Genomic DNA, 118,662 nt, shown 5'->3' on the forward strand with positions numbered 1-118,662 from the left:
TGATCTAGGATCAGGTCTCAGGGTAGATGTGGTGATCTAGCATCAGGTCTAGTATCAGGTCTCAGGGTAGGAGTGGTGATCTAGGATCAGTTCTCAGAGTAGGAGTGGTGATCTAGGATCAGGTCTCAGAGTAGAAGTGGTGATCTAGGATCAGGTCTCAGGGTAGGAGTGGTGATCTAGGATCAGGTCTCAGGGTAGATGTGGTGGTCTAGGATCAGGTATAGGATCAGGTCTAGGATCAGGTCTAAGATCAGGTCTTGGATCAGGTATAGGATCAGGTCTAGGATCAGGTCTCAGGGTAGGAGTGGTGATCTAGGATCAGGTCTCAGGGTAGATGTGGTGGTCTAGGATCAGGTATAGGATCAGGTCTAGGATCAGGTCTAAGATCAGGTCTTGGATCAGGTATAGGATCAGGTCTAGGATCAGGTCTCAGGGTAGGAGTGGTGATCTAGGATCAGGTCTCAGGGTAGGAGTGGTGATCTAGGATCAGGTCTCAGGGTAGAGGTGGTGGTCTAGGATCAGGTATAGGATCAGGTCTAGGATCAGGTCTAAGATCAGGTCTTGGATCAGGTATAGGATCAGGTCTAGGATCAGGTCTCAGGGTAGGAGTGGTGATCTAGGATCAGGTCTAGAATCAGGTCTCAGAGAAGGAGTGGTGAACTCGGATCAGGTCTAGGATCAGATCTCAGGGTAGGAGTGGTGATCTAGGATCAGGTCTCAGGGTAGGAGTGGTGATCTAGGATCAGGTCTAGGATGAGGTATCAGAGAAGGAATGGTGAACTAGGATCAGGTCTCAGGGTAGGAGTGGTGATCTAGGATCAGGTCTCAGGGTAGGAGTGGTGATCTAGCATCAGGTCTCAGGGTAGGGGTGGTGGACTAGGATCAGGTCTAGAATCAGGTCTCGGGGTAGGAGTGGTGATCTAGGATCAGGTCTCAGAGTAGGAGTGGTGATCTAGGATCAGGCCTCAGGGTAGGAGTGGTGATCTAGGATCAGGTCTAGGATCAGGTATCAGGGTAGGTTTGGTGATCTAGGATAAGGTTTCAGAGTAGGAGTGGTGCTCTAGGATCAGGGCTCAGGGTAGGAGTGGTGATCTAGCATCAGGTCTCAGGGTAGGGGTGGTGGACTAGGATCAGGTCTAGAATCAGGTCTCGGGGTAGGAGTGGTGATCTAGGATCAGGTCTCAGAGTAGGAGTGGTGATCTAGGATCAGGTCTCAGGGTAGGAGTGGTGATCTAGGATCAGGTCTAGGATCAGGTATCAGGGTAGGTTTGGTGATCTAGGATAAGGTTTCAGAGTAGGAGTGGTGCTCTAGGATCAGGGCTCAGGGTAGGAGTGGTGATCTAGGATCAGGTATCAGGGTAGGAGTGGTGATCTAGGATCAGGTCTCAGGGTAGGAGTGGTGATCTAGGATCAGGTCTAGGATCAGGTATCAGGGTAGGTTTGGTGATCTAGGATAAGGTTTCAGAGTAGGAGTGGTGCTCTAGGATCAGGGCTCAGGGTAGGAGTGGTGATCTAGGATCAGGTATCAGGGTAGGAGTGGTGATCTAGGATCAGGTCTCAGGGTAGGAGTGGTGATCTAGGATCAGGTCTAGGATCAGGTATCAGGGTAGGTTTGGTGATCTAGGATAAGGTTTCAGAGTAGGAGTGGTGCTCTAGGATCAGGGCTCAGGGTAGGAGTGGTGATCTAGGATCAGGTATCAGGGTAGGAGTGGTGATCTAGGATCAGGTCTCAGGGTAGGAGTGGTGATCTAGGATCAGGTCTAGGATCAGGTATCAGGGTAGGAGTGGTGATCTAGGATCAGGTCTCAGGGTAGGAGTGGTGATCTAGCATCAGGTCTAGTATCAGGTCTCAGGGTAGGAGTGGTGATCTAGGATCAGGTCTAGGATCAGTTCTCAGAGTAGGAGTGGTGATCTAGGATCAGGTCTCAGAGTAGGAGTGGTGATCTAGGATCAGGTCTCAGAGTAGAAGTGGTGATCTAGGATCAGGTCTCAGGGTAGGAGTGGTGGTCTAGGATCGGGTCTCAGGGTAGGAGTGGTGATCTAGGATCAGGTCTCAGGGTAGAGGTGGTGGTCTAGGATCAGGTCTAGGATCAGGTTTCAGAGTAGGAGTGGTGCTCTAGGATCAGGTCTCAGGGTAGGAGTGGTGATCTAGGATCAGGTCTCAGGGTAGGAGTGGTGATCTAGGATCAGGTCTAGGATCAGGTTTCAGAGTAGGAGTGGTGCTCTAGGATCAGGTCTCAGGGTAGGAGTGGTGATCTATGATCAGGTTTCAGGGTAGGAGTGGTGATCTAGGATCAGGTCTCAGGGTAGGAGGGGTGATCTAGGATCAGTTCTCAGGGTAGGAGTGGTGATCTAGGATCAGGTCTAGTATCAGGTCTCAGAGTAGGAGTGGTGATCTAGGATCAGGTCTCAGAGTAGAAGTGGTGATCTAGGATCAGGTCTCAGGGTAGGAGTGGTGATCTAGGATCAGGTCTCAGGGTAGAAATGGTGGTCTAGGATCAGGTCTAGGATCAGGTCTAGGATCAGGTCTAGGATCAGGTCTCAGGGTAGGAGTGGTGATCTAGGATCAGGTCTCAGAGTAGAAGTGGTGATCTAGGATCAGGCCTCAGGGTAGGAGTGGTGATCTAGGATCAGGTCTCAGGGTAGGAGTGGTGATCTAGGATCAGGTCTCAGGGTAGGAGTGGTGATCTAGCATCAGGTCTAGTATCAGGTCTCAGGGTAGGAGTGGTGATCTAGGATCAGGTCTAGGATCAGTTCTCAGAGTAGGAGTGGTGATCTAGGATCAGGTCTCAGGGTAGAGGTGGTGGTCTAGGATCAGGTATAGGATCAGGTCTAGGATCAGGTCTAAGATCAGGTCTTGGATCAGGTATAGGATCAGGTCTAGGATCAGGTCTCAGGGTAGGAGTGGTGATCTAGGATCAGGTCTAGAATCAGGTCTCAGAGAAGGAGTGGTGAACTCGGATCAGGTCTAGGATCAGATCTCAGGGTAGGAGTGGTGATCTAGGATCAGGTCTCAGGGTAGGAGTGGTGATCTAGGATCAGGTCTAGGATGAGGTATCAGAGAAGGAATGGTGAACTAGGATCAGGTCTCAGGGTAGGAGTGGTGATCTAGGATCAGGTCTCAGGGTAGGAGTGGTGATCTAGCATCAGGTCTCAGGGTAGGGGTGGTGGACTAGGATCAGGTCTAGAATCAGGTCTCGGGGTAGGAGTGGTGATCTAGGATCAGGTCTCAGAGTAGGAGTGGTGATCTAGGATCAGGCCTCAGGGTAGGAGTGGTGATCTAGGATCAGGTCTAGGATCAGGTATCAGGGTAGGTTTGGTGATCTAGGATAAGGTTTCAGAGTAGGAGTGGTGCTCTAGGATCAGGGCTCAGGGTAGGAGTGGTGATCTAGCATCAGGTCTCAGGGTAGGGGTGGTGGACTAGGATCAGGTCTAGAATCAGGTCTCGGGGTAGGAGTGGTGATCTAGGATCAGGTCTCAGAGTAGGAGTGGTGATCTAGGATCAGGTCTCAGGGTAGGAGTGGTGATCTAGGATCAGGTCTAGGATCAGGTATCAGGGTAGGTTTGGTGATCTAGGATAAGGTTTCAGAGTAGGAGTGGTGCTCTAGGATCAGGCTCAGGGTAGGAGTGGTGATCTAGGATCAGGTATCAGGGTAGGAGTGGTGATCTAGGATCAGGTCTCAGGGTAGGAGTGGTGATCTAGGATCAGGTCTAGGATCAGGTATCAGGGTAGGTTTGGTGATCTAGGATAAGGTTTCAGAGTAGGAGTGGTGCTCTAGGATCAGGGCTCAGGGTAGGAGTGGTGATCTAGGATCAGGTATCAGGGTAGGAGTGGTGATCTAGGATCAGGTCTCAGGGTAGGAGTGGTGATCTAGGATCAGGTCTAGGATCAGGTATCAGGGTAGGTTTGGTGATCTAGGATAAGGTTTCAGAGTAGGAGTGGTGCTCTAGGATCAGGGCTCAGGGTAGGAGTGGTGATCTAGGATCAGGTATCAGGGTAGGAGTGGTGATCTAGGATCAGGTCTCAGGGTAGGAGTGGTGATCTAGGATCAGGTCTAGGATCAGGTATCAGGGTAGGAGTGGTGATCTAGGATCAGGTCTCAGGGTAGGAGTGGTGATCTAGCATCAGGTCTAGTATCAGGTCTCAGGGTAGGAGTGGTGATCTAGGATCAGGTCTAGGATCAGTTCTCAGAGTAGGAGTGGTGATCTAGGATCAGGTCTCAGAGTAGGAGTGGTGATCTAGGATCAGGTCTCAGAGTAGAAGTGGTGATCTAGGATCAGGTCTCAGGGTAGGAGTGGTGGTCTAGGATCGGGTCTCAGGGTAGGAGTGGTGATCTAGGATCAGGTCTCAGGGTAGAGGTGGTGGTCTAGGATCAGGTCTAGGATCAGGTTTCAGAGTAGGAGTGGTGCTCTAGGATCAGGTCTCAGGGTAGGAGTGGTGATCTAGGATCAGGTCTCAGGGTAGGAGTGGTGATCTAGGATCAGGTCTAGGATCAGGTTTCAGAGTAGGAGTGGTGCTCTAGGATCAGGTCTCAGGGTAGGAGTGGTGATCTATGATCAGGTCTCAGGGTAGGAGTGGTGATCTAGGATCAGGTCTCAGGGTAGGAGGGGTGATCTAGGATCAGTTCTCAGGGTAGGAGTGGTGATCTAGGATCAGGTCTAGTATCAGGTCTCAGAGTAGGAGTGGTGATCTAGGATCAGGTCTCAGAGTAGAAGTGGTGATCTAGGATCAGGTCTCAGGGTAGGAGTGGTGATCTAGGATCAGGTCTCAGGGTAGAAATGGTGGTCTAGGATCAGGTCTAGGATCAGGTCTAGGATCAGGTCTAGGATCAGGTCTCAGGGTAGGAGTGGTGATCTAGGATCAGGTCTCAGAGTAGAAGTGGTGATCTAGGATCAGGCCTCAGGGTAGGAGTGGTGATCTAGGATCAGGTCTCAGGGTAGGAGTGGTGATCTAGGATCAGGTCTCAGGGTAGGAGTGGTGATCTAGCATCAGGTCTAGTATCAGGTCTCAGGGTAGGAGTGGTGATCTAGGATCAGGTCTAGGATCAGTTCTCAGAGTAGGAGTGGTGATCTAGGATCAGGTCTCAGAGTAGAAGTGGTGATCTAGGATCAGGTCTCAGGGTAGGAGTGGTGATCTAGGATCAGGTCTCAGGGTAGAGGTGGTGGTCTAGGATCAGGTATAGGATCAGGTCTAGGATCAGGTCTAAGATCAGGTCTTGGATCAGGTATAGGATCAGGTCTAGGATCAGGTCTCAGGGTAGGAGTGGTGATCTAGGATCAGGTCTAGAATCAGGTCTCAGAGAAGGAGTGGTGAACTCGGATCAGGTCTAGGATCAGGTCTCAGGGTAGGAGTGGTGATCTAGGATCAGGTCTCAGGGTAGGAGTGGTGATCTAGGATCAGGTCTAGGATGAGGTATCAGAGAAGGAATGGTGAACTAGGATCAGGTCTCAGGGTAGGAGTGGTGATCTAGGATCAGGTCTCAGGGTAGGAGTGGTGATCTAGCATCAGGTCTCAGGGTAGGGGTGGTGGACTAGGATCAGGTCTAGAATCAGGTCTCGGGGTAGGAGTTGTGATCTAGGATCAGGTCTAGGATCAGGACTCAGAGTAGAAGTGGTGATCTAGGATCAGGTCTCAGAGTAGAAGTGGTGATCTAGGATCAGGTCTCAGGGTAGGAGTGGTGATCTAGGATCAGGTCTAGGATGAGGTATCAGAGAAGGAATGGTGAACTAGGATCAGGTCTCAGGGTAGGAGTGGTGATCTAGGATCAGGTCTCAGGGTAGGAGTGGTGATCTAGCATCAGGTCTCAGGGTAGGGGTGGTGGACTAGGATCAGGTCTAGAATCAGGTCTCGGGGTAGGAGTTGTGATCTAGGATCAGGTCTAGGATCAGGACTCAGAGTAGAAGTGGTGATCTAGGATCAGGTCTCAGAGTAGAAGTGGTGATCTAGGATCAGGTCTCAGGGTAGGAGTGGTGATCTAGGATCAGGTCTCAGGGTAGAGGTGGTGGTCTAGGATCAGCTATAGGATCAGGTCTAGGATCAGGTCTAAGATCAGGTCTTGGATCAGGTATAGGATCAGGTCTAGGATCAGGTCTCAGGGTAGGAGTGGTGATCTAGGATCAGGTCTCAGGGTAGGAGTGGTGGTCTAAGATCAGGTCTCAGGGTAGGAGTGGTGGTCTAGGATCAGGACTCAGGGTAGAAGTGGTGATCTAGGATCAGGTCTCAGGGTAGGAGTGGTGATCTAGGATCAGGTCTCAGGGTAGGAGTGGTGATCTAGGATCAGGTCTAGGATCAGGTATCAGGGTAGGAGTGGTGATCTAGGATCAGGTCTCAGGGTAGGAGTGGTGATCTAGCATCAGGTCTAGTATCAGGTCTCAGGGTAGGAGTGGTGATCTAGGATCAGGTCTAGGATCAGTTCTCAGAGTAGGAGTGGTGATCTAGGATCAGGTCTCAGAGTAGAAGTGGTGATCTAGGATCAGGTCTCAGGGTAGGAGTGGTGATCTAGGATCAGGTCTCAGGGTAGAGGTGGTGGTCTAGGATCAGGTATAGGATCAGGTCTAGGATCAGGTCTAAGATCAGGTCTTGGATCAGGTATAGGATCAGGTCTAGGATCAGGTCTCAGGGTAGGAGTGGTGATCTAGGATCAGGTCTAGGATCAGGTCTCAGAGAAGGAGTGGTGAACTAGGATCAGGTCTAGGATCAGGACTCAGGGTAGGAGTGGTGGTCTAGGATTAGGTCTCAGGGTAGGAATGGTGGTCTAAGATCAGGTCTCAGGGTAGGAGTGGTGATCTAGGATCAGGTCTCAGGGTAGGAGTGGTGGTCTAAGATCAGGTCTCAGGGTAGGAGTGGTGGTCTAGGATCAGGACTCAGGGTAGAAGTGGTGGTCTAGGATTAGGTCTCAGGGTAGGAGTGGTGGTCTAAGATCAGGTCTCAGGGTAGGAGTGGTGATCTAGGATCAGGTCTCAGGGTAGGAGTGGTGGTCTAAGATCAGGTCTCAGGGTAGGAGTGGTGGTCTAGGATCAGGTCTCAGGGTAGGAGTGGTGATCTAGGATCAGGTCTCAGGGTAGGAGTGGTGATCTAGGATCAGGTCTCAGGGTAGGAGTGGTGGTCTAGGATCAGGTCTAGGATCAGGTCTAGGATCAGGTTTCAGAGTAGGAGTGGTGCTCTAGGATCAGGTCTCAGGGTAGGAGTGGTGATCTAGGATCAGGTCTCAGGGTAGGAGTGGTGATCTAGCATCAGGTCTAGTATCAGGTCTCAGGGTAGGAGTGGTGATCTAGGATCAGGTCTAGGATCAGTTCTCAGAGTAGGAGTGGTGATCTAGGATCAGGTCTCAGAGTAGAAGTGGTGATCTAGGATCAGGTCTCAGGGTAGAGGTGGTGGTCTAGGATCAGGTATAGGATCAGGTCTAGGATCAGGTCTAAGATCAGGTCTTGGATCAGGTATAGGATCAGGTCTAGGATCAGGTCTCAGGGTAGGAGTGGTGATCTAGGATCAGGTCTAGAATCAGGTCTCAGAGAAGGAGTGGTGAACTCGGATCAGGTCTAGGATCAGGTCTCAGGGTAGGAGTGGTGATCTAGGATCAGGTCTCAGGGTAGGAGTGGTGATCTAGGATCAGGTCTAGGATGAGGTATCAGAGAAGGAATGGTGAACTAGGATCAGGTCTCAGGGTAGGAGTGGTGATCTAGGATCAGGTCTCAGGGTAGGAGTGGTTGATCTAGCATCAGGTCTCAGGGTAGGGGTGGTGGACTAGGATCAGGTCTAGAATCAGGTCTCGGGGTAGGAGTTGTGATCTAGGATCAGGTCTAGAATCAGGTCTCGGGGTAGAAGTGGTGATCTAGGATCAGGTCTCAAAGTAGAAGTGGTGATCTAGGATCAGGTCTCAGAGTAGGAGTGGTGATCTAGGATCAGGTCTCAGGGTAGGAGTGGTGATCTAGGATCAGGTCTAGGATCAGGTATCAGGGTAGGAGTGGTGATCTAGGATCAGGTCTCAGGGTAGGAGTGGTGATCTAGGATCAGGTCTCAGGGTAGGAGTGGTGATCTAGGATCAGGTCTAGGATCAGGTATCAGGGTAGGAGTGGTGATCTAGGATCAGGTCTCAGGGTAGGAGTGGTGGTCTAAGATCAGGTCTCAGGGTAGGAGTGGTGATCAAGGATCAGGTCTCAGGGTAGGAGTGGTGGTCTAAGATCAGGTCTCAGGGTAGGAGTGGTGGTCTAGGATCAGGTCTCAGGGTAGGAGTGGTGATCTAGGATCAGGTCTCAGGGTAGGAGTGGTGATCTAGGATCAGGTCTCAGGGTAGGAGTGGTGGTCTAGGATCAGGTCTAGGATCAGGTCTAGGATCAGGTTTCAGAGTAGGAGTGGTGCTCTAGGATCAGGTCTCAGGGTAGGAGTGGTGGTCTAAGATCAGGTCTCAGGGTAGGAGTGGTGATCTAGGATCAGGTCTAGGATCAGGTCTCAGAGTAGGAGTGGTGCTCTAGGATCAGGTATAGGATCAGGTCTCAGAGTAGGAGTTGTGATCTAGGATCAGGTTTCAGAGTAGGAGTTGTGATCTAGGATCAGGTATAGGATCAGGTCTCAGAGTAGGAGTTGTGATCTAGGATCAGGTTTCAGAGTAGGAGTGGTGATCTAGGATCAGGTCTCAAAGTAGGAGTTGTGATCTAGGATCAGGTATAGGATCAGGTCTCAGAGTAGGAGTTGTGATCTAGGATCAGGTTTCAGAGTCGGAGTGGTGATCTAGGATCAGGTCTTAGAGTAGGAGTTGTGATCTAGGATCAGGTATAGGATCAGGTCTCAGAGTAGGAGTTGTGATCTAGGATCAGGTTTCAGAGTAGGAGTTGTGATCTAGGATCAGGTCTCAGAGTAGGAGTTGTGATCTAGGATCAGGTTTCAGAGTAGGAGTGGTGCTCTAGGATCAGGTATAGGATCAGGTCTCAGAGTAGGAGTTGTGATCTAGGATCAGGTTTCAGAGTAGGAGTGGTGATCTAGGATCAGGTCTAGGATCAGGTCTCAGAGAAGGAGTGGTGAACTAGGATCAGGTCTAGGATCAGGTCTCAGGGTAGGAGTGGTGATCTAGGATCAGGTCTCAGGGTAGGAGTGGTGATCTAGGATCAGGTCTAGGATCAGGTCTCAGAGAAGGAATGGTGAACTAGGATCAGGTCTCAGGGTAGGAGTGGTGATCTAGGGTCAGGTCTCAGGGTAGGAGTGGTGATCTAGCATCAGGTCTCAGGGTAGGAGTGGTGATCTAGGATCAGGTCTAGGATCAGGACTCCGGGTAGGAGTGGTGGTCTAGGATCAGGTCTCAGGGTAGGAGTGGTGGTCTAAGATCAGGTATCAGGGTAGGAGTGGTGGTCTAGGATCAGGTCTCAGAGTAGGAGTGGTGATCTAGGATCAGGTGTAGGATCAGGTATCAGGGTAGGTTTGGTGATCTAGGATCAGGTCTCAGGGTAGGAGTGGTGATCTAGGATCAGGTCTCAGGGTAGGAGTGGTGATCTAGGATCAGGTCTAGGATCAGGTCTCAGAGTAGGAGTGGTGATCTAGGATCAGGTCTCAGAGTAGAAGTGGTGATCTAGGATCAGGTCTCAGAGTAGAAGTGGTGATCTAGGATCAGGTCTCAGGGTAGCAGTGGTGGTCTAGGATCAGGTCTAGGATCAGGTCTTGGACCAGGTATAGGATCAGGTCTAGGATTAGGTCTAGGATCAGGTATAGGATCAGGTCTAGGATCAGGTCTCAGGGTAGGAGTGGTGATCTAGGATCAGGTCTCAGGGTAGCAGTGGTGATCTAGGATCAGGTCTCAGTGTAGGGGTGGTGGTCTAGGATCAGGTCTAGGATCAGGTCTCAGGGTAGCAGTGGTGATCTAGGATCAGGTCTTGGATCAGGTCTCAGTGTAGGAGTGGTGATCTAGAATCAGGTCCACAAAATCATATTCATTTTGATCTAAAATACAAAACTGGAAGGATGCAGTTTAAAAGTATTTGAAGCAAAACAATAGACAACAAAATCCATTACACAGAGAAACAGACCATGTGTTTTTCCTATCTTGATAATGCCTTGTTTCTAAATATCAAATACCTGGATCCTTAGCCTCCCTGTTCCTCTTCCTGTAAAGACAAAAGAGGGTGGAAAGAGGGAGAGAGAGATCAATAAAGATGGATGAATGAACAGAGAGAGAGAGAGAACTGGTGGGGAAAGAGAGGCCACTGTTTACTCCCTCCATTAACCAGAGTACACAGGCCAAGAGGAGGAAGAGGAGAAGCAGAAGTGATCTATTCATCGTCACATGATCCTCCTGATTTAAAAAAAAAATCAAAGTGGTGTCTAAGGTCATCTACCAGACATTTATGTCTGAGAGGAAACGGACCATTAGGGCTGGATCTGTGTTCCAAATGGCACCCCATTCCCTATATTTAGTACACTACTTTTGATGATACTATATCATGATGTGTGTTGAAGGAAATATATTGGTAGGCAGCTTAGGTCTGTATGTATTTGTCACACACTCTGTTATAAACACAGACGATTACATGTAGAATTGGAGCGTCAGGTGAATTAGGTCTTCATGGTCATCTTAGTTAAAGGATCCAGACTGAATGAAACAAAGTATCAAGCAATCGAACTGAGCTGTAACACAATTCAACCTAACTGAGTTATAGACCTCCTCAGGCTGGTTATAGACCTCCTCAGGCTGGTTATAGACCTCCTCAGGCTGGTTATAGACCTCCTCAGGCTGGTTATAGACCTCATCAGGCTGGTTATAGACCTCATCAGGCTGGTTATAGACCTCCTCAGGCTGGTTATAGACCTCCTCAGGCTGGTTATAGACCTACTCAGGCTGGTTATAGACCTCATCAGGCTGGTTATAGACCTCCTCAGGCTGGTTATAGACCTCCTCAGGCTGGTTATAGACCTCCTCAGGCTGGTTATAGACCTCCTCAGGCTGGTTATAGACCTCCTCAGGCTGGTTATAGACCTACTCAGGCTGGTTATAGACATCAGGCTGGTTATAGACCTCATCAGGCTGGTTATAGACCTCCTCAGGCTGGTTATAGACCTATTCAGGCTGGTTATAGACCTCCTCAGGCTGGTTATAGACCTCCTCAGGCTGGTTATAGACCTCCTCAGGCTGGTTATAGACCTCCTCAGGCTGGTTATAGACCTCCTCAGGCTGGTTATAGACCTACTCAGGCTGGTTATAGACCTCCTCAGGCTGGTTATAGACCTCATCAGGCTGGTTATAGACCTCATCAGGCTGGTTATAGACCTCCTCAGGCTGGTTATAGACCTCCTCAGGCTGGTTATAGACCTACTCAGGCTGGTTATAGACATCAGGCTGGTTATAGACCTCATCAGGCTGGTTATAGACCTCCTCAGGCTGGTTATAGACCTATTCAGGCTGGTTATAGACCTCCTCAGGCTGGTTATAGACCTCCTCAGGCTGGTTATAGACCTCCTCAGGCTGGTTATAGACCTCCTCAGGCTGGTTATAGACCTCCTCAGGCTGGTTATAGACCTCCTCAGGCTGGTTATAGACCTATTCAGGCTGGTTATAGACCTCCTCAGGCTGGTTATAGACCTCATCAGGCTGGTTATAGACCTCCTCAGGCTGGTTATAGACCTCCTCAGGCTGGTTATAGACCTACTCAGGCTGGTTATAGACCTCCTCAGGCTGGTTATAGACCTACTCAGGCTGGTTATAGACCTCATCAGGCTGGTTATAGACCTCCTCAGGCTGGTTATAGACCTCCTCAGGCTGGTTATAGACCTCCTCAGGCTGGTTATAGACCTCCTCAGGCTGGTTATAGACCTCCTCAGGCTGGTTATAGACCTCCTCAGGCTGGTTATAGACCTATTCAGGCTGGTTATAGACCTCCTCAGGCTGGTTATAGACCTCCTCAGGCTGGTTATAGACCTCCTCAGGCTGGTTATAGACCTCCTCAGGCTGGTTATAGACCTCCTCAGGCTGGTTATAGACCTACTCAGGCTGGTTATAGACCTCCTCAGGCTGGTTATAGACCTCATCAGGCTGGTTATAGACCTCATCAGGCTGGTTATAGACCTCCTCAGGCTGGTTATAGACCTCCTCAGGCTGGTTATAGACCTACTCAGGCTGGTTATAGACCTCATCAGGCTGGTTATAGACCTCCTCAGGCTGGTTATAGACCTCCTCAGGCTGGTTATAGACCTCCTCAGGCTGGTTATAGACCTCCTCAGGCTGGTTATAGACCTCCTCAGGCTGGTTATAGACCTCCTCAGGCTGGTTATAGACCTCCTCAGGCTGGTTATAGACCTCATCAGGCTGGTTATAGACCTCCTCAGGCTGGTTATAGACCTCCTCAGGCTGGTTATAGACCTCCTCAGGCTGGTTATAGACCTCCTCAGGCTGGTTATAGACCTCATCAGGCTGGTTATAGACCTCCTCAGGCTGGTTATAGACCTCATCAGGCTGGTTATAGACCTCATCAGGCTGGTTATAGACCTCCTCAGGCTGGTTATAGACCTCATCAGGCTGGTTATAGACCTCCTCAGGCTGGTTATAGACCTCATCAGGCTGGTTATAGACCTCATCAGGCTGGTTATAGACCTCCTCAGGCTGGTTATAGACCTCATCAGGCTGGTTATAGACCTCCTCAGGCTGGTTATAGACCTCCTCAGGCTGGTTATAGACCTCCTCAGGCTGGTTATAGACCTACTCAGGCTGGTTATAGACCTCCTCAGGCTGGTTATAGACCTCCTCAGGCTGGTTATAGACCTCCTCAGGCTGGTTATAGACCTCCTCAGGCTGGTTATAGACCTACTCAGGCTGGTTATAGACCTACTCAGGCTGGTTATAGACCTCCTCAGGCTGGTTATAGACCTCCTCAGGCTGGTTATAGACCTACTCAGGCTGGTTATAGACCTCCTCAGGCTGGTTATAGACCTCCTCAGGCTGGTTATAGACCTACTCAGGCTGGTTATAGACCTACTCAGGCTGGTTATAGACCTCCTCAGGCTGGTTATATACCTACTCAGGCTGGTTATAGACCTACTCAGGCTGGTTATAGACCTACTCAGGCTGGTTATAGACCTATTCAGGCTGGTTATAGACCTACTCAGGCTGGTTATAGTCCTACTCAGGCTGGTTATAGACCTACTCAGGCTGGTTATAGACCTCCTCAGGCTAGTTATAGACCTCCTCAGGCTGGTTATAGACCTCATCAGGCTGGTTATAGACCTACTCAGGCTGGTTATAGACCTCCTCAGGCTGGTTATAGACCTACTCAGGCTGGTTATAGACATATTCAGGCTGGTTATAGACCTCCTCAGGCTGGTTATAGACCTACTCAGGCTGGTTATAGACCTCCTCAGGCTGGTTATATACCTCCTCAGGCTGGTTATAGACCTACTCAGGCTGGTTATAGACCTCCTCAGGCTGGTTATAGACCTCCTCAGGCTGGTTATAGACCTACTCAGGCTGGTTATAGAACTACTCAGGCTGGTTATAGACCTCCTCAGGCTGGTTATAGACCTACTCAGGCTGGTTATAGACCTACTCAGGCTGGTTATAGACCTCCTCAGGCTGGTTATAGACCTCCTCAGGCTGGTTATAGACCTACTCAGGCTGGTTATAGACCTCCTCAGGCTGGTTATAGACCTACTCAGGCTGGTTATAGACCTACTCAGGCTGGTTATAGACCTCCTCAGGCTGGTTATAGACCTACTCAGGCTGGTTATAGACCTACTCAGGCTGGTTATAGGCCTACTCAGGCTGGTTATAGACCTCAGGCTGGTTATAGACCTCCTCAGGCTGGTTATAGACCTACTCAGGCTGGTTATAGTCCTACTCAGGCTGGTTATAGACCTCCTCAGGCTGGTTATATACCTACTCAGGCTGGTTATAGACCTACTCAGGCTGGTTATAGACCTACTCAGGCTGGTTATAGACCTATTCAGGCTGGTTATAGACCTACTCAGGCTGGTTATAGTCCTACTCAGGCTGGTTATAGACCTACTCAGGCTGGTTATAGACCTCCTCAGGCTAGTTATAGACCTCCTCAGGCTGGTTATAGACCTCATCAGGCTGGTTATAGACCTACTCAGGCTGGTTATAGACCTCCTCAGGCTGGTTATAGACCTACTCAGGCTGGTTATAGACCTATTCAGGCTGGTTATAGACCTCCTCAGGCTGGTTATAGACCTCCTCAGGCTGGTTATAGACCTCATCAGGCTGGTTATAGACCTATTCAGGCTGGTTATAGACCTCCTCAGGCTGGTTATAGACCTACTCAGGCTGGTTATAGACCTCCTCAGGCTGGTTATAGACCTCATCAGGCTAGTTATAGACCTCCTCAGGCTGGTTATAGACCTACTCAGGCTGGTTATAGACCTCCTCAGGCTGGTTATAGACCTACTCAGGCTGGTTATAGACCTCCTCAGGCTGGTTTATAGACCTCCTCAGGCTGGTTATAGACAGACTATCACATTCAACCATAACTGCAGGCCATATAGCCCATCTATCCTATTTAAAAGGGACTGAAGACAAAACAGACCACGCGGTTCCATTTCAACATATTTATTATTATTCATCATTATTATTATTATTATTTATTAGTGAGACCAAAGCAACAACATATATAATACATTAAATCAAGTAGCCTACAGGTACAGATGGAACTACCCAATCAGAACTAATTCTGTGGTACAGATGGAACTACCCAATCAGAACTAATTCTGTGGTACAGATGGAACTACCCAATCAGAACTAATTCTGTGGTACAGATGGAACTACCCAATCAGAACTAATTCTGTGGTACAGATGGAACTACCCAATCAGAACTAATTCTGTGGTACAGATGGAACTACCCAATCAGAACTAATTCTGTGGTACAGATGGAACTACCCAATCAGAACTAATTCTGTGGTACAGATGGAACTACCCAATCAGAACTAATTCTGTGGTACAGATGGAACTACCCAATCAGAACTAATTCTGTGGTACAGATGGAACTACCCAATCAGAACTAATTCTGTGGTACAGATGGAACTACCCAATCAGAACTAATTCTACATTTACATTTAAGTCATTTAGCAGACGCTCTTATCCAGAGCGACTTACAAATTGGTGCATTCACCTTATGACCTCCAGTGGAACAGTAGTGCATCTAAATCTTTTCAGGGGGAGGGCCTACTACACACACAACAACTTTTCAAATGTTCAACTCAAAAAGGCACAGAAAAACGTGGACAGTAAAGGTTCATTGTAAATTCAGAAACTGCTGTGCAGCAAAAAAAAGAAAGTAAAGCACTGATCATTGAGAATGACCGCTAAAGACATGATCCATTAATTAAAATAATTAAAATGGTATCCTAGGCTACAAACCTAAACCTAATCCATATGTTCAAATCAAAAGGCCTGATTGACATGACATCACAGCCACATCCTGAGTGAAGACACATGCACAAATCAAAAGGCCTGGTTGACATGACATCACAGCCACATCCTGAGTGAAGACACATGCACAAATCAAAAGGCCTGGTTGACATGACATCACAGCCACATCCTGAGTGAAGACACATGCACAAATCAAAAGGCCTGATTGACATGACATCACAGCCACATCCTGAGTCCCCGGTGAAGACACATGCACAAATCAAAAGGCCTGGTTGACATGACATCACAGCCACATCCTGAGTCCCCGGTGAAGACACATTCACAAATCAAAAGATGGTTTCGTATTTAGTTTAAAAGCTCTGGTAAAGTCCAAGAGAACAATAAACACTTTTCAACAAGGAAACAGGAATCACTCCCCCCCCCCCCCTCATGATCATTTTAAAGGAGAACAAAAACTGCTTAGCCTACATTTGAAGAGCACCGCAGGAGTTTCATTATTCAGCATCTATCCGGTTAATAGACTAGTTGTGTTGTTTGGCTAGTTGAGCAGAACTAGGGCCTATCACTACACAGACCACCTCTTCCAATGCATTGAACTAGGGCCTATCACTACACAGACCACCTCTTCCAATGCATTGAACTAGGGCCTATCACTACACAGACCACCTCTTCCAATGCATTGAACTAGGGCCTATCACTACACAGACCACCTCTTCCAATGCATTGTGGAAAAGTGTGCATCTATTCTACTAGATGAAGACACAAAATGAGTACAACATCCTGGCATCTAAAGGATACTAGTTTTTGCATTCTCAAACCTCCTGCTATTTAGGACATTTTTTTGGACAAGGCTCCTGTCTCAGGGTAGGAGTGGTGATCTAGGATCAGGTCCCACCCTGCCTGTCAAATCCTATTCATTATGATCTAAAATGCAAAGCTGATCCTAGATCAACCATGAGACCAGGGATCTAACACAATGGGGGGCAACTTCAGGAAAACAGGGAATTTAAGAGAGAGAGAGAGCGAGAGAGAGAGAGACAGAGAGAGAGAGAGACAGAGAGAGAGAGAGAGAGAGACAGAGAGAGAGAGAGACGAGAGAGAGAGAGACAGAGAGAGAGAGAGAGAGAGAGAGAGAGAGAGAGAGAGAGAGAGAGAGTATACACACACACACACACTGGTGGGTAAACAAAGAGAGTCTGCTATATTTAATCTGGAGAACACAAATAGCAGGAGGGAAATAAATCATCCACTGTCACATGACCCTCCTGATTTGTTTTAATCAAGGTGGTGTCTGTGGTCATATAACCAGACATTTATGTCTGACAGGAAAAGGAACATTAGGGACTGAGAGTGTGTCCCAAATGGCAGCCTATTCCCTATATGTCGTTCACTACTTTAGACCGGAGGCCATTTGGGATGCACAGTGAATGCCTATTCCCTATATTGTCGTTCACTACTTTAGACCAGAGCCCATTTGGGATGCACAGTGAATGCCTATTCCCTATATGTCGTTCACTACTTTAGACCAGAGGCCATTTGGGATGCAGGGTGAATGCCTATTCCCTATATTGTCGTTCACTACTTTAGACCGGAGGCCATTTGGGATGCACAGTGAATGCCTATTCCCTATATTGTCGTTCACTACTTTAGACCGGAGCCCATTTGGGATGCACAGTGAATGCCTATTCCCTATATTGTCGTTCACTACTTTAGACCGGAGGCCATTTGGGATGCACAGTGAATGCCTATTCCCTATATTGTCGTTCACTACTTTAGACCAGAGCCCATTTGGGATGCACAGTGAATGCCTATTCCCTATATGTCGTTCACTACTTTAGACCAGAGGCCATTTGGGATGCAGGGTGAATGCCTATTCCCTATATTGTCGTTCACTACTTTAGACCGGAGGCCATTTGGGATGCACAGTGAATGCCTATTCCCTATATGTCGTTCACTACTTTAGACCAAAGCCCATTTGGGATGCACAGTGAATGCCTATTCCCTATATTGTCGTTCACTACTTTAGACCGGAGGCCATTTGGGATGCAGGGTGAATGCCTATTCCCTATATTGTCGTTCACTACTTTAGACCGGAGGCCATTTGGGATGCAGGGTGAATGCCTATTCCCTATATTGTCGTTCACTACTTTAGACCGGAGCCCATTTGGGATGCAGAGTGAATGCCTATTCCCTATATTGTCGTTCACTACTTTAGACCAGAGCCCATTTGGGATGCAGGGTGAATGCCTATTCCCTATATGTCGTTCACTACTTTAGACCAAAGCCCATTTGGGATGCAGAGTGAATGCCTATTCCCTATATTGTCGTTCACTACTTTAGACCAGTGCCCATTTGGGATGCAGAGTGAATGCCTATTCCCTATATTGTCGTTCACTACTTTAGACCAGAGCCCATTTGGGATGCAGAGTGAATGGCTATTCCCTATATTGTCGTTCACTACTTTAGACCGGAGCCCATTTGGGATGCACAGTGAATGTTCCTGTCTGACATTCTCTGTTCCATATGTCTGTTTCTATCTCTCCCTGTCCCGGATAAATTAGGTTTGGAAAGAAATGAGAGATAATAATAATAAAAATAATAATTACAATAATCCATTCCAAATGTTTAAATTCAATACTGTGGCATGTCGGAGGACAGCATGAGAGACGGAGTGACGGACTACTTACAGCTGGATCCGATGAGCGTGCCCGATCTCCCAAGAAGAGTCCTGTGACAACACCCTTATGGAAAACCTGCTGAACTGGAATAACACACACGTGTGTGTGTGTGTGTGTGTGTGTGTGTGTGTGTGTGTGTGTGTGTGTGTGTGTGTGTGTGTGTGTGTGTGTGTGTTTGCCAGATCAGCACTAGAACATGTAAAAAACAAGAACATAATTTAGAAACTAAAAAATCCATAAACACATTTCATCCACCATATGTTATTTTTTATTAACATTTAAGAAGGAAAACCCAGACACTGCTCTTGCTTGTATTACCCCCAAGCTCTACTGTATATAGACAGTTTTTACCCCCAAGCCATAAGACTCCTGAACAGGTCATCAAATGGCTACCCGGACTATCTGCATTGTGTCTCACCACCCTCCAACCCCTCTTTTACGCTGCTGCTACTCAGTTTATCTTATATGCAGAGTCACTTTAACTATACATTCATGTACATACTACCTCAATTGGGCCGACCAACCATTGTGTCCCACCACCCGCCAACCCCTCTTTTTATAGTGTGTAATAACCCATAACACAACCACAGAGTGTTACATAGTTTCTTACATAAACGTACAAGAGGTGATCAGTGTTTGATGGCGATGAGATGGAAGGAGGCGGCGTAGTCACACTTGTGGTTGTTGTCCCGGTCCTCGGCCTGCTGTAGAGTGAACTCCTCCACAGACAGTCCCAGCTTCGACAGCGTCTCGGTGATGAACTCCTCGCTCAGGTTGACACAGTCGAACCTCTGCTCTCCCACCGTGTAGAAGGTCTCATCCAGGTCCCCGATCAGGACCAGGACCCCTCCAGACCTCAGTAGGTCCACCATGGAGGACAGCGAGCGGCGGTAGGACTCGCGGTCCTTACACGCCGCTTCCAGGCACAGCGAGGAGAGGACACAGTCCGCCGGAGGAACCGTGACAGGGTGGAACGGGTTCTCCAGGCAGATGTCGCACTTTAGAACCTGTTTAACCCTCTGACGGAGAGTGTCTGAGATGATCGCTGGGGTTCTGGTGAGAGCAAGAGACAGAAGGAGAATTACGTTTTTTATAAGTAAATAGAATACAACGATTACAAGAAAGAAATGAAGCGAAAAGAGGGATACCTACATTTACAAAACATTTTTTTTTAACCATAGTTGAAACCGTACAACTTCTAACCTGTATCTGCACTGTAAAAATACAGTACATTTTACAGTAACTTTCAGGTAACCAGATGCCAGTAAGTAAAAACTAAAAAAACAGGATTACTGTACCTTTTCCTCTCCAGATCACAGACATACTGGAGGTGAGCGTTCCAGTCTAAACATCCCTCCTCGGCTTTCAGCCACTTCTCAATCTCCTTCCTGTTGCTGTCCACGTAGTCCGACACCACGATCTCATCATAGTACTCACAGGCACTGATCAGCGTGTGGATGGTTGGCCCTGTACCCACCTCTATCAGCCTCTGGCCCCTGTACTTCCCTGAGGAGAGAAACATTCTCTGTCGATATGTATTTAACTGTCCATTATATAGAGTGCATTCGGAAAGTATTCAGACCCCTTCCCTTTTGGCCACATTTTTGTTACATTACAGCCTTATTGTAAAATGGATAAAAAACTAATGTAACGATCGTCGTCGGAACGAGACCACGGTGCAGCGTGGTAAGCGCACGTTTTCTTTAATATATGAAATGTTCCACCAAAAACAATCATCAATCAAGCAACGAACGAAAAGCTATGAAGTGCAACACATGCAACAAACAAACAAAGACAAGATTCCACAAATGAAAGAGGGAAAAAGGCCTGTCTAAGTGTGATTCCCAATCAGAGACAACGATGGACAGCTGCCTCTGATTGGGAAACATAACAGGCCCAAAACAAAGAAACAGTGTGTGTGTGTGTGTGTGTGTGTGTGTGTGTGTGCGTGTGTGTGTGTGTGCGTGTGTGTGCGTGTGTGTGTGTGTGTGTTGCATCAGTCCCCACTGTTCCATTTTCCAACAGCAGTCTAGGTGTATTTTAGTCTGTTTTTTAATTATAATTTCACTGCTTGCGTCAGTGACCTGGTGAGGAATAGAGTTCCATGTAGTCATGGCTCTATATAGTACTGTGGAATAGAGTTCCATGTAGTCATGGCTCTATGTAGTTCTGTGGAATAGAGTTCCATGTAGTCATGGCTCTATGTAGTACTGTGGAATAGAGTTCCATGTAGTCATGGCTCTATGTAGTTCTGTGGAATAGAGTTCCATGTAGTCATGGCTCTATGTAGTACTGTGGAATAGAGTTCCATGTAGTCATGGCTCTATGTAGTTCTGTGGAATAGAGTTCCATGTAGTCATGGCTCTATGTAGTACTGTGGAATAGAGTTCCATGTAGTCATGGCTCTATGTAGTACTGTGGAATAGAGTTCCATGTAGTCATGGCTCTATGTAGTACTGTGGAATAGAGTTCCATGTAGTCATGGCTCTATGTAGTACTGTGGAATAGAGTTCCATGTAGTCATGGCTCTATGTAGTACTGTGGAATAGAGTTCCATGTAGTCATGGCTCTATGTAGTACTGTGGAATAGAGTTCCATGTAGTCATGGCTCTATGTAGTACTGCGGAATAGAGTTCCATGTAGTCATGGCTCTATGTAGTACTGTGGAATAGAGTTCCATGTAGTCATGGCTCTATGTAGTACTGTGGAATAGAGTTCCATGTAGTCATGACTCTAGGTAGTACTGTGGAATAGAGTTCCATGTAGTCATGGCTCTATGTAGTACTGTGGAATAGAGTTCCATGTAGTCATGGCTCTATGTAGTACTGTGGAATAGAGTTCCATGTAGTCATGGCTCTATGTAGTACTGTGGAATAGAGTTCCATGTAGTCATGGCTCTATGTAGTACTGTGGAATAGAGTTCCATGTAGTCATGGCTCTATGTAGTTCTGTGGAATAGAGTTCCATGTAGTCATGGCTCTATGTAGTACTGTGGAACAGAGTTCCATGTAGTCATGGCTCTATGTAGTACTGTGCGCCTCCCATAGTCTGTTCTGGACTTGGGGACTGTGGCAGAGACCTCTGGTGGCATGTCTTGTGGGGTATGTATGTGTGTCCAAGCTGTGTGCTAGTAGTTTAGACAGACAACTCTGTGTATTCAACATGTCAATACTTCTCATAAATACAAGTTGTGATGAAGTCGAACTCTTCTCCAGCCAGGAGAGATTGACATGCATATTAGCTCTCTGTGTACATCCAAGGGCCAGCCGTGTTCTGAGACAATTGCAATTTTCCGAAGTCCTTTTTCGTGGCACCTGACTGTAGTCGTGTGGTCAGTAGTCCAAGTGTGACAAAACTAGGGCCTGTAGGACCTGCCTTGTTGATAGTGTTGTTAAGAAGGTAGAAACTAGGGCCTGTAGGACCTGCCTTGTTGATAGTGTTGTTAAGAAGGTAGAAACTAAGATCTGTAGGACTTGCCTTGTTGATAGTGTTGTTAAGAAGGTAGAAACTAGAGCCTGTAGGACCTGCCTTGTTGATATTGTTGTTAAGAAGGTAGAAACTAGAGCCTGTAGGACCTGCCTTGTTGATAGTGTTGTTAAGAAGGTAGAAACCAGGGCCTGTAGGACCTGCCTTGTTGATAGTGTTGTTAAGAAGGCAGAGCAGCGCTTTATTATAGACAGACTTCTCCCCATCTTAGCTACTGTTGTATCAATATGTTTTCACCAGGACAGTTTACAATCCAGGGTTACTCCAAGTAGTTTATGTTACGGTTTTCTTCCGTCGAAGGAGAGTCGGACCAAAATGCAGCGTGGTAATTTTGATACATGTTTAATAATGATGAAACACGAACAATACAAAAACAATAAACGGAATGTGAAAACCTATACAGCCTATCTGGTGACAACTAACACAGAGACAGGAACAATCACCCACGAAATACTCAAAGAATATGGCTGCCTAAATATGGTTCCCAATCAGAGACAACGATAATCACCTGACTCTGATTGAGAACCGCCTCAGGCAGCCATAGACTATGCATGACACCCCACAAAACCCCAATACAAAAACACACCACAATAACCCATGTCACACCCTGGCCTGACCAAATAAATGAAGACAAACATACATTACTTCGACCAGGGCGTGACAGAACCCCCCCCTAAGGTGCGGACTCCCGGACGCACATCAAAACAATAGGGAGGGTCCGGGTGGGCGTCTGTCCATGGTGGCGGCTCCGGCTCGGGACGTGGACCCCACTCCATCAATGTCTTAGTTCCTCCCCCTCGCGTCCTAGGATAGTCCACCCTCACCGCCGACCATGGCCTAGTAGTCCTCACCCAGAACCCCACTGGACTGAGGGGCAGCTCGGGACTGAGGGACAGCTTCGGACTGAGGGGCAGCTCGGGACTGAGGCAGCTCGGGACTGAGGGGTAGCTCGGGACTGAGGGGAAGCTTGGCACTGAGGGGAAGCTCAGCACTGAGGGGAAGCTCAGCACTGAGGGGAAGCTCAGCACTGAGGGGAAGCTCAGCACTGAGAGGAAGCCCAGCACTGAGAGGAAGCTCAGCACTGAGAGGAAGCCCAGCACTGAGAGGAAGCTCAGCACTGAGAGGAAGCTCAGGCAGGTAGTTGGATCCGGCAAATCCTGGCTGGCTGGCGGATCTGGAAGAGTCTGGTTGACTGCCGGATCTGGAAGAGTCTGGTTGACTGGCAGATCTGGAAGAGTCTGGTTGACTGGCAGATCTGGTAGAGTCTGGCTGACTGGCAGATCTGGAAGAGTCTGGCTGACTGGCAGATCTGGAAGAGTCTGGCTGACTGGCAGATCTGGAAGAGTCTGGCTGACTGGCGGATCTGGAAGAGTCTGGCTGACTGGCGGATCCTGGCTGACTGGCGGATCTGGAAGATCATGGCTGACTGGCGGATCCTGGCTGACTGGCGGATCCTGGCTGACTGGCGGATCTAGCTGCTCTGGTTGCTCCATGCAGACTGGCAGCTCTGGCTGCTCTATGCAGACTGGCAGCTCCATGCAGAGTGGCAGCTCTGGCTGCTCTATGCAGACTGGCAGCTCCATGCAGACTGGCAGCTCTGGCTGCTCTATGCAGACTGGCAGCTCTATGCAGACTGGCAGCTCTATGCAGACTGGCAGCTCTGGCTACTCCATGCAAACTGGCAGCTCTGGCTGCTCCATGCAAACTGGCAGATCTGGCTGCTCCATGCAGACTGGCAGCTCTGGCTGCTCCATGCAGACTGGCAGCTCTGGCTGCTCCATGCAGACTGACAGCTCTGGCTGCTCCATGCAGACTGACAGCTCAGGCTGCTCCATGCAGACTGACAGCTCAGGCTGCTCCATGCAGGCTGGCAGCTCTGGCTGCGCTAAACAGGCGGGAGACTCCGGCAGCACAGGAGAGGAGGAAGGCTCTGGCTGCGCTAAACAGGCGGGAGACTCCAGCAGCGCTGTAGAGGAGGAAGGCTCTGGCTGCGCTGAACAGGCGGGAGGCTCCGGCAGAGCTGTAGAGGAGGAAGGCTCTGGCTGCGCTGAACAAGCGGGAGACTCCGGCAGCGCTGGAGAGGAGGAAGGCTCTGATAGCGCTAGACAGGCGAGGCGCACTGAAGGCCTGGTGCGTGGTGCTGGCACTGGTGGTACTGGTGTGTGGAGGTGGCACTGGATAGACCGGACCGTGCAGGCGCACTGGAGCTCTTGAGCACCGAGCCTGCCCAACCTTACCTGGTTCGATGCCCACTCTAGCCCGGCCAATACGAAGAGCTGGTATGTACCGCACCGGGCTATGCACCCGCACTGGAGACACCGTGCGCTCCATAGCATAACACGGTGCCTGCCCGGTCTCTTTAGCCCCCCGGTAAGCACAGGAAGTTTGCGCAGGTCTCCTACCTGGCGTAGCCATACTCCCTGTGAGCCTCCCCCCCAATACATTTTTGGGGCTGACTCTCGGGCTTCCATCCGCGTCGCCGTGCTGCCTCTTCATACCAGCGCCTCTCCGCTTTCACCGCCTCCAGTTCTTCTTTGGGGCGTCGATATTCACCAGGCTGTGCCCAGGGTCCTTTTCCGTCCAATATCTCCTCCCAAGTCCAGAAGTCCTGTGATCGCTGCTCCTCACGATAAACAGGGGGCAATGGCTCAGGTCTGAACCCTGACTCTGCCACACTTTCCCTGAGCCCCCTCCCAAGACATTGTTGGGGCTGACTTTCGGGCTTTCTTGCCAACCGTGTTCCCTCGTATCGTCGGCTCCTCTCTCCGGCTGCCTCTGCTCTCCTAAGTGCCTCCACCTGTTCCCATGGGAGGCGATCTCTTCCAGCCAGTATCTCCTCCCAAGTGTAACAACCCTTGCCATCCAAAATGTCTTCCCATGTCCATTCCTCTTTTCGCTGCTTCTGCTGTCGCTGCCTGTCACCACGCTGCTTGGTCCTGGTGTGGTGGGTGATTCTGTTACGGTTTTCTTCCGTCGAAGGAGAGTCGGACCAAAATGCAGCGTGGTAATTTTGATACATGTTTAATAATGATGAAACACGAACAATACAAAAACAACAAGCGGAATGTGAAAACCTATACAGCCTATCTTTTATAATTGTTTTATTTTATAAAAAATAATTTATCTTCAATACCATTCATTCTTTACAACTCATAATTTCCATACATATTCAAATAATAGTATTTTAATTTAACTAATTTAACTAAACATAAACCCCAAACAAAACCTCAGGGAGCATCTTCCCTCCCCGTCACCCTACAAAATACCTTTCCCAACTCCCCTTCCTTAATCTATCCCCTTACAAATCTAAATGATACCCAGCCCTAAACCCCCTTCCACCTCTCCCGAGCAGCATGCTGCCCCCACTTCCTCTCCTCCCTCTTCATCCTCCCCCTCAAATCACCTTCCACCCTCCTCACTATCCCTTCCACCCCCCAATCTCTCCCTGTCTTCACCATGTTCTGCCTGGCTTCCCACAGCCCCCGTTTAAAGAGACTCATGAGAAGCCAGAGCAGAAACCTGTCCCTATCCGTCCCTCTCGCTCTCCCTACACCTCTCTCTAACCTGGCCCACGTCAAGACAAAATCCCCCCTTACCAAACCTAACAACACTCATGCCCTAGCCCATACTACTCCGGCAAAGGCACAGTCCCAAAAGACATGGTGCACAGTCTCCTCCCTGCCACAAGAGGACCTTGGACAGGTGGGGGATTGCACCAAACTATACCGGCACATGATGGAACGTACCGGCAAGCACTTATGGAGGCTCAACCAATTCAGGTCCTTGAGCCTGTTTTCCAGACCCCGCGCCTGCACTCCCTCCCAGACCACTTCCGAGATGCCCACTACAGGCGCCGGACTCCCTGCCTTTCTGACCTCCTCGTACAGGTGCCTGTGATCTAAACCTACTCGGGCAACTTCAACCTCGGGGTGCGCACGCAGCCACTTGGCCGCATGACCAAAGTGCCACGGCAGCTGTTCCGCCCGAGGACCCGTGTTAGACCACACCATTACGCTTCTCGCCTGATACGAGAAGAACACCCGCAGGAGGTAAACGGGTGTATCACTGGATGAGCAAGCTCCGTTAACAAGAAAGAAACAAAAATTGCGTCCAGCTTGAGGGGGAAATGTGGTACCCCCCTACCTCCCTCCCCGATGGGACAGATCATGCGTGCCCTGGCGACCCACTCGCACCTGCCACTCCACATGAACTGAAACACAAGCCTCACTAGAGGCCTCCTCAGACAAGCCGGCAATGGGTAGATGTACGCCAAATACAAAAGAGACGGCAACACATCCACCTTTAAGACCAGGACTTTGCCCATAAAAGACAAATATCTAGCCTTCCACATTGCTAGCTTCCTCTGTACCACTGCGATACGCATGTTCCAGTTCAGCGTCGCTGAGCCGGAGGTCTCAAAATGGACCCCGAGAATCCTCAGGGCCCCCTCACAGAGAGATAACCCCCCGGGCACATCCGTTCTACTGCGCCATCTTCCGAAAAACTTGACGGAAGACTTTGCATGGTTCAGAACCGCTCCCGACGCTCGGGTGAAATCCCCAAAGATGGCAAGGGACCTTGTCAGGCACGAGTCCTTGCACAGCAGCAAGGAAGTGTCGTCGGCGTACTGCGTCATCTTAACACGCAGCCCACCACTTCCAGGGATCAACAAGCCTTCCACCCCTGTGTCTGCCCTAATGGCAGCCCCCAGAGGCTCCATGTACAGAACGAAGAGGAGAGCCGAGAGTGGGCACCCCTGCCTGACCCCAGACGAGAGGTCAAAAACGTCACCCAAGTGACTATTTACACTAACTCGGCACCCCGCTCCGACATATAATGTACAAATCCATCCTATGAACTTCTCCCCAAATCCTAATCGACCTAACACTCTGAATAAAAAGGATCTATTCACACGATCAAAGGCTTTCGCCTGATCTAGCGCTGCTACCTTTAAAGGCAGTCCTCTATCTTCAACCCAAGCGATGGAGTCCCTGATTAACTGTAGGTTCCATCTAATAGAGCGGCCCTCTACCCCGCACGTCTGATCCTCATGGACGACGTAGGGAAGGGCTGTGCGCAACCGGTCTGCTAAAACCTTTGCAAGTAGCTTGTAATCTACACACAGCATTGTCAACGGCCGCCAGTTGCCAAGGTCTGTTACTTCCCCCTTCTTATATAAAAGTGACAGCACACCAACAGCCATTGATCCCCCCGGGACCCCCGTCTCAAGGATGGCCTTCAAGACTTCGAGGACCACTGGTCCAAGTATACCCCAAAACTTGAGATAAAACTCAGCCGGCAGCCCATCCATCCCAGGCACCTTCCCTTTTCCCATCCTCCTAAGAGCGCTCTCAACCTCTTCTAGTGAAATCTGGGTCTCCATCACTTCTCTAATGTCCTCCGGCAACCGCCTGGACAAGTGTTCTAAAAACACATTTCCCTGCTCTACATCTATTTCCCTTTCCTTAAATAAACCTTGGAAATGATCAGTTGTCACCCTGACCATATCCTCTGGTTCTCTAACTATACTACCATTTTCTTCCCTAACGCCATGCATTACCTTCCTACTCTGTCTGGCCCTAACCGACTTAAAGAACATAGCAGAACAAGTCTCATTATGTTCTAGAAAGCCACTATGCGCACGCTCCAGGAAAGCTCGAGCCTTCCGCTCCTGCAACTCCCTGAGCTACGCCTTTAGGGTTGCGGATCTCTCCCAGTCAAACGACCCGCCGAGGTTGCCTGCCTCGTACTCGAGTTCAATTAACCTTTGGATACGATCCACCTCCCTCCTCTCCTCCCTTTTTTCCTCTTGCAATACCCTATTATAAAAGCCCTAATCCTCACCTTAACTAATTCCCACCACTCTAACAACCCCTCGCACATGGACCGGAGGCCTTCAAGCCTCCAAAAGAAACCATAAAACCCGTCAACAAAAGCCTGCTCCTCCAGCACATCCCGATCTAACTTCCAGTACCCCCTACCAAAGAGGCAGTCTGGCGACAACACCTGCAGGAGCACCCCGTCGTGATCCGAAAAGAAAACAGGCAACAGCCGCCCAGACAACTTACCCAAAGACCTGGGTACAAAAATATAGTCGAGCCTCCGCTCAACCCCCCTGGAGTTGCGCCATGTAGGACCGGCCATTTTCGGAGTAGTGTGCAGACCACCATCAACCAGACCATGGCAAGCCATTAGCCCGGTGATGGCGCCTGCACTGCTATCCCCCCTATTCCTAAATCTGTATTAAAATCCCCCCCTATCACTAATTTCCTATTTGTGACACACAGGGGCGTCAGACAGTCCACCATCTCCCTAATGTCTGCCACCACCTGTGGCCCATACACCACCACTAATCTAAATTTACAATCCCTTATCGTGACATCCACCCCTATAACCCTCCCCTGCATTACCACAAAAGAATCCTCCACTTTTACCTCCCTGTGCCCACACAAAATCCCTACCCCCGATGAGTGCATCCCCCCAACACCCCAAACCGACTCCCCCTTGTCCCACTCCCTCTTAAACCTAATAACATCCCCTCCATCCCTCAGGTGAACCTCCTGTAAAAAACAAAAATCAAACCCCACACCCTCCAAATAACTAAAAACCGCCCTCCTCTTATCACAATCCCTTAAACTAACAAAAACATGTAATACACTCAAATTCTAAACCCAGACAGAAAGAAAAAAAAAAAACAGGAGACTCACCCGATGCACCCCTGCTCCATATCTACCGGTGAGAACACCATCTGTACTCCCGACATCCCCCCCTCTTCCTCCATCTCACCAACCCAGGATGCAGGAATAGTGTTTGGCTCCGGGGTGCCCTGCACCCTGGGTCTACCCCCACACTCATCCCCCTCCCCAGTGCTGCAGCCGGTTTGGAAAAGAATCGGGGAGGCTGAGTCCCCAAACAAAAAACTCCCCACCTCCTCCTGTACCCAGTCCTGAGTCTTGTTATGTGTGTCCCCACCCAACAGAAGTTGAGGGCCTGGGGAAACCAGCAGCAACCCAGAGGTTTCTCCCGCCCCCATCACTCTCTTGGCCATCCCCTCCCTCTCACTGTCGGCCAATCACACCCTCCTCTTCATTCTCTTCTTTGGTGATGGCGGCAGTGGAGAGATACCACCCCCCGCCAGCTCCTCCACCATACCCCTCATCTCTTCCACCAGGGCACTTTCCCCCCAGTCCACTTGCTCTTCCACCGTCTCCTTCTCCACCACTCCTCCCTCGCTTTCTTCTCTCTCATGCTCCTCCACTCGGTTGCCTTCTTCCGCCGCTTTTCCTGGTTCTCCTACTCCCGTGTCCGTAGGCCATACAGCGCCTGCAAAATGGGGGCTGACGTGCATAATACAACGTCCCCCTGTCAGCCCCTAGGGAGAACATAGCAGGAGGATGGAGGTAGCCACCATGTCCCTTTGGGTCCTCTCTGAGGAGGGCCTGGAAGCCTCTCCTCCCATTCCAAAACCCAAGGGAGTCTTTGAGGTGCCTTGCTGAGGAAATGTTATCCATGTATCTCCCCAGAAAGGCCCTCACCTCTTCGTCCTTAACGTATGGGTTGTAAATGTTGACAGTTACAACCCTAAAGTTGTTCTTCGCCAGGCTTGTTATTTCATAGTGGCACATCGGCCTCTCACCTCTCACTGCTCTTGCCCTTCTCAGGATATCATCGTGTTTCTCCTCTGTATATAGTGCCACGTCGTATGCTCCCTCCAACGAGTTGCCTTGGAAACAAAACACGTCCTTCACCGTCAGCTTTAGAATCCCCATCAATATTATCCTTCCAAAAGTTTCCCGTCCTAAAGGCTCCAACTCCTTTTCCTTCCAAGCAAACCGAATCGTGTTGGCCAGCCCAATCCCAGGGACCGACCGTGTTGATGGATTTAGCACCATCTCCGCAAGGAGAATGGCGCTCGTTCTCTTCTCTTCCAAAACAAGGAAAAAAGAAAAACCAAAGTGACTGAGCCTATCTGGTACAAACAAACACAGAGACAGGAACAATCACCCACAAAATACTCAAAGAATATGGCTGCCTAAATATGGTTCCCAATCAGAGACAACGATAATCACCTGACTCTGATTGAGAACCGCCTCAGGCAGCCATAGACTATGCATGACACCCCACAAAACCCCAATACAAAACACACCCCAATAACCCATGTCACACCCTGGCCTGACCAAATAAATGAAGACAAACATACATTACTTCGACCAGGGCGTGACAGTTTAGTCACCTCAACTTGCTAAATTATTTATTATAAGATTTAGTTGAGGTTTAGGGTTTAGTGAGTGTTTTGTTCCAAATATAATGCTTTTAGTTTAAGAAATATTTAGGACTAACTTATTCCTTACCACCCACTCTGAAACTAACTGCAGCTCTTTGTTGAGTATTGCAGTCATTTCAGTCGCTGTGGTAGCTGACGTGTATAGTGTTGAGTCATCCACATACATAGAAACTCTGGCTTTACTCAAAGTCAGTGGCATGTCGTTCGTAAAAAATGTAAAAAGCAAGGGGCCTAAACAGCTACCCTGGGGAACTCCTAAACAAGAAGAGAAGAAGCTTCCACCCTCTGTGTTCTGTTAGACAGGTAACTCTTTATCCACATTATAGCAGGGAGTGTAAAGCCATAACACATACGTTTTTCCAGCAGCAGACTAGGATCGATAATGTCAAAAGCTGCACTGAGGGCCTCCCGGGTGGCGCAGAGATTCTGGGTTCGAGCCCAGGCTCTGCCACAGCCGGCCGCGACCGGGAGGCCCATGGGGCGACGCACAACTGTCTCATCGCGCACTAGCGACTCCTGTGGTGGGCCGGGCACAGTGCACGCTGACACGGTCGCCAGGTGTACGGTGTTTCCTCCGACACATTGTTGTGGCTGGCTACCGGGTTGGATGTGCATTGTGTCAAGAAGCAGTGCGGCTGGGTTGTGTTTCGGAGGACCTTCGCCTCTCCCCAGTCCGTACGGGAGTTGCAGCGATGAGACAAGACTGTAACTACCAATTGGAAACCTTGAAATTGGGGAGAAAAAATGGGGTACAAAAATAAAAAATCTGAAATCTAACAAAACAGAATCATTTTGTCATCAATGTCTCTCATCCAATCATCAGTCATTTGCGTCAGTGCTGTGGTTGTTGAGTGTCCTTCCCTACATGCATGCTGAAAGTCTGTCAATTTATTTACTGTAAAATAGCATTTTATCTGGTCAAACACTATTTTTTCCAGAAGTTTACTAAGGGTTGGTAACAGTCGGCTATTTGAAGGGGGCTTGAGTATTCTTGAGTAGTGGAATGACTTCTGCTTCCCTCCAGGCCTGAGGAAACGCTTTCTAGTAGGCTTACATTGAAGATGTGGCAATATGCCTAGACACACCAATTACCTTATCAATACACCTAAACACACCAATTACCTTATCAATACACCTAAACACACCACTTACCTTATCAATAAACCTAAACACACCAATTACCCTATCAATACACCTAGACACACCAATGACCTTATCAATACACCTAGACAAACCAATTACCTTATCAATACACCTAGACACACCAGTTACCTTATCAATACACCTAAACACACCAATTACCTTATCAATACACCTAGACACACCAATGAAATTACATACTATTGGAATCAATGACACAGAGTGATCTACTGTCCCTGTTGTCTACCTGTTGAGAAGGTCTTGCTGAGCTGACAGAGGACGAAGGAGACGAAGCGGCTGTTGTCTTTCTGGCCCGGGACAGCAGCAAACTGGTAGCAGTAGTTGAAGTAGGTCTTTGGGTCAAACTTGGCCTGGTGGCACTCTCCCATGGTGCTGTTCAGGTGGTGTGGTGGCTGTTCAGCTGTTCAGGTGTTCAGGTGGTGTGGTGGCTGTTCAGGTGGTGTGGTGGCTGTTCAGGTGTTCAGGTGGTGTGGTGGCTGTTCAGGTATTCAGGTGGTGTGGTGGCTGTTCAGGTGTTCAGGTGGTCTGGTGGGTGTTCAGGTGTGCGACTCAGGATGGTGGTGGGAGAGGTGCAGTACCTGTGAGAGAGGGGGAAACAATCGGTTAGATAGTGTGTACTACAGCCCATTGTGCAGAAACGTCCCTTTTCCCCCTGACACCAGGAGTGGTGTCGCCCTGAGTGGCTGTCTAAAGCCCCTGCTGTGTGTGTGTGTGTGTGTGTGTGTGTGTGTGTGTGTGTGTGTGTGTGTGTGTGTGTGTGTGTGTGTGTGTGTGTGTGTGTGTGTGTGTGTGTGTGTGTGTGTGTGTGTGTGTGAATTACAGACCTATAGCCACAGACTGATATCTGACCAGTCTCTGTTGTATTACAGACCTATAGCCACAGACTGATATCTGACCAGTCTCTGTAGTATTACAGACCTATAGCCACAGACTGATATCTGACCAGTCTCTGTAGTATTACAGACCTATAGTCACAGACTGATATCTGACCAGTCTCTGTTGTATTACAGACCTATAGCCACAGACTGATATCTGACCAGTCTCTGTTGTATTACAGACCTATAGTCACAGACTGATATCTGACCAGTCTCTGTAGTATTACAGACCTATAGCCACAGACTGATATCTGACCAGTCTCTGTAGTATTACAGACCTATAGCCACAGACTGATATCTGACCAGTCTCTGTAGTATTACAGACATATAGCCACAGACTGATATCTGACTAGTCTCTGTAGTATTACAGACCTATAGCCACAGACTGATATCTGACCAGTCTCTGTTGTATTACAGACCTATAGTCACAGACTGATATCTGACCGGTCTCTGTTGTATTACAGACCTATAGTCACAGACTGATATCTGACCAGTCCCTGTATTACAGACCTATAGCCACAGACTGAAATCTGACTAGTCTCTGTAGTATTACAGACCTATAGCCACAGACTGATATCTGACCAGTCTCTGTAGTATTACAGACCTATAGCCACAGACTGATATCTGACCGGTCTCTGTTGTATTACAGACCTATAGCCACAGACTGATATCTGACCAGTCTCTGTTGTATTACAGACCTATAGCCACAGACTGATATCTGACCAGTCTCTGTAGTATTACAGACCTATAGCCACAGACTGATATCTGACCAGTCTCTGTAGTATTACAGACCTATAGCCACAGACTGATATCTGACCAGTCTCTGTAGTATTACAGACCTATAGCCACAGACTGATATCTGACCAGTCTCTGTTGTATTACAGACCTATAGCCACAGACTGATATCTGACCAGTCTCTGTAGTATTACAGACCTATAGCCACAGACTGATATCTGACCAGTCTCTGTTGTATTACAGACCTATAGCCACAGACTGATATCTGACCAGTCTCTGTAGTATTACAGACCTATAGCCACAGACTGATATCTGACCAGTCTCTGTAGTATTACAGACCTATAGCCACAGACTGATATCTGACCAGTCTCTGTAGTATTACAGACCTATAGCCACAGACTGATATCTGACCAGTCTCTGTAGTATTACAGACCTATAGCCACAGACTGATATCTGACCAGTCTCTGTAGTATTACAGACCTATAGCCACAGACTGATATCTGACCAGTCTCTGTTGTATTACAGACCTATAGCCACAGACTGATATCTGACCAGTCTCTGTAGTATTACAGACCTATAGCCACAGACTGATATCTGACCAGTCTCTGTTGTATTACAGACCTATAGCCACAGACTGATATCTGACCAGTCTCTGTTGTATTACAGACCTATAGTCACAGACTGATATCTGACCAGTCTCTGTTGTATTACAGACCTATAGCCACAGACTGATATCTGACCAGTCTCTGTAGTATTACAGACCTATAGCCACAGACTGATATCTGACCAGTCTCTGTTGTATTACAGACCTATAGCCACAGACTGATATCTGACCAGTCTCTGTAGTATTACAGACCTATAGCCACAGACTGATATCTGACCAGTCTCTGTAGTATTACAGACCTATAGCCACAGACTGATATCTGACCAGTCTCTGTAGTATTACAGACCTATAGCCACAGACTGATATCTGACCAGTCTCTGTAGTATTACAGACCTATAGCCACAGACTGATATCTGACCAGTCTCTGTTGTATTACAGACCTATAGCCACAGACTGATATCTGACCAGTCTCTGTAGTATTACAGACCTATAGCCACAGACTGATATCTGACCAGTCTCTGTAGTATTACAGACCTATAGCCACAGACTGATATCTGACCAGTCTCTGTAGTATTACAGACCTATAGCCACAGACTGATATCTGACCAGTCTCTGTTGTATTACAGACCTATAGCCACAGACTGATATCTGACCAGTCTCTGTTGTATTACAGACCTATAGCCACAGACTGATATCTGACCAGTCTCTGTAGTATTACAGACCTATAGTCACAGACTGATATCTGACCAGTCTCTGTAGTATTACAGACCTATAGCCACAGACTGATATCTGACCAGTCTCTGTAGTATTACAGACCTATAGCCACAGACTGATATCTGACCAGTCTCTGTAGTATTACAGACCTATAGCCACAGACTGATATCTGACCGGTCTCTGTTGTATTACAGACCTATAGCCACAGACTGATATCTGACCAGTCTCTGTTGTATTACAGACCTATAGCCACAGACTGATATCTGACCAGTCTCTGTAGTATTACAGACCTATAGCCACAGACTGATATCTGACCAGTCTCTGTAGTATTACAGACCTATAGCCACAGACTGATATCTGACCAGTCTCTGTAGTATTACAGACCTATAGCCACAGACTGATATCTGACCAGTCTCTGTTGTATTACAGACCTATAGCCACAGACTGATATCTGACCAGTCTCTGTAGTATTACAGACCTATAGCCACAGACTGATATCTGACCAGTCTCTGTTGTATTACAGACCTATAGCCACAGACTGATATCTGACCAGTCTCTGTAGTATTACAGACCTATAGCCACAGACTGATATCTGACCAGTCTCTGTAGTATTACAGACCTATAGCCACAGACTGATATCTGACCAGTCTCTGTAGTATTACAGACCTATAGCCACAGACTGATATCTGACCAGTCTCTGTAGTATTACAGACCTATAGCCACAGACTGATATCTGACCAGTCTCTGTAGTATTACAGACCTATAGCCACAGACTGATATCTGACCAGTCTCTGTTGTATTACAGACCTATAGCCACAGACTGATATCTGACCAGTCTCTGTAGTATTACAGACCTATAGCCACAGACTGATATCTGACCAGTCTCTGTTGTATTACAGACCTATAGCCACAGACTGATATCTGACCAGTCTCTGTTGTATTACAGACCTATAGTCACAGACTGATATCTGACCAGTCTCTGTTGTATTACAGACCTATAGCCACAGACTGATATCTGACCAGTCTCTGTAGTATTACAGACCTATAGCCACAGACTGATATCTGACCAGTCTCTGTTGTATTACAGACCTATAGCCACAGACTGATATCTGACCAGTCTCTGTAGTATTACAGACCTATAGCCACAGACTGATATCTGACCAGTCTCTGTAGTATTACAGACCTATAGCCACAGACTGATATCTGACCAGTCTCTGTAGTATTACAGACCTATAGCCACAGACTGATATCTGACCAGTCTCTGTAGTATTACAGACCTATAGCCACAGACTGATATCTGACCCGTCTCTGTTGTATTACAGACCTATAGCCACAGACTGATATCTGACCAGTCTCTGTAGTATTACAGACCTATAGCCACAGACTGATATCTGACCAGTCTCTGTAGTATTACAGACCTATAGCCACAGACTGATATCTGACCAGTCTCTGTAGTATTACAGACCTATAGCCACAGACTGATATCTGACCAGTCTCTGTTGTATTACAGACCTATAGCCACAGACTGATATCTGACCAGTCTCTGTTGTATTACAGACCTATAGCCACAGACTGATATCTGACCAGTCTCTGTAGTATTACAGACCTATAGTCACAGACTGATATCTGACCAGTCTCTGTAGTATTACAGACCTATAGCCACAGACTGATATCTGACCAGTCTCTGTTGTATTACAGACCTATAGCCACAGACTGATATCTGACCAGTCTCTGTAGTATTACAGACCTATAGCCACAGACTGATATCTGACCAGTCTCTGTAGTATTACAGACCTATAGCCACAGACTGATATCTGACCAGTCTCTGTTGTATTACAGACCTATAGCCACAGACTGATATCTGACCGGTCTGTGTGGAGTACTATTAGATCTCATTGGCTGTTTGTAATGGAAAGCCAAATGTCGTGTTGGACATGTCAGACAGACACTCATGTAAAGACATCCCATCAGAGACACAGAAAGTTGACTGTGTGAAAGCAGGGTAAATATACCTCCACCTCCTGGAATAGAGTTTGTATATCACCATAAAATGATGTTATACCTCCATCTCCTGGAATAGAGTTTGTATATCACCATAAAATGATGTTATACCTCCACCTCCTGGAATAGAGTTTGTATATCACCATAAAATGATGTTATACCTCCATCTCCTGGAATAGAGTTTGTATATCACCATAAAATGATGTTATACCTCCATCTCCTGGAATAGAGTTTGTATATCACCATAAAATGATGTTATACCTCCATCTCCTGGAATAGAGTTTGTATATCACCATAAAATGATGTTATACCTCCATCTCCTGGAATAGAGTTTGTATATCACCATAAAATGATGTTATACCTCCACCTCCTGGAATAGAGTTTGTATATCACCATAAAATGATGTTATACCTCCATCTCCTGGAATAGAGTTTGTATATCACCATAAAATGATTTTATACCTCCATCTCCTGGAATAGAGTTTGCAACCGAAGAGAACTTTTTGAATAAACTATTTCTCCTCAACGAAACCAACGAAACCAATCAACATACATGGACTACTTAACTCCAGCCAAATACAACGGTGTCATTTCATTGAAATAGACATGATAAAGTTATTTAAAGTGGGTAATCAGCAGTTGAAACAATAACAAAGTGATCTCACCACCGATGTTTCGGTACAAAGCTGTGGGCTGAATAAATGGAAAACACTCTCAAATTCAAAAGTATTCGAGCTCGATGGATACAAGGTTCTGACCATCCATTATATTAAATGGTTTGTTAGTAATGTTTTCTAGTTTTGACCAATTTTTTGAGGCTATACAGTGTTTGTTTACAAAGCATTGTCATTAAACAAGGTGTTATTTTAGGTTCTGACGGGGTACAACGGTTGAGCTGAGCTCATAAGCCATTTCAAAGTTATAGTTAAGCAATAATGCATGAGGTGATGTAGTATATGGCCAATAACCCACAGCTTAGGGCTGTTCTTATCCGTGGTATATTGACCATATACCACAAACCCCCTGAGGTGCCTTATTGCTGTTATAAACTGGTTACCAACGTAATTACAGCAGCCGTGCCTTATTGTTATTATAAACTGGTTACCAACATAATTACAGCAGCCGTGCCTTATTGTCGTTATAAACTGGTTACCAACATGATTACAGCAGCCGTGCCTTATTGTTATTATAAACTGGTTACCAACATAATTACAGCAGCCGTGCCTTATTGTCATTATAAACTGGTTACCAACATAATTACAGCAGCCGTGCCTTATTGTTATTATAAACTGGTTACCAACATAATTACAGCAGCCGTGCCTTATTGTCGTTATAAACTGGTTACCAACATAATTACAGCAGCCGTGCCTTATTGTCGTTATAAACTGGTTACCAACATAATTACAGCAGCCGTGCCTTATTGTTATTATAAACTAGTTACCAACATAATTACAGCAGCCGTGCCTTATTGTTATTATAAACTAGTTACCAACATAATTACAGCAGCCGTGCCTTATTGTCGTTATAAACTGGTTACCAACATAATTACAGCAGCCGTGCCTTATTGTCGTTATAAACTGGTTACCAACATAATTACAGCAGCCGTGCCTTATTGTCATTATAAACTGGTTACCAACATAATTACAGCAGGAAAAAGACATGTTTTGTCATAACCGTGACATACGGTCTGATATATACCACGGCTGTCAGCCAATCAGCATTCAGTGCTCGAACCACCCAGTTTATAATCTTCAACAATCAAATGGGTAGATATCTTTCATTTATAAATCCCCCCCAAAAAATGGGTGTAGGGAACTGCTGATTGGCCCTTGTGAGATTGTCTCTGTCAGACCTGGTGAGTGTACATTATTCACCCCTGTTGGTCGCCTGAGGGTAAGGAGTGGTATCATCAATGTAAACATGCAGAGACATGCGATGCCAACATTTATGGCAACATGCACAATAGGACAGACAGACAGCATTGTTCTACTGTTCTACAGCGTGCCGAAAGGGTAAGGGGATTACATGGAGAAAGAGAAATCCCATACTGGCCCACTGACAGACCTTCTCAACTCCGTGCAGTGATTCGTTGACACTACTGCTCCTCTTAATGCGCCCAGAAACATATTATAGGTGCGATTTCTTGCTCCATGCTGAGCGCGCAATGCAGCGTGCCGAAAGGGTAAGGGGATGTATTAATAAACTCCAGCTGTCCGGATACAGAATGTATTCTGGGGAGTTCTGTAGAAACAACTACAAGGCGCGCCTGACTATTTTTATTCGCTCACTGGCTACAGAAATAAATAATTTACTCATGATTTCAACTACAGATAGGGCACTTTGAAACAAGACAAGTGCAGATTGATTTGCGGTCTGTAGCCTAGATCTCCAAATGTCATAGCAGCGCTGTTTCAGGAAGCGCAACACCAGCCAGCAGTGTGACATGCCACGGTTACCATGTAATCAATAAAATAAAATAAATCACATTTACAAGAGAGAAGACATTGAACAAAATAGTTAACCGCTCAAAGTAATGGTAGTTCATAGTAACACATGTTTAAATTCAATACTGTGGCATGTCGGAGGACAGCATGAGAGACGGAGTGACGGACTACTTACAGCTGGATCCGATGAGCGTGCCCGATCTCCCAAGAAGAGTCCTGTGACAACACCCTTATGGAAAACCTGCTGAACTGGAATAACACACACGTGTGTGTGTGTGTGTGTGTGTGTGTGTGTGTGTGTGTGTGTGTTTGCCAGATCAGCACTAGAACATGTAAAGACAAGAACATAATTTAGAAACTAAAAAATCCATAAACACATTTCATCCACCATATGTTATTTTTTATTAACATTTAAGAAGGAAAACCCAGACACTGCTCTTGCTTGTATTACCCCCAAGCTCTACTGTATATAGCCTCTCTACTGTATATACCCTCTCTACTGTATATAACCTCTCTACTGTATATAGCCTCTCTACTGTCTATAGCCTCTCTACTGTCTATAGCCTCTCTACTGTATATAGGCTCTCTACTGTCTATAGCCTCTCTACTGTATATAGCCTCTCTACTGTATATAGCCTCTCTACTGTATATAGCCTCTCTCCTGTATATATTCTCTCTACTGTATATAGCCTCTCTACTGTGTATAGCCTCTCTACTGTCTATAGCCTGTCTACTGTATATAGCCTGTCTACTGTATATAGCCTCTCTACTGTCTATAGCCTCTCTACTGTCTATAGCCTCTCTACTGTCTATAGCCTCTCTACTGTATATAGCCTCTCTACTGTCTATAGCCTCTCTACTGTCTATAGCCTCTCTACTGTCTATAGCCTCTCTACTGTCTATAGCCTCTCTACTGTCTATAGCCTCTCTACTGTATATAGCCTCTCTACTGTATATAGCCTTTCTTTTTACTGTTTTAATTTCTTTACTTACCTATTCTTCACCTAATACCTTTTTTGTACTATTGGTTGGAGCCTGTAAGTCAGCATTTCACTGTGAGGTCTACTACACCTGTTGTATTCAGCATTTCACTGTAAATTCTACTACACCTGTTGTATTCAGCGCACGTGACAAATAAACTATGATTTGATTAAGTTTGTTAATTTAAGCTTAAATCATTTTCAATCCAATTATTTCCCATGCACCACAGGTATCCCATGGATTATATGCAACATCCGCACTGAGCTAAAGGGCAGAGCTGCCGATTTCAATGAGTGGGACTCTAACCCGGAAGCATAAGAAATCCCTCTATGCCCTCCGACGAACCATCAAACAAGCAAGGCGTCACAACAGGACTAAGATTGAATCGTTCTCCGACGCTCGTCGGATGTGGCAGGGCCTGCAAACTATTACAGACTACAAAGGGAAGCACAGCCGCGAGCTGCCCAGTGACACGAGCCTAGCAGACGAGCTACATTCCATCTATGCTCTCTTCGAGACAAGTAACACTGAAGCATGCATGAGAGCATCAGCTGTTCTGGACAACAGTGTGATCGCGCTCTCCGTAGCCGACGTGAGTAAGACCTTTAAACAGGTGAACATATACAAGGCCGCAGGGCCAGACAGATTACCAGGATGTGTACTCTAAGCATGCACTAACCAACTGGCAAGTGTCTTCACTGACATTTTCAAACTGTCTGAGTCTGTAATATCAACATGTTTCAAGCAGACCACCATAGTCCCTGTGCCTAAATGACTACCGCCCCGTAGCACTCCAGTCTGTAGCCATGAAGTGCTTTGAAAGGCTGGTCATGGCTCAGACCAACACCATTATCCTAGAAATCCTAGACCCACTCTGATTTGCATACCGCCCCAACAGATCCACAGATGATGACATCTCTATTGCACTCTACACTTCCCTTTCCCACCTGGTCAAAAGGAACACCTATGTGAGAATGCTATTCATTGACTACAGCTCAGCGTTCAACACTACAGTGCACTCAAAGCTCATTACTAAGCTAAGGACCCTGGGACTATACACCTCCCTCTGCAACTGGATCCTGGACTTCCTGAAGGGCTGCCCCCAGGTGGTGAGGGTAGGTAACAACACATCTGACACGCTGATCTTCAACCTGGGGGCCCCTCAGGGGTGCGTGCTCAGTCCCCTCCTGTACTTCCTGTTCACTCATGACTGCCTGGCCAGGCATGACTCCTGGCATGACACAACAGTGGTAGCCTTGATCACAGAGAATGATGAGACAACCTATAGGGAGGAGATTAGAGACCTGGCCGTGTGGTGCCAGGACAACAACCTCTCCCTCAACGTGATCAAGACAAATGAGATGATTGTGGACTACAGGAAACGGAGGACCGAGCACGCCCCCATTCTCATCGACGGGACTGTAGTGGAGAAGGTTGAGAGCTTCAAGTTCCTTGGTGTCCACATCAACAACAAACTATCATGGTCCAAACACACTAAGACAGTCGACAAAAGGGCCCAACACAACCTATTCCCCCTCAGGAGACTGAAAAGATTCGGCATGGGTCCTCAGATCCTCAAAAGGTTCTACAGCACCACCATCGAGAGCTGGTTGCATCACTGCCTGGAATGACAACTGCTCGGGCTCAACCACAAGGCACTGCAAAGGGTGGTGCATATGGCCCAGAACATTACTGGGGCCAAGCTTCCTACCATCCAGTATCTCTATACCAGGTGTCAGAGGAGGAACCTAAAAATTGTCAACGACTCCAGCCACCCGTCAAACACCTCCATTCCATCTCTATAGGTAGCTAGCTGGTCTATAGGTAGCTATCAGGTCTATAGGTAGCTAACGTGTCTCTAGGTAGCTATCAGGTCTCTAGGTAGTTAGCTGGTCTATATGTAGCTTGCATGTCTTTAGGTAGCTAGCAGGTCTATAGGTAGCTAGCAGGTCTTTAGGTAACTAGCTGGTCTATATGTAGCTAGCTGGTCTTTATTTAGCTAGCAGCTCTTTAGGTAGCAAGCTGATCTAGCTAGCAGGTCTTTAGGTAACTAGCTGGTCTATAGGTAGCTAGCAGGTCTATAGGTAGCTAGCAGGTCTTTAGGTAACTAGCTGGTCTATAGGTAGCTAGCAGGTCTATAGGTAGCTATCAGGTCTTTATTTAGCTAGCAGCTCTTTAGGTAGCAAGCTGATCTAGCTAGCCAAACCAGGTAAAAAACATTGTTTGAGCTGCTGTAACTTTTAAAAATGTAGGGGGACGGTTTCGAAAGTCTGTCAGTATCTGATTTGACCATTTGCCTCATGCTGCACGACACATCTCCTTAGCATAGAGTTGATCAGGCTTTTCATCGCGGCCTGTGGAATGATGTCCCAATCCTATTCTGTGTGAAGTTGCTGGATATTGGTGGTAACTGGAACACACTGTGGTATATGTCAATCCAGAGCATCCCAAACATGCTCAATGGTTGAAATGTCTGGTGAGTATGCAGTCCATGGAAAAAACACCACCACCATGGGACACTCTGTTCACACGTTGACATCAGCAAACCGCTCGCCCACACAAAACCATACACACTGTCTGCCATCTGCCCGGTACAGTTAAAAGTGAGATTCATCCATGAAAAGTACACTTCTCCAGTGAGGCCAGTGGCCATTGAAGGTGAGCATGTTTCCCACTGAAGTCGGTTACGACGCCGCTACCTATAGACCAGCTAGTTACCTATAGACCTTCTAGCTACCTATAGACCAGCTAGCTACCTATAGACCAGCTAGCTACCTATAGACCTTCTAGCTACCTATAGACCAGCTAGCTACCTATAGACCTTCTAACTACCTATAGACCAGCTAGCTACCTATAGACCAGCTAGCTACCTATAGACCAGCTAGTTACCTATAGACCTTCTAGCTACCTATAGACCAGCTAGTTACCTATAGACCTTCTAGCTACCTATAGACCAGCTAGCTACCTATAGACCAGCTAGCTACCTATAGACCTTCTAGCTACCTATAGACCAGCTAGCTACCTATAGACCTTCTAGCTACCTATAGACCAGCTAGCTACCTATAGACCAGCTAGCTACCTATAGACCAGCTAGTTACCTATAGACCTTCTAGCTACCTATAGACCAGCTAGCTACCTATAGACCAGCTAGCTACCTATAGACCTTCTAGCTACCTATAGACCAGCTAGCTACCTATAGACCTTCTAGCTACCTATAGACCAGCTAGCTACCTATAGACCAGCTAGCTACCTATAGACCAGCTAGTTACCTATAGACCTTCTAGCTACCTATAGACCAGCTAGTTACCTATAGACCTTCTAGCTACCTATAGACCAGCTAGCTACCTATAGACCAGCTAGCTACCTATAGACCTTCTAGCTACCTATAGACCAGCTAGTTACCTAAAGACCAGTTAGCTACCTATAGACCTTCTAGCTACCTATAGACCAGCTAGCTACCTATAGACCTGATAGCTACCTATAGACCAGCTAGCTACCTATAGACCTGCTAGTTACCTATAGACCTTCTAGCTACCTATAGACCAGCTAGTTACCTATAGACCTTCTAGCTATCTATAGAACTTCTAGCTACCTATAGACCAGCTAGTTACCTATAGACCTTCTAGCTACCTATAGACCAGCTAGTTACCTATAGACCTTCTAGCTACCTATAGACCAGCTAGCTACCTATAGACCAGCTAGCTACCTATAGACCTTCTAGCTACCTATAGACCAGCTAGCTACCTATAGACCAGCTAGCTACCTATAGACCTTCTAGCTACCTATAGACCAGCTAGTTACCTATATACCTTCTAGCTACCTATAGACCAGCTAGCTACCTATAGACCTTCTAGCTACCTATAGACCAGCTAGTTACCTAAAGACCAGTTAGCTACCTATAGACCTTCTAGCTACCTATAGACCAGCTAGCTACCTATAGACCTGATAGCTACCTATAGACCAGCTAGCTACCTATAGACCTGCTAGTTACCTATAGACCTTCTAGCTACCTATAGACCAGCTAGTTACCTATAGACCTTCTAGCTATCTATAGAACTTCTAGCTACCTATAGACCAGCTAGTTACCTATAGACCTTCTAGCTACCTATAGACCTTCTAGCTACCTATAGACCTTCTAGCTACCTATAGACCAGCTAGCTACCTATAGACCTGCTAGCTACCTATAGACCTGCTAGCTACCTATAGACCTTCTAGCTACCTATAGACCAGCTAGTTACCTAAAGACCAGTTAGCTACCTATAGACCTTCTAGCTACCTATAGACCAGCTAGCTACCTATAGACCTTCTAGCTACCTATAGACCAGCTAGCTACCTATAGACCAGCTAGCTACCTATAGACCAGCTAGTTACCTATAGACCTTCTAGCTACCTATAGACCAGCTAGTTACCTATAGACCTTCTAGCTACCTATAGACCAGCTAGCTACCTATAGACCAGCTAGCTACCTATAGACCTTCTAGCTACCTATAGACCAGCTAGTTACCTAAAGACCAGTTAGCTACCTATAGACCTTCTAGCTACCTATAGACCAGCTAGCTACCTATAGACCTGATAGCTACCTATAGACCAGCTAGCTACCTATAGACCTGCTAGTTACCTATAGACCTTCTAGCTACCTATAGACCAGCTAGTTACCTATAGACCTTCTAGCTATCTATAGAACTTCTAGCTACCTATAGACCAGCTAGTTACCTATAGACCTTCTAGCTACCTATAGACCAGCTAGTTACCTATAGACCTTCTAGCTACCTATAGACCAGCTAGTTACCTATAGACCTTCTAGCTACCTATAGACCAGCTAGCTACCTATAGACCAGCTAGCTACCTATAGACCTTCTAGCTACCTATAGACCAGCTAGTTACCTATATACCTTCTAGCTACCTATAGACCAGCTAGCTACCTATAGACCAGCTAGCTACCTATAGACCTTCTAGCTACCTATAGACCAGCTAGTTACCTAAAGACCAGTTAGCTACCTATAGACCTTCTAGCTACCTATAGACCAGCTAGCTACCTATAGACCTGATAGCTACCTATAGACCAGCTAGCTACCTATAGACCTGCTAGTTACCTATAGACCTTCTAGCTACCTATAGACCAGCTAGTTACCTATAGACCTTCTAGCTATCTATAGAACTTCTAGCTACCTATAGACCAGCTAGTTACCTATAGACCTTCTAGCTACCTATAGACCTTCTAGCTACCTATAGACCTTCTAGCTACCTATAGACCAGCTAGCTACCTATAGACCTGCTAGCTACCTATAGACCTGCTAGCTACCTATAGACCTTCTAGCTACCTATAGACCAGCTAGTTACCTAAAGACCAGTTAGCTACCTATAGACCTTCTAGCTACCTATAGACCAGCTAGTTACCTAAAGACCTGTTAGCTACCTATAGACCAGCTAGTTACCTATAGACCAGTTAGCTACCTATAGACCTTCTAGCTTAACGCAACGTAACGTAATCAACACTGCTAGCTAGCCAGCTAGCCCCGAATAGCAGCACAGTAGAAACTATTACACTCAACGGAACGACTTGATTAGTGTAGTGTCAACAACGCAGCCAATGCCAGCTAGCCTACATAGTCAACAACGCAGCCTCTGCCAGCTAGCCTACTTCAGCAGTACTGTATCATTTTAATAATTTTAGTCAATAAGATTCTTGCTACGTAAGCTTAACTTTCTGAACACTCGTGACGTGTAGTCCACTTGTCATTCCAATCTCCTTTGCATTAGCGTAGCCTCTTGTGTAGCCTGTCAACTATGTGTCTGTCTATCCCTGTTCTCTCCTCTCTGCACAGACCATACAAACGCTCCACACCGCGTGGCCGCGGCCACCCTAATCTGGTGGTCCCAGCGCGCACGACCCACGTGGAGTTCCAGGTCTCCGGTAGCCTCTGGAACTGCCGATCTGCGGCCAACAAGGCAGAGTTCATCTCCGCCTATGTCTCCCTCCAGTCCCTCGACTTCTTGGCACTGACGGAAACATGGATCACCACAGACAACACTGCTACCTCCTACTGCTCTCTCTTCGTCTGCCCACGTGTTCTCGCACACCCCGAGAGCTTCTGGTCAGCGGGGTGGTGGCACCGGGATCCTCATCTCTCCCAAGTGGTCATTCTCTCTTTCTCCCTTACCCATCTGTCTATCGCCTCCTTTGAATTCCATGCTGTCACAGTTACCAGCCCTTTCAAGCTTAACATCCTTATCATTTATCGCCCTCCAGGTTCCCTCGGAGAGTTCATCAATGAGCTTGATGCCTTGATAAGCTCCTTTCCTGAGGACGGCTCACCTCTCACAGTTCTGGGCGACTTTAACCTCCCCACGCCTACCTTTGACTCATTCCTCTCTGCCTCCTTCTTTCCACTCCTCTCCTCTTTTGACCTCACCCTCTCACCTTCCCCCTACTCACAAGGCAGGAAATACGCTCGACCTCATCTTTACTAGATGCTGTTCTTCCACTAACCTCGTTGCAACTCCCCTCCAAGTCTCCGACCACTACCTTGTATCCTTTTCCCTCTCGCTCTCATCCAACACTTCCCACACTGCCCCTACTCGGATGGTATCGCGCCGGCCCAACCTTCGCTCTCTCTCCCCGCTACTCTCTCCTCTTCCATCCTATCATCTCTTCCTCTGCTCAAACCTTCTCCAACCTATCTCCTGATTCTGCCTCCTCAACCCTCCTCTCCTCCCTTTCTGCATCCTTTGACTCTCTATGTCCCCTATCCTCCAGGCCGGCTCGGTCCTCCCCTCCCGCTCCGTGGCTCGACGACTCATTGCGAGCTCACAGAACAGGGCTCCGGGCAGCCGAGCGGAAATGGAGGAAAACTCGCCTCCCTGCGGACCTGACATCCTTTCACTCCCTCCTCTCTACATTTTCCTCTTCTCTCTCTGCTAAAGCCACTTTCTACCACTCTAAATTCCAAGCATCTGCCTCTAACCCTAGGAAGCTCTTTGCAACCTTCTCCTCCCTCCTGAATCCTCCTCCCCTCCCCCCTCCTCCCTCTCTGCAGATGACTTCGTCAACCATTTTGAAAAGAAGGTCGACGACATCCGATCCTCGTTTGCTAAGTCAAACGACACCGCTGGTTCTGCTCACACTGCCCTACCCTGTGCTCTGACCTCTTTCTCCCTCTCTCTCCAGATGAAATCTCGCGTCTTGTGACGGCCGGCCGCCCAACAACCTGCCCGCTTGACCCTATCCCCTCCTCTCTTCTCCAGACCATTTCCGGAGACCTTCTCCCTTACCTCACCTCGCTCATCAACTCATCCCTGACCGCTGGCTACGTCCCTTCCGTCTTCAAGAGAGCGAGAGTTGCACCCCTTCTGAAAAACCTACACTCGATCCCTCCGATGTCAACAACTACAGACCAGTATCCCTTCTTTCTTTTCTCTCCAAAACTCTTGAACGTGCCGTCCTTGGCCAGCTCTCCCGCTATCTCTCTCAGAATGACCTTCTTGATCCAAATCAGTCAGGTTTCAAGACTAGTCATTCAACTGAGACTGCTCTTCTCTGTATCACGGAGGCGCTCCGCACTGCTAAAGCTAACTCTCTCTCCTCTGCTCTCATCCTTCTAGACCTATCGGCTGCCTTCGATACTGTGAACCATCAGATCCTCCTCTCCACCCTCTCTGAGTTGGGCATCTCCGGCGCGGCCCACGCTTGGATTGCGTCCTACCTGACAGGTCGCTCCTACCAGGTGGCGTGGCGAGAATCCGTCTCCACACCACGTGCTCTCACCACTGGTGTCCCCCAGGGCTCTGTTCTAGGCCCTCTCCTATTCTCGCTATACACCAAGTCACTTGGCTCTGTCATAACCTCACATGGTCTCTCCTATCATTGCTATGCAGACGACACACAATTAATCTTCTCCTTTCCCCCTTCTGATGACCAGGTGGCGAATCGCATCTCTGCATGTCTGGCAGACATATCCGTGTGGATGACGGATCACCACCTCAAGCTGAACCTCGGCAAGACGGAGCTGCTCTTCCTCCCGGGGAAGGACTGCCCGTTCCATGATCTCGCCATCACGGTTGACAACTCCATTGTGTCCTCCTCCCAGAGCGCTAAGAACCTTGGCGTGATCCTGGACAACACCCTGTCGTTCTCAACTAACATCAAGGCGGTGGCCCGTTCCTGTAGGTTCATGCTCTACAACATCCGCAGAGTACGACCCTGCCTCACACAGGAAGCGGCGCAGGTCCTAATCCAGGCACTTGTCATCTCCCGTCTGGATTACTGCAACTCGCTGTTGGCTGGGCTCCCTGCCTGTGCCATTAAACCCCTACAACTCATCCAGAACGCCGCAGCCCGTCTGGTGTTCAACCTTCCCAAGTTCTCTCACGTCACCCCGCTCCTCCGCTCCCTCCACTGGCTTCCAGTTGGAGCTCGCATCCGCTACAAGACCATGGTGCTTGCCTACGGAGCTGTGAGGGGAACGGCACCTCAGTACCTCCAGGCTCTGATCAGGCCCTACACCCAAACAAGGGCACTGCGTTCATCCACCTCTGGCCTGCTCGCCTCCCTACCACTGAGGAAGTACAGTTCCCGCTCAGCCCAGTCAAAACTGTTCGCTGCTCTGGCCCCCCAATGGTGGAACAAACTCCCTCACGACGCCAGGACAGCGGAGTCAATCACCACCTTCCGGAGACACCTGAAACCCCACCTCTTTAAGGAATACCTAGGATAGGATAAAGTAATCCCTCTCACCCCCCCCCTCCCCCTGAAAAGATTTAGATGCACTACTGTTCCACTGGAGGTCATAAGGTGAATGCACCAATTTGTAAGTCGCTCTGGATAAGAGCGTCTGCTAAATGACTTAAATGTTACATGTAAATGTAGCTACCTATAGACCAGCTAGCTACCTATAGACCTTCTCCAGCGAGGCCAGTTGCCATTGAAGGTGAGCATTTTGCCCACTGAAGTCGGTTACGACGCCGAACTGCAGTCAGGACTCAAACAAATCGAAATATTTGAATAGTAAATAACTTTTTCTTTAATTCAGATGTACGTAAAGGCTCTCCACATAGTCTCAGGAAGTAGCTCTGCTGCAGCAGAACTAACAAAAATATCAAGATATACAAATACACACTGTGTATACAAAAGTATGTGTGGATTTGGCTATTTCATCCACACCGGTTGCTGACAGGTGTATAAAATCGAGCACCGAGCCATTCACTCTCCATACACAAACAATAGCAGGAGAATGGCCTTAATGAAGAGCTCAGTGACTTTCAACGTCGCACCGTCATAGGATGACACCTTTCCAACAAGTTGGTTCGTCAAATTTCTACCCTGCTACAGCTGCCCCGGTCAACTGTAAGTGGAAACATTGAGGATCAACAACGGTTCAGCCGCGAAGTGGTAGGCCACACAAGCTCACTGAACGGGAGTGTTGAAGCGTGTAGCCTGTAAAAATAATCTGTCCTCAGTCACTACCGAGATCCAACCTTCTCCAAGCTCTCATGAGGACCGCAACAGGAAAGGCAGAGTTTAAAGAAAAAAATTCTTCACTTTATTTAACCAGGTAGGCCAGTTGAGAACAAATTCTCATTTACAAATGCAACCTGGCCAAGATAAAGCAAAGCAGCGCGACAAAAACAACACAGAGTTACACATCAGATAAACAAATGTACAGTTAATAACACAATAGAAAAAAATCTATAGACGGTGTGTGCAAATATAGTAAGATTAGGGAGGTACGGCAATAAATAGGCCATGCTGGTGAAATAATTACAATATAGCAATTACAACACTGGAATGGTAGATGTGCAGAAGATGTATGTGCAAGTAGAGACACTGGGGTGCAAAGGAGAAAAAAACAAAATAACAATATGGGGATGAGGTAGTTGGATGGGCTATTTACAGATGGGCTATTTACAGATGGGCTATTTACAGATGGGCTATGTACAGGTGGGCTATGTACAGGTGGGCTATTTACAGATGGGCTATTTACAGATGGGCTGTGTACAGGTGCAATGATCTGTGAGCTGCTCTGACAGCTGATGTTTAAAGTTAGTGAGGGAGATATAAGTCCAGCTTCAGTGATTTTTGCAATTCGTTCCAGTCATTGGCAGCAGAGAACTGGAAGGAAAGGCGGCCAAATTAGGAATTGGCTTTGGGGATGACCAGTGAAATATACCTGCTGGAGCACGTGCTACGGGTGGGTGTTGCTATGGTGACTAGTGAAATATACCTGCTGGAGCGCGTGCTACGGGTGGGTGCTGCTATGGTGACCAGTGAAATATACCTGCTGGAGCGTGTGCTACGGGTGGTGCTGCTATGGTGACCAGTGAAATATACCTGCTGGAGCGCATGCTACGGGTGGGTGCTGCTATGGTGACCAGTGAAATATACCTGCTGGAGCGCATGCTACGGGTGGGTGATGCTATGGTGACCAGTGAAATATACCTGCTGGAGCGCATGCTACGGGTGGGTGCTGCTATGGTGACCAGTGAAATATACCTGCTGGAGCGCGTGCTACGGGTGGGTGGGTGCTGTTATGGTGACCAGTGAGCTGAGATGAGGTGGGGCTTTACCTAGTAAAGACTTATAGATGACCTGGAGCCAGTGGGTTTGGCGACGAATATGAAGCGAGGGCCAGCCAACGAGAGGTTGCAGTGGTGGGTAGTATATGGGGCTTTGGTGACAAAACGGATGGCACTGTGATAGACTGCATCCAATTAGCTAAGTAGAGTGTTGGAGGCTATTTTGTAAATGACATCGCCGAAGTCAAGGATCGGTTGGATAGTCAGTTTTACGAAGGTATGTTTGGCAGGATGAGTGAACAATACTTTGCTGTGAAATAGGAAGCCGATTCTAGATTTAATTTTTGGATTGGAGATGTTTGATGTGGGTTGGAGATGGAAGGAGATGCTTAGAGTGAAGTGAACAGGCGCACACTTTATTCAGGTAAAATAACAAAAGCACAACAAAAACATTAATTCTGTCTCCTAGAGATGAACGTACTTTGGTGCGAGAAGTGCAAGTCAATCCCAGAACAACAGCAAAGGACCTTGTGAAGATGCTGGAGGAAACAGGTAGACAAGTATCTATAGCCACAGTAAAACAAGTCCTATATCGACATAACCTGAAAGACCGCTCAGCAAGGAGGAAGCCACTGCTCCAAAACCGCCATAAAAAAGCCAGACTACGGTTTGCAACTGCACATGGGGACGAAGATCGTACTTTTTGGAGAAAAGTCCTCTGGTCTGATGAAACAAAAATAGAACTGTTTGGCCATAATGACCGTCGTTATGTTTGGAGGAAAAAGGGGGAGGCTTGCAAGCCGAAGAACACCATCCGAACCTTGAAGCATGGGGGTGGCAGCATCATGTTGTGGGAGTGCTTTGCTGCAGGAGGGACTGGTGCACTCCACAAAATAGATAGCATTATGAAGTAGGAAAATTCTGTGTATATATTGAAGCAACATCTCAAGACATCAGTCAGGAAGTTAAAGCTTGGTCGCAAATGGGTCTTCCAAATGGACAATGACCCCAAGCATGCTTCCAAAGTTGTGGCCAAATGGCTTAAGGACAACAAAGTCAAGGTATTGGAGAGTCCTTCACAAAGCCCTGACCTCAATCCTATAGAAAATGTGTGGGCAGAACTGAAAAAGCATGTGCGAGCAAGGAGGCCTACAAACCTGACTCAGTTACACCAACTCTGTCAGGAGGAATGGGCCAAAATTCACCCAACTTATTGTGGGAAGCTTGTGGAAGGCTGCCTGAAACAGTTTGACCCAAGTTAAACTATTTAAAGGCAATGCTACCAAATACTAATTGATGGTATGTAAACTTCTGGCCAACTGGGAATGTGATGAAAGAAATAAAAGCTGAAATAAATCATTCTCTACTATTATTCTGACATTTCACATTCTTAAAATAGAGTGGTGATCCTAACTGATCTAAGACGAGTACTTTTTAATAGGGTTAAATGTCAGGAATTGTGATAAAACTTCCGACTTCAACTGTAAATATAAATATATATATTTTTTTTTTTTCTTCCTCAACAGTATTGCACTGGGCCTTTACTAGTCCTGTATTAGTGGACTGATATTCCCTGATATTCATATTTCTATGTGATTTTGGTTGGTTGCCCAAACACTTACATATTGCAGCTTTAAAGGGATAATTAAGATAAATGTACTGAAAACCCTATTGAATGAAAACTCCATGAGACAATCTGTTGGCCAGCAAGTGGGAGTGTTGTCAGCGGTGTAGGTAAATGTATTCAGCGCGAGCGAAGGGAACCATGTCTGCAAAGCCCGTTAAAATGCCCCCATCTACTGAGAAGTGAGTAGAAAATGATTTTTGTAAGAAAGGCATTTTTAATGTCCTAAATCTTGGTGATTTGTATGCTATTATCATGCTTAAATTCAAGGTCAGAATACGGGTAGAGAGAAAAGCGCATAAAACAAAGAGTGAATTTACGTTTCATTGACGTGCACATAACACGGGTTGGAATTCCCCCGTTTTTAGTAGCTGATGTAATTGTATTGAACAGCCAGCAGATGTCGCCCTCGGCCTATTCCTTTCAAGCCGTTTATTTGAACGCTATTGACGGATACTAATGATGTAAGTTTTGTCTGTATTCGTGCTTGACGACGGGACCACTCTGTGTCTGAGTGAAGAATGAGAAGGACCACCATTTCCAGCAGAGGAATTATCATTAGGACAATCGTTTTTAAAACCGTTTTTTTGTGTGTTTTTTAAAAACATTTCTAGGTGTTGGAAATTTACATGGTAGGTTGATTTATTGTGTATTTACAATAAATAAGTGTGACAAAAACAACAATGAATGGTTGAACATGTATGGATGTTATAGGAACTTATGATATTATTTAGTTTAAACTTTTTTTGATGTGACGATTATTATTTATTTGTTTTACATTGATGACTAATTGTGCATTTTTGATGGTCATGTAGTGAGAGTGTCTGCTGATTATATCGTGTGTGTGTGTGTGTGTATGTGTGTCACCCCGTGCAGAGATGAAAGGCGCAGAGAGACTCATCTTTCTGGGCTGGCTGCTGACAGGTTTTTATTTAATTTGCTACGTTTCTTTCTAATATATGTTCAGGTCAAGTTTGAGAAGAAAGAATTTTTTCAATTTTTAGAGGAATTCAAAAATGATCAATTTGTCAATAAACGTATGTTATGATGTGATATTTATACCTTCAGTGTCAGTATTGTGTTGTTGAACCCAGCCCTGGGAACAGAGACCACTAACTCAGTCCTGTTGAACCCAGCCCTGGGAACAGAGACCACTAACTCAGTTCTGTTGAACCCAGCCCTGGGAACAGAGACCACTAACTCAGTCCTGTTGAACCCAGCCCTGGGAACAGAGACCACTAACTCAGTTCTGTTGAACCCAGCCCTGGGAACAGAGACCACTAACTCAGTCCTGTTGAACCCAGCCCTGGGAACAGAGACCACTAACTCAGTCCTGTTGAACCCAGCCCTGGGAACAGAGACCACTAACTCAGTCCTGTTGAACCCAGCCCTGGGAACAGAGACCACTAACTCAGTTCTGTTGAACCCAGCCCTGGGAACAGAGACCACTAACTCAGTTCTGTTGAACCCAGCCCTGGGAACAGAGACCACTAACTCAGTCCTGTTGAACCCAGCCCTGGGAACAGAGACCACTAACTCAGTCCTGTTGAACCCAGCCCTGGGAACAGAGACCACTAACTCAGTCCTGTTGAACCCAGCCCTGTGAACAGAGACCACTAACTCAGTCCTGTTGAACCCAGCCCTGGGAACAGAGACCACTAACTCAGTCCTGTTGAACCCAGCCCTGTGAACAGAGACCACTAACTCAGTCCTGTTGAACCCAGCCCTGGGAACAGAGACCACTAACTCAGTCCTGTTGAACCCAGCCCTGGGAACAGAGACCACTAACTCAGTCCTGTTGAACCCAGCCCTGGGAACAGAGACCACTAACTCAGTCCTGTTGAACCCAGCCCTGGGAACAGAGACCACTAACTCAGTTCTGTTGAACAGAAGCCCTGGGAACAGAGACCACTAACTCAGTCCTGTTGAACCCAGCCCTGTGAACAGAGACCTGACATCCTTTCACTCCCTCCTCTCTACATTTTCCTCTTCTCTCTCTGCTGCTAAAGCCACTTTCTACCACTCTAAATTCCAAGCATCTGCCTCTAACCCTAGGAAGCTCTTTGCAACCTTCTCCTCCCTCCTGAATCCTCCTCCCCCCCCCCTCCTCCCTCTCTGCAGATGACTTCGTCAACCATTTTGAAAAGAAGGTCGACCACATCCGATCCTCGTTTGCTAAGTCAAACGACACCGCTGGTTCTGCTCACACTGCCCTACCCTGTGCTCTGACCTCTTTCTCCCCTCTCTCTCCAGATGAAATCTCGCGTCTTGTGACGGCCGGCCGCCCAACAACCTGCCCGCTTGACCCTATCCCCTCCTCTCTTCTCCAGACCATTTCCGGAGACCTTCTCCCTTACCTCACCTCGCTCATCAACTCATCCCTGACCGCTGGCTACGTCCCTTCCGTCTTCAAGAGAGCGAGAGTTGCACCCCTTCTGAAAAAACCTACACTCGATCCCTCCGATGTCAACAACTACAGACCAGTATCCCTTCTTTCTTTTCTCTCCAAAACTCTTGAACGTGCCGTCCTTGGCCAGCTCTCCCGCTATCTCTCTCAGAATGACCTTCTTGATCCAAATCAGTCAGGTTTCAAGACTAGTCATTCAACTGAGACTGCTCTTCTCTGTATCACGGAGGCGCTCCGCACTGCTAAAGCTAACTCTCTCTCCTCTGCTCTCATCCTTCTAGACCTATCGGCTGCCTTCGATACTGTGAACCATCAGATCCTCCTCTCCACCCTCTCTGAGTTGGGCATCTCCGGCGCGGCCCACGCTTGGATTGCGTCCTACCTGACAGGTCGCTCCTACCAGGTGGCGTGGCGAGAATCCGTCTCCACACCACGTGCTCTCACCACTGGTGTCCCCCAGGGCTCTGTTCTAGGCCCTCTCCTATTCTCGCTATACACCAAGTCACTTGGCTCTGTCATAACCTCACATGGTCTCTCCTATCATTGCTATGCAGACGACACACAATTAATCTTCTCCTTTCCCCTTCTGATGACCAGGTGGCGAATCGCATCTCTGCATGTCTGGCAGACATATCCGTGTGGATGACGGATCACCACCTCAAGCTGAACCTCGGCAAGACGGAGCTGCTCTTCCTCCCGGGGAAGGACTGCCCGTTCCATGATCTCGCCATCACGCTTGACAACTCCATTGTGTCCTCCTCCCAGAGCGCTAAGAACCTTGGCGTGATCCTGGACAACACCCTGTCGTTCTCAACTAACATCAAGGCGGTGGCCCGTTCCTGTAGGTTCATGCTCTACAACATCCGCAGAGTACGACCCTGCCTCACACAGGAAGCGGCGCAGGTCCTAATCCAGGCACTTGTCATCTCCCGTCTGGATTACTGCAACTCGCTGTTGGCTGGGCTCCCTGCCTGTGCCATTAAACCCCTACAACTCATCCAGAACGCCGCAGCCCGTCTGGTGTTCAACCTTCCCAAGTTCTCTCACGTCACCCCGCTCCTCCGCTCCCTCCACTGGCTTCCAGTTGGAGCTCGCATCCGCTACAAGACCATGGTGCTTGCCTACGGAGCTGTGAGGGGAACGGCACCTCAGTACCTCCAGGCTCTGGGCACTGCGTTCATCCACCTCTGGCCTGCTCGCCTCCCTACCACTGAGGAAGTACAGTTCCCGCTCAGCCCAGTCAAAACTGTTCGCTGCTCTGGCCCCCCAATGGTGGAACAAACTCCCTCACGACGCCAGGACAGCGGAGTCAATCACCACCTTCCGGAGACACCTGAAACCCCACCTCTTTAAGGAATACCTAGGATAGGATAAAGTAATCCCTCTCACCCCCCCTTCCCCTGAAAAGATTTAGATGCACTACTGTTCCACTGGAGGTCATAAGGTGAATGCACCAATTTGTAAGTCGCTCTGGATAAGAGCGTCTGCTAAATGACTTAAATGTTACATGTAAATGTAGCTACCTATAGACCAGCTAGCTACCTATAGACCTTCTCCAGCGAGGCCAGTTGCCATTGAAGGTGAGCATTTTGCCCACTGAAGTCGGTTACGACGCCGAACTGCAGTCAGGACTCAAAACAAATCGAAATATTTGAATAGTAAATAACTTTTTCTTTAATTCAGATGTACGTAAAGGCTCTCAGGAAGTAGCTCTGCTGTGGGTGCTGCAGCAGAACTAACAAAAATATCAAGATATACAAATACACACTGTGTATACAAAAGTATGTGGACACCCCTTCAAATGAGTGGATTTGGCTATTTCATCCACACCGGTTGCTGACAGGTGTATAAAATCGAGCACCGAGCCATTCACTCTCCATACACAAACAATAGCAGGAGAATGGCCTTAATGAAGAGCTCAGTGACTTTCAACGTCGCACCGTCATAGGATGACACCTTTCCAACAAGTTGGTTCGTCAAATTTCTACCCTGCTACAGCTGCCCCGGTCAACTGTAAGTGGAAACATCGAGGATCAACAACGGTTCAGCCGCGAAGTGGTAGGCCACACAAGCTCACTGAACGGGAGTGTTGAAGCGTGTAGCCTGTAAAAATAATCTGTCCTCAGTCACTACCGAGATCCAACCTTCTCCAAGCTATCATGAGGACCGCAACAGGAAAGGCAGAGTTTAAAGAAAAAAATTCTTCACTTTATTTAACCAGGTAGGCCAGTTGAGAACAAATTCTCATTTACAAATGCAACCTGGCCAAGATAAAGCAAAGCAGTGCGACAAAAACAACACAGAGTTACACATCAGATAAACAAATGTACAGTTAATAACACAATAGAAAAAAATCTATAGACGGTGTGTGCAAATATAGTAAGATTAGGGAGGTACGGCAATAAATAGGCCATGCTGGTGAAATAATTACAATATAGCAATTAAAACACTGGAATGGTAGATGTGCAGAAGATGTATGTGCAAGTAGAGACACTGGGGTGCAAAGGAGAAAAAAACAAAATAACAATATGGGGATGAGGTAGTTGGATGGGCTATTTACAGATGGGCTATTTACAGATGGGCTATTTACAGATGGGCTATGTACAGGTGGGCTATGTACAGGTGGGCTATTTACAGATGGGCTGTGTACAGGTGCAATGATCTGTGAGCTGCTCTGACAGCTGATGTTTAAAGTTAGTGAGGGAGATATAAGTCTCCAGCTTCAGTGATTTTTGCAATTCGTTCCAGTCATTGGCAGCAGAGAACTGGAAGGAAAGGCGGCCAAATGAGGAATTGGCTTTGGGGATGACCAGTGAGATATACCTGCTGGAGCGTGTGCTACGGGTGGGTGCTGCTATGGTGACCAGTGAGATATACCTGCTGGAGCGCGTGCTACGGGTGGGTGCTGCTATGGTGACCAGTGAAATATACCTGCTGGAGCTCGTGCTACGGGTGGGTGCTGCTATGGTGACCAGTGAAATATACCTGCTGGAGCGCATGCTACGGGTGGGTGCTGCTATGGTGACCAGTGAAATATACCTGCTGGAGCGCGTGCTACGGGTGGGTGCTGCTATGGTGACCAGTGAAATATACCTGCTGGAGCGCGTGCTACGGGTGGGTGCTGCTATGGTGACCAGTGAAATATACCTGCTGGAGCGCGTGCTACGGGTGGGTGCTGCTATGGTGACCAGTGAAATATACCTGCTGGAGCGCGTGCTACGGGTGGGTGGGTGCTGTTATGGTGACCAGTGAGCTGAGATGAGGTGGGGCTTTACCTAGTAAAGACTTATAGATGACCTGGAGCCAGTGGGTTTGGCGACGAATATGAAGCGAGGGCCAGCCAACGAGAGGTTGCAGTGGTGGGTAGTATATGGGGCTTTGGTGACAAAACGGATGGCACTGTGATAGACTGCATCCAATTAGCTAAGTAGAGTGTTGGAGGCTATTTTGTAAATGACATCGCCGAAGTCAAGGATCGGTTGGATAGTCAGTTTTACGAAGGTATGTTTGGCAGGATGAGTGAACAATACTTTGCTGTGAAATAGGAAGCCGATTCTAGATTTAATTTTTGGATTGGAGATGTTTGATGTGGGTTGGAGATGGAAAGAGATGCTTAGAGTGAAGTGAACAGGCGCACACTTTATTCAGGTAAAATAACAAAAGCACAACAAAAACATTCATTCTGTCTCCTAGAGATGAACGTACTTTGGTGCGAGAAGTGCAAGTCAATCCCAGAACAACAGCAAAGGACCTTGTGAAGATGCTGGAGGAAACAGGTAGACAAGTATCTATAGCCACAGTAAAACAAGTCCTATATTGACATAACCTGAAAGGCCGCTCAGCAAGGAAGAAGCCACTGCTCCAAAACCGCCATAAAAAAGCCAGACTACGGTTTGCAACTGCACATGGGGACGAAGATCGTACTTTTGGAGAAAAGTCCTCTGGTCTGATGAAACAAAAATAGAACTGTTTGGCCATAATGACCGTCGTTATGTTTGGAGGAAAAAGGGGGAGGCTTGCAAGCCGAAGAACACCATCCGAACCTTGAAGCATGGGGGTTGCAGCATCATGTTGTGGGAGTGCTTTGCTGCAGGAGGGACTGGTGCACTCCACAAAATAGATAGCATTATGAAGTAGGAAAATTCTCTGTATATATTGAAGCAACATCTCAAGACATCAGTCAGGAAGTTAAAGCTTGGTCGCAAATGGGTCTTCCAAATGGACAATGACCCCAAGCATGCTTCCAAAGTTGTGGCCAAATGGCTTAAGGACAACAAAGTCAAGGTATTGGAGAGTCCTTCACAAAGCCCTGACCTCAATCCTATAGAAAATGTGTGGGCAGAACTGAAAAAGCATGTGCGAGCAAGGAGGCCTACAAACCTGACTCAGTTACACCAACTCTGTCAGGAGGAATGGGCCAAAATTCACCCAACTTATTGTGGGAAGCTTGTGGAAGGCTACCTGAAACGTTTGACCCAAGTTAAACTATTTAAAGGCAATGCTACCAAATACTAATTGATGGTATGTAAACTTCTGGCCAACTGGGAATGTGATGAAAGAAATAAAAGCTGAAATAAATCATTCTCTACTATTATTCTGACATTTCACATTCTTAAAATAGAGTGGTGATCCTAACTGATCTAAGACGAGTACTTTTTAATAGGGTTAAATGTCAGGAATTGTGATAAAACTTCCGACTTCAACTGTAAATATAAATATATATATATTTTTTTTTCTTCCTCAACAGTATTGCACTGGGCCTTTACTAGTCCTGTATTAGTGGACTGATATTCCCTGATATTCATATTTCTATGTGATTTTGGTTGGTTGCCCAAACACTTACATATTGCAGCTTTAAAGGGATAATTAAGATAAATGTACTGAAAACCCTATTGAATGAAAACTCCATGAGACAATCTGTTGGCCAGCAAGTGGGAGTGTTGTCAGCGGTGTAGGTAAATGTATTCAGCGCGAGCGAAGGGAACCATGTATGCAAAGCCCGTTAAAATGCCCCCATCTACTGAGAAGTGAGTAGAAAATGATTTTTGTAAGAAAGGAATTTTTAATGTCCTAAATCTTGGTGATTTGTATGCTATTATCATGCTTAAATCCAAGGTCAGAATACGGGTAGAGAGAAAAGCGCATAAAACAAAGAGTGAATTTACGTTTCATTGACGTGCACATAACAAGGGTTGGAATTCCCCCGTTTTTAGTAGCTGATGTAATTGTATTGAACAGCCAGCAGATGTCGCCCTCGGCCTATTCCTTTCAAGCCGTTTATTTGAACGCTATTGACGGCTACTAATGATGTAAGTTTTGTCTGTATTCGTGCTTGACGACGGGACCACTCTGTGTCTGAGTGAAGAATGAGAAGGACCACCATTTCCAGCAGAGGAATTATCATTAGGACAATCGTTTTTAAAACCGTTTTTTTGTGTGGTTTTTTAAAACATTTCTAGGTGTTGGAAATTTACATGGTAGGTTGATTTATTGTGTATTTACAATAAATAAGTGTGACAAAAACAACAATGAATGGTTGAACATGTATGGATGTTATAGGAACTTATGATATTATTTAGTTTAAACTTTTTTTGATGTGACGATTATTATTTATTTGTTTTACATTGATGACTAATTGTGCATTTTTGATGGTCATGTAGTGAGAGTGTCTGCTGATTATATCGTTGTGTGTGTGTGTGTGTGTGTGTGTGTCACCCCGTGCAGAGATGAAAGGCGCAGAGAGACTCATCTTTCTGGGCTGGCTGCTGACAGGTTTTTATTTAATTTGCTACGTTTCTTTCTAATATATGTTCAGGTCAAGTTTGAGAAGAAAGAATTTTTTCAATTTTTAGAGGAATTCAAAAATGATCAATTTGTCAATAAACGTATGTTATGATGTGATATTTATACCTTCAGTGTCAGTATTGTGTTGTTGAACCCAGCCCTGGGAACAGAGACCACTAACTCAGTCCTGTTGAACCCAGCCCTGGGAACAGAGACCACTAACTCAGTTCTGTTGAACCCAGCCCTGGGAACAGAGACCACTAACTCAGTCCTGTTGAACCCAGCCCTGGGAACAGAGACCACTAACTCAGTCCTGTTGAACCCAGCCCTGGGAACAGAGACCACTAACTCAGTCCTGTTGAACCCAGCCCTGGGAACAGAGACCACTAACTCAGTCCTGTTGAACCCAGCCCTGGGAACAGAGACCACTAACTCAGTCCTGTTGAACCCAGCCCTGGGAACAGAGACCACTAACTCAGTTCTGTTGAACCCAGCCCTGGGAACAGAGACCACTAACTCAGTCCTGTTGAACCCAGCCCTGGGAACAGAGACCACTAACTCAGTCCTGTTGAACCCAGCCCTGGGAACAGAGACCACTAACTCAGTCCTGTTGAACCCAGCCCTGGGAACAGAGACCACTAACTCAGTCCTGTTGAACCCAGCCCTGGGAACAGAGACCACTAACTCAGTCCTGTTGAACCCAGCCCTGGGAACAGAGACCACTAACTCAGTTCTGTTGAACCCAGCCCTGGGAACAGAGACCACTAACTCAGTCCTGTTGAACCCAGCCCTGGGAACAGAGACCACTAACTCAGTCCTGTTGAACCCAGCCCTGGGAACAGAGACCACTAACTCAGTCCTGTTGAACCCAGCCCTGGGAACAGAGACCACTAACTCAGTCCTGTTGAACCCAGCCCTGGGAACAGAGACCACTAACTCAGTCCTGTTGAACCCAGCCCTGGGAACAGAGACCACTAACTCAGTCCTGTTGAACCCAGCCCTGGGAACAGAGACCACTAACTCAGTTCTGTTGAACCCAGCCCTGGGAACAGAGACCACTAACTCAGTCCTGTTGAACCCAGCCCTGGGAACAGAGACCACTAACTCAGTTCAGTTGAACAGAAGCCCTGGGAACAGAGACCACTAACTCAGTCCTGTTGAACCCAGCCCTGGGAACAGAGACCACTAACTCATTTCAGTTGAACAGAAGCCCTGGGAACAGAGACCACTAACTCAGTCCTGTTGAACCCAGCCCTGGGAACAGAGACCACTAACTCAGTCCTGTTGAACCCAGCCCTGGGAACAGAGACCACTAACTCAGTTCAGTTGAACAGAAGCCCTGGGAAAAGAGACCACTAACTCAGTCCTGTTGAACCCAGCCCTGGGAACAGAGACCACTAACTCAGTCCTGTTGAACCCAGCCCTGGGAACAGAGACCACTAACTCAGTGTTGTTGAACCCAGCCCTGGGAACAGAGACCACTAACTCAGTCCTGTTGAACCCAGCCCTGGGAACAGAGACCACTAACTCAGTCCTGTTGAACCCAGCCCTGGGAACAGAGACCACTAACTCAGTCCTGTTGAACCCAGCCCTGGGAACAGAGACCACTAACTCAGTCCTGTTGAACCCAGCCCTGGGAACAGAGACCACTAACTCAGTCCTGTTGAACCCAGCCCTGGGAACAGAGACCACTAACTCAGTCCTGTTGAACCCAGCCCTGGGAACAGAGACCACTAACTCAGTTCTGTTGAACCCAGCCCTGGGAACAGAGACCACTAACTCAGTTCTGTTGAACAGAAGCCCTGGGAACAGACAGAATACTAACTCAGTTCTGTTGAACCCAGCCCTGGGAACAGAGACCACTAACTCAGTCCTGTTGAACCCAGCCCTGGGAACAGAGACCACTAACTCAGTCCTGTTGAACCCAGCCCTGTGAACAGAGACCACTAACTCAGTCCTGTTGAACCCAGCCCTGGGAACAGAGACCACTAACTCAGTTCAGTTGAACAGAAGCCCTGGGAACAGAGACCACTAACTCAGTCCTGTTGAACCCAGCCCTGGGAACAGAGACCACTAACTCATTTCAGTTGAACAGAAGCCCTGGGAACAGAGACCACTAACTCAGTCCTGTTGAACCCAGCCCTGGGAACAGAGACCACTAACTCAGTCCTGTTGAACCCAGCCCTGGGAACAGAGACCACTAACTCAGTTCAGTTGAACAGAAGCCCTGGGAACAGAGACCACTAACTCAGTCCTGTTGAACCCAGCCCTGGGAACAGAGACCACTAACTCAGTCCTGTTGAACCCAGCCCTGGGAACAGAGACCACTAACTCAGTCCTGTTGAACCCAGCCCTGGGAACAGAGACCACTAACTCAGTCCTGTTGAACCCAGCCCTGGGAACAGAGACCACTAACTCAGTTCAGTTGAACAGAAGCCCTGGGAACAGAGACCACTAACTCAGTCCTGTTGAACCCAGCCCTGGGAACAGAGACCACTAACTCAGTCCTGTTGAACCCAGCCCTGGGAACAGAGACCACTAACTCAGTCCTGTTGAACCCAGCCCTGGGAACAGAGACCACTAACTCAGTTCAGTTGAACAGAAGCCCTGGGAACAGAGACCACTAACTCAGTCCTGTTGAACCCAGCCCTGGGAACAGAGACCACTAACTCAGTCCTGTTGAACCCAGCCCTGGGAACAGAGACCACTAACTCAGTTCAGTTGAACAGAAGCCCTGGGAACAGAGACCACTAACTCAGTCCTGTTGAACCCAGCCCTGGGAACAGAGACCACTAACTCAGTTCAGTTGAACAGAAGCCCTGGGAACAGAGACCACTAACTCAGTTCCAGAAAAACTGCTGTTTTGCCTGTTTCCTCCCAGTCACAACGTAATCAATTTCTTGGAATTTAGCTTGAAATGAAAACATCCTGTCAGATCACTAAGATCAGTGGGCAGGTCCAGGACATTTCAGGGGCCCCATTTCTAAAGGAACAGAGCGATTAACTCAGTAGGACAGCTTATCTAGAGATCAGTGTAGCCTTTTAGATCAGAATAAATAAAAAAGATTACATTAACAGGAGGAACCTAATCCTAGATCAGCATTTGAATTTATAACAGAGACCTCTAATTATGTCAATTGAACCCATGGGAACAAGGTCAATCAGGTTAATCAATTGGGAACAGTTTAATAATTATAAACTGTTCATCTGGGAACAGAGAACTAAGTAGTTTGTTGAACCCAGCCCTGGGAACAGAGGGTTGGGGTCAAATTGAAATGGAACAGAGACCCCAAACCTGCTGTCCAGCCCTGGGAACAGAGAACTAACTCAGTCCTGTTGAACCCAGCCCTGGGAACAGAGGTCAGTGGTTGAACCCAGCCCCTGGGAACAGAGACCACTAACTCATTTCAGTTGAACAGAAGCCCTGGGGAACAGAGACCACTAATCCAGTCTCTGTTGAACCCAGCCCTGGGAACAGAGACCACTTCAGTCCTGGTGAACCCAGCCCTGGGAACAGAAGACTAACTCATTTATGAGGGAACAGAGGGTTCAGTTCATTGAACCCACTGAACAGAACCAGACTCAGTTCTTCATGAACCCAGCCCTGGGAATAGAGACCAGAGGGTTCTTCATTGAACAGCCCTGGGAATAGAACCACTAAGGGTTCTTCATTACACTGAATAGAACCATAACTCAGGTTCTCAGTCCTGTTGAACCCAGCCCTGTTGAATAGAACAGAGGGTTCTTCATTACACTGATAGATCCAGAGGGTTCAGTTCATTACACTGATAGAACCACTAAGGGTTCTTCATGAACAGCCCTGGGAATAGAGACCTAATCAGGGTTGAACCCAGCCCTGGGAATAGAAACTAAGGTTCAGTTCATTACACTGATAGGAACAGAGGTTTCTTCATTACACTGATAGAACCAGTTAAGAGTTCTTCATTACACTAATAGTTCCAGAAAACTGGTTTTTCTTCATTACAGTGACAAGTAACCAGGGTTCTTGGAATTTACACTGATAGAAAAGGTTCTTCATTACACTGATAGAACCAGAGGGTTCTTCATTACACTGATAGAACCAGAGGGTTCTAGGATCATTAGCACTTTAGATCCAGAGGGTAAATAAAAAAAAGATTCATTAACACTGAATAGATCCAGAGAGGTTATTTATAAATACTGATAGAATGTCCATTGTAATGGTTCAATGAGATGGTTAACCAGAAGGGTTTTAATTATAAACTGTATCATCTTTTACTAACCATAGTAGGTGTCCACTGATAGAAACAGAGGGTTCTTCATTGACAAACTGATAGGTCCAGAGGTTCTGTGTGTTTCATTACCCTGATAGTCAAGGAGGGGTGGAAGGAACATTGCACTAGTGAGTACCATAGGTATTCCAAACAGTGGATAGAAACTAGAGGGTTCTTCATTACACTTATAGGTCCAGAGGTTTCTTCATTACACTGATAGATCCAGAGAGTTCTTCATTACACTGATAGGTCCAGAGGGTTCTTCATTACACTGATAGAACCAGAGGGTTCTTCATTACACTGATAGAACCAGAGGGTTCTTCATTACACTGATAGAACCAGAAGGTTCTTCATTACACTGATAGAACCAGAGGGTTCTTCATTACACTGATAGAACCAGAGGGTTCTTCATTACACTGATAGATCCAGAGGGTTCTTCATTACACTGATATAGATACCAGAGGGTTCTTCATTACACTGATAGAACCAGAGGGTTCCATTACACTGATAGAACCAGAGGGTTCTTCATTACACTGATAGATCCAGAGGGTTCCACTGATAGAACCATAGGGTTCTTCATTACACTGATAGAACCAGAGGGTTCCACTGATAGATCCAGGGGGTTCTTCATTACACTGATAGATCCAGAGGGTTCTTCATTACACTGATAGAACCAGAGGATTCTTCATTACACTGATAGAACCAGAGGGTTCTTCATTACACTGTAAGAAAAACAATCCCAGTTACTGATTGCAGTGGAAATATGGTAAATATACAAAACATTGCTGCATTTTTAAGGAATTATTACTGTTAAGGACAGTTTGCTGCTGTATTCTGATTACTTCCTGTATTCTGATGACTTCCTGTATTCTGATTACTTACTGTATTCTGATTACTTACTGTATTCTGATTACTTCCTGTATTCTGATGACTTACTGTATTCTGATTACTTACTTACTGTATTCTGATGACTTACTGTATTCTGATTACTGTACTGATATTCTGATTATTCCTGTATTCTGATGTCCTGTATTCTGATGACTTACTGTATTCTGATTATTTCCTGTATTCTGATGACTTACTGTATTCTGATTATTTCCTGTATTCTGATTACTTACTGTATTCTGATTACTTCCTGTATTCTGATTACTTCCTGTATTCTGATTACTTCCTGTATTCTGATGACTTACTGTATTCTGATTACTTCCTGTATTCTGATGACTTACTGTATTCTGATTATTTCCTGTATTCTGATTACTTACTGTATTCTGATTACTTCCTGTATTCTGATGACTTACTGTATTCTGATGACTTACTGTATTCTGATGACTTACTGTATTCTGATTCTGTATTCTGATTACTTACTGTATTCTGATTATTTCCTGTATTCTGATGACTTCCTGTATTCTGATGACTTCCTGTATTCTGATGACTTACTGTATTCTGATTATTTCCTGTATTCTGATTACTTCCTGTATTCTGATGACATCCTGTATTCTGATTACTTCCTGTATTCTGATGACTTACTGTATTCTGATTACTTGGGAGTCAATCTCACTGGGACTTTGAACTCACAACCTCTTTGTTGCCAGTGAACTGAATTTCCCGCTACACCACCGGCTCTGCGGGTATGATGACGATTGAGAAAGATCGTGAAAAGATTAAAAACAATAGACATTCTGTCATTTGTCCCTATGGGGGAACCTTTTTGAGTTCCACGTACAACCCTTTTTTATTTTTATAATCCTCATGAAGAACCCTCTGGTTCCATGTAGAACCAATAACAGGTTGGACAGTTATACAGTGTATTCGGAAAGTATTCAGACCCTTTGACTTTTTCCACATTTTGTTACGTTACAACCTTATTCTAAAATTGATGAAATTATCATGTTCCCCCCCCATCTAATAACCCATAATGACTAAGCAAAAACAGGCAGTTTAAAATTAAAAACAGAAATTCCTTATTTACTTAAGTATTCAGACCCTTTGCTATGAGGCTCGAAATTCAGCTCAAGTGCATCCTGTTTCCATTGATCATCCTTGAGATGTTTCAACAACTTGATTGGAGTCCACCTGTGGTAAATTCAATTGATTGGACATGATTTGGAAAGGCACACACCTGTCTATATAAGGTCCCACAGTTGACAGTGCATCTCAGAGCAAAAAACCAAGCCATGAGGTTGAAGGAATTGTCCCTAGAGCTCCGAGACACGATTGTGTCGCAGGACAGGTCTGAGAGAGGGTAACAAACAATTCTGGCAGCATTGAAGGTCCCCAAGAACACAGTAGCTTCCATCATTCTTAAATGGAAGAAGTTTGGAACCGACTCTTCCTAGAGCTGGCCGCCCGGCCAAACTGAGCAATCGGGGGAGAAGGGCCTTGGTCAGGGAGATGACCAAGAACCCGATGGTCACTCTAACAGATCTCCAGAGTTCCTCTGTGAAGATGGGAGAATCTTCCAGAAGGACAACCATCTCTGCAGCACTACACCAATCAGGACTTTATGATAAGAGTGGCCAGACGGAAGCCACTCCTCAGTAAAAGGCACATGAACCACAATAAACAAGATTCTCTGGTCTGACGAAACCAAGATTGAACTCTTTGGCCTGAACGCCAAGCATCACATCTGGAGGAAACCTTGCACCATCCCTACGGTGAAGCATGGTGGTGGCAGCATCACGTCTGGAGGAAACCTTGAACCATCCCTACGGTGAAGCATGGTGGTGGCAGCATCACGTCTGGAGGAAACCTTGCACCATCCCTACGGTGAAGCATGGTGGTGGCAGCATCACGTCTGGATGAAACCTTACACCATCCCTATGGTGAAGCATGGTGGTGGCAGCATCACGTCTGGATGAAACCTTACACCATCCCTATGGTGAAGCATGGTGGTGGCAGCATCACGTCTGGAGGAAACCTTGGACCATCCCTACAGTGAAGCATGGTGGTGGCAGCGTGCGTAGAGGGTCTGAATACTAATGTAAATGTGATATTTCAAAAATGTATAAAAACCTGTTTTTTTATAGGGTAATGTGTGTAGATTGATGAGGAAAAATGAAATGTTTTAAAACATTTAAAAATAAGGCTGTAACGTAGCAAAATGTGGAAAAGAATGGAAGGGGTCTGAATACTTTCTGAATGCTCCGTACATATATGATACTTTAGATGCATTTATGGTTGTTAGGTAACTCACATGCTAATGGTCAGTGCCTTTATGGGTAAAGATGTAGTATAATGGGACATTTTCTACCCAATATATTCAATGTAAGGAACAATCATTTCTGAACCTTGAAATGTGGGTGGGGCAATGTGCTGGTGGAGGGATTATTAGCATATAATGGGGCATGGTCTAAAATATGTTGTATTTGTGCCAGCTGTTACTGGAAGTGTTGGGGCCTATTAGCATATTTGGGGGCTTGGTCTAAAATATGTTGTATTTGTGCCAGCTGTTACTGGAAGTGTTGGGGCCTATTAGCATATTTGGGGGCTTGGTCTAAAATATTTTGTATTTGTGCCAGCTGTTACTGGAAGTGTTGGGGCGTATTAGCATATTTGGGGCATGGTCTAAAATATGTTGTATTTGTGCCAGCTGTTACTGGAAGTGTTGGGGCTTATTAGCATATTTGGGGCTTGGTCTAAAATATGTTGTATTTGTGCCCGCTGTTACTGGAAGTGTTGGTGCGTATTAGCATATTTGGGGGCATGGTCTAAAATATGTTGTATTTGTGCCAGCTGTTACTGGATATTTGGGGGCATGGCTAAAATATGTTGTATTAGCATATTTGGAAGTGTTGGGGGGCATGGTCTAAAATATGTTGTATTTGTGCCAGCTGTTACTGGAAGTGTTGGGGGTAGGTATTAGTTAAAATAGTTTGCCAGGGTTAGCATGGTCTAAAATATGTTGTATTTGTGCCAGCTGTTACTGGAAGTGTTGGGGCTTGTTAGCATATTTGGGGGCATGGTCTAAAATATGTTGTATTTGTGCCAGCTGTTACTGGAAGTATTGGGGCTTGTTAGCATATTTGGGGGCTTGGTCTAAAATATGTTGTATTTGTGCCAGCTGTTACTGGAAGTGTTGGGGCGTATTAGCATATTTGGGGGCTTGGTCTAAAATATGTTGTATTTGTGCCAGCTGTTACTGGAAGTGTTGGGGCTTATTAGAATATTTGGGGGCTTGGTCTAAAATATGTTGTATTTGTGCCAGCTGTTACTGGAAGTGTTGGGGCTTGTTAGCATATTTGGGGGCATGGTCTAAAATATGTTGTATTTGTGCCAGATGTTACTGGAAGTGTTGGGGCTTATTAGCATATTTGGGGGCTTGGTCTAAAATATGTTGTATTTGTGCCAGCTGTTACTGGAAGTGTTGCTTATTAGGACTTGGTTAAAATATGTTTTGGGGGCATGGCATGGTCTAAAATATGTTGTATTTGTGCCAGCTGTTACTGGAAGTGTTGGGGCTTATTAGCATATTTGGGGGCATGGTCTAAAATATGTTGTATTTGTGCCAGATGTTACTGGAAGTGTTGGGGCTTATTAGCATATTTGGGGGCATGGTCTAAAATATGTTGTATTTGTGCCAGATGTTACTGGAAGTGTTGGGGCTTATTAGCATATTTGGGGCATGGTCTAAAATATGTTGTAGTTGTGGTAGATGTTACTTGAAGTGTTGCATAATTTGATTGTTTTGTTTTTACACATTTTGGTTGTGTTATAGTCTGAATGCCAGCTGTTACATGAAGGTCAATAATGTCAGGGAATGATGGTTTTATACATTGTTATAGATTAATAAATAATTCAAAGTTAAAATGTATCCTTGTAAATCATTTCAAGAGTAAATATTTGCTAACAATTCACATAACAACTTCCTCATTTTCATAAGATTATTTTTTTATGACTACCTCACACTCCCTCCTATTCATTAACTTTGGATGGTGTATATACACCCAGTCACTACAAAGATAGAGGTGTCCTTCCCTCATTCAATACACCCAGTCACTACCAAGATACAGGCATCCTTCCTTCATCAATACACCCAGTTACAGAGATACAGGCCTCCTTCCCCTCAGTGTTCAATACACCCAGTCACCAAAGATGTTACCCAGTCACTACAAAGTGTACAGGTGTCCTTATTATCAATACACCCAGTCACTACAAAGATACAGGCATCCTTCCTAACTCATTCATACACCCAGTCAGACAGTTACTCCTCTACACCCTCATACAAAGATACAGGCGTCCTTCCTAACTCATGGTCAATACACCCAGTCACTACCTCCCCTCCAAACTCAGTATCAACACCCAGTTACTACAAAGATACAGGCATCCTTCCTAACTCAGTGTATCAATACACCCAGTCAATACACCCAGTCACTACAGAGATAGGTGTCCTTCCTAAGTCCCCTCATTCATACAGAGATACCCCCTCCTCTCCCCTCATTCAGGAGAGAAGGTATCCCCCTTCCTCTGTACCCTTTTTCATCTGTCATTTAGGTTAGTATTGTTAATATGTTGTTGATCCATCAGTGTCACCCATTAACTCTGTCATTGTAGGTTAGTATTTCATCCCCTCAGTTTTCCTCAGCCATTAAACTCTGTCATTTAGGTTAGTTCATCCATCCTCTGTTTTATATTCATCCCCCCTCCTCTCCCCTCATTCATCCCCTCCTCTCCCCTCATTCATCCCCCTCCTCTCCCCTCATTCATTTTCCTCATTCATCCCCTCCCTTCATTCCCCTCCTCTCCCTCCTTCATCCTCCTCCTCTCCTCCTTCATTCATCCCCCTCCTCTCCCCTGTAACTATTCCCCCTCTCCCATCATTCATCCCTCCTCCTCTCCCTCATTCATCCCCCTGCTCTCCCCTCATTCATCCCCCTCCTCCCCCTCATTCACCCCCTCCTCTCCCCTCCTTCATCCCTCCTCCTCTCCCCTCATTCACCCCCCCTCCTCCTCTCCCCTCATTCATCCCCTCCTCCTCATTCCCCCTCCTCTCCCCTCATTCATCCCCTCCTCTCCCATCATTCATCCCTCCTCCTCTCCCCTCATTCATTCCCATTCCTCTCCCCTCATTCATCCCCTCCTCTCCCCCTCATTCATCCCCCTCCTCTCCCCTCATTCATCCCCCTCCTCTCCCCTCATTCATCCCCCTCCTCTCCCCTCATTCATCCCCCTCCTCTCCCCTCATTCATCCCCCTCCTCTCCCATCATTCATCCCTCCTCTCCATCCCCTCCCCTCATTCATCCCCCTCACTCTCCCCCTCATTCATCCCCTCCTCTCCCTCATTCATGTCCTTCCTCATTCATCCCCCCTCCTCTCCCCTCATTCCCCATCCCCTCCTTCTCCCCTCATTCATCCCTCTCCTCTCCCCTCATTCATCCCCCTCTCCTCATTCTCCCCTCATTCATCCCCCTCCTCTCCCCCCTCATTCATCCCCCTCCTCTCCCCTCATTCATCCCCTCCTCTCCCCTCATTCATCCCCCTCCTCTCCCCTCATTCATCCCCCTCCTCTCCCCTCATTCATCCCCCTCCTCTCCCCTCATTCATCCCCCTCCTCTCCCCTCCTTCATCCCCCTCCTCTCCCCTCCTTCATCCTCCTCCTCTCCCCTCATTCATCCCCCTCCTCTCCCCTGTAACTATTCCCCCCTCTCCCATCATTCATCCCTCCTCCTCTCCCCTCATTCATCCCCCCTGCTCTCCCCTCATTCATCCCCCTCCTCTCCCCTCATTCATTCCCCTCCTCTCCCCTCATTCATCCCCCTCCTCTCCCCTCATTCATTCCCTCCTCTCCCCCTCATTCATCCCCCCTCCTCTCCCCTCATTCATCCCCCTCCTCTCCCCTCATTCATCCCCCTCCTCTCCCCTCATTCATTCCCCTCCTCTCCCCTCATTCATCCCCCTCCTCTCCCCTCATTCATCTCCCCTCCTCATCCCCTCATTCATCCCCCTCCTCTCCCTCATTCATCCCCCTCCTCTCCCTCATTCATCCCCTCCTCTCCCTCATTCATCCCCCTCCTCTCCCCTCATTCATCCCCCTCCCCTCATTCATCCCCTCCCATCATTCATCCCTCCCTCCCCTCCTTCATCCCCTCCTTCATCCCCCTCCCCCATTCATCTCCCCTCCTTCATCCCCCTCCTCTCCCCTCATTCATCCCCTCCTCTCCCCTCATTCATTCCCCCCCCTCTCCCATCATTCATCTCCTCCCTCATTCATCTCCCCTCATTCATCCCCCCTCTCCCCTCATTCATCCCCCTCCTCTCCCCTCATTCATCCCCCTCCCTCCATTCTCCCCCCTCCCTCATTCATCCCTCCCTCCTCTCCCCTCATTCATCCCCCTCCTCTCCCCTCATTCATCCCCTCCTCTCCCCTGTAATTATTCCCCCTCTCCCATCATTCATCCCTCCTCCTCTCCCCTCATTCATTCATCCCCTCCTCTCCCCTCATTCATCCCCCTCCTAACTATTCCCCTCATCATTCATCCCCCTCCTCTCCCCTCATTCATCCCCCCCCCTCTCCCCTCATTCATCCCCCTCCTCTCCCCTCATTCATCCCCTCCTCTCCCCTGTAACTATTCCCCTCCCCTCTCCCCCCCTCATTCATCCCTCCTCCTCTCCCCTCATTCATCCCCCTCCTCATTCATCCCCTCATTCATCCCCTCATTCCCCCCTCCTCTCCCCTCATTCATCCCCCTCCTCTCCCTGTATCCCCTCCTAATTCCCCAGGTCGTTGCTGTAAATGAGAACGTGTTCTCAGTCAACTGACCTGGTAAAATAATGGATAAATATAAATAAAAAAAATATTTAAAAACTGTATCACCCCTGACCCCTGACCTCTGACCTCTGACCTTTTTTATTGGAGTGTATTCTTAATTAAAAATATATATAATCTGTCAGCTCAAACTGTTTTTTTTTGTGTTTGTTGCTGTTTTGTTGACATTAATTTGGTTTTATTAATTTGTTGACATGATAAGATGATCATTTTTATGTTTCCTTTCCTTCCAGATCCTCCCAGGAACACGTCAGTATCTGTGATTCCCTCTGGCGAAGTGTTAGAGGGCAGTTCAGTGACTCTGACCTGCAGCAGCGATGCCAACCCAGCAGGGATCAGCTACCGCTGGTACTCAGTGAGAGCGGGTGACACCAGATCTACAGGCTATGGGCCGGTCCTGAGGACCAAAATCTGGGCGGACAATACCCACTTCTACTGTGAAGCCAAGAATATGTGTGGAGCACATCATTCAACGATCACTAAAGTAACCGTGTGGTGTAAGTGTAGTGGAGTGTGTTCAAGCAACCAGAGTACAGTAAGCTTGTCTGTGGCCCTCTGTATCTCAGTTGGTAGAGCATAGCACTCCCTCCGTTCAGGGTTGTAGGTTCAGTTTCCGGGGGGGACCACCCATATGTTAAATGTATGCACGCATGACTTTAAGTTGCTTTTGGCTAAAAGTGTCTGCTTAAATGTCACTTACATTATAAATATCAACAAGGCTTTATGTCTTTTTTAAAAATTGAACCTTTATTTAACCAGGAAGGGCTCATTGAGATTTAAAATATTTTTTTCAAGAGCGTCCTGGCCAAGATAGGCAGCACCAAGTCATTACAAAAATTACAGACAAACAACATGAAAAACTACAAGTAATCTAGTAAAAACCATTTAATTCTCAAGTGTATAACAAAATCATAAAACAGCAAATTAAAGACATTGACAGGTCAGAGAATCAGCCTCAAAATCCTTCATCAGTGATTTAAAAACACCAATCGGGACAAGTTCTTCCAGTTTAAACGTATTTTGTAAGGTGTTCCAAGACGATGGCGCAGAAAAGCCCTTTTACCAAATTCAGTTCGGACATCTGGAACAGTTAGCAGGATAAAGTCCAGCGAACGAAGAGAGTACCCACCACATTTCTGAACAATAAAAATGCACAAATAAAAAGGTAGTAAACCCAAAATGGCTTTGTAAATAAAAGTCTACCAGTGACTGAGCCTACGAGTGACTAGAGAAGGCCAGCCAACCCTGGTATACAAAGTGCAGTGGTGCGTAAGGGTTTTGCAGGTTAAAATAAATATCAAAATGCCATGGTAAAGGGTGTCGATTGATTTCAAACACTGAGCGGAAGCATTCATATATAAAATATCCCCACAGTCTAGTAAAGGCATAAATGTAGCTAATACTAGCCTCCTGGCTTCAAAAGAAAAACATCCCAATTTCAGCTTAAATTTTTTTGAAAGCTGTTGAATATGCAATTTAAAAGAGAGTAAATATTCCAAGATATTTATATGAGGTTACAACCTCAATCTCCTTGCCCTGTCAGGTAATAACAGGTGAAAAGTTCAGAGGTCTATTTCTGGCATTAGAAAACACCATTAGTTTAGTTTTGTCAGTATTGAGGATAAGCTTCAATTGACACAAGGTATGTTGAACAGTATAAAAAGCAGTTTGCAAGTTCTGGAAAGCTTTTGTGAGAGATGAGGCACAACAATAAATAACAGTACCATCAGCATAAAAATGAAGTTGTGCATTTTGGACATTTTTGTCTAAATCATTTATATAAATAGTGAATAAGAGAGGACCAAGTACAGAGCCTTGTGGCACACCATTACAGACAGACAATTTAACAGACATGAGCCCATCCAACAGAGTGCACTGAGTTCTATCAGACAGATGGTTAGCAAACCATGCAACTGCATGCTCTGAAAGACCTACACTCGACAATCTCTGCCTTAGTATAGCATGATCAACTGTATCAAAAGCCTTAGAGAGATCAGTAAAAAGTGAGACACAGTGCTGTTCTTTGTCAAGGGCTTCAGTGATATCATTTAAAACCTTCATGGCTGCTGTAATTGTGCTATGCTTCTTCCTGAAGCCCGATTGGTACATTGATAAAAAATAGAGTTAGTAAATAAAAACTATTTTAGCTGTTCACTCACAAGGGTTTAGCTCAGTAGACTAACATAGTCTCGAGTCTGTAAAGATACATAAGCCTATATAATACTGGTGTTAAAAAGGCTTTAGCTCAGGAGGCTAATGAAGCCTTGAGTCACACATACAGTATAACATGTGTATTGTCTATTTCCCTCCAGATGGTCCTAAAACCATGTCAGTGTCAGTCACCCCATCTGGACCCGTGTTTGATGGTGCGATGGTGAATCTGACCTGCAGCAGCAATGGCAACCCACCAGTAAGCAGCTTCACTTGGTACAGTGTGAAGGGAGACCAGGCGACACGGCTTGGGGTTGGGACGAGGCTAGAGACCAGTGTGTCTGCAGAAGTCCACCAGTTTTACTGTGAGGGCAGAAACGACCACGGAGGACAGAACTCAACGCTGATAGAAGTGGTTGTACAGTGTATGTATACTGTAGCTACAAGACCAATTCAACCATCGCCAAACATTTTTGACAGTTATTCAACAATGCTGTTCTTGTTCTTCTTGTTTTTCTTCTTGTTCTTTTTCTTGTTCTTTTTCTTGTTCTTTTTCTTCTTGTTGTTCTTCTTGTTGTTCTTGTTCTTCTTGTTCTTCTTGTTGTTATTGTTCTTGTTCTTGTTGTGTATTAATGCAGATACCAATCTCTCTCCAGATCCTCCCAGAAACACGTCAGTATCAGTGAATTCCTCTGGTCCAGTGTTGAAGGGCAGTTCAGTGACTCTGACCTGCATCAGTGATGCCAACCCACCAGTGTCCAGCTATAACTGGTACTCAGTCGACGAGAGCGAAACACGCAGTGTGATAGGAGTTGAACAGATGTACACAGTAGCTAATGTCCATGGTAATACACAGTACTTCTGCATAGCTAAAAATCAACACGGATCGGACAATTCAACAACGCTCCAGCTCGACATTCAGTGTACGTTTTAATATCAGAAACATCATGTAATCTGCCCCCAAATGGGACAGGGCCATGTTGTTGATGCAAGTCAGTGGTCATGTTTACCAAGCAATGAGTATTTTGGAGGGTCACCCACTTAAATTCTAGATCTGGTCAACCACATTGCTTCCATTATCCGATGGATTAACATTTAAATGTTGTTGGGTCATGGCCCTTGTTGGGTCATGGCCCTTGTTGGGTCATGGCCCTTGTTGGGTCATGGCCCTTGTTGGGTCATGGCCGACCCTTGTTGGGTCATGGCCGACCCTTGTTGGGTCATGGCCGACCCTTGTTGGGTCATGGCCGACCCTTGTTGGGTCATGGCCAACCTTGTTGGGTCATGGCCGACCCTTGTTGGGTCATGGCCGACCCTTGTTGGGTCATGGCCGACCCTTGTTGGGTCATGGCCGACCCTTGTTGGGTCATGGCCAACCTTGTTGGGTCATGGCACAACAATGTCTGGGAACCACTGATTTATAAACACAATCTGATAAACACAGGCTAGTAATTTCACAAAGGTCTGTTGTAATGGTGTTAGTCACAGTAGACATACTATTAATATCTGTAGTCAAAGTAGTTATAGTAGGTATAATAGTTATAGTAGTTATAGTAGTGGTAGTAGTTATAGTAGTTATAATAGTTATAGTAGGTATAATAGTTATAGTAGCTATAATAGTTATAGTAGTTATAGTAGTTATATAATAGTAGTTATAGTAGTATAATATAGTAGTAGGTATAGTTATAGTAGGTATAATAGTTATAGTAGTATAGTAGGTATAATAGTTATAGTAGTTATATAGTTATAGTAGTTATAGTAGTATATATAGTAGTATAATAGTTATAGGTAGTTATAGTTATAGTTATAGTATAATAGTTATAGTAGGTATAATAGTTATAGTAGTTATAATAGTTATAGTAGGTATAGTAGTTATAGTAGGTATAATAGTTATAGTAGTTATAGTAGGTATAATAGTTATAGTAGTTATAGTAGTTATAGTAGGTATAATAGTTATAGTAGTTATAGTAGTTATAATAGTTATAGTAGGTATATAGTAGGTATAATAGTTATAGTAGTTATAGTAGTTATAGTAGGTATAGTAGTTAATAGTTATAGTAGTTATAGTAGTTATAGTAGGTATAGTTATAGTTATAATAGTATATAGTTATAGTAGTATATAGTTATAGTAGTTATAGTAGTATATAGTAGGTATAGTTATAGTAGGTATAATAGTTATAGTAGTTATAGTAGTTATAGTAGGTATAATAGTTATAGTAGTTATAATAGTTATAGTAGTATAATAGTTATAGTAGGTATAATAGTTATAGTAGTTATAGTAGTTATAATAGTTAGTTATAGTAGGTATAATAGTTATAGTAGTTATAATAGTTATAGTAGTTATAGTAGTTATAGTAGTTATAGTAGTTATAATAGTTATAGTAGGTATAATAGTTATAGTAGTTATAATAGTTATAGTAGTTATATAATAGTTATAATAGTTATAGTAGTTATAATAGTATATAGTTATAGTAGTTATAGTAGGTATATAGTTATAGTTATAATAGTTATAGTAGGTAGTTATAGTAGTTATAGTAGGTATAATAGTTATAGTAGGTATAATAGTTATAGTAGTTATAGTTATAGTAGTTATAGTATAGTAGTTATAATAGTTATAGTAGTTATAGTAGTTATAGTAGTTATAGTAGGTATAATAGTTATAGTAGGTATAATAGTTATAGTAGGTATAATAGTTATAGTAGGTATAGTAGGTATAATAGTTATAATAGTTATAGTAGGTATAGTAGTTATAGTAGTTATAGTAGGTATAATAGTTATAATAGTTATAGTAGTTATAGTAGTTATAGTAGTATAATAGTTATAGTAGTTATAATAGTTATAGTAGTTATAATAGTTATAATAGTTATAGTAGTTATAGTAGTTATATAGTATAATAGTTATAGTAGGTATAATAGTTATAGTAGGTATAATAGTTATAGTAGTTATAGTAGGTATAATAGTTATAGTAGGTATAATAGTTATAGTAGGTATAATAGTTATAGGTATAATAGTTATAGTAGGTATATAGTTATAGTTATAGTAGTTATAGTAGTTATAGTAATAGTTATAGTAGGTATAATAGTTATAGTAGTTATAGTAGTAGTTATAGTAGGTATAATAGTTATAGTAGTTATAGTAGTTATAGTAGGTATAATAGTTATAGTAGGTATAATAGTTATAGTAGGTTATAGTAGTTATAATAGTTATAATAGTTATAGTAGTTATATAGTTATAGTAGGTATAATAGTTATAGTTATAGTAGTTATAATAGGTAGTTATATAGTTATAGTATATATAGGTATATAGTTATAGTTATAGTAGTTATATAGTTATAGTTATAATAGTTATAGTAGGTATAATAGTTATAGTTATAATAGTTATAATAGTTATATAGTTATAGTAGTTATAATAGTTATAGTAGGTATAATAGTTATATAGTAGGTATAATAGTTATAGTAGGTATAATAGTTATAATAGTTATAATAGTATATAGTTATAGTAGGTATAATAGTTATAGTAGTTATAGTAGTTATATAGTTATAGTAGGTATTATAGTAGTTAGTTATAGTAGTTATAATAGTTATAGTAGGTATAATAGTTATAGTAGTTATAGTAGGTATAATAGTTATAGTAGTTATAGTAGTTATAATAGTTATAGTAGGTATAATAGTTATAGTAGTAGTTATAATAGTTATAGTTATAGGTATAATAGTTATAGTAGTTATATAGTAGGTATAATAGTTAGTTATAGTAGGTATAATAGTTATAGTAGGTATAATAGTTATAGTAGTTATAGTAGTTATAGTAGTTATAGTAGTTATAATAGTTATAGTAGGTATAATAGTTATAGTAGTTAGTAGTTATAGTAGTTATAGTAGTTATAATAGTTATAGTAGTTATAATAGTTATAGTAGTATAATATAGTAGGTATATAGTAGTTATAGTTATAGTAGTTTATAGTTATAGTTAATAGTTATAGTAGTTATAATAGTTATAGTAGGTATAATAGTTATAGTAGTTATAATAGTTATAGTAGTTATAGTAGGTATAATAGTTATAGTAGGTATAATAGTTATAGTAGGTATAATAGTTATAGTAGGTATAATAGTTATAGTAGGTATAATAGTTATAGTAGTTATAATAGTTATAGTAGTTATAATAGTTATAGTAGTTATAGTATAATAGTTATAGTAGGTATAATAGTTATAGTAGTTATAGTAGTTATAATAGTTATAGTAGTTATAGTAGGTATAATAGTTATAGTAGTTATAATAGTATATAGTTATAGTAGGTATAATAGTTATATAATAGTTATAGTAGGTAGTTAATAGTTATAGTAGTATAATAGTTATAGTAGTTATAGTAGGTATATATAGTTATAGTAGTATATTAGTTATAGTAGGTATAATAGTATAATAGTTATAGTAGTATATAGTTATAGTTATAGTAGTTATAGTAGGTTATAGTAGTTATAGTTATAGTAGGTATAGTATAGTAGGTATAATAGTTATAGGTAGTTATAGTAGTTATATAGTTATAGTAGTTATAGTATAGTAGTTATAATAGTTATAGTAGTTATAATAGTTATAATAGTTATAGTAGTTATAGTAGGTATAATAGTTATAGTAGTAGTTATAGTATATATAGTTATAGTTATAGTTATATAGTTATAGTTATATAGTATAATAGTTATAATAGTTATAGTAGTTATAATAGTTATAGTAGTTATAGTAGTAGTAGTTATAGTAGTTATAGTAGGTATAATAGTTATAGTAGGTTATAGTTATAGTAGTTATAATAGTTTAGTAGTATAATAGTTATAATAGTTATAGTAGTTATAGTAGTTATATAGTTATAGTTATAGTAGTTATAGTAGTTATAATAGTTATAGTAGTTATAGTAGTTATAGTAGTTATAATAGTTATAGTAGGTATAGTAGTTATAATAGTTATAGTAGTTATAATAGGTATAGTAGGTATAATAGTTATAGTAGTTATAATAGTTATAGTAGGTATAATAGTTATAATAGTTATAGTAGTAATAGTTATAGTAGTTAGTTATAGTAGTAGTTATAATAGTTATAGTAGTTATAGTTATAGTAGTTATAATAGTTATAGTAGGTATAATAGTTATAGTAGTTATATAGTTATAGTAGGTATAATAGTTATAGTAGGTATAATAGTTATAGTAGGTATAATAGTTATAGTAGTTATAATAGTTATAGTAGTTATAATAGTTATAGTAGTTATAATAGTTATAGTATAATAGTTATAGTAGGTATAATAGTTATAGTATAATAGTTATATAGTATAGTAGTTATATAGTATAATAGTTATTAGGTATAGTAGTTATAGTAGTTATAGTAGTTATAATAGTAGTAGGTATAATAGTTATATAGGTTATAGTAGTTATATAGTTATAATAGTTATAGTTATAATAGTTATAGTAGGTATAATAGTTATAGTAGTTATAATAGTTAGTATAGTAGTATAATAGTTATAGTAGTTATATAGTTATATAGTTATAGTAGGTATAATAGTTATAGTAGGTAGTTATATAGTTATAGTAGTATATAGGTATAGTAGTTATAGTAGGTATAATAGTTATAGTAGTTATAGTTATAATAGTAGTATATAGTAGTTATAGTATAATAGTTTAGTTATAGTATAATAGGTATAATAGTTATAGTAGTATATAGTAGTTATAGTAGGTATAATAGTTATAGTAGTAGTTATAGTAGTTATAGGTATAATAGTTATATAGGTATAATAGTTATAGTAGGTATAATAGTTATAGTAGTTATAGTAGTTATAGTAGGTATAATAGTTATAGTAGTTATAGTAGTTATAGTAGTTATAGTAGTGGTAGTAGGTATAATAGTTATAGTAGTTATAGTAGGTATAATAGTTATAGTAGTTATAATATAGTAGTATAGTTATAATAGTTATAGTTATAGTAGTTATAGTAGTTATAGTAGGTATAGTAGTTATAGTAGGTATATAGTTATAGTAGGTATAGTAGTTATAGTAGGTATAGTAGTTATAGTAGGTATAATAGTTATAGTAGGTAGTTATAGTAGTTATAGTTATAGTAGTAGTATAGTTATAATAGTTATAGTAGGTTATAATAGTTATAGTAGGTATAATAGTTATAGTAGTTATAGTAGTTATAGTAGTTATATAGTTATATAGTTATAGTAGGTATAATAGTTATAGTTATAGTTATAGTAGGTATAATAGTTATAGGTATAATAGTTATAGTAGTATAATAGTTTATAGTAGGTATAATAGTTATAGTATAGTTATAATAGTTATAGTAGGTAGTTAATAGTTATAGTAGGTTATAGTAGTTATAGTAGTTATAGTAGGTATATAGTTATAGTTATAGTAGGTATAATAGTTATAGTAGTTATAGTAGGTATAATAATAGTTATAGTAGGTATAATAGTTATAGTAGGTATAATAGTTATATAGTTATAGTTATAATAGTTATAGTAGGTATAATAGTTATAGTTATAGGTATAATAGTTATAGTAGTAGTTATAGTAGTTATAATAGTATATAGTTATAGTTATAGTATAATAGTTTATAGTAGGTATAGTAGTTATAGTAGTTATAGTAGTTATATAGTTATAGTAGTTATAGTAGTTATAGTAGGTATAATAGTTATAGTAGGTATAATAGTTATAGTAGGTATAATAGTTATAGTAGGTAGTTATATAGTTATAGTAGTATAATAGTTATAGTAGTTATAATAGTTATAGTAGTATATAGTTATAGTAGGTATAGTAGTTATAATAGTTATAGTTATAGTAGGTATAATAGTTATAGTAGTTATAATAGTTATAGTAGTTTAGTTATAGTAGTTATAGTAGTTATAGTAGGTATAATAGTTATAGTAGGTTATAGTAGTAGTTATAGTAGTTATAGTAGTATAGTAGTTATAGTAGGTATAATAGTTATAGTAGTTATAGTAGGTATAATAGTAGGTATAATAGTTATAGTAGGTATAATAGTTATAGTAGGTATAATAGTTATAGTAGTTATAATAGTTATAGTAGGTATAATAGTTATAGTAGTTATAGTAGGTATAATAGTTATAGTAGTTATAGTAGTTATAGTAGTTATAATAGTTATAGTAGTATAATAGTTATTATATAGTAGTTATAGTAGTTATAATAGTTATAGTTATAATAGTTATAATAGTTATAATAGTTAGTTATAGTAGGTATAGTAGTTATAATAGTTATAGTAGGTATAATAGTTATAGTAGTTATAATAGTTATATAGGTATAGTTATAGTAGGTTATATAGTTATAGTATAGTAGGTATAATAGTTATAGGTAGTTATAGTAGTATAATAGTTATAGTAGTATAATAGTTATAGTAGGTATAATAGTTATAGTAGTTATATAGTTATAGTAGTATAATAGTTATAGTAGGTATAATAGTTTAGTAGTAGGTATTATAGTAGTTATAGTAGGTATAATAGTTATAGTAGTATATAATAGTAGTTATAGGTATAATAGTTATAGTAGTTATAATAGTTATATAGTTATAATAGTTTATAGTTATAGTAGGTATTATAGTTATAGTTATAGTAGTTATAATAGTTATAGTAGTATAGTAGGTATAATAGTTATAGTAGTTATAGTAGTTATAATAGTTATATAGTTATAGTAGGTATAATAGTAGTTATAGTATAATAGTTAGTTATAGGTTATAATAGTTATAGTAGTTATAGTAGTTATAGTAGGTATAATAGTTATAGTAGTTATAATAGTTATAATAGTTATAGTAGTTATAGTAGTTATAGTAGGTATAATAGTTATATAGTTATAGTATATAGTAGTTATAGTTATAGTAGTTATAATAGTTATAGTAGGTATAATATAGTAGGTATAGTAGTTATAGTAGTTATAGTAGGTATAATAGTTATAGTAGTTATAATAGTTATAGTAGTATAATAGTTATAGTAGGTATAATAGTTATAGTAGTTATAATAGTTATAGTAGTTATAGTAGGTATAATAGTTATAGTAGTTATAGTAGTTATAGTAGTTATAGTAGTTATAATAGTTATAGTAGTATAATAGTTATAGTAGTAGTAGTATAATAGTTATAGTAGGTATAATAGTTATAGTAGTAGTTATAGTAGTTATAGTAGTTATAGTAGGTATAATAGTTATAGTAGTTATAGTAGGTATAGTAGTTATAGTAGTTATAGTAGTTATAGTAGTTATAGTAGGTATAATAGTTATAGTAGTTATAGTAGTTATAGTAGTTATAGTAGTTATAGTAGGTATAGTTATAGTAGTTATAGTAGTTATAGTAGGTATAATAGTTATAGTAGTTATAGTAGTTATAGTAGGTATAATAGTTATAGTATAATAGTTATAGTAGTTATAGTAGGTAATAGTTATAGTAGTTATAATAGTTATAGTAGTTATAGTAGGTATAATAGTTATAGTAGGTATAATAGTTATAGTAGTTATAGTAGTTATAGTAGTTATAATAGTTATAGTAGGTTATAGTAGTTATAGTAGGTATAATAGTTATAGTAGTTATAGTAGGTATAATAGTTATATAGTGGTAGTTATAATAGTTATAGTAGTTATAGTAGTTATAGTTATAGTAGTTATAGTAGTTATAGTAGTTATAGTAGTTATAATAGTTATAGTAGTTATAGTAGGTATAATAGTTATAGTAGTTATAGTATAATAGTTATATAGTTATATAGTAGTTATAGTTATATAGTTATAGTAGTATAATAGTTATAGTAGTATAATAGTTATAGTATAATAGTTATAGTAGTTATAGTAGTTATAATAGGTTATAATAGTTATAGTAGGTATAATAGTTATAGTAGTTATAGTAGTAGTTATAATAGTTATAGTAGGTATAGTAGTTAGTAGGTATAATAGTTATAGTTATAATAGTTATAGGTATAATAGTTATAGTAGTTATAATAGTTATAGTAGTTATAATAGTTATAGTAGTTATAATAGTTATAGTAGTTAGCAGGTAGTAGTAGGTATAATAGTTATAGTAGTATATAGTAGTTATAGTAGTTATAATAGTTATAGTAGGTATAATAGTTATAGTAGGTATAATAGTTATAGTAGGTATAATAGTTATAGTAGGTATAATAGTTATAATAGGTATAATAGTTATAGTAGTTATAGTAGTTATAGTAGGTATAATAGTTATAATAGTTATAATAGTTATAGTTATAATAGTTATAGTAGTTATAGTAGTTATAATAGTTATAGTAGGTATAATAGTTATAGTAGGTATAATAGTTATAGTAGTTATAATAGTTATAATAGTTATAGTAGTTATAATAGTTATAGTAGTATAGTTATAGTAGTTATAATAGTTATATAGTAGGTATAATAGTTATAATAGTTATAGTAGTTATAATAGTTATAGTAGGTATAATAGTAGCAGTTATTAGTTATATAGTTATAATAGGTTATAGTAGCAGTTATAGTAGTTATAATAGTTATAGTAGGTATAATAGTTATAATAGTTATAGTAGTATAATAGTTATAGTAGGTATAATAGTTATAATAGTTATAGTAGTTATAATAGTTATAGTAGGTATAATAGTTATAGTAGGTATAATAGTTATAGTTATAATAGGTATAATAGTTATAGTAGGTATAATAGTTATAGTAGTTATAGTAGTTATAATAGTTATAGTAGTTATAATAGTTATAGTAGGTATAGTAGTTATAGTAGTTATAATAGTTATAGTAGGTATAATAGTTATAATAGTTATAGTAGGTATAATAGTTATAGTAGTCAATAGTTATAGTAGGTATAGTAGTTATAGTAGTTATAATAGTTATAGTAGTTATAGTAGGTATAGTAGGTATAGTAGTTATAGTAGTTATAGTAGGTATAATAGTTATAGTAGTTATAGTAGTTATAGTAGTTATAGTAGTTATAGTAGTTATAGTAGGTATAGTAGGTATAGTAGTTATAGTAGTTATAGTAGGTATAATAGTTATAGTAGTCGTAGTATCAATTGTTGTGCTTTCAGAGCTGATGGTAATTCTGTCCTTTCCCTCCAGATCCTCCCAGGAACACGTCAGTATCTGTGAGTCCCTCTGATTCTGTGTTAGAGGACAGTTCAGTGACTCTGACCTGCAGCAGCGATGCCAACCCACCAGTGACCAGGTACCGCTGGTACTCAGTGAGAGAGGGGAAGGAGGACTATGTGGCCTCTGGACAAAAACTAATCCAGGCCACAATGAATGTTATTGACGGAAGAGAATACTACTGTAAAGCCCAAAATCATCATGGAGAGGATCAGTCAGCGACTACAAACGCATCTATGGAGTGTAAGTGAGGTTGCAAAATTCCGTAACTCTCCCAAAATATTCAGGTTTTTTTTCTTCTCACCTTTCTGGGGCCGAGGGTAGAATTGAGTTGTTTGGATGAATGAGGTGCCCTATGTAAACTGCCTGTTACTCAGGCCCGGAAGCTAGGACATGCATATAATTGGTATTATTTTATAGAAAACACTCCAAAGTTTCCAAAACGGTTAAAATAATGTATGTGAGTATAACAGAACTGATATAGCAGGCAAAAACCTGAGGAAATTCCATCCAGGAAATGCTATTATTTTGAAATGGCTGTTTTTCCATTGAAAGCCTACCCACCATACAAACACTTATGACCCAGTTCACGATCCCTATGGCTTCCACTACATGTGGCCAGTCTTTAGGCATTGTTGCAGGCTTTTACTCTGAAAAATGAGGGAGAAACACCACCTTTAATGAGAGGACAGTGGAAATTTCCAGACATGAGTCCAGCGCGTGACCGGGAGTGCACCTTTTTTGTTTTTCCTTTTTCTATTGACGAAGCTTTTGTCCGGTTGAAATATGATTGATTATTTATGACAAAAACAACCTGAGGATTGATTATATAAACATAAAGAGGGACTTTATTGAACAAAACTATTGTGAAACTGGGAGTCTTGTGAGTGCAACCATATGAAGATCATCAAAGGTAAGTGATTAATTTTATCTCTATTTCTGACTTGTGTAAATAACTCCTCTACTTGGCTGTTTGTAATGATTTGCGGGCTGGGCGCTGTTCTCAGATAATCGCATGGTATGCTTTCCCCGTAAAGCCTTTTTGAAATCTGACACAGCGGTTGGATTAACAGGAAGTTGATCTTTAAGCCGATGTATAACACTTGTATCCTTTATGTATGTTTATTATGAGAATTTCTGTTTTGTTGAGTTTCACGCTCTACAATTTCACCGGATGTTGACCAGGTGTTCCGCTAGCGCTACCCTGGTTGGTAGATTTTGGGAAAGTTATCACATTGTTGTAACCCTAGGTGTAACCCTAGATGTTATTGTTTTTTCTCCTCAATCAAACATTTGCTCGTTAGCAATGAATTAAACAGAATGAGTTATCAAAGTTTCATAAACTATAAAATAAGGATGAAGGTCAAACTTGAATAGAAAATGTTAATTCCCCTCCTTGTTCTTCTGTCTCTTCTTTCTAGTTGCTCCTCAGATCTCATCCTCCTCTCGCTGCCTCCACTCCGGATCTCAGGTCAGCTGTACCTGTGACAGCCACGCTAACCCCGCCCCCTTGGTGCAGTGGCGTCTGTCTGGCCGACATGTCAATCCTTCCACAGCCACGGCCATCAGGGAGGAGCCTCTGGGCAGAATTGGCCTCAGGAGCACTCTGACCATCCGTCAATCACAAGAAGACACGCCCACTGCACTTTGCCTCAGCTCCAACTCTCAGGGCTCTGCCAGTCTGCAGCTTTGTGTCACCTCCACAGGTAAGACACACCTCCACAGGTAAGACACACCTCCACAGGTAAGACACACCTCCACAGGTAAGACACACCTCCACAGGTAAGACACACCTCCGCAAGTAAGACACACCTACATAGGTAAGACACACCTCCACAGGTAAGACACACCTCCGCAAGTAAGACACACCTACATAGGTAAGACACACCTCCACAAGTAAGACACACCTCCATAAGTAAGACACACCTCCACAGGTAAGACACACCTCCACAAGAAAGACACACCTCCATAAGTAAGACACACCTCCATAAGTAAGACACACCTCCACAGGTAAGACAAACCTCCACAAGTAAGACACACCTCCATAGGTAAGACACACCTTCACAAGTAAGACACACCTCCATAGGTAAGACACACCTTCACAAGTAAGACATACCTTCACAAGTAAGACACACTTCCAAATATAAGACACACCTTCACCGGTAAGACACACCTGGGTAGGTAAAGGGTCAGGTGAGAGATAAATAGGGACAGCTCCAACTGTCAGGTCTCTGCCAGGCTGCAACTCTGTGCCACCTCCACAGGTAAGACACACCTGGGTAGGTAAAAGGTCAGGTGAGAGATAAATAGGGACAGCTCCAACTGTCAGGACTCTGCCAGGCTGCAACTCTGTGCCACCTCCACAGGTAAGACACACCTGGGTAGGTAAAGGGTCAGGTGAGAGATAAATAGGGACAGCTCCAACTGTCAGGACTCTGCCAGGCTGCAACTCTGTGCCACCTCCACAGGTAAGACACACCTGGGTAGGTAAAGGGTCAGGTGAGAGATAAATAGGGACAGCTCCAACTGTCAGGACTCTGCCAGGCTGCAACTCTGTGCCACCTCCACAGGTAAGACACACCTGGGTAGGTAAAGGGTCAGGTGAGAGATAAATAGGGACAGCTCCAACTGTCAGGACTCTGCCAGGCTGCAACTCTGTGCCACCTCCACAGGTAAGACACACCTGGGTAGGTAAAGGGTCAGGTGAGAGATAAATAGGGACAGCTCCAACTGTCAGGACTCTGCCAGGCTGCAACTCTGTAGCACATCCACACATAAGAGGAACAGTTAAAACACACCTGGACAGGTGAGAAAGACAGATGGAGCTGAAGTGGAACAGAAACCTCTGAGGAAGGATAGCTTAGACAGTTCCACGTCAACAGGTAACACACCTGGACAGGTAATGAGAGAGAGAGATGGGGACAAGGGAGAAACGCTGAAGAGGAACAGACACCTCTGAGGAAGGATAGCTTAGACAGTTCCACGTCAACAGGTAACACACCTGGACAGGTAATGAGAGAGAGATGGGGACAAGGGAGAAGAGCTGAAGAGGAACAGACACCTCTGAGGAAGGATAGCTTAGACAGTTCCACGTCAACAGGTAACACACCTGGACAGGTAATGAGAGAGAGAGATGGGGACAAGGGAGAAGAGCTGAAGAGGAACAGACACCTCTGAGGAAGGATAGCTTAGACAGTTCCACGTCAACAGGTAACACACCTGGACAGGTAATGAGAGAGAGAGATGGGGACAAGGGAGAAGAGCTGAAGAGGAACAGACACCTCTGAGGAAGGATAGCTTAGACAGTTCCACGTCAACAGGTAACACACCTGGACAGGTCATGAGAGAGAGAGATGGGGACAAGGGAGAAACGCTGAAGAGGAACAGACAGAAACAAGTGAGAGAGAGCTGGTCTCCCGGTCTCTTTCATGTCTCATCCCTCTGACCGTAGGTTACCAGATGCTGTCTCTGTTGGTGGGAGCTGGGGCAGGTGCTGCTGGGATGCTGTTACTGTGCGTCGTAACATGTGTCATTGCCAGGTCAGTCATACATCCCTCATACCGTGAGTGTAAGAACACTGTTCATAACATTATCCTGTTCAGTATTTGGCAGACATCAGTCCAACATAAGTTTGTATTTCAGATTTATTGTAAGTACATGTTTGTGGTTTTGTGGTTATCCAGACATGAATGATATATGGTAAACACAGGAGACTGATCTATGGTTGTAAACACAGGAGACTGATATATGGTGGTAAACACAGGAGACTGATCTATGGTGGTAAACACAGGAGACTGATATATGGTTGTAAACACAGGAGACTGATATATGGTGGTAAACACAGGAGACTGATCTATGGTGGTAAACACAGGAGACTGATATATGGTGGTAAACACAGGAGACTGATCTATGGTGGTAAACACAGGAGACTGATCTATGGTGGTAAACACAGGAGACTGATCTATGGTTGTAAACACAGGAGACTGATCTATGATGGTAAACACAGGAGACTGATCTATGGTTGTAAACACAGGAGACTGATCTATGGTGGTAAACACAGGAGACTGATCTATGGTGGTAAACACAGGAGACTGATCTATGGTTGTAAACACAGGAGACTGATCTATGGTTGTAAACACAGGAGACTGATCTATGGTTGTAAACACAGGAGAATGATCTATGGTGGTAAACACAGGAGACTGATCTATGGTGGTAAACACAGGAGACTGATCTATGGTTGTAAACACAGGAGACTGATCTATGGTGGTAAACACAGGAGACTGATCTATGGTGGTAAACACAGGAGACTGATCTATGGTAAACACAGGAGACTGATCTATGGTGGTAAACACAGGAGACTGATCTATGGTAAACACAGGAGACTGATCTATGGTTGTAAACACAGGAGTCTGATCTATGGTGGTAAACACAGGAGACTGATCTATGGTAAACACAGGAGACTGATCTATGGTTGTAAACACAGGAGACTGATCTATGGTGGTAAACACAGGGGACTGATCTATGGTGGTAAACACAGGAGACTGATCTATGGTTGTAAACACAGGAGACTGATCTATGGTGGTAAACACAGGAGACTGATCTATGGTGGTAAACACAGGAGACTGATCTATGGTTGTAAACACAGGAGACTGATCTATGGTGGTAAACACAGGAGACTGATCTATGGTTGTAAACACAGGAGACTGATCTATGGTTGTAAACACTGGTAAACACAGGAGACTGATCTATGGTTGTAAACACTGGTAAACACAGGAGACTGATCTATGGTTGTAAACACTGGTAAACACAGGAGACTGATCTATGGTGGTAAACACAGGAGACTGATCTATGGTTGTAAACACAGGAGACTGATCTATGGTTGTAAACACAGGAGACTGATCTATAGTGGTAAACACAGGAGACTGATCTATGGTGGTAAACACAGGAGACTGACCTATGGTTGTAAACACAGGAGACTGATCTATGGTGGTAAACACAGGAGACTGATCTATGGTGGTAAACACAGGAGACTGACCTATGGTGGTAAACACAGGAGACTGATCTATGGTTGTAAACACAGGAGACTGATCTATGGTGGTAAACACAGGAGACTGATCTATGGTGGTAAACACAGGAGGCTGATCTATGGTTGTAAACACTGGTAAACACAGGAGACTGATCTATGGTTGTAAACACTGGTAAACACAGGAGACTGATCTATGGTGGTAAACACAGGAGACGGATCTATGGTTGTAAACACAGGAGCCTGATCTATGGTGGTAAACACAGGAGACTGATCTATGGTTGTAAACACAGGAGTCTGATCTATGGTTGTAAACACAGGAGACTGATCTATGGTGGTAAACACAGGAGACTGATCTATGGTTGTAAACACAGGAGACTGATCTATGGTGGTAAACACAGGAGACTGATCTATGGTGGTAAACACAGGAGACTGATCTATGGTTGTAAACACAGGAGACTGATCTATGGTAAACACATGAGACTGATCTATGGTGGTAAACACAGGAGCCTGATCTATGGTGGTAAACACAGGAGACTGATCTATGGTTGTAAACACAGGAGACTGATCTATGGTTGTAAAAACTGGTAAACACAGGAGACTGATCTATGGTTGTAAACACAGGAGACTGATCTATGGTTGTAAACACTGGTAAACACAGGGGACTGATCTATGGTTGTAAACACTGGTAAACACAGGAGACTGATCTATGGTTGTAAACACTGGTAAACACAGGAGACTGATCTATGGTGGTAAACACAGGAGACTGATCTATGGTTGTAAACACAGGAGACTGATCTATGGTAAACACAGGAGACTGATATATGGTAAACACAGGAGACTGATCTATGGTGGTAAACACAGGAGACTGATCTATGGTTGTAAACACAGGAGACTGAGCTATGGTGGTAAACACAGGAGACTGATCTATGGTGGTAAACACAGGAGACTGATCTATGGTTGTAAACACAGGAGACTGATATATGGTTGTAAACACAGGAGATTGATCTATGGTTGTACACACAGGAGACTGATCTATGGTTGTCAACACAGGGGACTGATATATGGTGGTAAACACAGGAGACTGATCTATGGTGGTAAACACAGGAGACTGATCTATGGTAAACACAGGAGACTGATCTATGGTTGTAAACACAGGGGACTGATCTATGGTGGTAAACACAGGAGACTGATCTATGGTGGTAAACACAGGAGACTGATCTATGGTAAACACAGGAGACTGATCTATGGTAAACACAGGAGACTGATCTATGGTGGTAAACACACGAGACTGATCTATGCTAAACACAGGAGACTGATCTATGGTTGTAAACACAGGAGACTGATCTATGGTTGTAAACACAGGAGACTGATCTATGGTTGTCAACACAGGGGACTGATATATGGTGGTAAACACAGGAGACTGATCTATGGTGGTAAACACAGGAGACTGATCTATGGTAAACACAGGAGACTGATCTATGGTTGTAAACACAGGGGACTGATCTATGGTGGTAAACACAGGAGACTGATCTATGGTTGTAAACACAGGAGACTGATCTATGGTTGTAAACACAGGAGACTGATCTATGGTTGTAAACACAGGAGACTGATCTATGGTGGTAAACACAGGAGACTGATCTATGGTTGTAAACACAGGAGACTGATCTATGGTGGTAAACACAGGAGACTGATCTATGGTGGTAAACACAGGAGACTGATCTATGGTTGTAAACACAGGAGACTGATCTATGGTGGTAAACACAGGAGACTGATCTATGGTGGTAAACACAGGAGACTGATCTATGGTGGTAAACACTGGAGACTGATATATGGTGGTAAACACAGGAGACTGATCTATGGTGGTAAACACAGGAGACTGATCTATGGTGGTAAACACAGGAGACTGATCTATGGTGGTAAACACAGGAGACTGATCTATGGTGGTAAACACAGGAGACTGATCTATGGTGGTTGTAAACACAGGAGACTGATCTATGGTAAACACAGGAGACTGATCTATGGTGGTAAACACAGGAGACTGATCTATGGTTGTAAACACTGGTAAACACAGGAGACTGATCTATGGTTGTAAACACAGGAGACTGATCTATGGTGGTAAACACAGGAGACTGATCTATGGTGGTAAACACAGGAGACTGATCTATGGTTGTAAACACAGGAGACTGATCTATGGTTGTAAACACAGGAGACTGATCTATGGTGGTAAACACAGGAGACTGATCTATGGTGGTAAACACAGGAGACTGATCTATGGTTGTACACATAGGAGACTGATATATGGTTGTAAACACAGGAGACTGATCTATGGTGGTAAACACAGGAGACTGATATATGGTTGTACACACAGGAGATTGCATGCCAAGACAACCTGGGATCTGAAACCGGAGGACATAACAGAGCTCATACTAACTGACTGGGTAAGGTTCAGGACACACACACACACACATACACACATACACCCCCCCCCACACACACACACACACCCAAACACACACACACCCTGATATTATTGACTTTGTCTGGTACCTCTTTCAACACAGCCTGATATGATTGACTTTGTCTGGTACCTCTCTCAACACAGCCTGGTCTGATTGACTTTGTCTGGTACCTCTCTCAACACAGCCTGATCTGATTGACTTTGTCTGGTACCTCTCTCAACACAGCCTGATCTGATTGACTTTGTCTGGTACCTCTCTCAACACAGCCTGGTCTGATTGACTTTGTCCGGTACCTCTCTCAACACAGCCTGATCTGATTGACTTTGTCTGGTACCTCTCTCAACACAGCCTGATCTGATTGACTTTGTCTGGTACCTCTCTCAACACAGCCTGATCTGATCTGATTGACTTTGTCTGGTACCTCTCTCAACACAGCCTGATATTATTGACTTTGTGTGGTACCTCTCTCAACACAGCCTGATATTATTGACTTTGTCTGGCTGTAGAAGTACAGTACCTGTATTTGTATATAGTTCCGTAAACTCTCTCACATAGAGGCTGCCTTGGAAGCATAAGGAATCATGGACACCACCCAGGAAATGAACGACGGAGAAACATTAACAGACTTGATGAGAAAAGTGAATCCAACTGCGCATCCCATTATTCTATGTGCTCCGTTTACTGAGTGGTGTCCATCACTGGCTTTGTGCTCCGTTTACTGAGTGGTGTCCATCACTGGCTTTGTGCTCCGTTTACTGAGTGGTGTCCATCACTGGCTTTGTGCTCCGTTTACTGAGTGGTGTCCATCACTGGCTTTGTGCTCCGTTTACTGAGTGGTGTCCATCACCGGCTTTGTGCTCCGTTTACTGAGTGGTGTCCATCACCGGCTTTGTGCTCCGTTTACTGAGTGGTGTCCATCACCGGCTTTGTGCTCCGTTTACTGAGTGGTGTCCATCACTGGCTTTGTGCTCCGTTTACTGAGTGGTGTCCATCACTGGCTTTGTGCTCCGTTTACTGAGTGGTGTCCATCACTGGCTTTGTGCTCCGTTTACTGAGTGGTGTCCATCACTGGCTTTGTGCTCCGTTTACTGAGTGGTGTCCATCACTGGCTTTGTGCTCCGTTTACTGAGTGGTGTCCATCACTGGCTTTGTGCTCCGTTTACTGAGTGGTGTCCATCACTGGCTTTGTGCTCCGTTTACTGAGTGGTGTCCATCACCGGCTTTGTGCTCCGTTTACTGAGTGGTGTCCATCACTGGCTTTGTGCTCCGTTTACTGAGTGGTGTCCATCACCGGCTTTGTGCTCCGTTTACTGAGTGGTGTCCATCACCGGCTTTGTGCTCCGTTTACTGAGTGGTGTCCATCACTGGCTTTGTGCTCCGTTTACTGAGTGGTGTCCATCACTGGCTTTGTGCTCCGTTTACTGAGTGGTGTCCATCACTGGCTTTGTGCTCCGTTTACTGAGTGGTGTCCATCACTGGCTTTGTGCTCCGTTTACTGAGTGGTGTCCATCACTGGCTTTGTGCTCCGTTTACTGAGTGGTGTCCATCACTGGCTTTGTGCTCCGTTTACTGAGTGGTGTCCATCACTGGCTTTGTGCTCCGTTTACTGAGTGGTGTCCATCACTGGCTTTGTGCTCCGTTTACTGAGTGGTGTCCATCACTGGCTTTGTGCTCCGTTTACTGAGTGGTGTCCATCACTGGCTTTGTGCTCCGTTTACTGAGTGGTGTCCATCACTGGCTTTGTGCTCCGTTTACTGAGTGGTGTCCATCACTGGCTTTGTGCTCCGTTTACTGAGTGGTGTCCATCACTGGCTTTGTGCTCCGTTTACTGAGTGGTGTCCATCACTGGCTTTGTGCTCCGTTTACTGAGTGGTGTCCATCACTGGCTTTGTGCTCCGTTTACTGAGTGGTGTCCATCACCGGCTTTGTGCTCCGTTTACTGAGTGGTGTCCATCACCGGCTTTGTGCTCCGTTTACTGAGTGGTGTCCATCACCGGCTTTGTGCTCCGTTTACTGAGTGGTGTCCATCACTGGCTTTGTGCTCCGTTTACTGAGTGGTGTCCATCACCGGCTTTGTGCTCCGTTTACTGAGTGGTGTCCATCACCGGCTTTGTGCTCCGTTTACTGAGTGGTGTCCATCACTGGCTTTGTGCTCCGTTTACTGAGTGGTGTCCATCACTGGCTTTGTGCTCCGTTTACTGAGTGGTGTCCATCACTGGCTTTGTGCTCCGTTTACTGAGTGGTGTCCATCACTGGCTTTGTGCTCCGTTTACTGAGTGGTGTCCATCACCGGCTTTGTGCTCCGTTTACTGAGTGGTGTCCATCACTGGCTTTGTGCTCCGTTTACTGAGTGGTGTCCATCACTGGCTTTGTGCTCCGTTTACTGAGTGGTATCCATCACCGGCTTTGTGCTCCGTTTACTGAGTGGTGTCCATCACTGGCTTTGTGCTCCGTTTACTGAGTGGTGTCCATCAACGGCTTTGTTTTTCAACTCTCTCCCCATCTTATACCAACTCTCTCCCCATCTTATACCAACTCTCTCCCCACCTTATACCAACTCTCTCCCCATCTTATACCAACTCTCTCTCCACCTTATACCAACTCTCTCCACACCTTATACCAAATCTCTCCACACCTTCTACCAAATCTCTCCACACCTTCTACCAACTCTCTCTCCACCTTATAACAACTCTCTCCCCACCTTATACCAACTCTCTCCACCTTATACCAACTCTCTCTCCACCTTATACCAACTCTCTCCACACCTTATATCAAATCTCTCCACACCTTCTACCAAATCTCTCCACACCTTCTACCAACTCTCTCTCCACCTTATACCAACTCTCTCTCCACACCTTATACCAACTCTCTCCACCTTATACTACCTTATACCAACTCTCTCCCCACCTTATACCAAATCTCTCCACACCTTCTACCAACTCTCTCTCCACCTTATACCAACTCTCTCCACACCTTATAGCAACTCTCTCCCCACCTTATACCAACTCTCTCCCCACCTTATACCAACTCTCTCCACCTTATACCAACTCTCTCCCCACCTTATACCAACTCTCTCTCCACACCTTATACCAACGCTCTCCACACCTTATACCAACTCTCTCCACACCTTATACCAACTCTCTCCACACCTTATACCAACTCTCTCCACACCTTATACCAAATCTCTCCACCTTATACCAACTCTCTCTCTCCACCTTATACCAACTCTCTCTCAACCTTATACCAACTCTCTCTCTCCACCTTATACCAACTCTCTCTCCACCTTATACCAACTCTCTCTCCACCTTATACCAACTCTCTCCACACCTTATACCAAATCTCTCCACACCTTATACCAACTCTCTCCACCTTATACCAGCTCTCTCTCCACCTTATACCAACTCTCCCCACCTTATACCAACTCTCTCCACCTTATACCAACTCTCTCCACCTTATACCAACACTCTCTCCACCTTATACCAACTCTCTCTCCACCTTATACCAACTCTCTCCACCTTATACCAACTCTCTCTCCACCTTATACCAACTCTCTCCCCACCTTATACCAACTCTCCACACCTTATACCAACTCTCTCCCTCTCCACACCTTATACCAACTCTCTCCCTCTCCACACCTTATACCAACTCTCCACACCTTATACCAACTCTCTCCCTCTCCACACCTTATACCAACTCTCTCCACACCTTATACCAACTCTCCACACCTTATACCAACTCTCTCTCCACACCTTATACCAACTCTCTCCCCATCTTATACCAACTCTCTCCACCTTATACCAACTCTCTCTCCACCTTATACCAACTCTCTCCCTCTCTCCACCTTATACCAACTCTCCACACCTTATACCAACTCTCTCCACACCTTATACCAACTCTCTCCACACCTTATACCAACTCTCTCCCCACCTTATACCAACTCTCTCTCCACCTTATACCAACTCTCTCTCCACACCTTATACCAACTCTCCACACCTTATACCAACTCTCTCCACACCTTATACCAACTCTCTCCCCACCTTATACCAACTCTCTCCCCACCTTATACCAACTCTCCACACCTTATACCAACTCTCTCCACACCTTATACCAACTCTCCACACCTTATACCAACTCTCTCCCTCTCCGCACCTTATACCAACTCTCTCCACACCTTATACCAACTCTCTCTCCACACCTTATACCAACTCTCTCCACACCTTATACCAACTCTCCACACCTTATACCAACTCTCTCCTCTCCACACCTTATACCAACTCTCCACACCTTATACCAACTCTCTCCCTCTCCACACCTTATACCAACTCTCTCCACACCTTATACCAACTCTCCACACCTTATACCAACTCTCTCCCTCTCCCCACCTTATACCAACTCTCTCCACACCTTATACCAACTCTCTCTCCACACCTTATACCAACTCTCTCTCCACACCTTATACCAACTCTCTCCACACCTTATACCAACTCTCCACACCTTATACCAACTCTCTCCCTCTCCACACCTTATACTAACTCTCTCCACACCTTATACCAACTCTCCACACCTTATACCAACTATCTCCCTCTCCCCACCTTATACCAACTCTCTCCCCACCTTATACCAACTCTCTCCCCACCTTATACCAACTCTCTCCCCACCTTATACCAACTCTCCACACCTTATACCAACTCTCTCCACACCTTATACCAACTCTCCACACCTTATACCAACTCTCTCCCTCTCCCCACCTTATACCAACTCTCTCTCCACACCTTATACCAACTCTCTCCACACCTTATACCAACTCTCCACACCTTATACCAACTCTCTCCCTCTCCACACCTTATACCAACTCTCTCCACACCTTATACCAACTCTCCACACCTTATACCAACTCTCTCCCTCTCCCCACCTTATACCAACTCTCTCCACACCTTATACCAACTCTCTCCCTCTCCACACCTTATACCAACTCTCCACACCTTATACCAACTCTCTCCCTCTCCCCACCTTATACCAACTCTCTCCACACCTTATACCAACTCTCTCTCCACACCTTATACCAACTCTCTCCACACCTTATACCAACTCTCCACACCTTATACCAACTCTCTCCCTCTCCACACCTTATACCAACTCTCTCCACACCTTATACCAACTCTCTCCCCACCTTATACCAACTCTCTCCCTCTCCCCACCTTATACCAACTCTCTCCACACCTTATACCAACTCTCTCTCCACACCTTATACCAACTCTCTCCACACCTTATACCAACTCTCCACACCTTATACCAACTCTCTCCCTCTCCACACCTTATACCAACTCTCTCCCTCTCCCCACCTTATACCAACTCTCTCCACACCTTATACCAACTCTCTCTCCACACCTTATACCAACTCTCTCCCCACCTTATACCAACTCTCTCTCCACACCTTTCTCACCAGCACATAGTGTGTTTAGTTTTTCCATACAGATTGTTTAGTGTGTCTTCTATCTTCTAGACTCTCTCTCAGGAAGAGGACTCTCTGTACGCCAGTGAATCCACACTGACCGGACACCCGCGAGCCAACGGGGCCAATGGGAAAGGGACCAGAGGGGTTAATCCAGACCTCCATGGGCCCCAACCCACAGACCCTCCTGGAGGTCTACACTACAAACCCCCACCCATAGGCCCCCCTAACTGTGATCACGTACCCCTCCAGCACTCCAGCCTGGATACCACCACGACCAGGATAGAGGGGTAGGGAGCGGGGGGGGGGGTGACATCACAGGTGACATCAGGGGTGACATCAGGGGTCAGAGAGGGTGACAGTTTCCAACCAGGTGAACACCTATATGTCAGTTTCCTACCAGGAGAACATCTATATGTCAGTTTCCAACCAGGAGAACATCTATATGTCAGTTTCCAACCAGGAGAAGATCTATATGTCAGTTTCCAACCAGGAGAAGATCTATATGTCAGTTTCCAACCAGGATAACATCTATATGTCAGTTTCCAACCAGGAGAACACCTATATGTCAGTTTCCAACCAGGAGAACATCTATATGTCAGTTTCCAACCAGGAGAACACCTATATGTCAGTTTCCAACCAGGAGAACACCTATATGTCAGTTTCCAACCAGGAGAACATCTGTCACCTTACCTATATTTCAACTGAACAGGACATTTGATTCAGGAAATCTTTTCAATCGCCTGATGTTGTTGTTGTTGATGTTGTTGTTGTTGTTGATGTTGTTGTTGTTGCTCGACTGTGTTGATTTAATTGATGTTAACTCTCAGAGTGAAAAAACCATGGGAGGGGCCCTCATTATTATATTTCCCAGCATGCTTCAGGAATAGAAGTCATTATATTTCCCAGCATGCTTCAGGAATAGAAGTCATTATATTTCCCAGCATGCTTCAGGAATAGAAGTCATTATATTTCCCAGCATGCTTCAGGAATAGAAGTCATTATATTTCCCAGCATGCTTCAGGAATAGAAGTCATTATATTTCCCAGCATGCTTCAGGAATAGAAGTCATTATATTTCCCAGCAGGCTTCAGGAATAGAAGTCATTATATTTCCCAGCAGGCTTCAGGAATAGAAGTCATTATATTTCCCAGCAGGCTTCAGGAATAGAAGTCATTGAATGCAACAACCGTGTCTCTGTCACTAAAAAATACAGTAATGGACGGGCATCTCTCACATTCACTAGAAATGCATTCTGGGAAATTTGCAAATACAGCTTTGCACCCTACAGTGTCAAAACAAAACCCCCAATGTTCAGCGTTTGAAACCTAAACGCCTTGTGCTGACTAAACGTGCTCACCTGTTTTAAAAAGGGTTAAACATGTTCTGGTGTTTACAATCTGTTGTTATGAGCTGAACCCCGTTCAAATTTTTTTAATTTTTTTATTTCACCTTTATTTAACCAGGTAAGCAAGTTGAGAACAAGTTCTCATTTACAATTGCGACCTGGCCAAGATAAAGCAAAGCAGTTCGACACATACAACGACACAGAGTTACACATGGAGTAAAACAAACATACAGTCAATAATACAGTAAAAAAAACAAGTCTATATACAATGTGAGCAAATTAGGTGAGAAGGGGGGTAAAGGCAAAAAAGGCCATGGTGGCAAAGTAAATACAATATAGCAAGTAAAACACTGGAATGGTAGTTTTGCAATGGAAGAATGTGCAAAGTAGAAATAAAAATAATGGGGTGCAAAGGAGCAAAATAAATAAATAAATTAAATACAGTTGGGAAAGAGGTAGTTGTTTGGGCTAAATTATAGGTGGGCTATGTACAGGTGCAGTAATCTGTAAGATGCTCTGACAGTTGGTGCTTAAAGCTAGTGAGGGAGATAAGTGTTTCCAATTTAAGAGATTTTTGTAGTTCGTTCCAGTCGTTGGCAGCAGAGAACTGGAAGGAGAGGCGGCCAAAGAAAGAATTGGTTTTGGGGGTGACTAGAGAGATATACCTGCTGGAGCGTGTGCTACAGGTGGGAGATGCTATGGTGACCAGCGAGCTGAGATAAGGGGGACTTTACCTAGCAGGGTCTTGTAGATGACATGGAGCCAGTGGGTTTGGCGACAGTATGAAGCGAGGGCCAGTCAACGAGAGCGTACAGGTCGCAATGGTGGGTAGTATATGGGGCTTTGGTGACAAAACGGATTGCACTGTGATAGACTGCATCCAATTTGTTGAGTAGGGTATTGGAGGCTATTTTGTAAATGACATCGCCAAAGTCGAGGATTGGTAGGATGGTCAATTTTACAAGGGTATGTTTGGCAGCATGAGTGAAGGATGCTTTGTTGCGAAATAGGAAGCCAATTCTAGATTTAACTTTGGATTGGAGATGTTTGATATGGGTCTGGAAGGAGAGTTTACAGTCTAACCAGACACCTAAGTATTTGTAGTTGTCCACGTATTCTAAGTCAGAGCCGTCCAGAGTAGTGATGTTGGACAGGCGGGTAGGTGCAGGTAGCGATCGGTTGAAGAGCATGCATTTAGTTTTACTTGTATTTAAGAGCAATTGGAGGCCACGGAAGGAGAGTTGTATGGCATTGAAGCTTGCCTGGAGGGTTGTTAACACAGTGTCCAAAGAAGGGCCGGAAGTATACAGAATGGTGTCGTCTCGTAGAGGTGGATCAGAGACTCACCAGCAGCAAGAGCGACCTCATTGATGTATACAGAGAAGAGAGTCGGTCCAAGAATTGAACCCTGTGGCACCCCCATAGAGACTGCCAGAGGTCCGGACAGCAGACCCTCCGATTTGACACACTGAACTCTATCAGAGAAGTAGTTGGTGAACCAGGCGAGGCAATCATTTGAGAAACCAAGGCTGTCGAGTCTGCCGATGAGGATGTGGTGGTTGACAGAGTCGAAAGCCTTGGCCAGATCAATGAATACGGCTGCACAGTAATGTTTCTTATCGATGGCGGTTAAGATATCGTTTAGGACCTTGAGCGTGGCTGAGGTGCACCCATGACTAGCTCTGAAACCAGATTGCATAGCAGAGAAGGTATGGTGAGATTCGAAATGGTCGGTAATCTGTTTGTTGACTTGGCTTTCGAAGACCTTAGAAAGGCATGGTAGGATAGATATAGGTCTGTAGCAGTTTGGGTCAAGAGTGTCCCCCTTTGAAGAGGGGGATGACCGCAGCTGCTTTCCAATCTTTGGGAATCTCAGATGACACGAAAGAGAGGTTGAACAGGCTAGTAATAGGGGTGGCAACAATTTCGGCAGATAATTTTAGAAAGAAAGGGTCCAGATTGTCTAGCCCGGCTGATTTGTAGGGGTCCAGATTTTTCAGCTCTTTCAGAACTTCAGCTGAATGGATTTGGGAGAAGGAGAAATGGGGAAGGCTTGGGCGAGTTGCTGTTGGGGGTGCAGTGCTGTTGACCGGGGTAGGAGTTGCCAGGTGGAAAGCATGGCCAGCCGTAGAAAAATGCTTATTGAAATTCTCAATTATGGTGGATTTATCAGTGGTGACAGTGTTTCCTATCTTCAGTGCAGTGGGCAGATGGGAGGAGGTGTTCTTATTCTCCATGGACTTTACAGTGTCCCAGAACTTTTTAGAGTTAGTGTTGCAGGAAGCAAATTTCTGCTTGAAAAAGCTAGCCTTGGCTTTTCTAACTGCCTGTGTATAACGGTTTCTAGCTTCCCTGAACAGCTGCATATCACGGGGCTGTTCGATGCTAATGCAGAACGCCATAGGATGTTTTTGTGTTGGTTAAGGGCAGTCAGGTCTGGGGAGAACCAAGGGCTATATCTGTTCCTGGTTCTAATTTTCTTGAATGGGGCATGTTTATTTAAGATTGTTAGGAAGGCATTTTTAAAAATATCCAGGCATCCTCTACTGACGGGATGAGATCAATATCCTTCCAGGACACCCCGGCCAGGTCGATTAGAAAGGCCTGCTCGCTGAAGTGTTTCAGGGAGCGTTTTACAGTGATGAGTGGAGGTCATTTGACCGCTGACCCATTACGGATGCAGGCAATGAGGCAGTGATCGCTGAGATCTTGGTTGAAGACAGCAGAGGTGTATTTAGAGGGGAAGTTGGTTAGGATGATATCTATGAGGGTGCCCGTGTTTAAGGCTTTGGGGGGGTACCTGGTAGGTTCATTGATAATTTGTGTGAGATTGAGGGCATCAAGTTTAGATTGTAGGATGGCTTGTTCCAGTTTAGGTCGCCTAGCAGCACGAGCTCTGAAGATAGATGGGGGGCAATCAGTTCACATATGGTGTCCAGAGCACAGCTGGGGGCAGAGGGTGGTCTATAGCAGGCGGCAACGGTGAGAGACTTGTTTTTAGAGAGGTGGATTTTTAAAAGTAGAAGTTCAAATTGTTTGGGTACAGACCTGGATAGTAGGACAGAACTCTGCAGGCTATCTTTGCAGTAGATTGCAACACCGCCCCCTTTGGCAGTTCTATCTTGTCTGAAAATGTTGTAGTTTGGAATTAAAATTTCTGAATTTTTGGTGGTCTTCCTAAGCCAGGATTCAGACACAGCTAGAACATCCGGGTTGGCAGAGTGTGCTAAAGCAGTGAAAAGAACAAACTTAGGGAGGAGGCTTCTAATGTTAACATGCATGAAACCAAGGCTATTACGGTTACAGAAGTCATCAAAGAGAGCGCCTGGGGAATAGGAGTGGAGCTAGGCACTGCAGGGCCTGGATTCACCTCTACATCGCCAGAGGAACATAGGAGGAGAAGAATAAGGGTACGGCTAAAAGCAATAAGAATTGGTCGTCTAGAACGTCTGGAACAGAGAGTAAAAGGAGGTTTCTGGGGCGATAAAATAGCATCAAGGTATAATGTACAGACAAAGGTATGGTAGGATGTGAATACAGTGGAGGTAAACCTAGGTATTGAGTGATGAAGAGAGAGATATTGTCTCTAGAAACATCATTGAAACCAGGAGATGTCATTGCATGTGTGGGTGGTGGAACTAATAAGTTGGATAAGGTATAGTGAGCAGGACTAGAGGCTCTACAGTGAAATAAGCCAATAAACACTAACCAGAACAGCAATGGACAAGACATATTGACATTAAGGAGAGGCATCCTTAGTCGAGTGATGAAAAGGGTCCAGGGAGTGGAGAGGTTGGTTTGGGGGTCACGGCGATTTAGACAGCTAGCCAGGACATCGGTAGCAAGCTAGCATAGGATGGAGGTCTGTTGTTAGCCACCTCTTGCGTTCCGTCAGTAGATTAGTGGAGTTCCGTGTTGTAGAGGGATTAGTCCAAATCACACAACAACAAAAATAAAAACAATAGATATAGTTATAGAGGCCCAAGAAGAAACATAATAATAATAAAAATAAATAAATTGTCCGATTGTCTATTCTGAGAGCAGCCGGTAAGACAGCTAACGGTTAGCAGGCCGCAGATGGGCGTTCAGGTAACGTCGCGACGGAGGAGCCAGCCGGATCTCCTTCGGGTAGATAATGTCGGCAGTCCAGTTGTGAAGGCCCGGTGGGGCTCCGCGTAGGCAGTAAAACGGGTCCGGATAGGTGACTGCAGCCCAGGAGTGATTGACGGAGCTCAGGAGTGATTGACGGAGCTGGCTAGCTCCGGAGTAATTGATGTTTGCTCCGGAATCGACGAAAGCAGATAGACACACGGATAGCAGCCAGCTAGCTGTGAGATCCGGGAGTGAATGTCCAGAGAGCAGTTGAAATCCAGGGACATGGAGAGAAAAATCGGTCCGGTATGTTCCGTTCGAGCCGCTGCGCATCGTACAAAACTGGCGATAGATTTTCGAGTTAAAGGATAGCTGATGACCACAAACCGTGGTTAGCTGAATACTAACGAGTTGCCAGTAAAGAAGCTAACTAGCTTCTGATTAGCTTCTGGCTAGCTCCTGGCTAGCTTCTGGCTAGCTTCTTGGAGTTTCTGGCTAGCTTCTGGCTAGCTTCTTGGAGGATTGCAGATTTGAGGTAAATAATACGTATTTATACATATCAATTGGTGAGGCAGGTTGCAGGAGAGTGAAGTCAAATGTTATTGGTCACATGGTTAGCAGATGTTATTGGTCACATGGTTAGCAGATGTTATTGGTCACATAGACATGGTTAGCAGATGTTATTGGTCACATACACATGGTTAGCAGATGTTATGGGTCACATACACATGGTTAGCAGATGTTATTGGTCACATAGACATGGTTAGCAGATGTTATTGGTCACATAGACATGGTTAGCAGATGTTATTGGTCACATACACATGGTTAGCAGATGTTATTGGTCACATAGACATGGTTAGCAGATGTTATTGGTCACATAGACATGGTTAGCAGATGTTGTTGGTCACATAGACATGGTTAGCAGATGTTATTGGTCACATAGACATGGTTAGCAGATGTTATTGGTCACATACACATGGTTAGCAGATGTTATTGGTCACATAGACATGGTTAGCAGATGTTATTGGTCACATACACATGGTTAGCAGATGTTGTTGGTCACGTACACATGGTTAGCAGATGTTATTGGTCACATGGTTAGCAGATGTTATTGGTCACATAGACATGGTTAGCAGATGTTATTGGTCACATACACATGGTTAGCAGATGTTAATGGTCACATAGACATGGTTAGCAGATGTTAATGGTCACATGGTTAGCAGATGTTATTGGTCACATGGTTAGCAGATGTTATTGGTCACATGGTTAGCAGATGTTATTGGTCACATACACATGGTTAGCAGATGTTATTGGTCACATAGACATGGTTAGCAGATGTTATTGGTCACATACACATGGTTAGCAGATGTTGTTGGTCACGTACACATGGTTAGCAGATGTTATTGGTCACATGGTTAGCAGATGTTATTGGTCACATAGACATGGTTAGCAGATGTTATTGGTCACATACACATGGTTAGCAGATGTTAATGGTCACATAGACATGGTTAGCAGATGTTAATGGTCACATGGTTAGCAGATGTTATTGGTCACATGGTTAGCAGATGTTATTGGTCACATGGTTAGCAGATGTTATTGGTCACATACACATGGTTAGCAGATGTTATTGGTCACATAGACATGGTTAGCAGATGTTATTGGTCACATAGACATGGTTAGCAGATGTTATTGGTCACATGGTTAGCAGATGTTATTGGTCACATGGTTAGCAGATGTTATTGGTCACATACACATGGTTAGCAGATGTTATTGGTCACATAGACATGGTTAGCAGATGTTTTTGGTCACATAGACATGGTTAGCAGATGTTATTGGTCACATAGACATGGTTAGCAGATGTTATTGGTCACATACACATGGTTAGCAGATGTTTTTGGTCACATACACATGGTTAGCAGATGTTATTGGTCACATACACATGGTTAGCAGATGTTTTTGGTCACGTAGACATGGTTAGCAGATGTTATGGGTCACATAGACATGGTTAGCAGATGTTTTTGGTCACATAGACATGGTTAGCAGATGTTATTGGTCACATGGTTAGCAGATGTTATTGGTCACATACACATGGTTAGCAGATGTTTTTGGTCACATAGACATGGTTAGCAGATGTTATTGGTCACATAGACATGGTTAGCTGATGTTATTGGTCACATACACATGGTTAGCAGATGTTATTGGTCACATAGACATGGTTAGCAGATGTTAATGGTCACATACACATGGTTAGCAGATGTTATTGGTCACATAGACATGGTTAGCAGATGTTTTTGGTCACATAGACATGGTTAGCAGATGTTATTGGTCACATGGTTAGCAGATGTTATTGGTCACATGGTTAGCAGATGTTAATGGTCACATGGTTAGCAGATGTTAATGGTCACATGGTTAGCAGATGTTAATGGTCACATGGTTAGCAGATGTTATTGGTCACATGGTTAGCAGATGTTAATGGTCACATGGTTAGCAGATGTTATTGGTCACATGGTTAGCAGATGTTAATGGTCACATGGTTAGCAGATGTTAATGGTCACATGGTTAGCAGATGTTAATGTGAGTGTAGTGACATGGTTCTAGTTCCGACAGTGCAGTAATATCTAACAGGTAATATCTAACAATTCCCCAACAACCACCTAATACACACACATCTAAAGGGGTGAATGAGAATATGTACACATAAGTATATGGATGAGTGATGGTACAGAACGGCATAGGCAAGATGCAGTAGATGGTATAAAATACAGTATATACATATGAGATGAGTAATGCAATATATGTAAACGTTATTAAAGTGACCAGTGATCCATTTATTAAAGTGTCCAGTGATTGGGTCTCAGCGTAGGCAGCAGCCTCTCTGAGTTAGTGATGGCTGTTTAACAGTCTGATGGCCTTGAGATAGAAGCTGTTTTTTTCAGTCTCTCGGTCCCAGCCTTGATGCACCTGTACTGACCTCGCCTAGTGGATGATAGCGGGGTGAACAGGCAGTGGCTCGGGTGGTTGTTGTCCTTGATTATCTTTTTGGCCTTCTTGTGACATCGGGTGGTGTAGGTGTCCTGGAGGGCAGGTAGTTTGCCCCCGGTGATGCATTGTGCAGACCTCACTACCCTCTGGAGAGCCTTGTGGTTGCGGGTACCAGGCGGTGATACAGCCCGACAGGATGCTCTCGATTGTGCATCTGTAAAAGTTTGTCAGGGTTTTGGGTGACAAGCCACATTTCTTCTGCCTCCTGAAGTTGAAGAGGCACTGTTACGCCTTCTTCACCACACTGTCTGTGTGGGTGGACCATTTCAGTTTGTCTGTAATGTGTACGCCAAGGGAACTTTCCACCTTCTCCTTCTCCGCTGCTGTCCCTTCGATGTGGATAGGGGGGTGCATGTGAACATTGTTGTTATGATTTAAACCCTGTTGTTATGATCTAAACCCTGTTGTTGTGATTTAAACCCTGTTGTTATGATTTAAACCCTGTTGTTATGATTTAAACCCTGTTGTTCTGATCTAAACACTGTTGTTATGATTTAAACCCTGTTGTTATGATCTAAACCCTGTTGTTATGATTTAAACCCTGTTGTTGTGATTTAAACCCTGTTGTTGTGATTTAAACCCTGTTGTTCTGATTTAAACCCTGTTGTTATGATTTAAACCCTGTTGTTGTGATTTAAACCCTGTTGTTATGATTTAAACCCTGTTGTTGTGATTTAAACCCTGTTGTTATGATTTAAACCCTGTTGTTGTGATTTAAACCCTGTTGTTATGATTTAAACCCTGTTGTTATGATTTAAACACTGTGACATGTTTTTGTTGAACTTCTAAATGCCTTGAAGAGTTTAAAAAGTGTTCCAGAAGAGTGTTTAGCTATCTGTTCAGATCATAAACAGTGTAGAGAGTATGGGACTGTGGGTTAGTAGGGAGGGGGACAAAGGAGGGAAGGGGAGACAAGGAGGAGGGGGGAGATGGGGGAGAGAGAAGGGGGAGAGAGGCCAGCATCAAAGGACAACAGCCAGAGGAGGAAGAGGCGGATTCGGAGCTTGGGAATTGTGTCTTAACGTCCTAGTAAGACAAAAGCCGGAGTGAGAATGAATGCCGTGGTTGGGTCAGGAACTGGCAGGGAGGGTGGGGTTAACGCAGGACAAGCAGGAAAGGAATGGCAACAAAAGACTCTAGAACCTGGACCAATAGAATGCTATCTGACTGGATGATTGTCTCCAGGAGCCCAGGAGGGACACAATGGAGACTTTGTTTTGTTTTGGTTTCTGTGATATGTAACACTGTATTTATAAACTCTGGAATTATTTTTTAAAAAAAACAATGTTGAATAAAATCCCAATAAGTTTATAATAGAGATTGTGGCCCAGGATATGACACAGTGGGTGGAGACAGAGGAATAACGTTTATCCAATACTCAACACAGTGGGTGGAGACAGAGGAATAACGTTTATCCAATACTCAACACAGTGGGTGGAGACAGAGGAATAACGTTTATCCAATACTCAACACAGTGGGTGGAGACAGAGGAATAACGTTTATCCAATACTCAACACAGTGGGTGGAGACAGAGGAATAACCTTTATCCAATACTCAACACAGTGGGTGGAGACAGAGGAACTCAAACGTGGGTGGAGACAGAGGAATAACCAATACTCAACACAGTGGGTGGAGACAGAGGAATAACGTTTATCCAATACTCAACACAGTGGGTGGAGACAGAGGAATAACGTTTATCCAATACTCAACACAGTGGGTGGAGACAGAGGAATAACGTTTATCCAATACTCAACACAGTGGGTGGAGACAGAGGAATAACCTTTATCCAATACTCAACACAGTGGGTGGAGACAGAGGAATAACCTTTATCCAATACTCAACACAGTGGGTGGAGACAGAGGAATAACCTTTATCCAATACTCAACACAGTGGGTGGAGACAGAGGAATAACCTTTATCCAATACTCAACACAGTGGAGACAGAGGGGTGGAGACAGAGGAATAACCTTTATCCAATACTCAACACAGTGGGTGGAGACAGAGGAATAACCTTTATCCAATACTCAACACAGTGGGTGGAGACAGAGGAATAACCTTTATCCAATACTCAACACAGTGGGTGGAGACAGAGGAATAACCTTTATCCAATACTCAACACAGTGGGTGGAGACAGAGGAATAACCTTTATCCAATACTCAACACAGTGGGTGGAGACAGAGGAATAACCTTTATCCAATACTCAACACAGTGGGTGGAGACAGAGGAATAACCTTTATCCAATACTCAACACAGTGGGTGGAGACAGAGGAATAACGTTTATCCAATACTCAACACAGTGGGTGGAGACAGAGGAATAACGTTTATCCAATACTCAACACAGTGGGTGGAGACAGAGGAATAACGTTTATCCAATACTCAACACAGTGGGTGGAGACAGAGGAATAACCTTTATCCAATACTCAACACAGTGGGTGGAGACAGAGGAATAACGTTTATCCAATACTCAACACAGTGGGTGGAGACAGAGGAATAACCTTTATCCAATACTCAACACAGTGGGTGGAGACAGAGGAATAACGTTTATCCAATACTCAACACAGTGGGTGGAGACAGAGGAATAACCTTTATCCAATACTCAACACAGTGGGTGGAGACAGAGGAATAACGTTTATCCAATACTCAACACAGTGGGTGGAGACAGAGGAATAACGTTTATCCAATACTCAACACAGTGGGTGGAGACAGAGGAATAACGTTTATCCAATACTCAACACAGTGGGTGGAGACAGAGGAATAACCTTTATCCAATACTCAACACAGTGGGTGGAGACAGAGGAATAACCTTTATCCAATACTCAACACAGTGGGTGGAGACAGAGGAATAACCTTTATCCAATACTCAACACAGTGGGTGGAGACAGAGGAATAACCTTTATCCAATACTCAACACAGTGGGTGGAGACAGAGGAATAACCTTTATCAACACAGTGGGTGAATAACCTTTATCAATACTCAACACAGTGGTGGAGACAGAGGAATAACTCAACACAGTGGGTGGAGACAGAGGAATAACCTTTATCCAATACTCAACACAGTGGGTGGAGACAGAGGAATAACCTTTATCCAATACTCAACACAGTGGGTGGAGACAGAGGAATAACCTTTATCCAATACTCAACACAGTGGGTGGAGACAGAGGAATAACCTTTATCCAATACTCAACACAGTGGGTGGAGACAGAGGAATAACCTTTATCCAATACTCAACACAGTGGGTGGAGACAGAGGAATAACCTTTATCCAATACTCAACACAGTGGGTGGAGACAGAGGAATAACCTTTATCCAATACTCAACACAGTGGGTGGAGACAGAGGAATAACGTTTATCCAATACTCAACACAGTGGGTGGAGACAGAGGAATAACGTTTATCCAATACTCAACACAGTGGGTGGAGACAGAGGAATAACGTTTATCCAATACTCAACACAGTGGGTGGAGACAGAGGAATAACCTTTATCCAATACTCAACACAGTGGGTGGAGACAGAGGAATAACGTTTATCCAATACTCAACACAGTGGGTGGAGACAGAGGAATAACCTTTATCCAATACTCAACACAGTGGGTGGAGACAGAGGAATAACGTTTATCCAATACTCAACACAGTGGGTGGAGACAGAGGAATAACGTTTATCCAATACTCAACACAGTGGGTGGAGACAGAGGAATAACGTTTATCCAATACTCAACACGAATAACGTTTATCCAATACTCAACACAGTGGGTGGAGACAGAGGAATAACGTTTATCCAATACTCAACACAGTGGGTGGAGACAGAGGAATAACGTTTATCCAATACTCAACACAGTGGGTGGAGACAGAGGAATAACCTTTATCCAATACTCAACACAGTGGGTGGAGACAGAGGAATAACCTTTATCCAATACTCAACACAGTGGGTGGAGACAGAGGAATAACCTTTATCCAATACTCAACACAGTGGTGGAGACAGAGGAATGGAGACAGAGGAATAACCTTTATCCAATACTCAACACAGTGGGTGGAGACAGAGGAATAACCTTTATCCAATACTCAACACAGTGGGTGGAGACAGAGGAATAACCTTTATCCAATACTCAACACAGTGGGTGGAGACAGAGGAATAACCTTTATCCAATACTCAACACAGTGGGTGGAGACAGAGGAATAACCTTTATCCAATACTCAACACAGTGGGTGGAGACAGAGGAATAACCTTTATCCAATACTCAACACAGTGGGTGGAGACAGAGGAATAACGTTTATCCAATACTCAACACAGTGGGTGGAGACAGAGGAATAACGTTTATCCAATACTCAACACAGTGGGTGGAGACAGAGGAATAACGTTTATCCAATACTCAACACAGTGGGTGGAGACAGAGGAATAACCTTTATCCAATACTCAACACAGTGGGTGGAGACAGAGGAATAACGTTTATCCAATACTCAACACAGTGGGTGGAGACAGAGGAATAACCTTTATCCAATACTCAACACAGTGGGTGGAGACAGAGGAATAACGTTTATCCAATACTCAACACAGTGGGTGGAGACAGAGGAATAACCTTTATCAATACTCAACACAGTGGGTGGAGACCAATACGTTTATCCAATACTCAACACAGTGGGTGGAGACAGAGGAATAACCTTTATCCAATACTCAACACAGTGGGTGGAGACAGAGGAATAACCTTTATCCAATACTCAACACAGTGGGTGGAGACAGAGGAATAACCTTTATCCAATACTCAACACAGTGGGTGGAGACAGAGGAATAACCTTTATCCAATACTCAACACAGTGGGTGGAGACAGAGGAATAACCTTTATCCAATACTCAACACAGTGGGTGGAGACAGAGGAATAACCTTTATCCAATACTCAACACAGTGGGTGGAGACAGAGGAATAACCTTTATCCAATACTCAACACAGTGGGTGGAGACAGAGGAATAACCTTTATCCAATACTCAACACAGTGGGTGGAGACAGAGGAATAACCTTTATCCAATACTCAACACAGTGGGTGGAGACAGAGGAATAACCTTTATCCAATACTCAACACAGTGGGTGGAGACAGAGGAATAACCTTTATCCAATACTCAACACAGTGGGTGGAGACAGAGGAATAACCTTTATCCAATACTCAACACAGTGGGTGGAGACAGAGGAATAACCTTTATCCAATACTCAACACAGTGGGTGGAGACAGAGGAATAACGTTTATCCAATACTCAACACAGTGGGTGGAGACAGAGGAATAACGTTTATCCAATACTCAACACAGTGGGTGGAGACAGAGGAATAACCTTTATCCAATACTCAACACAGTGGGTGGAGACAGAGGAATAACGTTTATCCAATACTCAACACAGTGGGTGGAGACAGAGGAATAACGTTTATCCAATACTCAACACAGTGGGTGGAGACAGAGGAATAACGTTTATCCAATACTCAACACAGTGGGTGGAGACAGAGGAATAACGTTTATCCAATACTCAACACAGTGGGTGGAGACAGAGGAATAACGTTTATCCAATACTCAACACAGTGGGTGGAGACAGAGGAATAACGTTTATCCAATACTCAACACAGTGGGTGGAGACAGAGGAATAACCTTTATCCAATACTCAACACAGTGGGTGGAGACAGAGGAATAACCTTTATCCAATACTCAACACAGTGGGTGGAGACAGAGGAATAACGTTTATCCAATACTCAACACAGTGGGTGGAGACAGAGGAATAACGTTTATCCAATACTCAAACATTATTTTTGCCTTGCTACCCAAACACCTTGTTCCGGGCCAAAAGCTACAGAATGAGTCGGGATCTGAGTACCTAACCGATGATTTCAAGAATGTAAATGGGGTGGCAGGTACACTAGCGGTTAAGAGCATTTGACCAGTAACCAAAAGGTTGCTGGTTTGAATATCAGAGCCGACTAGGTGAACAATATTGGGCAAGGCACTTAATCCTGATTGCTAATATAAAATTATTCAGCTTGGTTCGTCAGGTAAACCCTATCCACTGCCAAGGCAGCAGCTACTCTTCCTGGGGTTTATTATGGATCCCCATTAGTTCCTGTCAAGGCAACAGCTACTCTTCCTGGGGTTTATTATGGATCCCCATTAGTTCCTGCCAAGGCAGCAGCTACTCTTCCTGGGGTTTATTATGGATCCCCATTAGTTCCTGCCAAGGCAGCAGCTACTCTTCCTGGGGTTTATTATGGATCCCCATTAGTTCCTGTCAAGGCAGCAGCTACTCTTCCTGGGGTTTATTATGGATCCCCATTAGTTCCTGTCAAGGCAACAGCTACTCTTCCTGGGGTTTATTATGGATCCCCATTAGTTCCTGTCAAGGCAGCAGCTACTCTTCCTGGGGTTTATTATGGATCCCCATTAGTTCCTGCCAAGGCAGCAGCTACTCTTCCTGGTGTTTATTAGGGATCCCCATTAGTTCCTGTCAAGGCAACAGCTACTCTTCCTGGGGTTTATTATGGATCCCCATTAGTTTCTGCCTGGGCAGCAGCTACTCTTCCTGGGGGTTATTATGGATCCCCATTAGTTTCTGCCTGGGCAGCAGCTACTCTTCCTGGGGTTTATTATGGATCCCCATTAGTTCCTGTCAAGGCAGCAGCTACTCTTCCTGGGGTTTATTATGGATCCCCATTAGTTCCTGCCAAGGCAGCAGCTACTCTTCCTGGGGTTTATTATGGATCCCCATTAGTTCCTGCCAAGGCAGCAGCTACTCTTCCTGGGGTTTATTATGGATCCCCATTAGTTCCTGTCAAGGCAGCAGCTACTCCTCCTGGGGTTTATTATGGATCCCCATTAGTTCCTGCCTGGGCAGCAGCTACTCTTCCTGGTGTTTATTATGGATCGCCATTAGTTCCTGTCAAGGCAGCAGCTACTCTTCCTGGGGTTTATTATGGATACCCATTAGTTCCTGTCAAGGCAGCAGCTACTCTTCCTGGGGTTTATTATGGATCCCCATTAGTTCCTGCCAAGGCAGCAGCTACTCTTCCTGGGGGTTATTATGGATCCCCATTAGTTCCTGCCTGGGCAGCAGCTACTCTTCCTGGTGTTTATTATGGATCGCCATTAGTTCCTGTCAAGGCAGCAGCTACTCTTCCTGGGGTTTATTATGGATCCCCATTAGTTCCTGTCAAGGCAGCAGCTACTCTTCCTGGGGTTTATTATGGATCCCCATTAGTTCCTGCCAAGGCAGCAGCTACTCTTCCTGGGGTTTATTATGGATCCCCATTAGTTCCTGTCAAGGCAACAGCTACTCTTCCTGGGGTTTATTATGGATCCCCATTAGTTCCTGCCTGGGCAGCAGCTACTCTTCCTGGGGTTTATTATGGATCCCCATTAGTTCCTGCCAAGGCAGCAGCTACTCTTCCTGGGGTTTATTATGGATCCCCATTAGTTCCTGTCAAGGCAACAGCTACTCTTCCTGGGGTTTATTATGGATCCCCATTAGTTCCTGCCAAGGCAGCAGCTACTCTTACTGGGGTTTATTATGGATCCCCATTAGTTCCTGCCAAGGCAGCAGCTACTCTTCCTGTTGTTTATTATGGATCCCCATTAGTTCCTGCCTGGGCAGCAGCTACTCTTCCTGGGGTTTATTATGGATCCCCATTAATAATTTGTAAATTGTGTAACTGCTGTGCTTGTTGAATGTCCTTTCCTATAAGCTATAGGCTGTTGTCAATTTGTTTACAGTAAAACAGCTTTGTATCCGGTCAAACATAATTTCTTCCAAAAGTTTACAAAGGGTCAGCCTTTTGAGCCAGTTAAAGGGGGCTTTACTATTCTTAGGTAGCGGAATGACTTTAGCTTCCCTCCAGGCCTGAGGGCAACACGCTCTCTAGTAGGCTTAAATTGAAGATGTGGCAAATAGGAGTGGCAATATCGTCCCCTATTATCCTCAGTAATTTTCCATCCAGGTTGTCAGACCTCAGTGGCTTGCCATTGTTGATAGACGTAATTTTTTCACCTCTTCCACACTCACTTCACAGAATTCAAAATTACAATGCTTGTCTTTTACCATTTTAATCAGTTATACTTGGATGTGTAGTGTCAGCGTTTGTTGCTGGCATGTCATGCCTCAATTTGCTAATCTTTAATTTTTTAAAAGTAGTTACCAATATCAGTGGGTTTTGTGATGAATGAGCCATCTGATTCAAATGAGCCATCTGATTCAAATGAGCCATCTGATTCAAATGAGCCATCTGATTCAATGAGCCATCTGATTCAAATGAGCCATCTCCATCTGATTCAATGAGCCATCTGATTCAATGAGCCATCTGATTCAAATGAGCCATCTGATTCAATGAGCCATCTGATTCAAATGAGCCATCTGATTCAATGAGCCATCTGATTCAAATGAGCCATCTGATTCAATGAGCTGATTCAATGAGCCATCTGATTCAATGAGCCATCTGATTCAATGAGCTGATTCAATGAGCCATCTGATTCAAATGAGCCATCTGATTCAAATGAGCCATCTGATTCAAATGAGCCATCTGATTTCATTTATGGTGCTCCAAAGCTTTTTGCTGTCATTCGTCTTTGTTTCATAGTATCTTATTCTTTTCATTCAGTTTAGTCACAGTGTTTCTCTATTTGCAACTCATTTGCCAATCGGTTGTGTAGCCAGACTCATTTGCCAATCGGTTGTGTAGCCAGACTCATTTGCCAATCGGTTGTGTAGCCAGACTCATTTGCCAATCGGTTGTTGCCAGACTCATTTGTAGCCAGACTCATTTGCCAATCGGTTGTGTAGCCAGACTCATTTGCCAATCGGTTGTGTAGCCAGACTCATTTGCCAATCGGTTGTGTAGCCAGACTCATTTGCCAATCGGTTGTGTAGCCAGACTCATTTGCCAATCGGTTGTGTAGCCAGACTCATTTGCCAATCGGTTGTGTAGCCAGACTCATTTGCCAATCGGTTGTGTAGCCAGACTCATTTGCCAATCGGTTGTGTAGCCAGAATCATTTGCCAATCGGTTGTGTAGCCAGACTCATTTGCCAATCGGTTGTGTAGCCAGACTCATTTGCCAGACATTTTTCATCATCATCCCTCTCAACCATACACTTTTTAAAATTCCTCATCAATCCACATGTTTTTACAGACATGTTCTCAACGGGTGCATGTTTATTAGTAACTGGAATAATCAATGTCATAAAATGTGTCAAGTGCAGCGTCATTACAGGAACCAACAAGTATGTTTTACTTATATACACTGCTCAAAAAAGGGAATACTAAAATAACACATCCTACATCTGAATGAATGCAATATTCTTATTAAATACTTTGTTCTTTACATAGTTGAATGTGCTGACAACAAAATCACACAAAAATTATCAATGGAAATCTAATTTATCAACCCACGGAGGTCTGGATTTGGAGTCACACTCAAAATTAAAGTGGAAAACCACACTACAGGCTGATCCAACTTTGATGTAATGTCCTTAAAACAAGTCAAAATTAGGCTCAGTGGTGTGTGTGGCCTCCACGTGCCTGTATGACCTCCCTACAACGCCTGGGCATGCTCCTGATGAGGTGGCGGATGGTCTCCTGAGGGATCTCCTCCCAGACCCGGACTACAAGCATCTGCCAACTCCTGGACAGTCTGTGGTGCAACAGTTGGTGGATGTAGCGAGACATGATGTCCGAGCTCAATTGGATTCAGGTCTGGGGAACGGGCGGGCCAGTCCATAGCATCAATGCCTTCTTCTTGCAGGAACTGCTGACACACTCCAGCCACATGAGGTCTAGCATTGTCTTGCATTAGGAGGAACCCAGGGCCAGCCGCACCAGCATATGGTCTCACAAGGGGTCTGAGGATCTCATCTCGGTACCTAATGGCAGTCAGGCTACCTCTGGCGAGCACATGGACGCTGTGCAGCCCCCCAAAGAAATGCCACCCCACACCATGAGTGACCCACCGCCAAACCGGTCTTGCTGGAGGATGTTGCAGGCAGCAGAACGTTCTCCACGGCGTCTCCAGACTCTGTCACGTCTGTCACATGTGCTCAGTGTGAATCTGCTTTCATCTGTGAAGAGCACAGGGCGCCAGTGGCGAATTTGCCAATCTTGGTGTTCTCTGGCAAATGCCAAACGTCCTGCACGGTGTTGGGCTGTAAGTACAACCCCCACCTGTGGACGTCGGGCCCTCATACCACCCTCATGGAGTCTGTTTCTGACCGTTTGAGCAGACACATGCACATTTGTGGCCTGCTAGAGTTCATTTTGCAGGGCTCTGGCAGTGCTCCTCCTGCTCCTCCTTGCACAAAGGCAGAGGTAGCGGTCCTGCTGCTGGGTTGTTGCCCTCCTACGGCCTCCTCCACGTCTCCTGATGTACTGGCCTGTCTCCTGGTAGCGCCTCTATGCTCTGGACACTACGCTGACAGACACAGCAAACCTTCTTGCCACAGCTCGCATTGATGTGCCATCCTGGATGAGCTGCACTACCTGAGCCACTTGTGTGGGTTTTAGACTCCGTCTCATGCTACCACTAGAGTGAAAGCACCGCCAGCATTCAAAAGTGACCAAAACATCAGCCAGGAAGCATCGGAACTGAGAAGTGGTCTGTGGTCACCACCTGCAGAACCACTCCTTTATTGGGGGTGTCTTGCTAATTGCCTATAATTTCCACCTGTTGTCTATTCCATTTGCACAACAGCATGTGAAATGTATTGTCAATCAGTGTTGCTTCCTAAGTGGACAGTTTGATTTCACAGAAGTGTGATTGACTTGGAGTTACATTGTGTTGTTTAAGTTTGTTTCCCTTTATTTTTTTGAGCAGTGTATATGTTTTATTGTTCAGGGAAGGGGGTGGGGGGGTCAAGGTGAGGAGGATTATTTAAGATACTGTTTGAAGAGGTTTCAGATGTTTTCAGAAGATGGGCAGGGACTCTACTGTCCTAGCTTCAGGTGGAAGCTGGTTCCACCATTGGGGTACCAGGTCAGAGAAGAGCTTGTACTGGGCTGAGCGGGAGCTGCCCTCCTGTAGTGGTGGGAGGGCAGAGAGACCAGAGGTGGCAGAACAGAGTGCTCGGGTTGGGGTGTAGGGTTTGATCAGAGCCTGAAGGTAGGGAGGGGCAGTTCCTCTTGCTGCTCCATAGGTAAGCACCATGGTCTAGTAGTGGATGTGAGCTTCAACTGGAAGCCAGTGGAGTGTGAGAGGAGCAGGGTGACATGGGAGAACTTGGGAAGGTTGCACACCAGGCGGGCAGCATCGTTCTGGATAAGTTGCAGGGGTTTGATGGACCCAGCCAACAGCGAGTTGCAGTAGTCCAGACGGGAGATGACAAGTGGATTAGGACCTGCGCCACTCCCTGTGTGAGATAGAGTCTCTCTACGGATGTTGTAGACCATGAACCATAGGAGCGAGTCACTGCTTTGATCTTTACAGATAACGACAGGGTGTTGTCCATGGTTACACCAAGGTTCTTTGCTCTCTGGTAAGGTGACACCGTGGAGTTGTCAACCTTGATGGAGAAGTCTTGGAGCAGGCAGGCTTTCCCTGGGAAGAGGAGCAGATTCATCTTGTCCAGGTTGAGCTTGAGGTGGTGGGCTGACATCCAAGTTGAGATATCTGCCAGGCACGCAGAGATGTGTGGCGCCACCTGGGTGTCAGAAGGGGGGGAAGAAGAAGAGTAGTGGAGTGTCATCCTCATAGCAGTGATAGGAGAGACCATGAGAGGATATGACGGAGCTGAGTGACTTGGTCTATAGAGAGAAGAAGAGAGGGACTAGAACCGAGCCCTGGGGGACACCAGTAGTGAGAGTATGTGGTGCAGACACAGATCCTCTCCACATCACCTGGTAGGAGTGGCCTGCCAGGTAGGATGCAATCCAAGAGTGGGCAGAGCCTGAGACGCCCAGCCCTGAGAGGGTGGAGCGGAGGATCTGATAGAGACTGAGACGCCGAGTCCTGAGAGGGTGGAGAGGAGGATCTGATAGAGCCTGAGACTCCCAGCCCTGAGAAGGTGGAGAGGAGGATCTGATAGAGCCCGAGACGCCCAGCCCTGAGAGGGTGGAGAGGAGGATCTGATAGAGCCTGAGACGCCCAGCCCTGAGAGGGTGGAGAGGAGGATCTGATAGAGCCTGAGACTCCCAGCCCTGAGAGGGTGGAGAGGAGGATCTGATAGAGCCTGAGACACCCAGCCCTGAGAGGGTGGAGAGGAGGATCTGATAGAGCCTGAGACACCCAGCCCTGAGAGGGTGGAGGGGAGGATCTGATAGAGCCTGAGTCACCCAGCCCTGAGAGGGTGGAGGGGAGGATCTGATAGAGCCTGAGTCACCCAGCCCTGAGAGGGTGGAGAGGAGGCAGAGACTGAGACGCCCTGCCCTGAGAGGGGGGAGAGGAGGATCTGATAGAGCCTGAGACGCCCAGCCCTGAGAGGGGGGAGAGGAGGATCTGATGGTTCACTGTGTCAAAGGCAGCAGATAGATCTAGGAGGATGAGAACAGAAGAGACAGTCAGCTTTGGCAGTGTGGAGAGCCTCTATGACACAGAGAAGAGCATTCTCAGTTGAGTGACCAGTCTTGAAGCCTCAGTTGAGTGAACCGTCTTGAGGCCTGATTGGTTAGGGTCCAGATGATCATTCTGACAGAGTTGATCAGAAACAGCAAACAGGGTTTTGGAAAGAAAAGACGTCAGATAAGTGTTGGTTTCTTGAAGAGGGGATTTGGCCAATTTGAAGTCAGAGGAGATGCAGCCAGTGGTCAGGGATGAGTTGATGAGGGAAGTGATGAATAGGAGAAGGTCTAGGGAGAAGGGAGGAAGGGATGGGGTTGAGTGGGCAGGGATGAGTTGATGAGGGAAGTGATGAATAGGAGAAGGTCTAGGGAGAAGGGAGGAAGGGATGGGGTTGAGTGGGCAGGGATGAGTTGATGAGGGAAGTGATGAATAGGAGAAGGTCTGGAGAGGGGAGGAAGGGATGGGGTTGAGGGTGGGCAGGGATGAGTTGATGAGGGAAGTGATGAATAGGAGAAGGTCTGGAGAGGGGAGGAAGGGATGGGGTTGAGTGGGCAGGGATGAGTTGATGAGGGAAGTGATGAATAGGAGAAGGTCTGGAGAGGGGAGGAAGGGATGGGGTTGAGTGGGCAGGGATGAGTTGATGAGGGAAGTGATGAATAGGAGAAGGTCTGGAGAGGGGAGGAAGGGATGGGGTTGAGTGTTGAGTGGAATAGGAGAAGGCAGGGATGAGTTGATGATGGGAAGTGATGAATAGGAGAAGGTCTGGAGAGGGGAGGAAGGGATGGGGTTGAGTGGGCAGGGATGAGTTGATGAGGGAAGTGATGAAT

General features: G+C 44.6%; 2 protein-coding genes and 1 long non-coding RNA gene across 5 annotated transcripts; 1 reads left to right on the forward strand and 2 right to left on the reverse strand.

Annotated features, from left to right (window-relative positions):
• Window positions 1-14,524: 14,524 nt before the first annotated feature.
• On the reverse strand, window positions 14,525-15,468 carry LOC135573603 (uncharacterized). Its single transcript, XR_010464798.1, has 2 exons — window positions 15,100-15,468; window positions 14,525-15,031 (listed from the first exon to the last, which is right to left on the reverse strand). It is a non-coding gene; the product is annotated as an uncharacterized LOC135573603 (long non-coding RNA).
• A 2,821-nt stretch (window positions 15,469-18,289) lies between these two features.
• On the reverse strand, window positions 18,290-38,612 carry zgc:64002 (uncharacterized protein LOC393330 homolog). 3 transcript variants are annotated; one of them, XM_065024012.1, is made up of 5 exons: window positions 38,516-38,612; window positions 31,461-31,546; window positions 31,195-31,348; window positions 19,336-19,543; window positions 18,290-19,090 (listed from the first exon to the last, which is right to left on the reverse strand). In XM_065024012.1, the coding sequence occupies exons 3-5, from the start codon at window positions 31,334-31,336 to the stop codon at window positions 18,667-18,669; spliced, it is 774 nt and encodes a 257-aa protein (XP_064880084.1). In that variant the 5' UTR covers window positions 31,337-31,348; window positions 31,461-31,546; window positions 38,516-38,612; the 3' UTR covers window positions 18,290-18,666. The 3 variants fall into 3 exon arrangements, with proteins under 3 accessions (XP_064880084.1, XP_064880086.1, XP_064880085.1); XM_065024014.1 differs by lacking the exons at window positions 31,461-31,546; window positions 38,516-38,612 and adding an exon at window positions 31,405-31,454; XM_065024013.1 differs by lacking the exons at window positions 31,461-31,546; window positions 38,516-38,612 and having other exon boundaries at window positions 31,195-31,382.
• Window positions 38,613-39,610: 998 nt separating this feature from the next.
• On the forward strand, window positions 39,611-97,150 carry LOC135573743 (B-cell receptor CD22-like). Its single transcript, XM_065023438.1, has 8 exons — window positions 39,611-39,917; window positions 71,898-72,161; window positions 73,977-74,240; window positions 74,472-74,660; window positions 83,893-84,162; window positions 85,341-85,625; window positions 87,371-87,393; window positions 96,920-97,150. Exons 1-8 carry the CDS (start codon window positions 39,611-39,613, stop codon window positions 97,148-97,150), a joined length of 1,833 nt encoding a protein of 610 aa, XP_064879510.1.
• The last annotated feature ends 21,512 nt before the right edge of the window (window positions 97,151-118,662 follow it).

The sequence above is a fragment of the Oncorhynchus nerka genome, linkage group LG10, assembly GCF_034236695.1.
Source record: "Oncorhynchus nerka isolate Pitt River linkage group LG10, Oner_Uvic_2.0, whole genome shotgun sequence".
In the NCBI taxonomy this organism is placed as follows: Eukaryota; Metazoa; Chordata; class Actinopteri; order Salmoniformes; family Salmonidae; genus Oncorhynchus; species Oncorhynchus nerka.

What these genes read in the sequence shown, in the direction of transcription:
- zgc:64002 (XM_065024012.1), bottom strand. Translation starts at nt 31,336, where the DNA reads ATGGGAGAGTGCCACCAGGCCAAGTTTGACCCAAAGACCTACTTCAAC. An exon ending in CAGCAAGACCTTCTCAACAG is followed by an intron (nt 19,544 to 31,194) that starts GTAGACAACAGG and finishes TTCTCTCCTCAG; the next exon opens with GGAAGTACAGGGGCCAGAGG. An exon ending in TGTGATCTGGAGAGGAAAAG is followed by an intron (nt 19,091 to 19,335) that starts GTACAGTAATCC and finishes TGCTCTCACCAG; the next exon opens with AACCCCAGCGATCATCTCAG.
- LOC135573743 (XM_065023438.1), top strand. Translation starts at nt 39,611, where the DNA reads ATGAGTGGGACTCTAACCCGGAAGCATAAGAAATCCCTCTATGCCCTC. An exon ending in GCTTTGTGTCACCTCCACAG is followed by an intron (nt 85,626 to 87,370) that starts GTAAGACACACC and finishes CTCTGACCGTAG; the next exon opens with GTTACCAGATGCTGTCTCTG. An exon ending in ACCAGATGCTGTCTCTGTTG is followed by an intron (nt 87,394 to 96,919) that starts GTGGGAGCTGGG and finishes ACTCTCTCTCAG; the next exon opens with GAAGAGGACTCTCTGTACGC.